Below are 144,179 nucleotides of genomic sequence, written 5' to 3'. Positions count from 1 at the left end.
CCAGACCTATCCGGTGTTACCGACTAAAATACTGACCGAATCCAGCTTTATTTGACTGTTACTGTGTGGCACAACATTACTACGTGATTCAAACCCGAAAAAACCCAGGACCTGTCCAACATGTATGCGAAGTAGGCAAAATCATGAGCCAGATGCGGGCATAACCCAGACCTAACCGTAGTTATCCTCTAAAATGTGGATCGAAACCAGGTTTAATTGACTGTTTCTGTGTGGTACCCCATTACTCCGTGATTCAAACCAGAGAAAACCAAGGATCTGGCCAACAAGAATGCGAAGAAGGTAAAATCATGAGTCAGATGCGGGCATAAGCCAGACCTAACCCAGACCTATCCGGTGTTACCGACTAAAATACTGACCGAATCCAGCTTCAATTGACTGTTACAGTGTGGCACAACATTACTACGTGATTCAAACCCGAAAAAACCCAGGACCTGTCCAACATGTATGCGAAGTAGGCAAAATCATGAGCCAGATGCGGGCATAACCCAGACCTAACCGTTGTTATCCTCTAAAATGTGGATCGAAACCAGGTTTCATTGACTGTTACAGTGTGGTACCACATTACTACGTGATTCAAACCAGAGAAAACCAAGGATCTGGCCAACAAGTATGCGGAAAAGGCAAAATCATGAGCCAGATGCGGGCATAACCCAGACCTAACCCAGACCTTACCGGTGTTACCGACTAAAATACTTACCGAATCCAGGCTTAATTGGCTGTTTCAGTGTGGTACCACATTACTACGTGATTCAAACCAGAGAAAACCAAGGATCTGGCCAACAAGTATGCGGAAAAGGCAAAATCATGAGCCAGATGCGGGCATAACCCAGACCTGACCCAGACCTAACCGGTGTTATCCTCTAAAATATTGATCGAAACCAGGTTTAATTGTCTGCTTCAGCGTGGTACCACATTACTACGTGATTCAAACCAGAGAAAACCAAGGATCTGGCCAACAAGAATGCGGAAAAGGCAAAATCATGAGCCAGATGCGGGCATAACCCAGAGCTATCCCAGACCTAACCGGTGTTATGCTCTAAAATATTGATCGAAACCAGGTTTAATTGTCTGTTTCAGTGAGGTACCACAATACTACGTGATTCAAACCCGAAAAGATCCAGGATTTGGCCAACAAATTTGCGAAGTAGGCAAAATCATGAGCCAGATGCGGGCATAACCCAGACCTAACCCAGAACTAACCGGTGTTATCCTCTAAAATATTGATCGAAACCAGGTTTAATTGTCTGTTTCAGTGTGGTACCACATTACTACGTGATTCAAACTAGAGAAAACCACGGATCTGGCAAACAAGAATGCGGAAAAGGCAAAATCATGAGCCAGATGCGGGCATAACCCAGACCTATCCTAGACCTAACCGGTTTTATCATCTGAAATATTGATCGAAACCAGGTTTAATTGACTGTTTCGGTGTGGTACCACATTCAAACGTGATTCAAACCCGAAAAACCCCAGGATCTGGCCAACGAGTATGCGAAGAAGGCAAAATCATGAGCCAGATGCGGGCATAATCCGGACCTAACCCAGACCTAACCGGTATTATCCTCTAAAATATTGATCGAAAACAAGTTTAATTGTCTGTTTCAGTGTGGTACCACATTACTACCTGATTCAAACAAGATAAAACCAAGGTTCTGGTCAACAAGTATGCGAAGAAGGCAAAATCTTGAGTCAGATCGGGGCATAACCCAGACCTAACCCAGGCCTAACCGGTGTTACCGACTAAAATACTGACCGAATCCAGGTTTAATTCACTGTTAATTCGTGGAACCACATTACTACGTGATTCAAATCCAAAAAAACCATGGATCTGGCCAACGAGTATGCGAAGAAGGCAAAATCATGAGCCAGATGCGGCATAACCCAGACCTAACCGGTGTTATCCTCTAAAATATTGATCGAAACCAAGTTTAATGGACTGTTTCAGTGTGGTACCACATTACTACGTGATTCAAACCAGAGAAAACCAAGGATCTGGCCAATCGGCGGTCTGGTGCGGCCATGAACGCCCGGCCGCCGAGGGGTGGAAACGGGGTCGCGGGCGGTTGCGAGTTGGGGCTCGCAGCCGCCACTAAACGCGGCCCCGGGACGGATAGCGGCAGGATGGAATGGCCCCGTCCCGCCGCTATGAGGCAGTGTGTCTACTGGGGGGACCGATTGTCCCCCCGGGGGATGGGCGCGAAAGCGCGGGCACGGGGAGGATACCGGAAGAATGCTTCGAGCGATTCCCGGTATCCTCCCAAAGCGTGCCGAAGGGTCACCGTGGGGTTTTTAGTGGGTAGGTCCCGCGCCTGTCGTTGTACGGGCGCGGGGAATCCCACACACCCCTCCCACCTCACCCCAAGGAGGTGGGAGGGAGTCTTTCGAAGATTTTCCCCACGACAAAAAAAAAAAAAAAAAAAAAAAAAAAAAAAAAAAAAAAAAAAAAAAGGATCTGGCCAACAAGAATGCGGAATAGGCAAAATCGTGAGCCAGATGCGGGCATAACCCAGACCTCAGCCAGTCCTAACCGGTGTTATCCTCTAAAATATTGATCGAAACCAGGTTTAATTGTCTGCTTCAGCGTGGTACCACATTACTACGTGATTCAAACCAGAGAAAACCAAGGATCTGGCCAACAAGAATGCGGAAAAGGCAAAATCATGAGCCAGATGCGGGCATAACCCAGACCTAACCCAGTCCTAACCGGTGTTATCCTCTAAAATATTGATCGAGACAAAGTTTAATGGACTGTTTCAGTGTGGAACCACATTACTACGTGATTCAAACCCTAAAACCCCAGGATCTGGCCAACAAGTTTGCGAAAAAGGCAAAATCATGAGCCAGATGCGGGCATAACCCAGACCTAACCCAGATCTAACCGGTGTTACCCTGTAAAATATTGATCGAACCAGGTTTAGTTGACTGTTTCGCTGTGGTACCACATTACTACGTGATTCAAACCAGAGAAAACCAAGGTGCTGGCCTACAAGTATGCGGAAAAGGCAAAATCATGATTCAGATGCGGGCATAACCCAGACCTGACCCAGACCTGACCCAGACCTAACCGGTGTTATCCTCTAAAATATTGATCGAAACCAGGTTTAATTGTCTGTCTCAGTGTGGTACCACATTACTACGTGATTCAAACCAGAGAAAACCAAGGATCTGGCCAACAAGAATGCGGAAAAGGCAATATCATGAGCCAGATGCGGGCATAACCCAGACCTATCCCAGACCTAACCGGTGTTATCCTCTAAAACATTGATCGAAACCAGGTTTAATTGTCTGTTTCAGTGTGGTACCACATTACTATATGATTCAAACCCGAAAAAACACAAGATCTGGCCTACAAGTACATGAAAAAGGCAAAATCGTGAGCGAGATGCGGGCTTAACCCTGGCCTAACCTAGACCAAACCGGTGTTATCCTCTAAAATATTGATCGAAACAAGGTTTCATTGACTGTAACAGTGTGGTACCACATTACTACGTGATTCAAACCAGAGAAAACCAAGGATCTGGCCAACAAGAATGCGGAAAAGGCAATATCATGAGCGAGATGCGGGCATAACGTAGACCTAACCCAGACCTAACCGGTTTTATCCTTTAAAATATTGAACGAAAACAAGTTTAATTGTCTGTTTCAGCGTGGTACCACATTACTACCTGATTCAAACAAGATAAAACCAAGGATCTGGCCAACAAGAATGCGGAATAGGCAAAATCGTGAGCCAGATGCGGGCATAACCCAGACCTAACCCAGACCTAACCGGTGTTATCCTCTAAAATATTGATCGAAACCAGGTATAATTGTCTGTTTCAGTGTGGTACCACATTACTACGTGATTCAAACCCGAAAAAACACAGGATCTGGCCAACATGTATGGGAAGAAGGCAAAATCATGAGTCAGACACGGGCATAAGCCAGGCCTAACCCAGACCTTACCGGCGTTACCGACTAAAATACTTACCGAATCCAGGCTTAATTGGCTGTTTCAGTGTGGTACCACATTACTACGTGATTCAAACCAGAGAAAACCAAGGATCTGGCCTACAAGTATGCGGAAAAGGCAAAATCATGAGCCAGATGCGGGCATAACCCAGACCTAACCCAGATCTTACCGGTGTTACCGACTAAAATACTTACCGAATCCAGGCTTAATTGGCTGTTTCAGTGTGGTACCACATTACTACGTGATTCAAACCAGAGAAAACCAAGGATCTGGCCAACAAGTATGCGGAAAAGGCAAAATCATGAGCCAGATGCGGGCATAACCCAGACCTGACCCAGACCTAACCGGTGTTATCCTCTAAAATATTGATCGAAACCAGGTTTAATTGTCTGTTTCAGCGTGGTACCACATTACTACGTGATTCAAACCAGAGAAAACCAAGGATCTGGCCAACAAGAATGCGGAAAAGGCAAAATCATGAGCCAGATGCGGGCATAACCCAGAGCTATCCCAGACCTAACCGGTGTTATGCTCTAAAATATTGATCGAAACCAGGTTTAATTGTCTGTTTCAGTGAGGTACCACAATACTACGTGATTCAAACCCGAAAAGATCCAGGATTTGGCCAACAAATTTGCAGGCAAAATCATGAGCCAGATGCGGGCATAACCCAGACCTAACCCAGAACTAACCGGTGTTATCCCCTAAAATATTGATCGAAACCAGGTTTAATTGTCTGTTTCAGTGTGGTACCACATTACTACGTGATTCAAACTAGAGAAAACCACGGATCTGGCAAACAAGAATGCGGAAAAGGCAAAATCATGAGTCAGATGCGGGCATAACCCAGACCTATCCTAGACCTAACCGGTTTTAACATCTGAAATATTGATCGAAACCAGGTTTAATTGACTGTTTCGGTGTGGTACCACATTCAAACGTGATTCAAACCCGAAAAACCCCAGGATCTGGCCAACGAGTATGCGAAGAAGGCAAAATCTTGAGCCAGATGCGGGCATAATCCGGACCTAATCCAGACCTAACCGGTATTATCCTCTAAAATATTGATCGAAAACAAGTTTAATTGTCTGTTTCAGTGTGGTACCACATTACTACCTGATTCAAACCAGAGAAAACCAAGGATCTGGCCAACAAGAATGCGGAAAAGGCAAAATCATGAGCCAGATGCGGGCATAACCCAGACCTATCCCAGACCTAACCGTCGTTATCCTGTGAAATATTGATCGAAACCAGGTTTAATTGTCTGTTTCAGTGTGGTATCACATTACTACGTGATTCAAACCCGAAAATACCCAGGTTGTGGTCAACGAGTATGCGAAGAAGGCAAAATCATGAGCCAGATGCGGGCATAACCCGGACCTAACCCAGACCTAACCGGTTTTATCCTCTAAAATATTGATCGAAAACAAGTTTAATAGTCTGTTTCAGTGTGGTACTACATTACTACGTGATTCAAACCCGAAAAGATCAAGGATTTGGCCAACAAATTTGCGAAGTAGCCAAAATCATGAGCCAGATGCGGGCATAACCCAGACCTAACCCAGAAGTAACCGGTGTTATCCTCTAAAATATTGTTCGAAACCTGGTTTAATTGTCTGTTTCAGAGTGGTACCACATTACTACGTGATTCAAACCCGAAAAAACCCAGGATCTGGCCAACAAGTATGCGAAGAAGGCAAAATCATGAGCCAGATGCGGGCATAACCCGGACCTAACCCAGACCTATCCGGTGTTACCGACTAAAATACTGACCGAATCCAGCTTTATTTGACTGTTACTGTGTGGCACAACATTACTACGTGATTCAAACCCGAAAAAACCCAGGACCTGTCCAACATGTATGCGAAGTAGGCAAAATCATGAGCCAGATGCGGGCATAACCCAGACCTAACCGTAGTTATCCTCTAAAATGTGGATCGAAACCAGGTTTAATTGACTGTTTCTGTGTGGTACCCCATTACTCCGTGATTCAAACCAGAGAAAACCAAGGATCTGGCCAACAAGAATGCGAAGAAGGTAAAATCATGAGTCAGATGCGGGCATAAGCCAGACCTAACCCAGACCTATCCGGTGTTACCGACTAAAATACTGACCGAATCCAGCTTCAATTGACTGTTACAGTGTGGCACAACATTACTACGTGATTCAAACCCGAAAAAACCCAGGACCTGTCCAACATGTATGCGAAGTAGGCAAAATCATGAGCCAGATGCGGGCATAACCCAGACCTAACCGTTGTTATCCTCTAAAATGTGGATCGAAACCAGGTTTCATTGACTGTTACAGTGTGGTACCACATTACTACGTGATTCAAACCAGAGAAAACCAAGGATCTGGCCAACAAGTATGCGGAAAAGGCAAAATCATGAGCCAGATGCGGGCATAACCCAGACCTAACCCAGACCTTACCGGTGTTACCGACTAAAATACTTACCGAATCCAGGCTTAATTGGCTGTTTCAGTGTGGTACCACATTACTACGTGATTCAAACCAGAGAAAACCAAGGATCTGGCCAACAAGTATGCGGAAAAGGCAAAATCATGAGCCAGATGCGGGCATAACCCAGACCTGACCCAGACCTAACCGGTGTTATCCTCTAAAATATTGATCGAAACCAGGTTTAATTGTCTGCTTCAGCGTGGTACCACATTACTACGTGATTCAAACCAGAGAAAACCAAGGATCTGGCCAACAAGAATGCGGAAAAGGCAAAATCATGAGCCAGATGCGGGCATAACCCAGAGCTATCCCAGACCTAACCGGTGTTATGCTCTAAAATATTGATCGAAACCAGGTTTAATTGTCTGTTTCAGTGAGGTACCACAATACTACGTGATTCAAACCCGAAAAGATCCAGGATTTGGCCAACAAATTTGCGAAGTAGGCAAAATCATGAGCCAGATGCGGGCATAACCCAGACCTAACCCAGAACTAACCGGTGTTATCCTCTAAAATATTGATCGAAACCAGGTTTAATTGTCTGTTTCAGTGTGGTACCACATTACTACGTGATTCAAACTAGAGAAAACCACGGATCTGGCAAACAAGAATGCGGAAAAGGCAAAATCATGAGCCAGATGCGGGCATAACCCAGACCTATCCTAGACCTAACCGGTTTTATCATCTGAAATATTGATCGAAACCAGGTTTAATTGACTGTTTCGGTGTGGTACCACATTCAAACGTGATTCAAACCCGAAAAACCCCAGGATCTGGCCAACGAGTATGCGAAGAAGGCAAAATCATGAGCCAGATGCGGGCATAATCCGGACCTAACCCAGACCTAACCGGTATTATCCTCTAAAATATTGATCGAAAACAAGTTTAATTGTCTGTTTCAGTGTGGTACCACATTACTACCTGATTCAAACAAGATAAAACCAAGGTTCTGGTCAACAAGTATGCGAAGAAGGCAAAATCTTGAGTCAGATCGGGGCATAACCCAGACCTAACCCAGGCCTAACCGGTGTTACCGACTAAAATACTGACCGAATCCAGGTTTAATTCACTGTTAATTCGTGGAACCACATTACTACGTGATTCAAATCCAAAAAAACCATGGATCTGGCCAACGAGTATGCGAAGAAGGCAAAATCATGAGCCAGATGCGGCATAACCCAGACCTAACCGGTGTTATCCTCTAAAATATTGATCGAAACCAAGTTTAATGGACTGTTTCAGTGTGGTACCACATTACTACGTGATCCAAACCAGAGAAAACCAAGGATCTGGCCAACAAGAATGCGGAATAGGCAAAATCGTGAGCCAGATGCGGGCATAACCCAGACCTCAGCCAGTCCTAACCGGTGTTATCCTCTAAAATATTGATCGAAACCAGGTCTAATTGTCTGCTTCAGCGTGGTACCACATTACTACGTGATTCAAACCAGAGAAAACCAAGGATCTGGCCAACAAGATTGCGGAAAAGGCAAAATCATGAGCCAGATGCGGGCATAACCCAGACCTAACCCAGTCCTAACCGGTGTTATCCTCTAAAATATTGATCGAGACAAAGTTTAATGGACTGTTTCAGTGTGGAACCACATTACTACGTGATTCAAACCCTAAAACCCCAGGATCTGGCCAACAAGTTTGCGAAAAAGGCAAAATCATGAGCCAGATGCGGGCATAACCCAGACCTAACCCAGATCTAACCGGTGTTACCCTGTAAAATATTGATCGAACCAGGTTTAGTTGACTGTTTCGCTGTGGTACCACATTACTACGTGATTCAAACCAGAGAAAACCAAGGTGCTGGCCTACAAGTATGCGGAAAAGGCAAAATCATGATTCAGATGCGGGCATAACCCAGACCTGACCCAGACCTGACCCAGACCTAACCGGTGTTATCCTCTAAAATATTGATCGAAACCAGGTTTAATTGTCTGTCTCAGTGTGGTACCACATTACTACGTGATTCAAACCAGAGAAAACCAAGGATCTGGCCAACAAGAATGCGGAAAAGGCAATATCATGAGCCAGATGCGGGCATAACCCAGACCTATCCCAGACCTAACCGGTGTTATCCTCTAAAATATTGATCGAAACCAGGTTTAATTGTCTGTTTCAGTGTGGTACCACATTACTATATGATTCAAACCCGAAAAAACACAAGATCTGGCCTACAAGTACATGAAAAAGGCAAAATCGTGAGCGAGATGCGGGCTTAACCCTGGCCTAACCTAGACCAAACCGGTGTTATCCTCTAAAATATTGATCGAAACAAGGTTTCATTGACTGTAACAGTGTGGTACCACATTACTACGTGATTCAAACCAGAGAAAACCAAGGATCTGGCCAACAAGAATGCGGAAAAGGCAATATCATGAGCGAGATGCGGGCATAACGTAGACCTAACCCAGACCTAACCGGTTTTATCCTTTAAAATATTGAACGAAAACAAGTTTAATTGTCTGTTTCAGCGTGGTACCACATTACTACCTGATTCAAACAAGATAAAACCAAGGATCTGGCCAACAAGAATGCGGAAAAGGCAATATCATGAGCGAGATGCGGGCATAACGTAGACCTAACCCAGACCTAACCGGTTTTATCCTTTAAAATACTTACCGAATCCAGGCTTAATTGGCTGTTTCAGTGTGGTACCACATTACTACGTGATTCAAACCAGAGAAAACCAAGGATCTGGCCTACAAGTATGCGGAAAAGGCAAAATCATGAGCCAGATGCGGGCATAACCCAGACCTAACCCAGATCTTACCGGTGTTACCGACTAAAATACTTACCGAATCCAGGCTTAATTGGCTGTTTCAGTGTGGTACCACATTACTACGTGATTCAAACCAGAGAAAACCAAGGATCTGGCCAACAAGTATGCGGAAAAGGCAAAATCATGAGCCAGATGCGGGCATAACCCAGACCTGACCCAGACCTAACCGGTGTTATCCTCTAAAATATTGATCGAAACCAGGTTTAATTGTCTGTTTCAGCGTGGTACCACATTACTACGTGATTCAAACCAGAGAAAACCAAGGATCTGGCCAACAAGAATGCGGAAAAGGCAAAATCATGAGCCAGATGCGGGCATAACCCAGAGCTATCCCAGACCTAACCGGTGTTATGCTCTAAAATATTGATCGAAACCAGGTTTAATTGTCTGTTTCAGTGAGGTACCACAATACTACGTGATTCAAACCCGAAAAGATCCAGGATTTGGCCAACAAATTTGCAGGCAAAATCATGAGCCAGATGCGGGCATAACCCAGACCTAACCCAGAACTAACCGGTGTTATCCCCTAAAATATTGATCGAAACCAGGTTTAATTGTCTGTTTCAGTGTGGTACCACATTACTACGTGATTCAAACTAGAGAAAACCACGGATCTGGCAAACAAGAATGCGGAAAAGGCAAAATCATGAGTCAGATGCGGGCATAACCCAGACCTATCCTAGACCTAACCGGTTTTAACATCTGAAATATTGATCGAAACCAGGTTTAATTGACTGTTTCGGTGTGGTACCACATTCAAACGTGATTCAAACCCGAAAAACCCCAGGATCTGGCCAACGAGTATGCGAAGAAGGCAAAATCATGAGCCAGATGCGGGCATAATCCGGACCTAATCCAGACCTAACCGGTATTATCCTCTAAAATATTGATCGAAAACAAGTTTAATTGTCTGTTTCAGTGTGGTACCACATTACTACCTGATTCAAACAAGATAAAACCAAGGTTCTGGTCAACAAGTATGCGAAGAAGGCAAAATCTTGAGTCAGATCGGGGCATAACCCAGACCTAACCCAGGCCTAACCGGTGTTACCGACTAAAATACTGACCGAATCCAGGTTTAATTCACTGTTAATTCGTGAAACCACATTACTACGTGATTCAAATCCAAAAAAACCATGGATCTGGCCAACAAGTATGCGAAGAAGGCAAAATCATGAGCCAGATGCGGCATAACCCAGACCTAACCGGTGTTATCCTCTAAAATATTGATCGAAACCAAGTTTAATGGACTGTTTCAGTGTGGTACCACATTACTACGTGATTCAAACCAGAGAAAACCAAGGATCTGGCCAACAAGAATGAGGAATAGGCAAAATCGTGAGCCAGATGCGGGCATAACCCAGACCTCAGCCAGTCCTAACCGGTGTTACCGACTAAAATACTGACCGAATCCAGGTATGATTGACTGTTACTGTGTGGTTCCATATTACCACGTGATTCAAACCCGAAAGAACCCAGGATCTGGCCAACAAGAATGCGAAGAAGGCAAAATCATGAGCCAGATGCGGGCATAACCCAGGCCTAACCAAGACCTAACCGGTTTTATCCTCTAAGATATTCATCGAATCCAGGTATAATTGACTGTTACTGTGTGGTGCCACATTACTCCGTGATCCAAACCAGAGAAAACCATGGATCTCGCCAACAAGAATGCGGACAAGGCAAAATCATGAGCCAGATGCGGGCATAACCCAGACCTAACCCAGTCCTAACCGGTGTTATCCTCTAAAATATTGATCGAGACAAAGTTTAATGGACTGTTTCAGTATGGAACCACATTACTACGTGATTCAAACCCTAAAACCCCAGGATCTGGCCAACAAGTTTGCGAAAAAGGCAAAATCATGAGCCAGATGCGGGCATAACCCAGACCTAACCCAGATCTAACCGGTGTTACCCTGTAAAATATTGATCGAACCAGGTTTAGTTGACTGTTTCGCTGAGGTACCACATTACTACGTGATTCAAGCAGGAAAAAACCCAGTATCTGGCCAACAAGTATGCGAAGAAGGCAAAATCATGAGCGTGATGCGGCCATAACCCAGACCTAAACCAGACCTAACCGGTGTTACCCTCTAAAATATTGATCGAAACCAGGTTTAATTGTCTGTTTCAGTGTGGTACCACATTACTACGTGATTCAAACCCGAAAAAACCAAGGATCTCGCCAACAAGTATGCGGAAAAGGCAAAATCATGAGCCAGATGCGGGCATAACCCAGACCTAACCCAGAACTAACCGGTGTTATCCTCTAAAATATTCATCGAAACCAGGTTTAATTGCCTGTTTCAGTGTGGTACCACATTACTACGTGATTCAAACTAGAGAAAGCCACGGATCTGGCAAACAAGAATGCGGAAAAGGCAAAATCATAAGCCAGATGCGGGCATAACCCAGACCTATCCCAGAACTAACCGGTTTTATCATCTGAAATATTGATCGAAACCAGGTGTAATTGACTGTTTCGCTGAGGTACCACATTACTATGTGATTCAAACCCGAAAGAACCCGGGATCTGTCCAACAAGTATGCGAAGAAGGCAAAACCATGAGCGAGATGCGGGCATAACCCAGGCCTAACCTAGACCTAACCGGTGTTACCCTGTAAAATATCGATCGAACCAGATTTAGTTGACTGCTTCGCTGTGGTACCACATTACTACGTGATTCAAACAGGAAAAAACCCAGGATCTGGCCAACAAGTATGCGAAGAAGGCAAAATCATGGGCGAGATGCGGGATAACCCAGACCTAACCCAGACCTAACCGGTGTTATCCTCTAAAATATTGTTCGAAACCATGTTTAATTGTCTGTTTCAGTGTGGTACCACATTACTACATGATTCAAACCAGAGAAAACCAAGGATCTCGCCAACAAGTATGCGGAAAAGGCAAAATCATGATTCAGATGCGGGCATAAACCAGAACTGACCCAGACCTAACCGGAGGTATCCTCTAAAATATTGTCCGAAACCATGTTTAATTGTCTGTTTCATTGTGGTACCACATTACTACGTGATTCAAACCAGAGAAAACCAAGGATCTGGCCAACAAGAATGCGGAAAAGGCAATATCATGAGCCAGATGCGGGCATAACCCAGACCTATCCCAGACCTAACCGGTGTTATCCTCTAAAATATTGATCGAAACCAGGTTTAATTGTCTGTTTCAGTGTGGTACCACATTACTATATGATTCAAACCCGAAAAAACACAAGATCTGGCCTACAAGTACATGAAAAAGGCAAAATCATGAGCGAGATGCGGGCATAACCCAGGCCTAACCTAGACCAAACCGGTGTTATCCTCTAAAATATTGATCGAAACCAGGTTTCATTGACTGTAACAGTGTGGTACCACATTACTACGTGATTCAAACCAGAGAAAACCAAGGATCTGGCCAACAAGAATGCGGAAAAGGCAATATCATGAGCCAGATGCGGGCATAACCCAGACCTAACCCAGACCTAACCCAGACCTAACCGGTTTTATCCTTTAAAATATTGATCGAAAACAAGTTTAATTGTCTGTTTCAGTGTGGAACCACATCACTACGTGATTCAAACCCTAAAAAACCCAGGATCTGGCCAACAAGTATGCGATGAACGCAAAATCATGAGCGAGTTGCGGTCATAACCCAGACCTGACCCAAACCTAACCGGTGTTATCCTCTAAAATATTGATCGAAACCAGGTTCAATTGTCTGTTTCAGTGTGGTGCCACATTACTACGTGATTCAAACCCGAAAAAACCCAGGATCTGGCCAACAAGTATGCGAAGAAGGCAAAATCATGAGCGAGTTGCGGTCATAACCCAGACCTGACCCAGACCTAACCGATGTTATCCTCTAAAATATTGATCGAAACCAGGTTTAATTGTCTGTTTGAGTGTGGTACCACATTACTACGTGATTCAAACCAGAGAAAACCAAGGATCTGGCCAACAAGAATGCGGAAAAGGCAACATCATGAGCCAGATGCGGGCATAACCCAGACCTATCCCAGACCTAACCGTTGTTATCCTGTGAAATATTGATCGAAACCAGGTTTAATTGTCTGTTTCAGTTTGGTATCACATTACTACGTGATTCAAACCCGAAAATACCCAGGTTGTGGCCAACGAGTATGCGAAGAAGGCAAAATCATGAGCCAGATGCGGGCATAACCCGGACCTAACCCAGACCTAACCGGTTTTATCCTCTAAAATATTGATCGAAAACAAGTTTAATAGTCTGTTTCAGTGTGGTACCACATTACTACGTGATTCAAACCAGAGAAAACCAAGGATCTGGCCAGCAAGAATGCGGAAAAGGCAAAATCATGAGCCAGATGCGGGCATAACCCAGACCTATCCCAGACCTAACCGTTGTTATCCTGTGAAATATTGATCGAAACCAGGTTTAATTGTCTGTTTCAGTGTGGTACCACATTACTACGTGATTCAAACCAGAGAAAACCAAGGATCTGGCCAACAAGAATGCGGAAAAGGCAAAATCATGAGCCAGATGCGGGCATAACCCAGACCTAACCCAGAACTAACCGGTGTTATCCTCTAAAATATTGTTCGAAACCAGGTTTAGTTGTCTGTTTCAGTGTGGTACCACATTACTACGTGATTCAAACCCGATAAAACCCAGGATCTGGCCAACAAGTATGCGAAGAAGGTAAAATCATGAGCCAGATACGGGCATAACCCGGACCTAACCCAGACCTATCCGGTGTTACCGACTAAAATACTGACCGAATCCAGCTTTATTTGACTGTTACTGTGTGGCACAACATTACTACGTGATTCAAACCCGAAAAAACCCAGGACCTGTCCAACATGTATGCGAAGTAGGCAAAATCATGAGCCAGATGCGGGCATAACCCAGACCTAACCGTAGTTATCCTCTAAAATGTGGATCGAAACCAGGTTTAATTGACTGTTTCAGTGTGGTACCCCATTACTCCGTGATTCAAACCAGAGAAAACCAAGGATCTGGCCAACAAGAATGCGAAGAAGGTAAAATCATGAGTCAGATGCGGGCATAAGCCAGACCTAACCCAGACCTATCCGGTGTTACCGACTAAAATACTGACCGAATCCAGCTTCAATTGACTGTTACAGTGTGGCACAACATTACTACGTGATTCAAACCCGAAAAAACCCAGGACCTGTCCAACATGTATGCGAACTAGGCAAAATCATGAGCCAGATGCGGGCATAACCCAGACCTAACCGTTGTTATCCTCTAAAATGTGGATCGAAACCAGGTTTCATTGACTGTTACAGTGTGGTACCACATTACTACGTGATTCAAACGAGAGAAAACCAAGGATCTGGCCTACAAGTATGCGGAAAAGGCAAAATCATGAGCCAGATGCGGGCATAACCCAGAGCTATCCCAGACCTAACCGGTGTTATGCTCTAAAATATTGATCGAAACCAGGTTTAATTGTCTGTTTCAGTGAGGTACCACAATACTACGTGATTCAAACCCGAAAAGATCCAGGATTTGGCCAACAAATTTGCGAAGTAGGCAAAATCATGAGCCAGATGCGGGCATAACCCAGACCTAACCCAGAACTAACCGGTGTTATCCTCTAAAATATAGATCGAAACCAGGTTTAATTGTCTGTTCCAGTGTGGTACCACATTACTACGTGATTCAAACTAGAGAAAACCACGGATCTGGCAAACAAGAATGCGGAAAAGGCAAAATCATGAGCCAGATGCGGCATAAACCAGACCTATCCTAGACCTAACCGGTTTTATCATCTGAAATATTGATCGAAACCAGGTTTAATTGTCTGTTTCAGTGTGGTACCACATTACTATATGACTCAAACCCGAAAAAACACAAGATCTGGCCTACAAGTACATGAAAAAGGCAAAATCATGAGCGAGATGCGGGCATAACCCAGGCCTAACCTAGACCAAACCGGTGTTATCCTCTAAAATATTGATCGAAGCAAGGTTTCATTGACTGTAACAGTGTGGTACCACATTACTACGTGATTCACCAGAGAAAACCAAGGATCTGGCCAACAAGAATGCGGAAAAGGCAATATCATGAGCCAGATGCGGGCATAACGTAGACCTAACCCAGACCTCACCGGTTTTATCCTTTAAAATATTGATCGAAAACAAGTTTAATTGTCTGTTTCAGTGTGGTACCACATTACTACCTGATTCAAACAAGATAAAACCAAGGATCTGGCCAACAAGAATGCGGAATAGGCAAAATCGTGAGCCAGATGCGGGCATAACCCAGACCTAACCCAGACCTAACCGTTGTTATCCTCTAAAATATTGATCGAAACCAAGTTTAATGGACTGTTTCCGTGTGGTGCCACATTACTACGTGATTCAAACCCGAAAAAACCCAGGATCTGGCCAACAAGTATGCGAAGAAGGCAAAACCATGAGCGAGAAGCGGGCATAAGCCAAACCTAACCCAGACCTGTCCGGTGTTACCGACTAAAATACTGACCGAATCCAGCTTTAATTGACTGTTACTCTCAGGCACCACATTACTACGTGATTCAAACCCGAAAAAACCCTGGACCTGTCCAACAAGTATGCGAAGAAGGTAAAATCATGAGCCAGATGCGGGCATAACCCAGACCTAACCCAGACCTAACCGATGTTATCCTCTAAAATATTGATCGAAACCAGGTTTAATTGACTGTTTCAGTGTGGTACCACATTACTACGTGATTCAAACCAGAGAAAACCAAGGATCTGGCCAACAAGAATGCGGAAAAGGCAAAATCATGAGCCAGATGCGGGCATAACCCAGACCTATCCTAGACCTAACCGTTGTTATCCTGTGAAATATTGATCGAAACCAGGTTTAATTGTCTGTTTCAGTGTGGTATCACATTACTACGTGATTCAAACCCGAAAATACCCAGGTTGTGACCAACGAGTATGCGAAGAAGGCAAAATCATGAGCCAGATGCGGGCATAACCCGGACCTAACCCAGACCTAACCGGTTTTATCCTCTAAAATATTGATCGAAAACAAGTTTAATAGTCTGTTTCAGTGTGGTACTACATTACTACGTGATTCAAACCCGAAAAGCCCAGGTTCTGGCCAACAAGTATGCGAAGAAGGCAAAATCATGAGCCAGATGCGGGCATAACCCGGACCTAACCCAGACCTATCCGGTGTTACCGACTAAAATACTGACCGAATCCAGCTTTATTTGACTGTTACTGTGTGGCACAACATTGCTACGTGATTCAAACCCGAAAAAACCCAGGACCTGTCCAACATGTATGCGAAGTAGGCAAAATCATGAGCCAGATGCGGGCATAACCCAGACCTAACCGTAGTTATCCTCTAAAATGTGGATCGAAACCAGGTTTAATTGACTGTTTCAGTGTGGTACCCCATTACTCCGTGATTCAAACCAGAGAAAACCAAGGATCTGGCCAACAAGAATGCGAAGAAGGTAAAATCATGAGTCAGATGCGGGCATTAGCCAGACCTAACCCAGACCTATCCGGTGTTACCGACTAAAATACTGACCGAATCCAGCTTCAATTGACTGTTACAGTGTGGCACAACATTACTACGTGATTCAAACCCGAAAAAACCCAGGACCTGTCCAACAAGTATGCGGAAAAGGCAAAATCATGAGCCAGATGCGGGCATAACCCAGACCTAACCGTTGTTATCCTCTAAAATGTGGATCGAAACCAGGTTTAATTGACAGTTTCAGTGTGGTACCACATTACTACGTGATTCAAACAGGAAAAAACCCAGGATCTGGCCAACAAGTATGCGAAGAAGGCAAAATCATGAGCGAGATGCGGGCACAACCCAGTCCTAACCCAGACCTAACCGGTGTTATCCTCTAAAATATTGATCGAAACCAGGTTTCATTGACTGTTACAGTGTGGTACCACATTACTACGTGATTCAAACCAGAGAAAACCAAGGATCTGGCCTACAAGTATGCGGAAAAGGCACAATCATGAGCCAGATGCGGGCACAACCCAGTCCTAACCCAGACCTAACCGGTGTTACCGACTAAAATACTTACCGAATCCAGGCTTAATTGGCTGTTTCAGTGTGGTACCACATTACTACGTGATTCAAACCAGAGAAAACCAAGGATCTGGCCAACAAGTATGCGGAAAAGGCAAAATCATGAGCCAGATGCGGGCATAACCCAGACCTGACCCAGACCTAACCGGTGTTATCCTCTAAAATATTGATCGAAACCAGGTTTAATTGTCTGTTTCAGCGTGGTACCACATTACTACGTGATTCAAACCAGAGAAAACCAAGGATCTGGCCAACAAGAATGCGGAAAAGGCAAAATCATGAGCCAGATGCGGGCATAACCCAGAGCTATCCCAGACCTAACCGGTGTTATGCTCTAAAATATTGATCGAAACCAGGTTTAATTGTCTGTTTCAGTGAGGTACCACAATACTACGTGATTCAAACCCGAAAAGATCCAGGATTTGGCCAACAAATTTGCGAAGTAGGCAAAATCATGAGCCAGATGCGGGCATAACCCAGACCTAACCCAGAACTAACCGGTGTTATCCTCTAAAATATTGATCGAAACCAGGTTTAATTGACTGTTTCGGTGTGGTACCACATTCAAACGTGATTCAAACCCGAAAAATCCCAGGATCTGGCCAACGAGTATGCGAAGAAGGCAAAATCATGAGCCAGATGCGGGCATAATCCGGACCTAACCCAGACCTAACCGGTATTATCCTCTAAAATATTGATCGAAAACAAGTTTAATTGTCTGTTTCAGTGTGGTACCACATTACTACCTGATTCAAACAAGATAAAACCAAGGTTCTGGCCAACAAATTTGCGAAGTAGGCAAAATCTTGAGTCAGATCGGGGCATAACCCAGACCTAACCCAGGCCTAACCGGTGTTACCGACTAAAATACTGACCGAATCCAGGTTTAATTCACTGTTAATTCGTGGAACCACATTACTCCGTGATCCAAACCAGAGAAAACCATGGATCTCGCCGACAAGTATGCGAAGAAGGCAAAATCATGAGCCAGATGCGGCATAACCCAGACCTAACCGGTGTTATCCGCTAAAATATTGATCGAAACCAAGTTTAATGGACTGTTTCAGTGTGGTACCACATTACTACGTGATTCAAACCAGAGAAAACCAAGGATCTGGCCAACAAGAATGCGGAATATGCGAAATCGTGAGGCAGATGCGGGCATAACCCAGACCTATCCCAGACCTAACCGGTGTTATCCTCTAAAATATTGATCGAAACCAGGTTTAATTGTCTGTTTCAGTGTGGTACCACATTACTATATGATTCAAACCCGAAAAAACACAAGATCTGGCCTACAAGTACATGAAAAAGGCAAAATCATGAGCGAGATGCGGGCATAACCCAGGCCTAACCTAGACCAAACCGGTGTTATCCTCTAAAATATTGATCGAAACAAGGTTTCATTGACTGTAACAGTGTGGTACCACATTACTACGTGATTCACCAGAGAAAACCAAGGATCTGGCCAACAAGAATGCGGAAAAGGCAATATCATGAGCCAGATGCGGGCATAACGTAGACCTATCCCAGACCTCACCGGTTTTATCCTTTAAAATATTGATCGAAAACAAGTTTAATTGTCTGTTTCAGTGTGGTACCACATTACTACCTGATTCAAACAAGATAAAACCAAGGATCTGGCCAACAAGAATGCGGAATAGGCAAAATCGTGAGCCAGATGCGGGCATAACCCAGACCTAACCCAGACCTAACCGTTGTTATCCTCTAAAATATTGATCGAAACCAAGTTTAATGGACTGTTTCCGTGTGGTGCCACATTACTACGTGATTCAAACCCGAAAAAACCCAGGATCTGGCCAACAAGTATGCGAAGAAGGCAAAACCATGAGCGAGAAGCGGGCATAAGCCAAACCTAACCCAGACCTGTCCGGTGTTACCGACAAAAATACTGACCGAATCCAGCTTTAATTGACTGTTACTCTCAGGCACCACATTACTACGTGATTCAAACCCGAAAAAACCCTGGACCTGTCCAACAAGTATGCGAAGAAGGTAAAATCATGAGCCAGATGCGGGCATAACCCAGACCTAACCCAGACCTAACCGATGTTATCCTCTAAAATATTGATCGAAACCAGGTTTAATTGACTGTTTCAGTGTGGTACCACATTACTACGTGATTCAAACCAGAGAAAACCAAGGATCTGGCCAACAAGAATGCGGAAAAGGCAAAATCATGAGCCAGATGCGGGCATAACCCAGACCTATCCTAGACCTAACCGTTGTTATCCTGTGAAATATTGATCGAAACCAGGTTTAATTGTCTGTCTCAGTGTGGTATCACATTACTACGTGATTCAAACCCGAAAATACCCAGGTTGTGACCAACGAGTATGCGAAGAAGGCAAAATCATGAGCCAGATGCGGGCATAACCCGGACCTAACCCAGACCTAACCGGTTTTATCCTCTAAAATATTGATCGAAAACAAGTTTAATAGTCTGTTTCAGTGTGGTACTACATTACTACGTGATTCAAACCCGAAAAGCCCAGGTTCTGGCCAACAAGTATGCGAAGAAGGCAAAATCATGAGCCAGATGCGGGCATAACCCGGACCTAACCCAGACCTATCCGGTGTTACCGACTAAAATACTGACCGAATCCAGCTTTATTTGACTGTTACTGTGTGGCACAACATTGCTACGTGATTCAAACCCGAAAAAACCCAGGACCTGTCCAACATGTATGCGAAGTAGGCAAAATCATGAGCCAGATGCGGGCATAACCCAGACCTAACCGTAGTTATCCTCTAAAATGTGGATCGAAACCAGGTTTAATTGACTGTTTCAGTGTGGTACCCCATTACTCCGTGATTCAAACCAGAGAAAACCAAGGATCTGGCCAACAAGAATGCGAAGAAGGTAAAATCATGAGTCAGATGCGGGCATTAGCCAGACCTAACCCAGACCTATCCGGTGTTACCGACTAAAATACTGACCGAATCCAGCTTCAATTGACTGTTACAGTGTGGCACAACATTACTACGTGATTCAAACCCGAAAAAACCCAGGACCTGTCCAACATGTATGCGAAGTAGGCAAAATCATGAGCCAGATGCGGGCATAACCCAGACCTAACCGTTGTTATCCTCTAAAATGTGGATCGAAACCAGGTTTAATTGACAGTTTCAGTGTGGTACCACATTACTACGTGATTCAAACAGGAAAAAACCCAGGATCTGGCCAACAAGTATGCGAAGAAGGCAAAATCATGAGCGAGATGCGGGCACAACCCAGTCCTAACCCAGACCTAACCGGTGTTATCCTCTAAAATATTGATCGAAACCAGGTTTCATTGACTGTTACAGTGTGGTACCACATTACTACGTGATTCAAACCAGAGAAAACCAAGGATCTGGCCTACAAGTATGCGGAAAAGGCACAATCATGAGCCAGATGCGGGCATAACCCAGACCTAACCCAGACCTTACCGGTGTTACCGACTAAAATACTTACCGAATCCAGGCTTAATTGGCTGTTTCAGTGTGGTACCACATTACTACGTGATTCAAACCAGAGAAAACCAAGGATCTGGCCAACAAGTATGCGGAAAAGGCAAAATCATGAGCCAGATGCGGGCATAACCCAGACCTGACCCAGACCTAACCGGTGTTATCTTCTAAAATATTGATCGAAACCAGGTTTAATTGTCTGTTTCAGCGTGGTACCACATTACTACGTGATTCAAACCAGAGAAAACCAAGGATCTGGCCAACAAGAATGCGGAAAAGGCAAAATCATGAGCCAGATGCGGGCATAACCCAGAGCTATCCCAGACCTAACCGGTGTTATGCTCTAAAATATTGATCGAAACCAGGTTTAATTGTCTGTTTCAGTGAGGTACCACAATACTACGTGATTCAAACCCGAAAAGATCCAGGATTTGGCCAACAAATTTGCGAAGTAGGCAAAATCATGAGCCAGATGCGGGCATAACCCAGACCTAACCCAGAACTAACCGGTGTTATCCTCTAAATTATTGATCGAAACCAGGTTTAATTGTCTGTTTCAGTGTGGTACCACATTACTACGTGATTCAAACTAGAGAAAACCACGGATCTGGCAAACAAGAAAGCGGAAAAGGCAAAATCATGAGCCAGATGCGGGCATAACCCAGACCTATCCTAGACCTAACCGGTTTTATCATCTGAAATATTGATCGAAACCAGGTTTAATTGACTGTTTCGGTGTGGTACCACATTCAAACGTGATTCAAACCCGAAAAACCCCAGGATCTGGCCAACGAGTATGCGAAGAAGGCAAAATCATGAGCCAGATGCGGGCATAATCCGGACCTAACCCAGACCTAACCGGTATTATCCTCTAAAATATTGATCGAAAACAAGTTTAATTGTCTGTTTCAGTGTGGTACCACATTACTACCTGATTCAAACAAGATAAAACCAAGGTTCTGGTCAACAAGTATGCGAAGAAGGCAAAATCTTGAGTCAGATCGGGGCATAACCCAGACCTAACCCAGGCCTAACCGGTGTTACCGACTAAAATACTGACCAAATCCAGGTTTAATTCACTGTTAATTCGTGGAACCACATTACTACGTGATTCAAATCCAAAAAAACCATGGATCTGGCCAACAAGTATGCGAAGAAGACAAAATCATGAGCCAGATGCGGCATAACCCAGACCTAACCGGTGTTATCCTCTAAAATATTGATCGAAACCAAGTTTAATGGACTGTTTCAGTGTGGTACCACATTACTACGTGATTCAAACCAGAGAAAACCAAGGATCTGGCCAACAAGAATGCGGAATAGGCAAAATCGTGAGCCAGATGCGGGCATAACCCAGACCTCAGCCAGTCCTAACCGGTGTTACCGACTAAAATACTGACCGAATCCAGGTATGATTGACTGTTACTGTGTGGTTCCATATTACCACGTGATTCAAACCCGAAATAACCCAGGATCTGGCCAACAAGTATGCGAAGAAGGCAAAATCATGAGCCAGATGCGGGCATAACCCAGGCCTAACCCAGACCTAACCGGTTTTATCCTCTAAGATATTCATCGAATCCAGGTATAATTGACTGTTACTGTGTGGTTCCACATTACTCCGTGATCCAAACCAGAGAAAGCCATGGATCTCGCCAACAAGAATGCGGACAAGGCAAAATCATGAACCAGATGCGGGCATAACCCAGACCTAACCCAGTCCTAACCGGTGTTATCCTCTAAAATATTGATCGAGACAAAGTTTAATGGACTGTTTCAGTATGGAACCACATTACTACGTGATTCAAACTCTAAAACCCCAGGATCTGGCCAACAAGTTTGCGAAAAAGGCAAAATCATGAGCCAGATGCGGGCATAACCCAGACCTAACCCAGATCTAACCGGTGTTACCCTGTAAAATATTGATCGAACCAGGTTTAGTTGACTGTTTCGCTGTGGTACCACATTACTACGTGATTCAAACCAGAGAAAACCAAGGTGCTGGCCTACAAGTATGCGGAAAAGGCAAAATCATGATTCAGATGCGGGCATAACCCAGACCTGACCCAGACCTGACCCAGACCTAACCGGTGTTATCCTCTAAAATATTGATCGAAACCAGGTTTCATTGACTGTAACAGTGTGGTACCACATTACTACGTGATTCAAACCAGGGAAAACCAAGGATCTGGCCAACAAGAATGCGGAAAAGGCAAAATCGTGAGCCAGATGCGGGCATAACCCAGACCTAACCCAGACCTAACCGGTGTTATCCTCTAAAATATTGATCGAAACCAAGTTTAATGGACTGTTTCCGTGTGGTGCCACATTACTACGTGATTCAAACCCGAAAAAACCCAGGATCTGGCCAACAAGTATGCGAAGAAATCAAAATCATGAGCGAGATGCGGTCATAACCCAGACCTGACCCAGACCTAACCGGTGTTATCCTCTAAAATATTGATCGAAACCAGGTTCAATTGACTGTTTCAGTGTGGTGCCACATTACTACGTGATTCAAACCCGAGAAAACCCAGGATCTGGCCAACAAGTATGCGAAGAAGGCAAAATCATGAGCGAGAAGCGGGCATAAGCCAAACCTAACCCAGACCTGTCCGGTGTTACCGACTAAAATACTGACCGAATCCAGCTTTAATTGACTGTTACTCTCAGGCACCACATTACTACGTGATTCAAACCCGAAAAAACCCTGGACCTGTCCAACAAGTATGCGAAGAAGGTAAAATCATGAGCCAGATGCGGGCATAACCCAAACCTAACCCAGACCTAACCGATGTTATCCTCTAAAATATTGATCGAAACCAGGTTTAATTGTCTGTTTCAGTGTGGTACCACATTACTACGTGATTCGAACCCGAAAAAACACAGGATCTGGCCAACATGTATGGGAAGAAGGCAAAATCATGAGTCAGATGCGGGCATAAGCCAGACCTATCCCAGACCTTACCGGCGTTACCGACTAAAATACTTACCGAATCCGGGCTAAATTGGCTGTTTCAGTGTTGTACCACATTACTACGTGATTCAAACCAGAGAAAACCAAGGATCACGCCAACAAGAATGCGGAAAATGCAAAATCATGATTCAGATGCGGTCATAACCCAGACCTGACTCAGACCTAACCGGTGTTATCCTGTAAAATATTGATCGAAACCAGGTTCAATTGTCTGTTTCAGTGTGGTGCCACACTACTACGTGATTCAAACCCGAAAAAACCCAGGATCTGGCCAACAAGTATGCGAAGAAGGCAAAATCATGAGCGAGATGCGAGCATAAGCCAAACCTAACCCAGACCTGTCCGGTGTTACCGACTAAAATACCGACCGAATCCAGCTTTAATTGACTGTTACTCTCAGGCACCACATTACTTTGTGATTCAAACCCGAAAAAACCCTGGACCTGTCCAACAAGTATGCGAAGAAGGTAAAATCATGAGCCAGATGCGGGCATAACCCAGACCTAACCCAGATCTAACCGGTTTTATCCTCTAAAATATTCATCGAAACCAGGTTTAATTGTCTGTTACAGTGTGGTACCCCATTACTACGTGATTCAAACTAGATCTAACCAAGGATCTGGCCAACAAGAATACGGAAAAGGCAATATCATGAGCCAGTTGCGGGCATAACCCAGACCTATCCCAGACCTAACCGGTGTTATCCTCTAAAATATTGATCGAAACCAGGTTTAATTGTCTGTTTCAGTGTGGTACCACATTACTATATGATTTAAACCCGAAAAAACACAAGATCTGGCCTACAAGTACATGAAAAGGCAAAATCATGAGCCAGATGCGGGCATAACCCAGACCTAACCGGTGTTATCCTCTAAAATATTGATCGAAACCAGGTTTAATTGACTGTTTCACTGTGGTACCACATTATTACGGGATTCAAACCAGGGAAAACCAAGGATCTGGCCAACAAGTATGCGGAAAAGGCAAAATCATGAGCCAGATGCGGGCATAACGCTGACCTAACCCAGATCTAACCGGTGTTACCCTGTAAAATATTGATCGAACCAGGTTTAGTTGACTGTTTCGCTGAGGTACCACATTACTACGTGATTCAAGCACGAAAAAACCCAGTATCTGGCCAACAAGTATGCGAAGAAGGCAAAATCATGAGCGTGATGCGGCCATAACCCAGACCTAAACCAGACCTAACCGGTGTTACCCTCTAAAATATTGATCGAAACCAGGTTTAATTGTCTGTTTCAGTGTGGTACCACATTACTACGTGATTCAAACCCGAAAAAACCAAGGATCTCGCCAACAAGTATGCGGAAAAGGCAAAATCATGAGCCAGATGCGGGCATAACCCAGACCTAACCCAGAGCTAACCGGTGTTATCCTCTAAAATATTCATCGAAACCAGGTTTAATTGTCTGTTTCAGTGTGGTCCCACATTACTACGTGATTCAAACTAGAGAAAGCCATGGATCTGGCAAACAAGAATGCGGAAAAGGCAAAATCATAAGCCAGATGCGGGCATAACCCAGACCTATCCCAGAACTAACCGGTTTTATCATCTGAAATATTGATCGAAACCAGGTGTAATTGACTGTTTCGCTGAGGTACCACATTACTACGTGATTCAAACCCGAAAGAACCCGGGATCTGTCCAACAAGTATGCGAAGAAGGCAAAACCATGAGCGAGATGCGGGCATAACCCAGGCCTAACCTAGACCTAACCGGTGTTACCATGTAAAATATCGATCGAACCAGATTTAGTTGACTGCTTCGCTGTGGTACCACATTACTACGTGATTCAAACAGGAAAAAACCCAGGATCTGGCCAACAAGTATGCGAAGAAGGCAAAATCATGGGCGAGATGCGGGATAACCCAGACCTAACCCAGACCTAACCGGTGTTATCCTCTAAAATATTGTTCGAAACCAGGTTTAATTGTCTGTTTCAGTGTGGTACCACATTACTACATGATTCAAACCAGAGAAAACCAAGGATCTCGCCAACAAGTATGCGGAAAAGGCAAAATCATGATTCAGATGCGGGCATAAACCAGAACTGACCCAGACCTAACCGGAGGTATCCTCTAAAATATTGTTCGAAACCATGTTTAATTGTCTGTTTCATTGTGGTACCACATTACTACGTGATTCAAACCCGAGAAGATCCAGGAACTGGCCAACATATTTGCGAAGAAGGCAGAATCATGAGCCAGATGCGGGCATAACCCAGACCTAACCCAGAACTAACCGGTGTTATCCTCTAAAATTTTGATCGAAACCAGGTTTAATTGTCTGTCTCTGTGTGGTACCACATTACTACGTGATTCAAACTAGAGAAAACCACGGATCTGGCAAACAAGAATGCGGAAAAGGCAAAACCATGAGCCAGATGCGGGTATAACCCAGACGTAACCCAGACCTAACCGGTGATATCCTCTAAAATATTGATCGAAACCAAGTTTAATGGACTGTTTCAGTGTGGAACCACATTACTACGTGATTCAAACCCTAAAAACCCAGGATCTGGCCAACAAGTTTGCGAAAAAGGTAAAATCATGAGCCAGATGCGGGCATAACCCAGACGTAACCCAGACCTAACCGGTGTTATACTCTAAAATATTGATCGAAACCAAGTTTAATGGACAGTTTCAGTGTGGTGCCACATTACTACGTGATTCAAACCCGAAAAAACCCAGGATCTGTCCAACAAGTATGCGAAGAAGGCAAAACCATGATCCAGATGCGGGCATAACCCAGGCCTAACCTTGACCTAACCGGTGATACCCTGTAAAATATTGATCGAACCAGGTTTAGTTGACTGTTTCGCTGTGGTACCACATTACTACGTGATTCAAACCCTAAAAACCCAGGATCTGGCTAACAAGTTTGCGAAAAAGGCATTATCATGAGCCAGATGCGGGCATAACCCAGACCTAACCCAGACCTAACCGGTGTTATCCTCTAAAATATTGATCGAAACCAAGTTTAATGGACTGCCTCGCTGTGGTACCGCATTACTACGTGATTCAGACCAGAGAAAACCAAGGATCTGGCCAACAAGTATGCGAAGAAGGCAAAATCATGAGCCAGATGCGGGCATAACCCAGACCTAACCCAGACCTAACCGGTGTTATCCCCTGAAATATTGATCGAAACCAGGTTTAATTGACTGTTTCAGTTTGGTACCACATTACTATATGTTTAAAACCCGAAAAAACACAAGATCTGGCCAACAAGTATATGAAAAAGGCAAAATCATGAGCGAGATGCGGCCATAACCCAGGCCTAACCTAGACCTAACCGGTGTTATCCTCTAAAATATTGATCGAAACCAGGTTTAATTGACTGTTTCACTGTGGTACCACATTATTACGCGATTGAAACCAGAGAAAACCAAGGATTTGGCCAACAAGAATGCGGAAAAGGCAAAATCATGAGCCAGATGCGGGCATAACCCAGACCTAACCCAGACCTAACCGGTGTTATCTTCTAAAATATTGATCGAAACCAGGCTTGATTGACTGTTTCAGTGTGGTAACACATTACTACGTGATTCAAACCCGAAAAAACCAGGATCTGTCCAACAAGTATGCGAAGAAGGTAAAATCATGAGTCTGATGGGGGCATAACCCAGACCTAACCCGGGCCTAACCGGTGTTACCGATTAAAATACTGACCGAATCCAGGTGTAATTCACTGTTACTTCGTGGTACCACATTACTACGCGATTCAAACCAGAGAAAACCAAGGATCTGGCCAACAGGAATGCGGAAAAGGCAAAATCATGAGCCAGATGTGGGCATAACCCATACCTGACCCAGACCTAACCGGTTTTATCCCCTGAAATATTGATCGAAACCAGTTTTAATTGACTGTTTCAATGTGGTGCCACATTACTACGTGATTCAAATCCGAAAAAACCCAGGATCTGGCCAACAAGTATGCGAACAAGGCAAAATCATGAGCCAGATGCGGGCATAACCCAGACCTAACCCAGGCCTAACCGGTGTTACCGACTCAAATACTGACCGAATCCGGGTTTAATTGACTGTTACTGTGTGGCACCGCATTACTACGTGATTCAAACCCGAAAAAACCCAGGACCTGTCGAACATGTATGCGAAGTGGGTAAAATCATGAGCCAGATGCGGGCATAACCCAGACATAACCTAGACCTATCCGGTGTTATCCCCTGAAATATTGATCGAAACCAGGTTTAATTGACTGTTTCAATGTGGTGCCACATTACTACGTGATTCAAATCCGAAAAAACCCAGCATCTGGCCAACAAGTATGCGGAAAAGTTAAAATAATGAGCCCGATGCGGGCATGACCCAGACCTGACCCTGACCTAACCGGTGTTATCCTCTAAAATATTGATCGAAACCAGGTTTAATTGACTGTTTCAGTGTGGTACCACATTACTACGTGATTCGAACCAGAGAAAACCAAGGATTTGGCCAACAAGTATGCGGAAAAGGCAAAATCATGAGCCAGATGCGGGCATAACCCAGACCTAACCCAGACCTAACCGGTTTTATCCTCTAAAATATTGATCGAAACCAGGTTTAATTGACTGTTTCACTGTGGTACCACATTACTACGCGATTCAAACCAGAGAAAACCAAGGATCTGGCCAACAGGAATGCAGAAAACGCAAAATCATGAGCCAGATGTGGGCATAACCCATACCTGACCCAGACAAAACCGGTTTTATCCCCTGAAATATTGATCGAAACCAGGTTTCATTGACTGTTTCAGTGTGGTACCACATTACTACGTGATTCGAACCAGAGAAAACCAAGGATTTGGCCAACAAGTATGCGGAAAAGGCAAAATCATGAGCCAGATGCGGGCATAACCCAGACCTAACCCAGACCTAACCGGTTTTATCCTCTAAAATATTGATCGAAACCAGGTTTAATTGACTGTTTCACTGTGGTACCACATTACTACGTGATTCAAACCCGAAAAAACCCAGGATCTGGCCAACAAGTATGCGAAGAAAGCAAAATTATGAGCGAGATGCGGGTATAACCCAGACGTGACTCAGACCTAACCGGTGTTATCCTCTAAAATATTGATCGAAACTAAGTTTAATGGACTGTTTCAGTGTGGAACCACATTACTACGTGATTCAAACCAGAGAAAACCGAGGATCTGGCCTACAAGTATGCGAAAAAGGCAAAATCATTAGCCAGATGCGGGCATAACCCAGAACTAACCCAGACCTTACCGGTGTTACCAACTAAAATACTGACCGGATCCAGGTTTAATTGGCTGTCTCAGTGTGGTACCACATTACTACGTGATTCAAACCAGAGAAAACCAAGGATCTGGCCAACAAGTATGCGGAAAAAGCAAAATCATGAGCCACATGCGGGTATAACCCAGACCTGACCCGGACCTTATCGGTGTTATCCTCTAAAATACTGACCGAATCCAGGCTTAATTGACAGTAACTGTTTGGTACTACGTTACCATGTGGTTCAAATCCGAAAAAACCCAGGATCTGTCCAACAAGTATACGAAGAAGGTAAAATCATGTGTCAGACGGGGGCATACCCAGACCTAACCCAGGCCTAACCGGTGTTACCGACTAAAATACTGACCGAATCCAGGTTTAATTGACTGTTACTGTGTGGCACCGCATAACTACGTGATTCAAACCCGAAAAAACCCAGGACCTGTCGAACATGTATGCGAAGTGGGCAAAATCATGAGCCAGATGCGGGCATAACCCAGACATAACCCAGACCTATCCGGTGTTATCCCCTGAAATATTGATCGAAACCAGGTTTCATTGACTGTTTCAGTGTGGTACCACATTACTACGTGATTCAAACCAGAGAAAACCAAGGATTTGGCCAACAAGTATGCGGAAAGGCAAAATCATGAGGCAGAGGCGGGCATAACCCAGACCTAACCCAGACCTAACCGGTGTTATCCTCGAAAATATTGATCGAAACCAGGTTTAATTGACTGTTTCACTGTGGTACCACATTATTACGTGATTCAAACCCGAAAAAACCCAGGATCTGGCCAACAAGTATGCGAAGAATGCAAAATTATGAGCGAGATGCGGGCATAACCCAGACCTAATCCAGACCTATCCGGTGCTATCCCCTGAAATATTGATCGAAACCAGGTTTAATTGACTGTTTCAGTTTGGTACCACATTACTATATGATTCAAACCCGAAAAAACACAAGATCTGGCCAACAAGTATATGAAAAAGGCAAAATCATGAGCGAGATGCGGCCATAACCCAGGCCTAACCTGGACCTAACCGGTCTTATCCTCTAAAATATTGATCGAAACCAGGTTTAATTGACTGTTTCACAGTGGTACCACATTATTACGTGATTCAAACCCGAAAAAACCCAGGATCTGTCCAACAACTATTCGAAGAAGGTAAAATCTTGAGTCAGATGGGGGCATAACCCAGACCTAACCCAGGCCTAACCGGTGTTACCGACTAAAATACTGACCGAATCCAGGTTTAATTGACTGTTACTGTGTGGCACCGCATAACTACGTGATTCAAACCCGAAAAAACCCAGGACCTGTCGAACATGTATGCGAAGTGGGCAAAATCATGAGCCAGATGCGGGCATAACCCAGACATAACCCAGACCTATCCGGTGTTATCCCCTGAAATATTGATCGAAACCAGGTTTAATTCACTGTTACTTCGTGGTACCACATTACTACGTGATTCAAACCCGAAAAAACCAAGGATCTCGCCAACAAGTATGCGGAAAAGGCAAAATCATGAGCCAGATGCGGGCATAACCCAGACCTAACCCAGAACTAACCGGTGTTATCCTCTAAAATATTCATCGAAACCAGGTTTAATTGTCTGTTTCAGTGTGGTACCACATTACTACGTGATTCAAACTAGAGAAAACCACGGATCTGGCAAACAAGAATGCGGAAAAGGCAAAATCATGAGCCAGATGCGGGCATAACCCAGACCTATCCCAGAACTAACCGGTTTTATCATCTGAAATATTGATCGAAACCAGGTGTAATTGACTGTTTCGCTGAGGTACCACATTACTACGTGATTCAAACCCGAAAGAACTCGGGATCTGTCCAACAAGTATGCGAAGAAGGCAAAACCATGAGCGAGATGCGGGCATAACCCAGGCCTAACCTAGACCTAACCGGTGTTACCCTGTAAAATATCGATCGAACCAGATTTAGTTGACTGCTTCGCTGTGGTACCACATTACTACGTGATTCAAACAGGAAAAAACCGAGGATCTGGCCAACAAGTATGCGAAGAAGGCAAAATCATGGGCGAGATGCGGGATAACCCAGACCTAACCCAGACCTAACCGGTGTTATCCTCTAAAATATTGTTCGAAACCAGGTTTAATTGTCTGTTTCAGTGTGGTACCACATTACTACATGATTCAAACCAGAGAAAACCAAGGATCTCGCCAACAAGTATGCGGAAAAGGCAAAATCATGATTCAGATGCGGGCATAAACCAGACCTGACCCAGACCTAACCGGAGGTATCCTCTAAAATATTGTTCGAAACCATGTTTAATTGTCTGTTTCATTGTGGTACCACATTACTACGTGATTCAAACCCGAGAAGATCCAGGCACTGGCCAACATATTTGCGAAGAAGGCAGAATCATGAGCCAGATGCGGGCATAACCCAGACCTAACCCAGAACTAACCGGTGTTATCCTCTAAAATTTTGATCGAAACCAGGTTTAATTGTCTGTCTCTGTGTGGTACCACATTACTACGTGATTCAAACTAGAGAAAACCACGGATCTGGCAAACAAGAATGCGGAAAAGGCAAAACCATGAGCCAGATGCGGGTATAACCCAGACGTAACCCAGACCTAACCGGTGATATCCTCTAAAATATTGATCGAAACCAAGTTTAATGGACTGTTTCAGTGTGGAACCACATTACTACGTGATTCAAACCCTAAAAACCCAGGATCTGGCCAACAAGTTTGCGAAAAACGCATAATCATGAGCCAGATGCGGGCATAACCCAGACCTAACCGAGACCTAACCGGTGTTATCCTCTAAAATTTTGATCGAAACCAGGTTTAATTGTCTGTTTCAGTGTGGTACCACATTACTACGTGATTCAAACCAGAGAAAACCAAGGATCTCGCCAACAAGTATGCGGAAAAGGCAAAATCATGAGCCAGATGCGGGCATAACGCAGACCTAACCCAGATCTAACCGGTGTTACCCTGCAAAATATTGATCGAACCAGGTTTAGTTGACTGTTTCGCTGAGGTACCACATTACTACGTGATTCAAGCAGGAAAATACCCAGGATCTGGCCAACATGTATGCGAAGAAGGCAAAATCATGAGCGAGATGCGGCCATAACCCAGACCTAACCCAGACCTAACCGGTGTTACCCTCTAAAATATTGATCGAAACCAAGTTTAATGGACTGTTCAGTGTGGTGCCACATTACTACGAGATTCAAACCCGAAAAAACCCAGGATCTGGCGAACAAGTATGCGAAGAATGCAAAATCATGAGCGAGATGCGGGCATAAGCCAAACCTAACCCAGACCTGTCCGGTGTTACCGACTAAAATACTGACCGAATCCAGCTTTAATTGACTGTTACTGTCAGGCACCACCTTACTACGTGATTCAAACCCGAAAAAACCCTGGACCTGTCCAACAAGTATGCGAAGAAGGTAAAATCCTGAGCCAGATGCAGGCATAACCCAGACCTATCCCAGACCTAACCGGTGTTATCCTCTGAAATATTGATCGAAACCAGGTTTAATGGACTGATTCAGTTTGGTGCCACATTACTTCGTGATTCAAACCCGAAAAAACCCTGGACCTGTCCAACAAGTATGCGAAGAAGGTAAAATCATGTGCCAGATGCGGGCATAACCCAGACCTATCCCAGACCTAACCGGTGTTATCCTCTAAAATATTGATCGAAACCAGGTTTAATTGTCTGTTTCAGTGTGGTACCACATTACTATATGATTCAAACCCGAAAAAACACAAGATCTGGCCTACAAGTATGCGAAGAAGGTAAAATCATGTGCCAGATGCGGGCATAACCCAGACCTATCCCAGACCTAACCGGTGTTATCCTCTAAAATATTGATCGAAACCAGGTTTAGTTGTCTGTTTCAGTGTGGTACCACATTACTATATGATTCAAACCCGAAAAAACACAAGATCTGGCCTACAAGTACATCAAAAAGGCAAAATCATGAGCGAGATGCGGGCATAAACCAGGCCTAACCTAGTCCTAACCGGTGTTATCCTCTAAAATATTGATCGAAACCGGGTTTAATTGACTGTTTCACTGTGGTTCCACATTATTACGGGATTCAAACCCGAAAAGATCCAGGATCTGGCCTACAAATTTTCGAAGAAGGCAAAATCATGAGCCAGATGCGGGCATAACCCAGACCTAACCCAGAACTAACCGGTGTCATCCTCTAAAATATTGTTCGAAACCAGGTATAATTGGCTGTGTCAGTGTGGTACCACATTACTACGTGACTCAAACCAGAGAAAACCAAGGATCTGTCCAACTAGTATGCGAAGAAGGTAACATCATGTGCCAGATGCGGGCATAACCCAGACCTATCCCAGACCTAACCGGTGTTATCCTCTAAAATATTGATCGAACCAGGTTTAATTGTCTGTTTCAGTGTGGTACCACAATACTACGTGATTCAAACCCGAAAAGATCCAGGATCTGGCCTACAAATTTTCGAAGAAGGCAAAATCATGAGCCAGATGCGGGCATAACCCAGACCTAACTCAGAACTAACCGGTGTTATCCTCTAAAATATTGATCGAAACCAGGTTTAATTGTCTGCTTCTGTGTGGTACCACATTACTACGTGATTCAAGCTAGAGAAAACCAAGGATCTGGCAAACAAGAATGCGGAAAAGGCAAAATCATGAGCCAGATGCGGGCATAACCCAGACCTATCCCAGACCTAACCGGTGATACCCTGTAAAATATTGATCGAACCAGGTTTAGTTGACTGTTTCGCTGTGGTATCACATTACTACGTGATTCAATCCCTAAAAACCCAGGATCTGGCCAACAAGTTTGCGAAAAAGGCAATATCATGAGCCAGATGCGGGTATAACCCAGACCTATCCCAGACCTATCCGGTTTTATCATCTGAAATATTGATCGAACCAGGTTTAATTGTCTGTTTCAGTGTGGTACCACAATACTACGTGATTCAAACCCGAAAAGATCCAGGATCTGGCCTACAAATTTTCGAAGAAGGCAAAATCATGAGCCAGATGCGGGTATAACCCAGACCTATCCCAGACCTAACCGGTGTTATCCTCTAAAATATTGATCGAACCAGGTTTAATTGTCTATTTCAGTGTGGTACCACAATACTACGTGATTCAAACCAGAGAAAACCAAGGATCTGTCCAACAAGTATGCGAAGAAGGTAACATCATGTGCCAGATGCGGGCATAACCCAGACCTATCCCAGACCTAACCGGTGTTATCCTCTAAAATATTGATCGAACCAGGTTTAATTGTCTGTTTCAGTGTGGTACCACAATACTACGTGATTCAAACCCGAAAAGATCCAGGATCTGGCCTACAAATTTTCGAAGAAGGCAAAATCATGAGCCAGATGCGGGTATAACCCAGACCTATCCCAGACCTATCCGGTTTTATCATCTGAAATATTGATCGAAACCAGGTTTAATTGACTGCTTCTGTGTGGTACCACATTACTACGTGATTCAAACCCGAAAAAACCCAGGATCTGGCCAACGAGTATGCGCAGAAGGCAAAATCATGAGCCAGATGCGGGCATAACCCGGACCTAACCCAGACCTAACCGGTTTTATCCTCTAAAATATTGATCGAAAACAAGTTTAATGGACTGTTTCAGTGTGGAACCACATTACTACGTGATTCAAACCGTAAAAACCCAGGATCTGGCCAACAAGTATGCGAGGAAGGCAAAACCATGAGCGAGATGCGGGCATAACCCAGGCCTAACCTAGACCTAACCGGTGTTACCCAGTAAAATATTGATCGAACCAGGTTTAGTTGACTGTTTCGCTGTGGTACCACATTACTACGTGATTCAAACAGGAAAAAACCCAGGATCTGGCCAACAAGTATGCGAAGAAGGCAAAATCATGGACGAGATGCGGGCATAACCCAGACCTAACCCAGACCTAACCGGTGTTATCCTCTAAAATATTGATCGAAACCAGGTTTAGTTGTCTGTTTCAGTGTGGTACCACATTACTACGTGATTCAAACCAGAGAAAACCAAGGATCTGGCCAACAAGAATGCCGAGAAGGCCAAATCATGAGCCAGATGCGGGCATAACCCAGACCTATCCCAGACCTAACCGGTGTTATCCTCTAAAATATTGATCGAAACCAGGTTTAATTGTCTGTTTCAGTGTGGTACCACAATACTACGTGATTCAAACCCGAGAAGATCCAGGAACTGGCCAACAAATTTGCGAAGAAGGCAAAATCATGAGCCAGATGCGGGCATAACCCAGACCTAACCCAGAACTAACCGGTGTCATCCTCTAAAATATTGTTCGAAACCAGGTATAATTGGCTGTGTCAGTGTGGTACCACATTACTACGTGACTCAAACCAGAGAAAATCAAGGATCTCGCCAACAAGAATGCGGACAAGGCAAAATCATGAGCCAGATGCGGGTATAACCCAGACGTAACCCAGACATAACCGGTGTTATCCTCTAAAATATTGATCGAAACCAAGTTTAATGGACTGTTTCAGTGTGGAACCACATTACTACGTGATTCAAACCCTAAAAACCCAGGATCTGGCCAACGAGTTTGCGAAAAAGGTAAAATCATGAGCCAGATGCGGGCATAACCCAGACGTAACCCAGACCTAACCGGTGTTATACTCTAAAATATTGATCGAAACCAAGTTTAATGGACAGTTTCAGTGTGGTGCCACATTACTACGTGATTCAAACCCGAAAAAACCCAGGATCTGTCCAACAAGTATGCGAAGAAGGCAAAACCATGATCGAGATGCGGGCATAACCCAGGCCTAACCTTGACCTAACCGGTGATACCCTGTAAAATATTGATCGAACCAGGTTTAGTTGACGGTTTCGCTGTGGTACCACATTACTACGTGATTCAAACCCTAAAAACCCAGGATCTGGCCAACAAGTTTGCGAAAAAGGCATTATCATGAGCCAGATGCGGGCATAACCCAGACCTAACCCAGACCTAACCAGTGTTATCCTCTAAAATATTGATCGAAACCAAGTTTAATGGGCTGCTTCGCTGTGGTACCGCATTACTACGTGATTCAGACCAGAGAAAACCAAGGATCTGGCCAACAAGTATGCAAAGAAGGCAAAATCATGAGCCAGATGCGGGCATAACCCAGACCTAACCCAGACCTAACCGGTGTTATCCCCTGAAATATTGATCGAAACCAGGTTTAATTGACTGTTTCAGTTTGGTACCACATTACTATATGATTCAAACCCGAAAAAACACAAGATCTGGCCAACAAGTATATGAAAAAGGCAAAATCATGAGCGAGATGCGGCCATAACCCAGGCCTAACCTAGACCTAACCGGTGTTATCCTCTAAAATATTGATCGAAACCAGGTTTAATTGACTGTTTCACTGTGGTACCACATTATTACGCGATTCAAACCAGAGAAACCAAGGATTTGGCCAACAAGAATGCGGAAAAGGCAAAATCATGAGCCAGATGCGGGCATAACCCAGACCTAACCCAGACCTAACCGGTGTTATCTTCTAAAATATTGATCGAAACCAGGTTTGATTGTCTGTTTCAGTGTGGTACCACAATACTACGTGATTCAAACCCGAAAAGATCCAGGATCTGGCCTACAAATTTTCGAAGAAGGCAAAATCATGAGCCAGATGCGGGTATAACCCAGACCTATCCCAGACCTATCCGGTTTTATCATCTGAAATATTGATCGAAACCAGGTTTAATTGACTGCTTCTGTGTGGTACCACATTACTACGTGATTCAAACCCGAAAAAACCCAGGATCTGGCCAACGAGTATGCGCAGAAGGCAAAATCATGAGCCAGATGCGGGCATAACCCGGACCTAACCCAGACCTAACCGGTTTTATCCTCTAAAATATTGATCGAAAACAAGTTTAATGGACTGTTTCAGTGTGGAACCACATTACTACGTGATTCAAACCGTAAAAACCCAGGATCTGGCCAACAAGTATGCGAGGAAGGCAAAACCATGAGCGAGATGCGGGCATAACCCAGGCCTAACCTAGACCTAACCGGTGTTACCCAGTAAAATATTGATCGAACCAGGTTTAGTTGACTGTTTCGCTGTGGTACCACATTACTACGTGATTCAAACAGGAAAAAACCCAGGATCTGGCCAACAAGTATGCGAAGAAGGCAAAATCATGGACGAGATGCGGGCATAACCCAGACCTAACCCAGACCTAACCGGTGTTATCCTCTAAAATATTGATCGAAACCAGGTTTAGTTGTCTGTTTCAGTGTGGTACCACATTACTACGTGATTCAAACCAGAGAAAACCAAGGATCTGGCCAACAAGAATGCCGAGAAGGCCAAATCATGAGCCAGATGCGGGCATAACCCAGACCTATCCCAGACCTAACCGGTGTTATCCTCTAAAATATTGATCGAAACCAGGTTTAATTGTCTGTTTCAGTGTGGTACCACAATACTACGTGATTCAAACCCGAGAAGATCCAGGAACTGGCCAACAAATTTGCGAAGAAGGCAAAATCATGAGCCAGATGCGGGCATAACCCAGACCTAACCCAGAACTAACCGGTGTCATCCTCTAAAATATTGTTCGAAACCAGGTATAATTGGCTGTGTCAGTGTGGTACCACATTACTACGTGACTCAAACCAGAGAAAATCAAGGATCTCGCCAACAAGAATGCGGACAAGGCAAAATCATGAGCCAGATGCGGGTATAACCCAGACGTAACCCAGACATAACCGGTGTTATCCTCTAAAATATTGATCGAAACCAAGTTTAATGGACTGTTTCAGTGTGGAACCACATTACTACGTGATTCAAACCCTAAAAACCCAGGATCTGGCCAACGAGTTTGCGAAAAAGGTAAAATCATGAGCCAGATGCGGGCATAACCCAGACGTAACCCAGACCTAACCGGTGTTATACTCTAAAATATTGATCGAAACCAAGTTTAATGGACAGTTTCAGTGTGGTGCCACATTACTACGTGATTCAAACCCGAAAAAACCCAGGATCTGTCCAACAAGTATGCGAAGAAGGCAAAACCATGATCGAGATGCGGGCATAACCCAGGCCTAACCTTGACCTAACCGGTGATACCCTGTAAAATATTGATCGAACCAGGTTTAGTTGACGGTTTCGCTGTGGTACCACATTACTACGTGATTCAAACCCTAAAAACCCAGGATCTGGCCAACAAGTTTGCGAAAAAGGCATTATCATGAGCCAGATGCGGGCATAACCCAGACCTAACCCAGACCTAACCAGTGTTATCCTCTAAAATATTGATCGAAACCAAGTTTAATGGGCTGCTTCGCTGTGGTACCGCATTACTACGTGATTCAGACCAGAGAAAACCAAGGATCTGGCCAACAAGTATGCAAAGAAGGCAAAATCATGAGCCAGATGCGGGCATAACCCAGACCTAACCCAGACCTAACCGGTGTTATCCCCTGAAATATTGATCGAAACCAGGTTTAATTGACTGTTTCAGTTTGGTACCACATTACTATATGATTCAAACCCGAAAAAACACAAGATCTGGCCAACAAGTATATGAAAAAGGCAAAATCATGAGCGAGATGCGGCCATAACCCAGGCCTAACCTAGACCTAACCGGTGTTATCCTCTAAAATATTGATCGAAACCAGGTTTAATTGACTGTTTCACTGTGGTACCACATTATTACGCGATTCAAACCAGAGAAACCAAGGATTTGGCCAACAAGAATGCGGAAAAGGCAAAATCATGAGCCAGATGCGGGCATAACCCAGACCTAACCCAGACCTAACCGGTGTTATCTTCTAAAATATTGATCGAAACCAGGTTTGATTGACTGTTTCAGTGTGGTAACACATTACTACGTGATTCAAACCCGAAAAAACCAGGATCTGTCCAACAAGTATGCGAAGAAGGTAAAATCATGAGTCTGATGGGGGCATAACCCAGACCTAACCCAGGCCTAACCGGTGTTACCGATTAAAATACTGACCGAATCCAGGTGTAATTCACTGTTACTTCGTGGTACCACATTACTACGCGATTCAAACCAGAGAAAACCAAGGATCTGGCCAACAGGAATGCGGAAAAGGCAAAATCATGAGCCAGATGTGGGCATAACCCATACCTGACCCAGACCTAACCGGTTTTATCCCCTGAAATATTGATCGAAACCAGTTTTAATTGACTGTTTCAATGTGGTACTACGTTACCATGTGGTTCAAATCCGAAAAAACACAAGATCTGGCCAACAAGTATACGAAGAAGGTAAAATCATGTGTCAGATGGGGGCATACCCAGACCTAACCCAGGCCTATCCGGTGTTACCGGCTAAAATATTGATCGAAACCAAGTTTAATGGTCTGTTTCAGTGTGGTACCAAATTACTACGTGAATCAAATCCGAAAAAACCCAGGATCTGGCCAACAAGTATGCGAACAAGGCAAAATCATGAGCCAGATGCGGGCATAACCCAGACCTAACCCAGGCCTAACCGCTGTTATCGACTAAAATACTGACCGCATCCGGGTTTAATTGACTGTTACTGTGTGGCACCGCATTACTACGTGATTCAAACCCGAAAAAACCCAGGATCTGGCCAACAAGTATGCGAAGAACGCAAAATCATGAGCGAGTTGCGGGCATAACCCAGACCTAACCCAGACCTAACCGGTGTTATCCTCTAAAATATTGATCGAAACCAAGTTTAATGGTCTGTTTCAGTGTGGTACCACATTACTACGTGATTCAAACCAGAGAAAACCAAGGATCTGGCCTACAAGTATGCGAAAAAGGCAAAATCATAAGCCAGATGCGAGCATAACCCAGAACTAACCCAGACCTTACCGGTGTTACCAACTAAAATACTGACCGAATCCAGGTTTAATTGGCTGTCTCAGTGTGGTACCACATTACTACGTGATTCAAACCAGAGAAAACCAAGGATCTGGCCAACAAGTATGCGGAAAAGGCAAAATCATGAGCCAGATGCGGGCATAACGCAGACCTAACCCAGATCTAACCGGTGTTACCCTGCAAAATATTGATCGAACCAGGTTTAGTTGACTGTTTCGCTGAGGTACCACATTACTACGTGATTCAAGCAGGAAAATACCCAGGATCTGGCCAACAGGTATGCGAAGAAGGCAAAATCATGAGCGAGATGCGGCCATAACCCAGACCTAACCCAGACCTAACCGGTGTTACCCTCTAAAATATTGATCGAAACCAAGTTTAATGGACTGTTCAGTGTGGTGCCACATTACTACGAGATTCAAACCCGAAAAAACCCAGGATCTGGCGAACAAGTATGCGAAGAATGCAAAATCATGAGCGAGATGCGGGCATAAGCCAAACCTAACCCAGACCTGTCCGGTGTTACCGACTAAAATACTGACCGAATCCAGCTTTAATTGACTGTTACTGTCAGGCACCACCTTACTACGTGATTCAAACCCGAAAAAACCCTGGACCTGTCCAACAAGTATGCGAAGAAGGTAAAATCCTGAGCCAGATGCAGGCATAACCCAGACCTATCCCAGACCTAACCGGTGTTATCCTCTGAAATATTGATCGAAACCAGGTTTAATGGACTGATTCAGTTTGGTGCCACATTACTTCGTGATTCAAACCCGAAAAAACCCTGGACCTGTGCAACAAGTATGCGAAGAAGGTAAAATCATGTGCCAGATGCGGGCATAACCCAGACCTATCCCAGACCTAACCGGTGTTATCCTCTAAAATATTGATCGAAACCAGGTTTAATTGTCTGTTTCAGTGTGGTACCACATTACTATATGATTCAAACCCGAAAAAACACAAGATCTGGCCTACAAGTATGCGAAGAAGGTAAAATCATGTGCCAGATGCGGGCATAACCCAGACCTATCCCAGACCTAACCGGTGTTATCCTCTAAAATATTGATCGAAACCAGGTTTAATTGTCTGTTTCAATGTGGTACCACATTACTATATGATTCAAACCCGAAAAAACGCAAGATCTGGCCTACAAGTACATGAAAAAGGCAAAATCATGAGCGAGATGCGGGCATAAACCAGGCCTAACCTAGACCTAACCGGTGTTATCCTCTAAAATATTGATCGAAACCGGGTTTAATTGACTGTTTCACTGTGGTACCACATTATTACGGGATTCAAACCCGAAAAGATCCAGGATCTGGCCTACAAATTTTCGAAGAAGGCAAAATCATGAGCCAGATGCGGGCATAACCCAGACCTAACCCAGAACTAACCGGTGTCATCCTCTAAAATATTGTTCGAAACCAGGTATAATTGGCTGTGTCAGTGTGGTACCACATTACTACGTGACTCAAACCAGAGAAAACCAAGTATCTGTCCATCAAGTATGCGAAGAAGGTAACATCATGTGCCAGATGCGGGCATAACCCAGACCTATCCCAGACCTAACCGGTGTTATCCTCTAAAATATTGATCGAACCAGGTTTAATTGTCTGTTTCAGTGTGGTACCACAATACTACGTGATTCAAACCCGAAAAGATCCAGGATCTGGCCTACAAATTTTCGAAGAAGGCAAAATCATGAGCCAGATGCGGGCATAACCCAGACCTAACTCAGAACTAACCGGTGTTATCCTCTAAAATATTGATCGAAACCAGGTTTAATTGTCTGCTTCTGTGTGGTACCACATTACTACGTGATTCAAACTAGAGAAAACCAAGGATCTGGCAAACAAGAATGCGGAAAAGGCAAAATCATGAGCCAGATGCGGGCATAACCCAGACCTATCCCAGACCTAACCGGTGATACCCTGTAAAATATTGATCGAACCAGGTTTAGTTGACTGTTTCGCTGTGGTATCACATTACTACGTGATTCAATCCCTAAAAACCCAGGATCTGGCCAACAAGTTTGCGAAAAAGGCAATATCATGAGCCAGATGCGGGTATAACCCAGACCTATCCCAGACCTATCCGGTTTTATCATCTGAAATATTGATCGAACCAGGTTTAATTGTCTGTTTCAGTGTGGTACCACAATACTACGTGATTCAAACCCGAAAAGATCCAGGATCTGGCCTACAAATTTTCGAAGAAGGCAAAATCATGAGCCAGATGCGGGTATAACCCAGACCTATCCCAGACCTAACCGGTGTTATCCTCTAAAATATTGATCGAACCAGGTTTAATTGTCTGTTTCAGTGTGGTACCACAATACTACGTGATTCAAACCAGAGAAAACCAAGGATCTGTCCAACAAGTATGCGAAGAAGGTAACATCATGTGCCAGATGCGGGCATAACCCAGACCTATCCCAGACCTAACCGGTGTTATCCTCTAAAATATTGATCGAACCAGGTTTAATTGTCTGTTTCAGTGTGGTACCACAATACTACGTGATTCAAACCCGAAAAGATCCAGGATCTGGCCTACAAATTTTCGAAGAAGGCAAAATCATGAGCCAGATGCGGGTATAACCCAGACCTATCCCAGACCTAACCGGTGTTATCCTCTAAAATATTGATCGAACCAGGTTTAATTGTCTGTTTCAGTGTGGTACCACAATACTACGTGATTCAAACCAGAGAAAACCAAGGATCTGTCCAACAAGTATGCGAAGAAGGTAACATCATGTGCCAGATGCGGGCATAACCCAGACCTATCCCAGACCTAACCGGTGTTATCCTCTAAAATATTGATCGAACCAGGTTTAATTGTCTGTTTCAGTGTGGTACCACAATACTACGTGATTCAAACCCGAAAAGATCCAGGATCTGGCCTACAAATTTTCGAAGAAGGCAAAATCATGAGCCAGATGCGGGTATAACCCAGACCTATCCCAGACCTATCCGGTTTTATCATCTGAAATATTGATCGAAAACAGGTTTAATTGACTGCTTCTGTGTGGTACCACATTACTACGTGATTCAAACCCGAAAAAACCCAGGATCTGGCCAACGAGTATGCGCAGAAGGCAAAATCATGAGCCAGATGCGGGCATAACCCGGACCTAACCCAGACCTAACCGGTTTTATCCTCTAAAATATTGATCGAAAACAAGTTTAATGGACTGTTTCAGTGTGGATCCACATTACTACGTGATTCAAACCGTAAAAACCCAGGATCTGGCCAACAAGTATGCGAGGAAGGCAAAACCATGAGCGAGATGCGGGCATAACCCAGGCCTAACCTAGACCTAACCGGTGTTACCCAGTAAAATATTGATCGAACCAGGTTTAGTTGACTGTTTCGCTGTGGTACCACATTACTACGTGATTCAAACAGGAAAAAACCCAGGATCTGGCCAACAAGTATGCGAAGAAGGCAAAATCATGGACGAGATGCGGGCATAACCCAGACCTAACCCAGACCTAACCGGTGTTATCCTCTAAAATATTGATCGAAACCAGGTTTAGTTGTCTGTTTCAGTGTGGTACCACATTACTACGTGATTCAAACCAGAGAAAACCAAGGATCTGGCCAACAAGAATGCCGAGAAGGCAAAATCATGAGCCAGATGCGGGCATAACCCAGACCTATCCCAGACCTAACCGGTGTTATCCTCTAAAATATTGATCGAAACCAGGTTTAATTGTCTGTTTCAGTGTGGTACCACAATACTACGTGATTCAAACCCGAGAAGATCCAGGAACTGGCCAACAAATTTGCGAAGAAGGCAAAATCATGAGCCAGATGCGGGCATAACCCAGACCTAACCCAGAACTAACCGGTGTCATCCTCTAAAATATTGTTCGAAACCAGGTATAATTGGCTGTGTCAGTGTGGTACCACATTACTACGTGACTCAAACCAGAGAAAACCAAGGATCTGACCAACAAGAATGCGGAAAAGGCAAAATCATGAGCCAGATGCGGGGGTAACCCAGACCCATCCCAGACCTAACCTGTTTTATCCTCTAAAATATTGATCGAAACCAGGTTAAATTGTCTGTTTCAGTGTGGTACCACAATACTACGTGATTCAAACCCGAAAAGATCCAGGATCTGGCCAACAAATTTGCGAAGAATGCAAAATCATGAGCCAGATGCGGGCATAACCCAGACCTAACCCAGAACTAACCGGTGTTATCCTCTAAAATATTGATCGAAACCAGGTTTAATTGTCTGTTTCAGTATGGTACCACATTACTACGTGAATCAAACTAGAGAAAACCACGGATCTGGCAAACAAGAATGCGGAAAAGGCAAAATCATGAGCCAGATGCGGGCATTACCCAGACCTATCCCAGACCTAACCGGTGATACCCTGTAAAATATTGATCGAACCAGGTTTAGTTGACTGTTTCGCTGTGGTATCACATTGCTACGTGATTCAATCCCTAAAAACCCAGGATCTGGCCAACAAGTTTGCGAAAAAGGCAATATCATGAGCCAGATGCGGGCATAACCCGGACCTAACCCAGACCTAACCGGTTTTTTCCTCTAAAATATCCATCGAATCCAGGTATAATTGACTGTTACTGTGTGGTTCCACATTACTCCGTGATCCAAACCAGAGAAAATCAAGGATCTCGCCAACAAGAATGCGGACAAGGCAAAATCATGAGCCAGATGCGGGTATAACCCAGACGTAACCCAGACATAACCGGTGTTATCCTCTAAAATATTGATCGAAACCAAGTTTAATGGACTGTTTCAGTGTGGAACCACATTACTACGTGATTCAAACCCTAAAAACCCAGGATCTGGCCAACGAGTTTGCGAAAAAGGTAAAATCATGAGCCAGATGCGGGCATAACCCAGACGTAACCCAGACCTAACCGGTGTTATACTCTAAAATATTGATCGAAACCAAGTTTAATGGACAGTTTCAGTGTGGTGCCACATTACTACGTGATTCAAACCCGAAAAAACCCAGGATCTGGCCAACAAGTATGCGAACAAGGCAAAATCATGAGCCAGATGCGGGCATAACCCAGACCTAACCCAGGCCTAACCGCTGTTACCGACTAAAATACTGACCGAATCCGGGTTTAATTGACTGTTACTATGTGGCACCGCATTACTACGTGATTCAAACCCGAAAAAACCCAGGACCTGTCGAACATGTATGCGAAGTGGGCAAAATCATGAGCCAGATGCGGGCATAACCCAGACATAACCTAGATCTATCCGGTGTTATCCCCTGAAATATTGATCGAAACCAGGTTTAATTGACTGTTTCAATGTGGTGCCACATTACTACGTGATTCAAATCCGAAAAAACCCAGCATCTGGCCAACAAGTATGCGGAAAAGGTAAAATCATGAGCTCGATGCGGGCATGACCCAGACCTGACCCTGACCTAACCGGTGTTATCCTCTAAAATATTGATCGAAACCAGGTTTAATTGACTGTTTCAGTGTGGTACCACATTACTACGTGATTCGAACCAGAGAAAACCAAGGATTTGGCCAACAAGTATGCGGAAAAGGCAAAATCATGAGCCAGATGCGGGCATAACCCAGACCTAACCCAGACCTAACCGGTTTTATCCAATAAAATATTGATCGAAACCAGGTTTAATTGACTGTTTCACTGTGGTACCACATTACTACGTGATTCAAACCCGAAAAAACCCAGGATCTGGCCAACAAGTATGCGAAGAAAGCAAAATTATGAGCGAGATGCGGGCATAACCCAGACGTGACCCAGACCTAACAGGTGTTATCCTCTAAAATATTGATCGAAACCAAGTTTAATGGACTGTTTCAGTGTGGAACCACATCACTACGTGATTCAAACCCTAAAAAACCCAGGATCTGGCCAACAAGTATGCGAAGAACGCAAAATCATGAGCGAGTTGCGGGCTTAACCCAGACCTAACCCAGACCTAACCGGTGTTATCCTCTAAAATATTGATCGAAACCAAGTTTAATGGTCTGTTTCAGTGTGGTACCACATTACTACGTGATTCAAACCAGAGAAAACCAAGGATCTGGCCAACAAGTATGCGGAAAAGGCAAAATCATGAGCCACATGCGGGCATAACCCAGACCTGACCCGGACCTAACCGGTGTTATCCTCGAAAATATTGATCGAAACCAGGTTTAATTGACTGTTTCACTGTGGTACCACATTACTACGTGATTCAAACCCGAAAAAACCCAGGATCTGGCCAACAAGTATGCGAAGAATGCAAAATTATGAGCGAGATGCGGGCATAACCCAGACCTAATCCAGACCTATCCGGTGCTATCCCCTGAAATATTGATCGAAACCAGGTTTAATTGACTGTTTCAGTTTGGTACCACATTACTATATGATTCAAACCCGAAAAAACACAAGATCTGGCCAACAAGTATATGAAAAAGGCAAAATCATGAGCGAGATGCGGCCATAACCCAGGCCTAACCTGGACCTAACCGGTGTTATCCTCTAAAATATTGATCGAAACCAGGTTTAATTGACTGTTTCACAGTGGTACCACATTATTACGTGATTCAAACCCGAAAAAACCCAGGATCTGTCCAACAACTATGCGAAGAAGGTAAAACCTTGAGTCAGATGGGGGCATAACCCAGACCTAACCCAGGCCTAACCGGTGTTACCGATTAAAATACTGACCGAATCCAGGTGTAATTCACTGTTACTTCGTGGTACCACATTACTACGTGATTCAAACCAGAGAAAACCAAGGATCTGGCCAACAAGTATGCGGAAAAGGTAAAATCATGAGCCCGATGCGGGCATAACCCAGACCTGACCCTGACCTAACCGGTGTTATCCTCTAAAATATTGATCGAAAACAAGTTTAATTGACTGTTTCAGTGTGGTACCACATTACTACGTGATTCAAACCCGAAAAAAACCAGGATCTGTCCAACAAGTATGCGAAGAAGGTAAAATCTTGAGTCAGATGGGGGCATAACCCATACCTAACCCAGGCCTAACCGGTGTTACCGATTAAAATACTGACCGAATCCAGGTGTAATTCACTGTTACTTCGTGGTACCACATTACTACGTGATTCAAACCAGAGAAAACCAAGGATCTGGCCAACAAGTATGCGGAAAATGTAAAATCATGGGCCCGATGCGGGCAAGACCCAGACCTGACCCTGACCTAACCGGTGTTATCCTCTAAAATATTGATCGAAACCATGTTTAATTGACTGTTTCAGTGTGGTACCACATTACTACGTGATTCGAATCAGAGAAAACCAAGGATTTGGCCAACAAGTATGCGGAAAAGGCAAAATCATGAGCCAGATGCGGGCATAACCCAGACCTAACCCAGACCTAACCGGTTTTATCCTCTAAAATATTGATCGAAACCAGGTTTAATTGACTGTTTCACTGTGGTACCACATTACTACGCGATTCAAACCAGAGAAAACCAAGGATCTGGCCAACAGGAATGCGGAAAAGGCAAAATCATGAGCCAGATGTGGGCATAACCCATACCTGCCCCAGTCCTAATCGGTTTTATCCCCTGAAATATTGATCGAAACCTGGTTTCATTGACTGTTTCAGTGTGGTGCCATATTACTACGTGATTCGAACCAGAGAAAACCAAGGATTTGGCCAACAAGTATGCGGAAAAGGCAAAATCGTGAGCCAGATGCGGGCATAACCCAGACCTAACCCAGACCTAACCGGTGTTATCCTCGAAAATATTGATCGAAACCAAGTTTAATGGTGTGTTTCAGTGTGGTACCAAATTACTACGTGAATCAAATCCGAAAAAACCCAGGATCTGTCCAACAAGTATACGAAGAAGGTAAAATCATGTGTCAAATGGGGGCATACCCAGACCTAACCCAGGCCTAACCGGTGTTACCGGCTAAAATACTGACCGAATCCAGGTTTTATTGACTGTTACTGTGTGGCACCGCATTACTACGTGATTCAAACCCGAAAAAACCCAGGACCTGTCGAACATGTATGCGAAGTGGGCAAAATCATGAGCCAGATGCGGGCATAACCCAGACATAACCCAGACCTAATCGGTGTTATCCTCGAAAATATTGATCGAAACCAAGTTTAATGGTCTGTTTCAGTGTGGTACCAAATTACTACGTGAATCAAATCCGAAAAAACCCAGGATCTGTCCAACAAGTATACGAAGAAGGTAAAATCATGAGTCAGATGGGGGCATACCCAGACCTAACCCAGGCCTAACCGGTGTTACCGACTAAAATACTGACCGAATCCAGGTTTAATTGACTGTTTCAGTGTGGTACCACATTACTACGTGATTCAAACCCGAAAGAACCCAGGACCTGTCGAACATGTATGCGAAGTGGGCAAAATCATGAGCCAGTTGCGGGCATAACCCAGACATAACCTAGACCTATCCGGTGTTATCCCCTGAAATATTGATCGAAACCAGGTTTAATTGACTGTTTCAATGGGGTGCCACATTACTACGTGATTCAAATCCGAAAAAACCAAGGATTTGGCCAACAAGAATGCGGAAAAGGCAAAATCATGAGCCAGATGCGGGCATAACCCAGACCTAACCCAGACCTAACCGGTGTTATCTTCTAAAATATTGATCGAAATCAGGTTTGATTGACTGTTTCAGTGTGGTAGCACATTACTACGTGATTCAAACCAGAGAAAACCAAGGATCTGGCCAACAAGTAAGCGGAAAAGGTAAAATCATGAGCCCGATGCGGGCATGACCCAGACCTGACCCTGACCTATCCGGTGTTATCCTCTAAAATATTGATCGAAAACAAGTTTAATTGACTGTTTCTCTGTGGTACCACATTACTACGTGATTCAAACCCGAAAAAACCCAGGATCTGGCCAACGAGTATGCGAAGAAGGCAAAATTATGAGCGAGATGCGGGCATAACCCAGACCTAACCCAGACCTATCCGGTGTTATCCCCTGAAATATTGATCGAAACCAGGTTTAATTGACTGTTTCAGTTTGGTACCACATTACTATATGATTCAAACCCGAAAAAACACAAGATCTGGCCAACAAGTATATGAAAAAGGCAAAATCATGAGCGAGATGCGGCCATAACCCAGGCCTAACCTAGACCTAACCGGTGTTATCCTCTAAAATATTGATCGAAACCAGGTTTAATTGACTGTTACACTGTGGTACCACATTATTACGCGATTCAAACCAGAGAAAACCAAGGATTTGGCCAACAAGAATGCGGAAAAGGCAAAATCATGAGCCAGATGCGGGCATAACCCAGACCTAACCCAGACCTAACCGGTGTTATCTTCTAAAATATTGTTCGAAACCAGGTTTGATTGACTGTTTCAGTGTGGTAACACATTACTACGTGATTCAAACCCGAAAAAACCAGGATCTGCCCAACAAGTATGCGAAGAAGGTAAAATCATGAGTCTGATGGGGGCATAACCCAGACCTAACCCAGGCCTAACCGGTGTTACCGATTAAAATACTGACCAAATCCAGGTGTAATTCACTGTTACTTCGTGGTACCACATTACTACGCGATTCAAACCAGAGAAAACCAAGGATCTGGCCAACAGGAATGCGGAAAAGGCAAAATCATGAGCCAGATGTGGGCATAACCCATACCTGACCCAGACCTAACCGGTTTTATCCCCTGAAATATTGATCGAAACCAGGTTTAATTGACTGTTTCAATGTGGTGCCACATTACTACGTGATTCAAATCCGAAAAAACCCAAGATCTGGCCAACAAGTATGCGAACAAGGCAAAATCATGAGCCAGATGCGGGCATAACCCAGACCTAACCCAGGCCTAACCGGTGTTACCGACTAAAATACTGACCGAATCCGGGTTTAATTGACTGTTACTGTGTGGCACCGCATTACTACGTGATTCAAACCCGAAAAAACCCTGGACCTGTCGAACATGTATGCGAAGTGGGCAAAATCATGAGCCAGATGCGGGCATAACCCAGACATAACCTAGACCTATCCGGTGTTATCCCCTGAAATATTGATCGAAACCAGGTTTAATTGACTGTTTCACAGTGGTACCACATTATTACGTGATTCAAACCCCAAAAAACCCACGATCTGTCCAACAACTATGCGAAGAAGGTAAAATCATGAGTCAGATGGGGGCATAACCCATACCTAACCCAGGCCTAACCGTTGTTACCGATTAAAATACTGACCGAATCCAGGTGTAATTCACTGTTACATCGTGGTACCACATTACTAGGTGATTCAAACCAGAGAAAACCAAGGATCTGGCCAACAAGTATGCGGAAAAGGTAAAATCATGAGCCCGATGCGGGCATGACCCAGACCTGACCCTGACCTAACCGGTGTTATCCTCTAAAATATTGATCGAAACCAGGTTTAATTGACTGTTTCAGTGTGGTACCACATTACTACGTGATTCGAACCAGAGAAAACCAAGGATTTGGCCAACAAGTATGCGGAAAAGGCAAAATCATGAGCCAGATGCGGGCATAACCCAGACCTAACGCAGACCTAACCGGTTTTATCCTCTAAAATATTGATCGAAACCAGGTTTAATTGACTGTTTCACTGTGGTACCACATTACTACGCGATTCAAACCAGAGAAAACCAAGGATCTGGCCAACAGGAATGCGGAAAAGGCAAAATCATGAGCCAGATGTGGGCATAACCCATACCTGACCCAGACAAAACCGGTTTTATCCCCTGAAATATTGATCGAAACCAGGTTTCATTGACTGTTTCAGTGTGGTACCACATTACTACGTGATTCGAACCAGAGAAAACCAAGGATTTGGCCAACAAGTATGCGGAAAATGCAAAATCATGAGCCAGATGCGGGCATAACCCAGACCTAACCCAGACCTAACCGGTTTTATCCTCTAACATATTGATCGAAACCAGGTTTAATTGACTGTTTCACTGTGGTACCACATTACTAGGTGATTCAAACCAGAGAAAACCAAGGATCTGGCCTACAAGTATGCGAAAAAGGCAAAATCATAAGCCAGATGCGGGCATAACCCAGAACTAACCCAGACCTTACCGGTGTTACCAACTAAAATACTGACCGAATCCAGGTTTAATTGGCTGTCTCAGTGTGGTACCACATTACTACGTGATTCAAACCAGTGAAAACCAAGGATCTGGCCAACAAGTATGCGGAAAAGGCAAAATCATGAGCCACATGCGGGCATAACCCAGACCTGACCCGGACCTTATCGGTGTTATCCTCTAAAATACTGACCGAATCCAGGCTTAATTGACAGTAACTGTTTGGTACTACGTTACCATGTGGTTCAAATCCGAAAAAACCCAGGATCTGCCCAACAAGTATACGAAGAAGGTAAAATCATGTGTCAGATGGGGGCATACCCAGACCTAACCCAGGCCTAACCGGTGTTACCGGCTAAAATATTGATCGAAACCAAGTTTAATGGTCTGTTTCAGTGTGGTACCAAATTACTGCGTGAATCAAATCCGAAAAAACCCAGGATCTGTCCAACAAGTATACGAAGAAGGTAAAATCATGTGTCAGATGGGGGCATACCCAGACCTAACCCAGGCCTAACCGGTGTTACCGACTAAAATACTGACCGAATCCAGGTTTAATTGACTGTTACTGTGTGGCACCGCATAACTACGTGATTCAAACCCGAAAAAACCCAGGACCTGTCGAACATGTATGCGAAGTGGGCAAAATCATGAGCCAGATGCGGGCATAACCCAGACATAACCCAGACCTATCCGGTGTTATCCCCTGAAATATTGATCGAAACCAGGTTTCATTGACTGTTTCAGTGTGGTACCACATTACTACGTGATTCAAACCAGAGAAAACCAAGGATTTGGCCAACAAGTATGCGGAAAGGCAAAATTATGAGCGAGATGCGGGCATAACCCAGACCTAATCCAGACCTATCCGGTGCTATCCCCTGAAATATTGATCGAAACCAGGTTTAATTGACTGTTTCAGTTTGGTACCACATTACTATATGATTCAAACCCGAAAAAACACAAGATCTGGCCAACAAGTATATGAAAAAGGCAAAATCATGAGCGAGATGCGGCCATAACCCAGGCCTAACCTGGACCTTACCGGTGTTATCCTCTAAAATATTGATCGAAACCAGGTTTAATTAACTGTTTCACAGTGGTACCACATTATTACGTGATTCAAACCCGAAAAAACCCAGGATCTGTCCAACAACTATGCGAAGAAGGTAAAATCTTGAGTCAGATGGGGGCATAACCCATACCTGACCCAGACCTAATCGGTTTTATCCCCTGAAATATTGATCGAAACCAGGTTTGATTGACTGTTTCAGTGTGGTACCACATTACTACGTGATTCAAACCCGAAAAAAACCAGGATCTGTCCAACAAGTATGCGAAGAAGGTAAAATCTTGAGTCAGATGGGGGCATAACCCATACCTAACCCAGGCCTAACCGGTGTTACCGATTAAAATACTGACCGAATCCAGGTGTAATTCACTGTTACTTCGTGGTACCACATTACTACGTGATTCAAACCCGAAAAAACCCAGGATCTGGCCAACAAGTATGCGAAGAAGGCAAAATTATGAGCGAGATGCGGGCATAACCCAGACGTGACCCAGACCTAACCGGTGTTATCCTCTAAAATATTGATCGAAACCAAGTTTAATGGACTGTTTCAGTGTGGAACCACATCACTACGTGATTCAAACCCTAAAAAACCCAGGATCTGGCCAACATGTATGCGAAGAACGCAAAATCATGAGCGAGTTGCGGGCATAACCCAGACCTAACCCAGACATAACCGGTGTTATCCTCTAAAATATTGATCGAAACCAAGTTTAATGGTCTGTTTCAGTGTGGTACCACATTACTACGTGATTCAAACCAGAGAAAACCAAGGATCTGGCCTACAAGTATGCGAAAAAGGCAAAATCATGAGCCAGATGCGGGCATAACCCAGAACTAACCCAGACCTTACCGGTGTTACCAACTAAAATACTGACCGAATCCAGGTTTAATTGGCTGTCTCAGTGTGGTACCACAGTACTACGTGATTCAAACCAGAGAAAACCAAGGATCTGGCCAACAAGCATGCGGAAAAGGCAAAATCATGAGCCACATGCGGGCATAACCCAGACCTAACCCAGACCTAACCGGTTTTATCCTCTAAAATATTGATCGAAACCAGGTTTAATTGACTGTTTCAATGTGGTGCCACATTACTACGGGATTCAAATCCGAAAAAACCCAGAATCTGGCCAACAAGTATGCGAACAAGGCAAAATCATGAGCCAGATGCGGGCATAACCCAGACCTAACCCAGACCTAACCGGTGTTATCCTCTAAAATATTGATCGAAACCAGGTTTAAGTGACTGTTTCACAGTGGTACCACATTATTACGTGATTCAAATCCGAAAAAACCCAGGATCTGCCCAACAAGTATGCGAACAAGGCAAAATCATGAGCCAGATGCGGGCATAACCCAGACCTAACCCAGACATAACCGGTTTTATCCTCTAAAATATTGGTCGAAACCAGGTTTAATTGACTGTTTCAATGTCGTGCCACATTACTACGTGATTCAAATTCGAAAAAACCCAGGATCTGGTCAACAAGTATGCGAACAAGGCAAAATCATGAGCCAGATGCGGGCATAACCCAGACCTAACCGGTGTTATCCTCTAAAATATTAATCGAAACCAAGTTTAATGGTCTGTTTCAGTGTGGTACCAAATTACTACGTGAATCAAATCCGAAAAAACCCAGGATCTGTCCAACAAGTACACGAAGAAGGTAAAATCATGAGTCAGATGGGGGCATACCCAGACCTAACCCAGGCCTAACCGGTGTTACCGACTAAAATACTGACCGAATCCAGGTTTAATTGACTGTTACTGTGTGGCACCGCATTACTACGTGATTCAAACCCGAAAAAACCCAGGACCTGTCGAACATGTATGCGAAGTGGGCAAAATCATGAGCCAGATGCGGGCATAACCCAGACATAACCTAGACCTATCCGGTGTTATCCCCTGAAATATTGATCGAAACCAGGTTTAATTGACTGTTTCAATGTGGTGCCACATTACTACGTGATTCAAATCCGAAAAAACCCAGGATCTGGCCAACAAGTATGCGAACAAGGCAAAATCATGAGCCAGATGCGGGCATAACCCAGACCTAACCCAGGCCTAACCGGTGTTACCGACTAAAATACTGACCGAATCCGGGTTTAATTGACTGTTACTGTGTGGCACCGCATTACTACGTGATTCAAACCCGAAAAAACCCAGGACCTGTCGAACATGTATGCGAAGTGGGCAAAATCATGAGCCAGATGCGGGCATAACCCAGACATAACCTAGACCTATCCGGTGTTATCCCCTGAAATATTGATCGAAACCAGGTTTAATTGACTGTTTCAATGTGGTGCCACATTACTACGTGATTCAAATCCGAAAAAACCCAGCATCTGGCCAACAAGTATGCGAATAAGGCAAAATCATGAGCCAGTTGCGGCATAACCCAGACATAACCTAGACCTACCCGGTGTTATCCCCTGAAATATTGATCGAAACCAGGTTTAATTGGCTGTTTCACAGTGGTACCACATTATTACGTGATTCAAACCCGAAAAAACCCAGGATCTGTCCAACAACTATGCGAAGAAGGTAAAATCTTGAGTCAGATGGGGGCATAACCCATTCCTAACCCAGGCCTAACCGGTGTTACCGATTAAAATACTGACCGAATCCAGGTGTAATTCACTGTTACTTCGTGGTACCACATTACTACCCGATTCAAACCAGAGAAAACCAAGGATCTGGCCAACAGGAATGCGGAAAAGGCAAAATCATGAGCCAGATGTGGGCATAACCCAGACCTAACCCAGACCTAACCGGTTTTATCCTCTAAAATATTGATCGAAACCAGGTTTAATTGACTGTTTCACTGTGGTACCACATTACTACGTGATTCAAACCCGAAAAAACCCAGGATCTGGCCAACAAGTATGCGAAGAAGGCAAAATTATGAGCGAGATGCGGGCATAACCCAGACGTGACCCAGACCTAACCGGTGTTATCCTCTAAAATATTGATCGAAACCAAGTTTAATGGACTGTTTCAGTGTGGAACCACATCACTACGTGATTCAAACCCTAAAAAACCCAGGATCTGGCCAACAAGTATGCGAAGAACGCAAAATCATGAGCGAGTTGCGGGCAAAACCCAGACCTAACCCAGACCTAACCGGTGTTATCCTCTAAAATATTGATCGAAACAAAGTTTAATGGTCTGTTTCAGTGTGGTACCACATTACTACGTGATTCAAACCAGAGAAAACCAAGGATCTGGCCTACAAGTATGCGAAAAAGGCAAAATCATAAGCCAGATGCGGGCATAACCCAGAACTAACCCAGACCTTATCGGTGTTATCCTCTAAAATACTGACCGAATCCAGGCTTAATTGACAGTAACTGTTTGGTACTACGTTACCATGTGGTTCAAATCCGAAAAAACCCAGGATCTGTCCAACAAGTATACGAAGAAGGTAAAATCATGTGTCAGATGGGGGCATACCCAGACCTAACCCAGGCCTAACCGGTGTTACCGGCTAAAATATTGATCGAAACCAAGTTTAATGGTCTGTTTCAGTGTGGTACCAAATTACTACGTGAATCAAATCCGAAAAAACCCAGGATCTGTCCAACAAGTATACGAAGAAGGTAAAATCATGAGTCAGATGAGGGCATACCCAGACCTAACCCAGGCCTAACCGGTGTTACCGACTAAAATACTGACCGAATCCAGGTTTAATTGACTGTTACTGTGTGGCACCACATAACTACGTTATTCAAACCCGAAAAAACCCAGGACCTGTCGAACATGTATGCGAAGTGGGCAAAATCATGAGCCAGATGCGGGCATAACCCAGACATCACCCAGACCTATCCGGTGTTATCCCCTGAAATATTGATCGAAACCAGGTTTCATTGACTGTTTCAGTGTGGTACCACATTACTACGTGATTCAAACCAGAGAAAACCCAGGATCTGTCCAACAACTATGCGAAGAAGGTAAAATCTTGAGTCAGATGGGGGCATAACCCATACCTGACCCAGACCTAATCGGTTTTATCCCCTGAAATATTGATCGAAACCAGGTTTGATTGACTGTTTCAGTGTGGTACCACATTACTACGTGATTCAAACCCGAAAAAAACCAGGATCTGTCCAACAAGTATGCGAAGAAGGTAAAATCTTGAGTCAGATGGGGGCATAACCCATACCTAACCCAGGCCTAACCGGTGTTACCGATTAAAATACTGACCGAATCCAGGTGTAATTCACTGTTACTTCGTGGTACCACATTACTACGTGATTCAAACCCGAAAAGCCCAGGATCTGGCCAACAAGTATGCGAAGAAGGCAAAATTATGAGCGAGATGCGGGCATAACCCAGACGTGACCCAGACCTAACCGGTGTTATCCTCTAAAATATTGATCGAAACCAAGTTTAATGGACTGTTTCAGTGTGGAACCACATCACTACGTGATTCAAACCCTAAAAAACCCAGGATCTGGCCAACATGTATGCGAAGAACGCAAAATCATGAGCGAGTTGCGGGCATAACCCAGACCTAACCCAGACATAACCGGTGTTATCCTCTAAAATATTGATCGAAACCAAGTTTAATGGTCTGTTTCAGTGTGGTACCACATTACTACGTGATTCAAACCAGAGAAAACCAAGGATCTGGCCTACAAGTATGCGAAAAAGGCAAAATCATAAGCCAGATGCGGGCATAACCCAGAACTAACCCAGACCTTACCGGTGTTACCAACTAAAATACTGACCGAATCCAGGTTTAATTGGCTGTCTCAGTGTGGTACCACAGTACTACGTGATTCAAACCAGAGAAAACCAAGGATCTCGCCAACAAGCATGCGGAAAAGGCAAAATCATGAGCCACATGCGGGCATAACCCAGACCTGACCCGGACCTTATCGGTGTTATCCTCTAAAATACTGACCGAATCCAGGCTTAATTGACAGTAACTGTTTGGTACTACGTTACCATGTGGTTCAAATCCGAAAAACCCAGGATCTGTCCAACAAGTATACGAAGAAGGTAAAATCATGTGTCAGATGGGGGCATACCCAGACCTAACCCAGGCCTAACCGGTGTTACCGGCTAAAATATTGATCGAAACCAAGTTTAATGGTCTGTTTCAGTGTGGTACCAAATTACTACGTGAATCAAATCCGAAAAAACCCAGGATCTGTCCAACAAGTATACGAAGAAGGTAAAATCATGAGTCAGATGGGGGCATACCGAGACCTAACCCAGGCCTAACCGGTGTTACCGACTAAAATACTGACCGAATCCAGGTTTAATTGACTGTTACTGTGTGGCACCGCATAACTACGTGATTAAAACCCGAAAAAACCCAGGACCTGTCGAACATGTATGCGAAGTGGGCAAAATCATGAGCCAGATGCGGGCATAACCCAGACATAACCCAGACCTACCCGGTGTTATCCCCTGAAATATTGATCGAAACCAGGTTTCATTGACTGTTTCATTGTGGTACCACATTACTACGTGATTCAAACCAGAGAAAACCAAGGATTTGGCCAACAAGTATGCGGAAAGGCAAAATCATGAGGCAGAGGCGGGCATAACCCAGACCTAACCCAGACCTAACCGGTTTTATCCTCTAAAATATTGATCGAAACCAGGTTTAATTGACTGTTTCAATGTGGTGCCACATTACTACGGGATTCAAATCCGAAAAAACCCAGAATCTGGCCAACAAGTATGCGAACAAGGCAAAATCATGAGCCAGATGCGGGCATAACCCAGACCTAACCCAGACATAACCGGTTTTATCCTCTAAAATATTGGTCGAAACCAGGTTTAATTGACTGTTTCAATGTGGTGCCACATTACTACGTGATTCAAATCCGAAAAAACCCAGGATCTGCCCAACAAGTATGCGAACAAGGCAAAATCATGAGCCAGATGCGGGCATAACCCAGACCTAACCGGTGTTATCCTCTAAAATATTAATCGAAACCAAGTTTAATGGTCTGTTTCAGTGTGGTACCAAATTACTACGTGAATCAAATCCGAAAAAACCCAGGATCTGTCCAACAAGTATACGAAGAAGGTAAAATCATGAGTCAGATGGGGGCATACCCAGACCTAACCCAGGCCTAACCGGTGTTACCGACTAAAATACTGACCGAATCCAGGTTTAATTGACTGTTACTGTGTGGCACCGCATTACTACGTGATTCAAACCCGAAAAAACCCAGGACCTGTCGAACATGTATGCGAAGTGGGCAAAATCATGAGCCAGATGCGGGCATAACCCAGACATAACCTAGACCTATCCGGTGTTATCCCCTGAAATATTGATCGAAACCAGGTTTAATTGACTGTTTCAATGTGGTGCCACATTACTACGTGATTCAAATCCGAAAAAACCCAGGATCTGGCCAACAAGTATGCGAACAAGGCAAAATCATGAGCCAGATGCGGGCATAACCCAGACCTAACCCAGGCCTAACCGGTGTTACCGACTAAAATACTGACCGAATCCGGGTTTAATTGACTGTTACTGTGTGGCACCGCATTACTACGTGATTCAAACCCGAAAAAACCCAGGACCTGTCGAACATGTATGCGAAGTGGGCAAAATCATGAGCCAGATGCGGGCATAACCCAGACATAACCTAGACCTATCCGGTGTTATCCCCTGAAATATTGATCGAAACCAGGTTTAATTGACTGTTTCAATGTGGTGTCACATTACTACGTGATTCAAATCCGAAAAAACCCAGCATCTGGCCAACAAGTATGCGAATAAGGCAAAATCATGAGCCAGTTGCGGGCATAACCCAGACATAACCTAGACCTACCCGGTGTTATCCCCTGAAATATTGATCGAAACCAGGTTTAATTGGCTGTTTCACAGTGGTACCACATTATTACGTGATTCAAACCCGAAAAAACCCAGGATCTGTCCAACAACTATGCGAAGAAGGTAAAATTTTGAGTCAGATGGGGGCATAACCCATACCTAACCCAGGCCTAACCGGTGTTACCGATTAAAATACTGACCGAATCCAGGTGTAATTCACTGTTACTTCGTGGTACCACATTACTACGTGATTCAAACCAGAGAAAACCAAGGATCTGGCCAACAAGTATGCGGAAAAGGTAAAATCATGAGCCCGATGCGGGCATGACCCAGACCTGACCCTGACCTAACCGGTGTTATCCTCTAAAATATTGATCGAAACCAGGTTTAATTGACTGTTTCAGTGTGGTACCACATTACTACGTGATTCGAACCAGAGAAAACAAAGGATTTGGCCAACATGTATGCGGAAAAGGCAAAATCATGAGCCAGATGCGGGCATAACCCAGACCTAACCCAGACCTAACCGGTTTTATCCTCTAAAATATTGATCGAAACCAGGTTTAATTGACTGTTTCACTGTGGTACCACATTACTACGCGATTCAAACCAGAGAAAACCAAGGATCTGGCCAACAGGAATGCGGAAAAGGCAAAATCATGAGCCAGATGTGGGCACAACCCATACCTGACCCAGACCTAACCGGTGTTACCGATTAAAATACTGACCGAATCCAGGTGTAATTCACTGTTACTTCGTGGTACCACATTACTACGTGATTCAAACCAGAGAAAACCAAGGATCTGGCCAACAAGTATGCGGAAAAGGCAAAATCATGAGCCACATGCGGGCATAACCCAGACCTGACCCGGACCTTATCGGTGTTATCCTCTAAAATACTGACCGAATCCAGGCTTAATTGACAGTAACTGTTTGGTACTACGTTACCATGTGGTTCAAATCCGAAAAAACCCAGGATCTGTCCAACAAGTATACGAAGAAGGTAAAATCATGTGTCAGATGGGGGCATACCCAGACCTAACCCAGGCCTAACCGGTGTTACCGACTAAAATACTGACCGAATCCAGGTTTAATTGACTGTTACTGTGTGGCACCGCATAACTACGTGATTCAAACCCGAAAAAACCCAGGACCTGTCGAACATGTATGCGAAGTGGGCAAAATCATGAGCCAGATGCGGGCATAACCCAGACATAACCCAGACCTATCCGGTGTTATCCCCTGAAATATTGATCGAAACCAGGTTTCATTGACTGTTTCAGTGTGGTACCACATTACTACGTGATTCAAACCAGAGAAAACCAAGGATTTGGCCAACAAGTATGCGGAAAGGCAAAATTATGAGCGAGATGCGGGCACAACCCAGACCTAATCCAGACCTATCCGGTGCTATCCCCTGAAATATTGATCGAAACCAGGTTTAATTGACTGTTTCAGTTTGGTACCACATTACTATATGATTCAAACCCGAAAAAACACAAGATCTGGCCAACAAGTATATGAAAAAGGCAAAATCATGAGCGAGATGCGGCCATAACCCAGGCCTAACCTGGACCTTACCGGTGTTATCCTCTAAAATATTGATCGAAACCAGGTTTAATTAACTGTTTCACAGTGGTACCACATTATTACGTGATTCAAACCCGAAAAAACCCAGGATCTGTCCAACAACTATGCGAAGAAGGTAAAATCTTGAGTCAGATGGGGGCATAACCCATACCTGACCCAGACCTAATCGGTTTTATCCCCTGAAATATTGATCGAAATCAGGTTTGATTGACTGTTTCAGTGTGGTACCACATTACTACGTGATTCAAACCCGAAAAAAACCAGGATCTGTCCAACAAGTATGCGAAGAAGGTAAAATCTTGAGTCAGATGGGGGCATAACCCATACCTAACCCAGGCCTAACCGGTGTTACCGATTAAAATACTGACCGAATCCAGGTGTAATTCACTGTTACTTCGTGGTACCACATTACTACGTGATTCAAACCCGAAAAAACCCAGGATCTGGCCAACAAGTATGCGAAGAAGGTAAAATCATGAGCCAGATGCGGGCATAACCCAGAACTAACCCAGACCTTACCGGTGTTACCAACTAAAATACTGACCGAATCCAGGTTTAATTGGCTGTCTCAGTGTGGTACCACAGTACTACGTGATTCAAACCAGAGAAAACCAAGGATCTGGCCAACATGTATGCGAAGAACGCAAAATCATGAGCGAGTTGCGGGCATAACCCAGACCTAACCCAGACATAACCGGTGTTATCCTCTAAAATATTGATCGAAACCAAGTTTAATGGTCTGTTTCAGTGTGGTACCACATTACTACGTGATTCAAACCAGAGAAAACCAAGGATCTGGCCTACAAGTATGCGAAAAAGGCAAAATCATAAGCCAGATGCGGGCATAACCCAGAACTAACCCAGACCTTACCGGTGTTACCAACTAAAATACTGACCGAATCCAGGTTTAATTGGCTGTCTCAGTGTGGTACCACAGTACTACGTGATTCAAACCCGAAAAAAACCAGGATCTGTCCAACAAGTATGCGAAGAAGGTAAAATCTTGAGTCAGATGGGGGCATAACCCATACCTAACCCAGGCCTAACCGGTGTTACCGATTAAAATACTGACCGAATCCAGGTGTAATTCACTGTTACTTCGTGGTACCACATTACTACGTGATTCAAACCCGAAAAAACCCAGGATCTGGCCAACAAGTATGCGAAGAAGGCAAAATTATGAGCGAGATGCGGGCATAACCCAGACGTGACCCAGACCTAACCGGTGTTATCCTCCAAAATATTGATCGAAACCAAGTTTAATGGACTGTTTCAGTGTGGGACCACATCACTACGTGATTCAAACCCTAAAAAACCCAGGATCTGGCCAACATGTATGCGAAGAACGCAAAATCATGAGCGAGTTGCGGGCATAACCCAGACCTAACCCAGACATAACCGGTGTTATCCTCTAAAATATTGATCGAAACCAAGTTTAATGGTCTGTTTCAGTGTGGTACCACATTACTACGTGATTCAAACCAGAGAAAACCAAGGATCTGGCCTACAAGTATGCGAAAAAGGCAAAATCATAAGCCAGATGCGGGCATAACCCAGAACTAACCCAGACCTTACCGGTGTTACCAACTAAAATACTGACCGAATCCAGGTTTAATTGGCTGTCTCAGTGTGGTACCACAGTACTACGTGATTCAAACCAGAGAAAACCAAGGATCTGGCCAACAAGCATGCGGAAAAGGCAAAATCATGAGCCACATGCGGGCATAACCCAGACCTGACCCGGACCTTATCGGTGTTATCCTCTAAAATACTGACCGAATCCAGGCTTAATTGACAGTAACTGTTTGGTACTACGTTACCATGTGGTTCAAATCCGAAAAACCCAGGATCTGTCCAACAAGTATACGAAGAAGGTAAAATCATGTGTCAGATGGGGGCATACCCAGACCTAACCCAGGGTTAACCGGTGTTACCGGCTAAAATATTGATCGAAACCAAGTTTAATGGTCTGTTTCAGTGTGGTACCAAATTACTACGTGAATCAAATCCGAAAAAACCCAGGATCTGTCCAACAAGTATACGAAGAAGGTAAAATCATGAGCCAGATGCGGGCATAACCCAGACCTAACCCAGACCTAACCGGTGTTATCCTCTAAAATATTGATCGAAACCAGGTTTAATTGACTGTTTCAATGTGGTGCCACATTACTACGGGATTCGAATCCGAAAAAACCCAGAATCTGGCCAACAAGTATGCGAACAAGGCAAAATCATGAGCCAGATGCGGGCATAACCCAGACCTAACCCAGACATAACCGGTGTTATCCTCTAAAATATTGATCGAAACCAGGTTTAATTGACTGTTTCATTGTGGTACCACATTACTACGTGATTCAAACCAGAGAAAACCAAGGATTTGGCCAACAAGTATGCGGAAAGGCAAAATCATGAGGCAGAGGCGGGCATAACCCAGACCTAACCCAGACCTAACCGGTTTTATCCTCTAAAATATTGATCGAAACCAGGTTTAATTGACTGTTTCAATGTGGTGCCACATTACTACGGGATTCAAATCCGAAAAAACCCAGAATCTGGCCAACAAGTATGCGAACAAGGCAAAATCATGAGCCAGATGCGGGCATAACCCAGACCTAACCCAGACCTAACCGGTGTTATCCTCTAAAATATTGATCGAAACCAGGTTTAATTGACTGTTTCACAGTGGTACCACATTATTACGTGATTCAAATCCGAAAAAACCCAGGATCTGCCCAACAAGTATGCGAACAAGGCAAAATCATGAGCCAGATGCGGGCATAACCCAGACCTAACCCAGACATAACCGGTTTTATCCTCTAAAATATTGGTCGAAACCAGGTTTAATTGACTGTTTCAATGTGGTGCCACATTACTACGTGATTCAAATCCGAAAAAACCCAGGATCTGGCCAACAAGTATGCGAACAAGGCAAAATCATGAGCCAGATGCGGGCATAACCCAGACCTAACCGGTGTTATCCTCTAAAATATTAATCGAAACCAAGTTTAATGGTCTGTTTCAGTGTGGTACCAAATTACTACGTGAATCAAATCCGAAAAAACCCAGGATCTGTCCAACAAGTATACGAAGAAGGTAAAATCATGAGTCAGATGGGGGCATACCCAGACCTAACCCAGGCCTAACCGGTGTTACCGACTAAAATACTGACCGAATCCAGGTTTAATTGACTGTTACTGTGTGGCACCGCATTACTACGTGATTCAAACCCGAAAAAACCCAGGACCTGTCGAACATGTATGCGAAGTGGGCAAAATCATGAGCCAGATGCGGGCATAACCCAGACATAACCTAGACCTATCCGGTGTTATCCCCTGAAATATTGATCGAAACCAGGTTTAATTGACTGTTTCAATGTGGTGCCACATTACTACGTGATTCAAATCCGAAAAAACCCAGGATCTGGCCAACAAGTATGCGAACAAGGCAAAATCATGAGCCAGATGCGGGCATAACCCAGACCTAACCCAGGCCTAACCGGTGTTACCGACTAAAATACTGACCGAATCCGGGTTTAATTGACTGTTACTGTGTGGCACCGCATTACTACGTGATTCAAACCCGAAAAAACCCAGGACCTGTCGAACATGTATGCGAAGTGGGCAAAATCATGAGCCAGATGCGGGCATAACCCAGACATAACCTAGACCTATCCGGTGTTATCCCCTGAAATATTGATCGAAACCAGGTTTAATTGACTGTTTCAATGTGGTGCCACATTACTACGTGATTCAAATCCGAAAAAACCCAGCATCTGGCCAACAAGTATGCGAATAAGGCAAAATCATGAGCCAGTTGCGGGCATAACCCAGACATAACCTAGACCTACCCGGTGTTATCCCCTGAAATATTGATCGAAACCAGGTTTAATTGGCTGTTTCACAGTGGTACCACATTATTACGTGATTCAAACCCGAAAAAACCCAGGATCTGTCCAACAACTATGCGAAGAAGGTAAAATTTTGAGTCAGATGGGGGCATAACCCATACCTAACCCAGGCCTAACCGGTGTTACCGATTAAAATACTGACCGAATCCAGGTGTAATTCACTGTTACTTCGTGGTACCACATTACTACGTGATTCAAACCAGAGAAAACCAAGGATCTGGCCAACAAGTATGCGGAAAAGGTAAAATCATGAGCCCGATGCGGGCATGACCCAGACCTGACCCTGACCTAACCGGTGTTATCCTCTAAAATATTGATCGAAACCAGGTTTAATTGACTGTTTCAGTGTGGTACCACATTACTACGTGATTCGAACCAGAGAAAACAAAGGATTTGGCCAACATGTATGCGGAAAAGGCAAAATCATGAGCCAGATGCGGGCATAACCCAGACCTAACCCAGACCTAACCGGTTTTATCCTCTAAAATATTGATCGAAACCAGGTTTAATTGACTGTTTCACTGTGGTACCACATTACTACGCGATTCAAACCAGAGAAAACCAAGGATCTGGCCAACAGGAATGCGGAAAAGGCAAAATCATGAGCCAGATGTGGGCACAACCCATACCTGACCCAGACCTAACCGGTTTTATCCCCTGAAATATTGATCGAAACCAGGTTTCATTGACTGTTTCAGTGTGGTACCACAGTACTACGTGATTCGAACCAGAGAAAACCAAGGATTTGGCCAACAAGTATGCGGAAAAGGCAAAATCATGAGCCAGATGCGGGCATAACCCAGACCTAACCCAGACCTAACCGGTTTTATCCTCTAAAATATTGATCGAAACCAGGTTTAATTGACTGTTTCACTGTGGTACCACATTACTACGTGATTCAAACCCGAAAAAACCCAGGATCTGGCCAACAAGTATGCGAAGAAGGCAAAATTATGAGCGAGATGCGGGCATAACCCAGACGTGACCCAGACCTAACCGGTGTTATCCTCTAAAATATTGATCGAAACCAAGTTTAATGGACTGTTTCAGTGTGGAACCACATCACTACGTGATTCAAACCCTAAAAAACCCAGGATCTGGCCAACAAGTATGCGAAGAACGCAAAATCATGAGCGAGTTGCGGGCAAAACCCAGACCTAACCCAGACCTAACCGGTGTTATCCTCTAAAATATTGATCGAAACAAAGTTTAATGGTCTGTTTCAGTGTGGTACCACATTACTACGTGATTCAAACCAGAGAAAACCAAGGATCTGGCCTACAAGTATGCGAAAAAGGCAAAATCATAAGCCAGATGCGGGCATAACCCAGAACTAACCCAGACCTTACCGGTGTTACCAACTAAAATACTGACCGAATCCAGGTTTAATTGGCTGTCTCAGTGTGGTACCACATTACTACGTGATTCAAACCAGAGAAAACCAAGGATCTGGCCAACAAGTATGCGGAAAAGGCAAAATCATGAGCCACATGCGGGCATAACCCAGACCTGACCCGGACCTTATCGGTGTTATCCTCTAAAATACTGACCGAATCCAGGCTTAATTGACTGTTTCACAGTGGTACCACATTATTACGTGATTCAAACCCGAAAAAACCCAGGATCTGTCCAACAATTATGCGAAGAAGGTAAAATCTTGAGTCAGATGGGGGCATAACCCATACCTGACCCAGACCTAATCGGTGTAATCCCCTGAAATATTGATCGAAACCAGGTTTGATTGACTGTTTCAGTGTGGTACCACATTACTACGTGATTCAAACCCGAAAAAAACCAGGATCTGTCCAACAAGTATGCGAAGAAGGTAAAATCTTGAGTCAGATGGGGGCATAACCCATACCTAACCCAGGCCTAACCGGTGTTACCGATTAAAATACTGACCGAATCCAGGTGTAATTCACTGTTACTTCGTGGTACCACATTACTACGTGATTCAAACCCGAAAAAACCCAGGATCTGGCCAACAAGTATGCGAAGAAGGCAAAATTATGAGCGAGATGCGGGCATAACCCAGACGTGACCCAGACCTAACCGGTGTTATCCTCCAAAATATTGATCGAAACCAAGTTTAATGGACTGTTTCAGTGTCGAACCACATCACTACGTGATTCAAACCCTAAAAAACCCAGGATCTGGCCAACATGTATGCGAAGAACGCAAAATCATGAGCGAGTTGCGGGCATAACCCAGACCTAACCCAGACATAACCGGTGTTATCCTCTAAAATATTGATCGAAACCAAGTTTAATGGTCTGTTTCAGTGTGGTACCACATTACTACGTGATTCAAACCAGAGAAAACCAAGGATTTGGCCAACAAGTATGCGGAAAGGCAAAATCATGAGGCAGAGGCGGGCATAACCCAGACCTAACCCAGACCTAACCGGTTTTATCCTCTAAAATATTGATCGAAACCAGGTTTAATTGACTGTTTCAATGTGGTGCCACATTACTACGGGATTCAAATCCGAAAAAACCCAGAATCTGGCCAACAAGTATGCGAACAAGGCAAAATCATGAGCCAGATGCGGGCATAACCCAGACCTAACCCAGACCTAACCGGTGTTATCCTCTAAAATATTGATCGAAACCAGGTTTCATTGACTGTTTCACAGTGGTACCACATTATTACGTGATTCAAATCCGAAAAAACCCAGGATCTGCCCAACAAGTATGCGAACAAGGCAAAATCATGAGCCAGATGCGGGCATAACCCAGACCTAACCCAGACATAACCGGTTTTATCCTCTAAAATATTGGTCGAAACCAGGTTTAATTGACTGTTTCAATGTGGTGCCACATTACTACGTGATTCAAATCCGAAAAAACCCAGGATCTGGCCAACAAGTATGCGAACAAGGCAAAATCATCAGCCAGATGCGGGCATAACCCAGACCTAACCGGTGTTATCCTCTAAAATATTAATCGAAACCAAGTTTAATGGTCTGTTTCAGTGTGGTACCAAATTATTACGTGAATCAAATCCGAAAAAACCCAGGATCTGTCCAACAAGTATACGAAGAAGGTAAAATCATGAGTCAGATGGGGGCATACCCAGACCTAACCCAGGCCTAACCGGTGTTACCGACTAAAATACTGACCGAATCCAGGTTTAATTGACTGTTACTGTGTGGCACCGCATTACTACGTGATTCAAACCCGAAAAAACCCAGGACCTGTCGAACATGTATGCGAAGTGGGCAAAATCATGAGCCAGATGCGGGCATAACCCAGACATAACCTAGACCTATCCGGTGTTATCCCCTGAAATATTGATCGAAACCAGGTTTAATTGACTGTTTCAATGTGGTGCCACATTACTACGTGATTCAAATCCGAAAAAACCCAGGATCTGGCCAACAAGTATGCGAACAAGGCAAAATCATGAGCCAGATGCGGGCATAACCCAGACCTAACCCACGCCTAACCGGTGTTACCGACTAAAATACTGACCGAATCCGGGTTTAATTGACTGTTACTGTGTGGCACCGCATTACTACGTGATTCAAACCCGAAAAAACCCAGGACCTGTCGAACATGTATGCGAAGTGGGCAAAATCATGAGCCAGATGCGGGCATAACCCAGACATAACCTAGACCTATCCGGTGTTATCCCCTGAAATATTGATCGAAACCAGGTTTAATTGACTGTTTCAATGTGGTGCCACATTACTACGTGATTCAAATCCGAAAAAACCCAGCATCTGGCCAACAAGTATGCGAATAAGGCAAAATCATGAGCCAGTTGCGGGCATAACCCAGACATAACCTAGACCTACCCGGTGTTATCCCCTGAAATATTGATCGAAACCAGGTTTAATTGGCTGTTTCACAGTGGTACCACATTATTACGTGATTCAAACCCGAAAAAACCCAGGATCTGTCCAACAACTATGCGAAGAAGGTAAAATCTTGAGTCAGATGGGGGCATAACCCATACCTAACCTAGGCCTAACCGGTGTTACCGATTAAAATACTGACCGAATCCAGGTGTAATTCACTGTTACTTCGTGGTACCACATTACTACGTGATTCAAACCAGAGAAAACCAAGGATCTGGCCAACAAGTATGCGGAAAAGGTAAAATCATGAGCCCGATGCGGGCATGACCCAGACCTGACCCTGACCTAACCGGTGTTATCCTCTAAAATATTGATCGAAACCAGGTTTAATTGACTGTTTCAGTGTGGTACCACATTACTACGTGATTCGAACCAGAGAAAACAAAGGATTTGGCCAACATGTATGCGGAAAAGGCAAAATCATGAGCCAGATGCGGGCATAACCCAGACCTAACCCAGACCTAACCGGTTTTATCCTCTAAAATATTGATCGAAACCAGGTTTAATTGACTGTTTCACTGTGGTACCACATTACTACGCGATTCAAACCAGAGAAAACCAAGGATCTGGCCAACAGGAATGCGGAAAAGGCAAAATCATGAGCCAGATGTGGGCACAACCCATACCTGACCCAGACCTAACCGGTTTTATCCCCTGAAATATTGATCGAAACCAGGTTTCATTGACTGTTTCAGTGTGGTACCACAGTACTACGTGATTCGAACCAGAGAAAACCAAGGATTTGGCCAACAAGTATGCGGAAAAGGCAAAATCATGAGCCAGATGCGGGCATAACCCAGACCTAACCCAGACCTAACCGGTTTTATCCTCTAAAATATTGATCGAAACCAGGTTTAATTGACTGTTTCACTGTGGTACCACATTACTACGTGATTCAAACCCGAAAAAACCCAGGATCTGGCCAACAAGTATGCGAAGAAGGCAAAATTATGAGCGAGATGCGGGCATAACCCAGACGTGACCCAGACCTAACCGGTGTTATCCTCTAAAATATTGATCGAAACCAAGTTTAATGGACTGTTTCAGTGTGGAACCACATCACTACGTGATTCAAACCCTAAAAAACCCAGGATCTGGCCAACAAGTATGCGAAGAACGCAAAATCATGAGCGAGTTGCGGGCAAAACCCAGACCTAACCCAGACCTAACCGGTGTTATCCTCTAAAATATTGATCGAAACAAAGTTTAATGGTCTGTTTCAGTGTGGTACCACATTACTACGTGATTCAAACCAGAGAAAACCAAGGATCTGGCCTACAAGTATGCGAAAAAGGCAAAATCATAAGCCAGATGCGGGCATAACCCAGAACTAACCCAGACCTTACCGGTGTTACCAACTAAAATACTGACCGAATCCAGGTTTAATTGGCTGTCTCAGTGTGGTACCATATTACTACGTGATTCAAACCAGAGAAAACCAAGGATCTGGCCAACAAGTATGCGGAAAAGTCAAAATCATGAGCCACATGCGGGCATAACCCAGACCTGACCCGGACCTTATCGGTGTTATCCTCTAAAATACTGACCGAATCCAGGCTTAATTGACAGTAACTGTTTGGTACTACGTTACCATGTGGTTCAAATCCGAAAAAACCCAGGATCTGTCCAACAAGTATACGAAGAAGGTAAAATCATGTGTCAGATGGGGGCATACCCAGACCTAACCCAGGCCTAACCGGTGTTACCGGCTAAAATATTGATCGAAACCAAGTTTAATGGTCTGTTTCAGTGTGGTACCAAATTACTACGTGAATCAAATCCGAAAAAACCCAGGATCTGTCCAACAAGTATACGAAGAAGGTAAAATCATGAGTCAGATGGGGGCATACCCAGACCTAACCGAGGCCTAACCGGTGTTACCGACTAAAATACTGACCGAATCCAGGTTTAATTGACTGTTACTGTGTGGCACCGCATAACTACGTGATTCAAACCCGAAAAAACCCAGGACCTGTCGAACATGTATGCGAAGTGGGCAAAATCATGAGCCAGATGCGGGCATAACCCAGACATCACCCAGACCTATCCGGTGTTATCCCCTGAAATATTGATCGAAACCAGGTTTCATTGACTGTTTCAGTGTGGTACCACATTACTACGTGATTCAAACCAGAGAAAACCAAGGATTTGGCCAACAAGTATGCGGAAAGGCAAAATCATGAGGCAGAGGCGGGCATAACCCAGACCTAACCGGTGTTATCCTCGAAAATATTGATCGAAACCAGGTTTAATTGACTGTTTCACTGTGGTACCACATTACTACGTGATTCAAACCCGAAAAAACCCAGGATCTGTCCAACAAGTATGCGAAGAATGCAAAATTATGTGCGAGATGCGGGCATAACCCAGACCTAATCCAGACCTATCCGGTGCTATCCCCTGATATATTGATCGAAACCAGGTTTAATTGACTGTTTCAGTTTGGTACCACATTACTATATGATTCAAACCCGAAAAAACACAAGATCTGGCCAACAAGTATATGAAAAAGGCAAAATCATGAGCGAGATGCGGCCATAACCCAGGCCTAACCTAGACCTAACCGGTGTTATCCTCTAAAATATTGATCGAAACCAGGTTTAATTGACTATTTCACAGTGGTACCACATTATTACGTGATTCAAACCCGAAAAAACCCAGGATCTGTCCAACAACTATGCGAAGAAGGTAAAATCTTGAGTCAGATGGGGGCATAACCCAGACCTAACCCAGGCCTAACCGGTGTTACCGATTAAAATACTGACCGAATCCAGGTGTAATTCACTGTTACTTCGTGGTACCACATTACTACGTGCTTCAAACCAGAGAAAACCAAGGATCTGGCCAACAAGTATGCGGAAAAGGTAAAATCATGAGCCAGATGCGGGCATAACCCAGACCTAATCCAGACCTATCCGGTGCTATCCCCTGATATATTGATCGAAACCAGGTTTAATTGACTGTTTCAGTTTGGTACCACATTACTATATGATTCAAACCCGAAAAAACACAAGATCTGGCCAACAAGTATATGAAAAAGGCAAAATCATGAGCGAGATGCGGCCATAACCCAGGCCTAACCTAGACCTAACCGGTGTTATCCTCTAAAATATTGATCGAAACCAGGTTTAATTGACTGTTTCACAGTGGTACCACATTATTACGTGATTCAAACCCGAAAAAACCCAGGATCTGTCCAACAACTATGCGAAGAAGGTAAAATCTTGAGTCAGATGGGGGCATAACCCAGACCTGACCCTGTCCTAACCGGTGTTATCATCTAAAATATTGATCGGATACAAGTTTAATTGACTGTTTCACTGTGGTACCACATTACTACGTGATTCAAACCAGAGAAAACCAAGGATTTGGCCAACAAGAATGCGGAAAAGGCAAAATCATGAGCCAGATGCGGGCATAACCCAGACCTAACCCAGACCTATCCGGTGTTATCCCCTGAAATATTGTTCGAAACCAGGTTTAATTGACTGTTTCAGTTTGGTACCACATTACTATATGATTCAAACCCGAAAAAACACAAGATCTGGCCAACAAGTATATGAAAAAGGCAAAATCATGAGCGAGATGCGGCCATAACCCAGGCCTAACCTAGACCTAACCGGTGTTATGCTCTAAAATATTGATCGAAACCAGGTTTAATTGAGTGTTTCACTGTGGTACCACATTATTACGCGATTCAAACCAGAGAAAACCAAGGATTTGGCCAACAAGAATGCGGAAAAGGCAAAATCATGAGCCAGATGCGGGCATAACCCAGACCTAACCCAGACCTAACCGGTGTTATCTTCTAAAATATTGATCGAAACCAGGTTTGATTGACTGTTTCAGTGTGGTACCACATCACTACGTGATTCAAACCCGAAAAAACCCAGGACCTGGCCAACAAGTATGCGAAGAAGGCAAAATTATGAGCGAGATGCGGGCATAACCCAGACCTAACCCAGACCTATCCGGTGTTATCCCCTGAAATATTGTTCGAAACCAGGTTTAATTGACTGTTTCAGTTTGGTACCACATTACTATATGATTCAAACCCGAAAAAACACAAGATCTGGCCAACAAGTATATGAAAAAGGCAAAATCATGAGCGAGATGCGGCCATAACCCAGGCCTAACCTAGACCTAACCGGTGTTATCCTCTGAAATATTGATCGAAACCAGGTTTAATTGAGTGTTTCACTGTGGTACCACATTATTACGCGATTCAAACCAGAGAAAACCAAGGATTTGGCCAAGAAGAATGCGGAAAAGGCAAAATCATGAGCCAGATGCGGGCATAACCCATACCTGACTCAGACCTAACCGGTTTTATCCCCTGAAATATTGATCGAAACCAGGTTTCATTGACTGTTTCAGTGTGGTACCACATTACTACGTGATTCGAACCAGAGAAAACCAAGGGTTTGGCCAACAAGTATGCGGAAAAGGCAAAATCATGAGCCAGATGCGGGCATAACCCAGACCTAACCCAGACCTATCCGGTGTTATCCCCTGAAATATTGTTCGAAACCAGGTTTAATTGACTGTTTCAGTTTGGTACCACATTTCTATATGATTCAAACCCGAAAAAACACAAGATCTGGCCAACAAGTATATGAAAAAGGCAAAATCATGAGCCAGATGCGGGCATAACCCAGACCTAACCCAGACCTAACCGGTGTTATCTTCTAAAATATTGATCGAAACCAGGTTTGATTGACTGTTTCAGTGTGGTACCACATCACTACGTGATTCAAACCCGAAAAAACCCAGGACCTGGCCAACAAGTATGCGAAGAAGGCAAAATTATGAGCCAGATGCGGGCATAACCCAGACCTAACCCAGACCTAACCGGTGTTATCTTCTAAAATATTGATCGAAACCAGGTTTGATTGACTGTTTCAGTGTGGTACCACATTACTACGTGATTCAAACCCGAAAAAAACCAGGATCTGTCCAACAAGTATGCGGAGAAGGTAAAATCTTGAGTCAGATGAGGGCATAACCCATACCTAACCCAGGCCTAACCGGTGTTACCGATTAAAATACTGACCGAATCCAGGTGTAATTCACTGTTACTTCGTGGTACCACATTACTACGTGATTCAAACCAGAGAAAACCAAGGATCTGGCCAACAAGTATGCGGAAAAGGTAAAATCATGAGCCCGATGCGGGCATGACCCAGACCTGACCCTGACCTAACCGGTGCTATCCTCTAAAATATTGATCGAAACCAGGTTTAATTGACTGTTTCAGTGTGGTACCACATTACTAAGTGATTCGAACCAGAGAAAACCAAGGATTTGGCCAACAAGTATGCGGATAAGGCAAAATCATGAGCCAGATGCGGGCATAACCCAGACCTAACCCAGACCTAACCGGTTTTATCCTCTAAAATATTGATCGAAACCAGGTTTAATTGACTGTTTCACTGTGGTACCGCATTACTACGCGATTCAAACCAGAGAAAACCAAGGATCTGGCCAACAGGAATGCGGAAAAGGCAAAATCATGAGCCAGATGTGGGCATAACCCATACCTGACTCAGACCTAACCGGTTTTATCCCCTGAAATATTGATCGAAACCAGGTTTCATTGACTGTTTCAGTGTGGTACCACATTACTACGTGATTCGAACCAGAGAAAACCAAGGATTTGGCCAACAAGTATGCGGAAAAGGCAAAATCATGAGCCAGATGCGGGCATAACCCAGACCTAACCCAAACCCAACCGGTTTTATCCTCTAAAATATTGATCGAAACCAGGTTTAATTGACTGTTTCACTGTGGTACCACATTACTACGTGATTCAACCCCGAAAAAACCCAGGATCTGGCCACCAAGTATGCGAAGAAGGCAAAATTATGAGCGAGATGCGGGCATAACCCAGTCGTGACCCAGACCTAACCGGTGTTATCCTCTAAAATATTGATCGAAACCAAGTTTAATGGACTGTTTGAGTGTGGAACCACATCACTACGTGATTCAAACCCTAAAAAGGATCTGGCCAACAAGTATGCGAAGAACGCAAAATCATGAGCGAGTTGCGGGCATAACCCAGACCTAACCTAGACCTAACCGGTGTTATCCTCTAAAATATTGATCGAATCCAGATTTAATTGACTGTTTCACAGTGGTACCACTTTATTACGTGATTCAAACCCGAAAAAACGCAGGATCTGTCCAACAACTTAAGAAGGTAAAATCTTGAGTCAGATGGGGGCATAACCCAGACCTAACCCAGGCCTAACCGGTGTTACCGATTAAAATACTGACCGAATCCAGGTGTAATTCACTGTTACTTCGTGGTACCACATTACTACGTGATTCAAACCAGAGAAAACCAAGGATCTGGCCAACAAGTATGCGGAAAAGGTAAAATCATGAGGCAGAGGCGGGCATAACCCAGACCTAACCGGTGTTATCCTCGAAAATATTGATCGAAACCAGGTTTAATTGACTGTTTCACTGTGGTACCACATTACTACGTGATTCAAACCCGAAAAAACCCAGGATCTGGCCAACAAGTATGCGAAGAATGCAAAATTATGTGCGAGATGCGGGCATAACCCAGACCTGACCCTGACCTAACCGGTGGTATCCTCTAAAATATTGATCGAAAACAAGTTTAATTGACTGTTTCACTGTGGTACCACATTACTACGTGATTCAAACCCGAAAAAACCCAGGACCTGGCCAACAAGTATGCGAAGAAGGCAAAATTATGAGCGAGATGCGGGCATAACCCATACCTAACCCAGACCTATCCGGTGTTATCCCCTGAAATATTGTTCGAAACCAGGTTTAATTGACTGTTTCAGTTTGGTACCACATTACTATATGATTCAAACCCGAAAAAACACAAGATCTGGCCAACAAGTATATGAAAAAGGCAAAATCATGAGCGAGATGCGGCCATAACCCAGGCCTAACCTAGACCTAACCGGTGTTATCCTCTAAAATATTGATCGAAACCAGGTTTCATTGACTGTTTCAGTGTGGTACCACATTACTACGTGATTCAAACCAGAGAAAACCAAGGATCTGGCCAACAAGTATGCGGAAGAGGCAAAATCATGAGCCACATGCGGGCATAACCCAGACCTGACCCGGACCTTATCGGTGTTACCCTCTAAAATACTGACCGAATCCAGGCTTAATTGACAGTAACTGTTTGGTACTACGTTACCATGTGGTTCAAATCCGAAAAAACCCAGGATCTGTCCAACAAGTATACGAAGAAGGTAAAATCATGTGTCAGATGGGGGCATACCCAGACCTAACCCAGGCCTAACCGGTGTTACCGGCTAAAATATTGATCGAAACCAAGTTTAATGGTCTGTTTCAGTGTGGTACCAAATTACTACGTGAATCAAATCCGAAAAAACCCAGGATCTGTCCAACAAGTATACGAAGAAGGTAAAATCATGAGTCAGATGGGGGCATACCCAGACCTAACCCAGGCCTAACCGGTGTTACCGACTAAAATACTGACCGAATCCAGGCTTAATTGACAGTAACTGTTTGGTACTAAGTTACCATGTGGTTCAAATCCGAAAAAACCCAGGATCTGTCCAACAAGTATACGAAGAAGGTAAAATCATGTGTCAGATGGGGGCATACCCAGACCTAACCCAGGCCTAACCGGTGTTACCGGCTAAAATATTGATCGAATCCAGGTTTAATTGACTGTTACTGTGTGGCACCGCATAACTACGTGATTCAAACCCGAAAAAACCCAGGACCTGTCGAACATGTATGCGAAGTGGGCAAAATCATGTGCCAGATGCGGGCATAACCCAGACATAACCCAGACCTATCCGGTGTTATCCCCTGAAATATTGATCGAAACCAGGTTTCATTGACTGTTTCAGTGTGGTACCACATTACTACGTGATTCAAACCCGAAAAAACCCAGGATCTGGCCAACAAGTATGCGAAGAATGCAAAATTATGAGCGAGATGCGGGCATAACCCAGACCTAATCCAGACCTATCCGGTGCTATCCCCTGAAATATTGATCGAAACCAGGTTTAATTGACTGTTTCAGTTTGGTACCACATTACTATATGATTCAAACCCGAAAAAACACAAGATCTGGCCAACAAGTATATGAAAAAGGCAAAATCATGAGCGAGATGCGGCCATAACCCAGGCCTAACCTAGACCTAACCGGTGTTATCCTCTAAAATATTGATCGAAACCAGGTTTAATTGACTGTTTCACAGTGGTACCACATTATTACGTGATTCAAACCCGAAAAAACCCAGGATCTGTCCAACAACTATGCGAAGAAGGTAAAATCTTGAGTCAGATGGGGGCATAACCCAGACCTAACCCAGGCCTAACCGGTGTTACCGATTAAAATACTGACCGAATCCAGGTGTAATTCACTGTTACTTCGTGGTACCACATTACTACGTGATTCAAACCAGAGAAAACCAAGGATCTGGCCAACAAGTATGCGGAAAAGGTAAAATCATGAGCCCGATGCGGGCATAACCCAGACCTGACCCTGACCTAACCGGTGTTATCCTCTAAAATATTGATCGAAAACAAGTTTAATTGACTGTTTCACTGTGGTACCACATTACTACGTGATTCAAACCCGAAAAAACCCAGGACCTGGCCAACAAGTATGCGAAGAAGGCAAAATTATGAGCGAGATGAGGGCATAACCCAGACCTAACCCAGACCTATCCGGTGTTATCCCCTGAAATATTGTTCGAAACCAGGTTTAATTGACTGTTTCAGTTTGGTACCACATTACTATATGATTCAAACCCGAAAAAACACAAGATCTGGCCAACAAGTATATGAAAAAGGCAAAATCATGAGCGAGATGCGGCCATAACCCAGGCCTAACCTAGACCTAACCGGTGTTATCCTCTAAAATATTGATCGAAACCAGGTTTCATTGACTGTTTCAGTGTGGTACCACATCACTACGTGATTCAAACCAGAGAAAACCAAGGATCTGGCCAACAAGTATGCGGAAAAGGCAAAATCATGATCCACATGCGGGCATAACCCAGACCTGACCCGGACCTTATCGGTGTTATCCTCTAAAATACTGACCGAATCCAGGCTTAATTGACAGTAACTGTTTGGTACTACGTTACCATGTGGTTCAAATCCGAAAAAACCCTGGATCTGTCCAACAAGTATACGAAGAAGGTAAAATCATGTGTCAGATGGGGGCATACCCAGACCTAACACAGGCCTAACCGGTGTTACCGGCTAAAATATTGATCGAATCCAGGTTTAATTGACTGTTACTGTGTGGCACCGCATAACTACGTGATTCAAACCCGAAAAAACCCAGAACCTGTCGAACATGTATGCGAAGTGGGCAAAATCATGTGCCAGATGCGGGCATAACCCAGACATAACCCAGACCTATCCGGTGTTATCCCCTGAAATATTGATCGAAACCAGGTTTCATTGACTGTTTCAGTGTGGTACCACATTACTACGTGATTCAAACCAGAGAAAACCAAGGATTTGGCCAACAAGTATGCGAAGAATGCAAAATTATGAGCGAGATGCGGGCATAACCCAGACCTAATCCAGACCTATCCGGTGCTATCCCCTGAAATATTGATCGAAACCAGGTTTAATTGACTGTTTCAGTTTGGTACCACATTACTATATGATTCAAACCCGAAAAAACACAAGATCTGGACAACAACTATATGAAAAAGGCAAAATTATGAGCGAGATGCGGCCATAACCCAGGCCTGACCCGGACCTTATCGGTGTTATCCTCTAAAATACTGACCGAATCCAGGCTTAATTGACAGTAACTGTTTGGTACTACGTTACCATGTGGTTCAAATCCGAAAAAACCCAGGATCTGTCCAACAAGTATACGAAGAAGGTAAAATCATGTGTCAGATGGGGGCATACCCAGACCTAACCCAGGCCTAACCGGTGTTACCGGCTAAAATATTGATCGAAACCAAGTTTAATGGTCTGTTTCAGTGTGGTACCAAATTACTACGTGAATCAAATCCGAAAGAACCCAGGATCAGTCCAACAAGTATACGAAGAAGGTAAAATCATGAGTCAGATGGGGGCATACCCAGACCTAACCCAGGCCTAACCGGTGTTACCGACTAAAATACTGACCGAATCCAGGTTTAATTGACTGTTACTGTGTGGCACCGCATAACTACGTGATTCAAACCCGAAAAAACCCAGGACCTGTCGAACATGTATGCGAAGTGGGCAAAATCATGTGCCAGATGCGGGCATAACCCAGACATAACCCAGACCTATCCTGTGTTATCCCTTTGAAATATTGATCGAAACCAGGTTTCATTGACTGTTTCAGTGTGGTACCACATTACTACGTGATTCAAACCAGAGAAAACCAAGGATTTGGCCAACAAGTATGCGGAAAGGCAAAATCATGAGGCAGAGGCGGGCATAACCCAGACCTAACCCAGACCTAACCGGTGTTATCCTCGAAAATATTGATCGAAACCAGGTTTAATTGACTGTTTCACTGTGGTACCACATTACTACGTGATTCAAACCCGAAAAAACCCAGGATCTGGCCAACAAGTATGCGAAGAATGCAATATTATGAGCGAGATGCGGGCATAACCCAGACCTAATCCAGACCTATCCGGTGCTATCCCCTGAAATATTGATCGAAGCCAGGTTTAATTGACTGTTTCAGTTTGGTACCACATTACTATATGATTCAAACCCGAAAAAACACAAGATCTGGCCAACAAGTATATGAAAAAGGCAAAATCATGAGCGAGATGCGGCCATAACCCAGGCCTAACCTAGACCTAGCCGGTGTTATCCTCTAAAATATTGATCGAAACCAGGTTTAATTGACTGTTTCACAGTGGTACCACATTATTACGTGATTCAAACCCGAAAAAACCCAGGATCTGTCCAACTATGCGAAGGAGGTAAAATCTTGAGTCAGATGGGGGCATAACCCAGACCTAACCCAGGCCTAACCGGTGTTACCGATTAAAATACTGACCGAATCCAGGTGTAATTCATTGTTACTTCGTGGTACCACATTACTACGTGATTCAAACCAGAGAAACCCAAGGATCTGGCCAACAAGTATGCGGAAAAGGTAAAATCATGAGCCCGATGCGGGCATACCCAGACCTGACCCTGACCTAACCGGTGTTATCCTCTAAAATATTGATCGAAAACAAGTTTAATTGACTGTTTCACTGTGGTACCACATTACTACGTGATTCAAACCCGAAAAAACCCAGGACCTGGCCAACAAGTATGCGAAGAAGGCAAAATTATGAGCGAGATGCGGGCATAACCCAGACCTAACCCAGACCTATCCGGTGTTATCCCCTGAAATATTGTTCGAAACCAGGTTTCATTGACTGTTTCAGTGTGGTACCACATTACTACGTGATTCAAACCAGAGAAAACCAAGGATCTGGCCAACAAGTATGCGGAAAGGGCAAAATCATGAGCCACATGCGGGCATAACCCAGACCTGACCCGGACCTTATCGGTGTTATCCTCTAAAATACTGACCGAATCCAGGCTTAATTGACAGTAACCGTTTGGTACTACGTTACCATGTGGTTCAAATCCGAAAAAACCCAGGATCTGTCCAACAAGTATACGAAGAAGGTAAAATCATGTGTCAGATGGGGGCATACCCAGACCTAACCCAGGCCTAACCGGTGTTACCGGCTAAAATATTGATCGAATCCAGGTTTAATTGACTGTTACTGTGTGGCACCGCATAACTACGTGATTCAAACCAGAGAAAACCAAGGATCTGGCCAACAAGTATGCGGAAGAGGCAAAATCATGAGCCACATGCGGGCATAACCCAGACCTGACCCGGACCTTATCGGTGTTATCCTCTAAAATACTGACCGAATCCAGGCTTAATTGACAGTAACTGTTTGGTACTACGTTACCATGTGGTTCAAATCCGAAAAAACAAGGGATCTGTCCAACAAGTATACGAAGAAGGTAAAATCATGTGTCAGATGGGGGCATACCCAGACCTAACCCAGGCCTAACCGGTGTTACCGGCTAAAATATTGATCGAAACCAGGTTTAATTGACTGTTTCACTGTGGTACCGCATTACTACGCGATTCAAACCAGAGAAAACCAAGGATCTGGCCAACAGGAATGCGGAAAAGGCAAAATCATGAGCCAGATGTGGGCATAACCCATACCTGACTCAGACCTAACCGGTTTTATCCCCTGAAATATTGATCGAAACCAGGTTTCATTGACTGTTTCAGTGTGGTACCACATTACTACGTGATTCGAACCAGAGAAAACCAAGGATTTGGCCAACAAGTATGCGGAAAAGGCAAAATCATGAGCCAGATGCGGGCATAACCCAGACCTGACCCTGACCTAACCGGTTTTATCCTCTAAAATATTGATCGAAACCAGGTTTAATTGACTGTTTCACTGTGGTACCACATTACTACGTGATTCAAACCCGAAAAAAACCAGGATCTGTCCAACAAGTATGCGAAGAAGGTAAAATCTTGAGTCAGGTGGGGGCATAACCCATACCTAACCCAGGCCTAACCGGTGTTACCGATTAAAATACTGACCGAATCCAGGTGTAATTCACTGTTACTTCGTGGTACCACATTACCACGTGATTCAAACCAGAGAAAACCAAGGATCTGGCCAACAAGTATGCGGAAAAGGTAAAATCATGAGCCCGATGCGGGCATGACCCAGACCTGACCCCGACCTATCCGGTGTTATCCTCTAAAATATTGTTAGAAACCAGGTTTAATTGACTGTTTCAGTGTGGTACCACATTACGACGTGATTCGAACCAGAGAAAACCAAGGATTTGGCCAACAAGTATGCGGAAAAGGCAAAATCATGAGCCAGATGCGGGCATAACCCACACCTAACCCAGACCTAACCGGTTTTTTCCTCTAAAATATTGATCGAAACCAGGTTTAATTGACTGTTTCACTGTGGTACCACATTACTACGTGATTCAAACCCGAAAAAAACCAGGATCTGTCCAACAAGTATGCGAAGAAGGTAAAATCTTGAGTCAGATGGGGGCATAACCCATACCTAACCCAGGCCTAACCGGTGTTACCGATTAAAATACTGACCGAATCCAGGTGTAATTCACTGTTACTTCGTGGTACCACATTACTACGTGATTCAAACCAGAGAAAACCAAGGATCTGGCCAACAAGTATGCGGAAAAGGTAAAATCTTGAGTCAGATGGGGGCATAACCCATACCTAACCCAGGCCTAACCGGTGTTACCGATTAAAATACTGACCGAATCCAGGTGTAATTCACTGTTACTTCGTGGTACCACATTACCACGTGATTCAAACCAGAGAAAACCAAGGATCTGGCCAACAAGTATGCGGAAAAGGCAAAATCATGAGCCAGATGCGGGCATAACCCAGACCTAACCCAGACCTAACCGTTTTTATCCTCTAAAATATTGATCGAAACCAGGTTTAATTGACTGTTTCACTGTGGTACCACATTACTACGCGATTCAAACCAGAGAAAACCAAGGATCTGGCCAACAGGAATGCGGAAAAGCAAAATCATGAGCCAGATATGGGCATAACCCATACCTGACCCAGACCTAACCGGTTTTATCCCCTGAAATATTGATCGAAACCAGGTTTCATTGACTGTTTCAGTGTGGTACCACATTACTACGTGATTCGAACCAGAGAAAACCAAGGATTTGGCCTACAAGTATGCGAAAAAGGCAAAATCATAAGCCAGATGCGGGCATAACCCAGACGTGACCCAGACCTAACCGGTGTTATCCTCTAAAATATTGATCGAAACCAAGTTTAATGGACTGTTTCAGTGTGGAACCACATCACTACGTAATTCAAACCCTAAAAAACCCAGGATCTGGCCAACAAGTATGCGAAGAAGGCAAAATTATGAGCGAGATGCGGGCATAACCCAGACGTGACCCAGACCTAACCGGTGTTATCCTCTAAAATATTGATCGAAACCAAGTTTAATTGACTGTTTCACTGTGGTACCACATTACTACGTGATTCGAACCAGAGAAAACCAAGGATTTGGCCTACAAGTATGCGAAAAAGGCAAAATCATAAGCCAGATGCGGGCATAACCCAGACGTGACCCAGACCTAACCGGTGTTATCCTCTAAAATATTGATCGAAACCAAGTTTAATTGACTGTTTCACTGTGGTACCACATTACTACGTGATTCAAACCCGAAAAAACCCAGGATCTGGCCAACAAGTATGCGAAGAAGGCAAAATTATGAGCGAGATGCGGGCATAACCCAGACGTGACCCAGACCTAACCGGTGTTATCCTCTAAAATATTGATCGAAACCAAGTTTAATGGACTGTTTCAGTGTGGAACCACATCACTACGTAATTCAAACCCTAAAAAACCCAGGATCTGGCCAACAAGTATGCGAAGAACGCAAAATCATGAGCGAGTTGCGGGCATAACCCAGACCTAACCCAGACCTAACCGGTGTTATCCTCTAAAATATTGATCGAAACCAAGTTTAATGGTCTGTTTCAGTGTGGTACCTCATTACTACGTGATTCAAACCAGAGAAAACCAAGGATCTGGCCTACAAGTATGCGAAAAAGGCAAAATCATAAGCCAGATGCGGGCATAACCCAGAACTAACCCAGACCTTACCGGTGTTACCAACTAAAATACTGACCGAATCCAGGTTTAATTGACTGTTTCACTGTGGTACCACATTACTACGTGATTCAAACCCGAAAAAACCCAGGATCTGGCCAACAAGTATGCGAAGAATGCAAAATTATGAGCGAGATGCGGGCATAACTCAGACCTAATCCAGAACTATCCGGTGCTATCCGCTGAAATATTGATCGAAACCAGGTTTAATTGACTGTTTCAGTTTGGTACCACATTACTATATGATTCAAACCCGAAAAAACACAAGATCTGACCAACAAGTATATGAAAAAGGCAAAATCATGAGCGAGATGCGGCCATAACCCAGGCCTAACCTTGACCTAACCGGTGTTATCCTCTAAGATATTGATCGAAACCAGGTTTAATTGACTGTTTCACAGTGGTACCACATTATTACGCGATTCAAACCCGAAAAAACGCAGGATCTGTCCAACAACTATGCGAAGAAGGTAAAATCTTGAGTCAGATGGGGGCATAACCCAGACCTAACCCAGGCCTAACCGGTGTTACCGATTAAAATACTGACCGAATCCAGGTGTAATTCACTGTTACTTCGTGGTACCACATTACTACGTGATTCAAACCAGAGAAACCCAAGGATCTGGCCAACAAGTATGCGGAAAAGGTAAAATCATGAGCCCGATGCGGGCATAACCCAGACCTGACCCTGACCTAACCGGTGTTATCCTCTAAAATATTGATCGAAAACAAGTTTAATTGACTGCTTCACTGTGGTATCACATTACTACGTGATTCAAACCCGAAAAAACCCAGGACCTGGCCAACAAGTATGCGAAGAAGGCAAAATTATGAGCGAGATGCGGGCATAACCCAGGCCTAACCCAGACCTATGCGGTGTTATCCCCTGAAATATTGTTCGAAACCAGGTTTAATTGACTGTTTCAGTTTGGTACCACATTACTATATGATTCAAACCCGAAAAAACACAAGATCTGGCCAACAAGTATATGAAAAAGGCAAAATCATGAGCGAGATGCGGCCATAACCCAGGCCTAACCTAGACCTAACCGGTGTTATCCTCTAAAATATTGATCGAAACCAGGTTTAATTGAGTGTTTCACTGTGGTACCACATTATTACGCGATTCAAACCAGAGAAAACCAAGGATTTGGCCAACAAGAATGCGGAAAAGGCAAAATCATGAGCCAGATGCGGGCATAACCCAGACCTAACCCAGACCTAACCGGTGTTATCTTCTAAAATATTGATCGAAACCAGGTTTGATTGACTGTTTCAGTGTGGTACCACATTACTACGAGATTCAAACCCGAAAAAACCAGGATCTGTTCAACAAGTATGCGAAGAAGGTAAAATCATGAGTCAGATGGGGGCATAACCCAGACCTAACCCAGGCCTAACCGGTGTTACCGACTAAAATACTGATCGAATCCGGGTTTAATTCACTGTTACTTCGTGGTACCACATTACTACGTGATTCAAACCCGAAAAAACCAAGGATCTGGCCAACAAGTATGCGAAGAAGGCAAAATCATGAACCAGATGAGGGCATTACCCGGACCTAACCCAGACCTAACCGGTTCTATCCTCTAAAATATTGATCGAAACCAAGTTTAATTGTCTGCTTCAGTGTGGTACCACATTACTACCTGATTCAAACGAGATAAAACCAAGGTTCTGGTCAACAGGAATGCGGAAAAGGCAAAATCATGAGCCAGATGTGGACATAACCCATACCTAACCCAGACCTAACCGGTGTTATCCTCTGAAATATTGATCGAAACCAGGTTTAATTGACTGTCTCACTGTGGTACCACATTATTACGCGATTCAAACCAGAGAAAACAAAGGATTTGGCCAACAAGTTTGCGGAAAAGGCAAAATCATGAGCCAGATGCGAGCATAACCCAGACCTAACCCAGACCTAACCGGTGTTATCTTCTAAAATATTGATCGAAACCAGGTTTAATTGACTGTTTCAGTGTGGTACCACATTACTACGTGATTCAAACCCGAAAAAACCCAGGATCTGTCCAACAAGTATGCGAAGAAGGTAAAATCATGAGACAGATGGGGGCATAACCCAGACCTAACCGAGGCCTAACCGGTGTTACCGACTAAAATACTGATCGAATCCAGGTTTAATTCACTGTTACTTCGCGGTACCACATTACTACGTGATTCAAACGCGAAAAAACCAAGGATCTGGCCAACAAGTATGCGAAGAAGGCAAAATCATGAGCCAGATGCGGGCATAACCCAGACCTAACCCAGACCTAACCGGCGTTATCCCCTGAAATTTTGATCGAAACCAGGTTTAATTGACTGTTTCAATGTGGTACTACATCACTACGTGATTCAAACCCTAAAACACCCAGGATCTGGCCAACAAGTATGCGAAGACGGCAAAATTATGAGCGAGATGCGGGCATATCCCAGATCTAACCCAGACCTATCCGGTGTTATCCCCTGAAATATTGATCGAAACCAGGTTTAATTGACTGTTCCAGTTTGGTACCACATTACTATATGATTCAAACCCGAAAAAACTCAAGATCTGGCCAACAAGTATATGAAAAAGGCAAAATCATGAGCGAGATGCTGCCATAACCCAGGCCTAACCTAGACCTAACCGGTGTTATCCTGTAAAATATTGATCGAAACCAGGTTTAATTGACTGTTTCACTGTGGTACCACATTATTACGCGATTCAAACCAGAGAAAACCAAGGATTTGGCCAACAAGAATGCGGAAAAGGCAAAATCATGAGCCACATGCGGGCATAACCCAGACCTAACCCAGACCTAACCGGTGTTATCTTCTAAAATATTGATCGAAACCAGGTTTGATTGACTGTTTCACTGTGGTACCACATTACTACGTGATTCAAACCCGAAAAAACCCAGGATCTGGCCAACAAGTATGCGAAGAAGGCAAAATTATGAGAGAGATGCGGGCATAACCCAGACGTAACCCAGACCTAACCGGTGTTATCCTCTAAAATATTGATCGAAACCAGGTTTAATTGACTGTTTCACTGTGGTACCACATTACTACGTGATTCAAACCCGAAAAAACCCAGGATCTGGCCAACAAGTATGCGAAGAAGGCAAAATTTTGAGAGAGATGCGAGCATAACCCAGACGTAACCCAGACCTAACCGGTGTTATCCTCTAAAATATTGATCGAAACCAAGTTTAATGGACTGTTTCAGTGTGGAACCACATCACTACGTGATTCAAACCCTAAAAAACCCAGGATCTGGCCAACAAGTATGCGAAGAAGGCAAAATCATGAGCGAGATGCGGGCATAACCCAGACCTAACCCAGACCTAACCGGTGTTATCCTCTAAAATATTGATCGAAACCAAGTTTAATGGTCTGTTTCAGTGTGGTACCACATTACTACGTGATTCAAACCAGAGAAAACCAATGATCTGGCCAACAAGTATGCGGAAATGGCAAAATCATGAGCCACATGCGGGCATAACCCAGACCTGTCCCGGACCTAACCGGTGTTATCCTCTAAAATACTGACCGAATCCAGGCTTAATTGACAGTAACTGTTTGGTACTACGTTACCATGTGGTTCAAATCCGAAAAAACACAGGATCTGTCCAACAAGTATACGAAGAAGGTAAAATCATGTGTCAGATGGGGGCATACCCAAACCTAACCCAGGCCTAACCGGTGTTACCGGCTAAAATACTGACCGAATCCAGGTTTAATTGACTGTTACTGTGTGGCACCGCATTACTACGTGATTCAAACCCGAAAAAACCCAGGACCTGTCGAACATGTATGCGAAGTGGGCAAAATCATGAGGCAGATGCGGGCATAACCCAAACATGACCCAGACCTATCCGGTGTTATCCCCTGAAATATTGATCGAAACCAGGTTTCATTGACTGTTTCAGTGTGGTACGACAGTACTACGTGATTCAAACCAGAGAAAACCGAGGATCTGGCCTACAAGTATGCGAAAAAGGCAAAATCATAAGCCAGATGCGGGCATAACCCAGAACTAACCCAGACCTTACCCGTGCTACCAACTAAAATACTGACCGAATCCTGGTTTAATTGGCTGTCTCAGTGTGGTACCACATTACTATGTGATTCAAACCAGAGAAAACCAATGATCTGGCCAACAAGTATGCTGAAAAGGCAAAATCATGAGCCACATGCGGGCATAACCCAGACCTGACCCGGACCTAATCGGTGTTATCCTCTAAAATCCTGACCGAATCCAGGCGTAATTGACAGTAACTGTTTGGTACTACGTTACCATGTGGTTCAAATCCGAAAAAACCCAGGATCTGTCCAACAAGTATGCGAAGAAGGCAAAATCATGAGCCAGATGCGGGCATAACCCAGACCTAACCCAGACCTAACCGGTGCTATCCCCTGAAATATTCATCGAAACCAGGTTTAATTGACTGTTTCAGTTTGGTACCACATTACTATATGATTCAAACCCGAAAAAACATAAGATCTGGCCAACAAGTATATGAGAAAGGCAAAATCATGAGCGAGATGCGGCCATAACCCAGGCCTAACCTAGACCTAACCGGTGTTATCCTCTAAAATATTGATCGAAACCAGGTTTAATTGACTGTTTCACAGTGGTACCACATTATTACGTGATTCAAACCCGAAAAAACCCAGGATCTGTCCAACAACTATGCGAAGAAGGTAAAATCTTGAGTCAGATGGGGGCATAACCCAGACCTGACCCAGACCTAACCGGTGTTATCCTCTAAAATATTGATCGAAAACAAGTTTAGTTGTCTGTTTCAGTGTGGTACCACATTACTACCTGATTCAAACAAGATAAAACCAAGGTTCTGGTCAACAGGAATGCGGAAAAGGCAAAATCATGAGCCAGATGTGGACATAACCCATACCTAACCCAGACCTAACCGGTTTTATCCTCTAAAATATTGATCGAAACCAGGTTTAATTGACTGTTTCAATGTGGTGCCACATTACTACGTGATTCAAATCCGAAAAAACCCAGGATCTGGCCAACAAGTATGCGAACAAGGCAAAATCATGAGCCAGATGCGGGCATAACCCAGACCTAACCCAGGCCTAACCGGTGTTACCGACTAAAATACTGACCGAATCCAGGTTTAATTGACTGTTACTGTGTGGCACCGCATTACTACGTGATTCAAACCCGAAAAAACCCAGGACCTGTCGAACATGTATGCGAAGTGGGCACAATCATGAGGCAGATGCGGGCATAACCCAGACATAACCCAGACCTATCCGGTGTTATGCCCTGAAATATTGATGGAAACCTGGTTTCATTGACTGTTTCAGTGTGGTACGACATTACTACGTGATTCAAACCAGAGAAAACCATGGATTCGGTCAACAAGTATGCGGAAAGGCAAAATCATGAGCCAGATGCGGGCATAACCCAGACCTAACCCAGACCTAACCGGTGTTATCCTCGAAAATATTGATCGAAACCAAGTTTAATGGTCTGTTTCAGTGTGGTACCAAATTACTACGTGAATCAAATCCGAAAAAACCCAGGATCTGTCCAACAAGTATACGAAGAAGGTAAAATCATGTGTCAGATGGGGGCATACCCAGACCTAACCCAGGCCTAACCGGTGTTACCGGCTAAAATACTGACCGAATCCAGGTTTAATTGACTGTTACTGTGTGGCACCGCATTACTACGTGATTCAAACCCGAAAAAACCCACGACCTGTCGAACATGTATGCGAAGTGGGCAAAATCATGAGCCAGATGCGGGCATAACCCAGACATAACCCAGACCTAACCGGTGTTATACTCGAAAATATTGATCGAAACCAGGTTTAATTGACTGTTTCACAGTGGTACCACATTATTACGTGATTCAAACCCGAAAAAACCCAGGATCTGTCCAACAACTATGCGAAGAAGGTAAAATCTTGAGTCAGATGGGAGCATAACCCAGACCTAACCCAGGCCTAACCGGTGTTACCGATTACAATACTGACCGAATCCAGGTGTAATTCACAGTTACTTCGTGGTACCACATTACTACGTGATTCAAACCGGAGAAAACCAAGGATCTGGCCAACAAGTATGCGGAAAAGGTAAAATCATGAGCCAGATGCGGGCATAACCCAGACCTGACCCAGACCTAACCGGTGTTATCCTCTAAAATATTGACCGAAAACAAGTTTAATTGTCTGTTTCAGTGTGGTACCACATTACTACCTGATTCAAACAAGATAAAACCAAGGTTCTGGTCAACAGGAATGCGGAAAAGGCAAAATCATGAGCCAGATGTGGACAGAACCCATACCTAACCCAGACCTAAACGGTTTTATCCTGTACAATATTGATCGAAACCAGGTTTAATTGACTGTTTCAATGTGGTGCCACATTACTACGTGATTCAAATCCGAAAAAACCCAGGATCTGGCCAACAAGTATGCGAACAAGGCAAAATCACGAGCCAGATGCGGGCATAACCCAGACCTAACCCAGACCTAACCGGTGTTATCCTCTAAAATATTGATCGAAACCAAGTTTAATGGTCTGTTTCAGTGTGGTACCAAATTACTACGTGAATCAAATCCGAAAAAACCCAGGACCTGTCCAACAAGTATACGAAGAAGGTAAAATCATGAGTCAGATGGGGGCATACCCAGACCTAACCCAGGCCTAACCGGTGTTACCGACTAAAATACTGACCGAATCCAGGTTTAATTGACTGTTACTGTGTGGCACCGCATTACTACGTGATTCAAACCCGAAAAAACCCAGGACCTGTCGAACATGTATGCGAAGTGGGCAAAATCATGAGCCAGATGCGGGCATAACCCAGACATAACCTAGACCTATCCGGTGTTATCCCCTGAAATATAGATCGAAACCAGGTTTAATTGACTGTTTCAATGTGGTGCCACATTACTACGTGACTCAAATCCGAAAAAACCCAGGATGTGGCCAACAAGTATGCGAACAAGGCAAAATCATGAGCCAGATGCGGGCATAACCCAGACCTAACACAGGCCTAACCGGTGTTACCGACTAAAATACTGACCGAATCCGGGTTTAATTGACTGTTACTGTGTGGCACCGCATTACTACGTGATTCAAACCCGAAAAAACCCAGGATCTGGCCAACAAGTATGCGAACAAGGCACAATCATGAGCCAGTTGCGGGCATAACCCAGACATAACCTAGACCTACCCGGCGTTATCCCCTGAAATATTGATCGAAACCAGGTTTAATTGACTGTTTCAATGTGGTGCCACATTACTACGTGATTCAAATCCGAAAAAACCCAGGATCTGGCCAACAAGTATGCGAACAAGGCACAATCATGAGCCAGTTGCGGGCATAACCCAGACATAACCTAGACGTACCCGGCGTTATCCCCTGAAATATTGATCGAAACCAGGTTTAATTGACTGTTTCACAGTGGTACCACATTATTACGTGATTCAAACCCGAAAAAACCCAGGATCTGTCCAACAACTATGCGAAGAAGGTAAAATCTTGAGTCAGATGGGGGCATAACCCATACCTAACCCAGGCCTAACCGGTGTTACCGATTAAAATACTGACCGAATCCAGGTGTAATTCACTGTTACTTCGTGGTACCACATTACTACGTGATTCAAACCAGAGAAAACCAAGGATCTGGCCAACAAGTATGCGGAAAAGGTAAAATCATGAGCCCGATGCGGGCATGACCCAGACCTGACCCTGACCTAACCGGTGTTATCCTCTAAAATATTGATCGAAAACAAGTTTAATTGGCTGTTTCTCTGTGGTACCACATTACTACGTGATTCAAACCCGAAAAAACCCAGGATCTGGCCAACAAGTATGCGAAGAAGGCAAAATTATGAGCGAGATGCGGGCATAACCCAGACCTAACCCAGACCTATTCGGTGTTATCCCCTGAAATATTGATCGAAACCAGGTTTAATTGACTGTTTCAGTTTGGTACCACATTACTATATGATTCAAACCCGAAAAAACACAAGATCTGGCCAACAAGTATATGAAAAAGGCAAAATCATGAGCGAGATGCGGCCATAACCCAGGCCTAACCTAGACCTAACCGGTGTTATCTTCTAAAATATTGATCGAAACCAGGTTTGATTGACTGTTTCAGTGTGGTACCACATTACTATATGATTCAAACCCGAAAAAACACAAGATCTGGCCAACAAGTATATGAAAAAGGCAAAATCATGAGCGAGATGCGGCCATAACCCAGGCCTAACCTAGACCTAACCGGTGTTATCCTCTAAAATGTTGATCGAAACCAGGTTTAATTGACTGTTTCACTGTGGTACCACATTATTACGCGATTCAAACCAGAGAAAACTAAGGATTTGGCCAACAAGAATGCGGAAAAGGCAAAATCATGAGCCAGATGCGGGCATAACCCAGACCTAACCCAGACCTAACCGGTGTTATCTTCTAAAATATTGATCGAAACCAGGTTTGATTGACTGTTTCAGTGTGGTACCACATTACTACGTGATTCAAACCCGAAAAACCAGGATCTGTCCAACAAGTATGCGAAGAAGGTAAAATCATGAGTATGATGGGGGCATAACCCAGACCTAACCCAGGCCTAACCGGTGTTACCGATTAAAATACTGACCGAATCCAGGTGTAATTCACTGTTACTTCGTGGTACCACATTACTACGCGATTCAAACCAGAGAAAACCAAGGATCTGGCCAACAGGAATGCGGAAAAGGCAAAATCATGAGCCAGATGTGGGCATAACCCATACCTGACCCAGACCTAACCGGTTTTATCCCCTGAAATATTGATCGAAACCAGGTTTCATTGACTGTTTCAGTGTGGTACCACATTACTACGTGATTCGAACCAGAGAAAACCAAGGATTTGGCCAACAAGTATGCGGAAAAGGCAAAATCATGAGCCAGATGCGGGCATAACCCAGACCTAACCCAGACCTAACCGGTTTTATCCTCTAAAATATTGATCGAAACCAAGTTTAATGGACTGTTTCAGTGTGGAACCACATCACTACGTGATTCAAACCCTAAAAAACCCAGGATCTGGCCAACAAGTATGCGAAGAAGGCAAAATCATGAGCGAGTTGCGGGCATAACCCAGACCTAACCCAGACCTAACCGGTGTTATCCTCTAAAATATTGATCGAAACCAAGTTTAATGGTCTGTTTCAGTGTGGTACCACATTACTACGTGACTCAAACCAGAGAAAACCAAGGATCTGGCCAACAAGTATGCGGAAAAGGCAAAATCATGAGCCACATGCGGGCATAACCCAGACCTGACCCGGACCTTATCGGTGTTATCCTCTAAAATACTGACCGAATCCAGGCTTAATTGACAGTAACTGTTTGGTACTACGTTACCGTGTGGTTCAAATCCGAAAAAACCCAGGATCTGTCCAACAAGTATACGAAGAAGGTAAAATCATGTGTCAGATGGGGGCATACCCAGACCTAACCCAGGCCTAACCGGTGTTACCGGCTAAAATATTGATCGAAACCAAGTTTAATGGTCTGTTTCAGTGTGGTACCAAATTACTACGTGAATCAAATCCGAAAAAACCCAGGATCTGTCCAACAAGTATACGAAGAAGGTAAAATCATGAGTCAGATGGGGGCATACCCAGACATAACCCAGGCCTAACCGGTGTTACCGACTAAAATACTGACCGAATCCAGGTTTAATTGACTGTTACTGTGTGGCACCGCATAAATACGTGATTCAAACCCGAAAAAACCCAGGACCTGTCGAACATGTATGCGAAGTGGGCAAAATCATGAGCCAGATGCGGGCATAACCCAGACATAACCCAGACCTATCCGGTGTTATCCCCTGAAATATTGATCGAAACCAGGTTTCATTGACTGTTTCAGTGTGGTACCACATTACTACGTGATTCAAACCAGAGAAAACCAAGTATTTGGCCAACAAGTATGCGGAAAGGCAAAATCATGAGGCAGAGGCGGGCATAACCCAGACCTAACCCAGACCTAACCGGTGTTATCCTCGAAAATATTGATCGAAACCAGGTTTAATTGACTGTTTCACTGTGGTACCACATTACTACGTGATTCAAACCCGAAAAAACCCAGGATCTGGCCAACAAGTACATGAAAAAGGCAAAATCATGAGCGAGATGCGGCCATAACCCAGGCCTAACCTAGACATAACCGGTGTTATCCTCTAAAATATTGATCGAAACCAGGTTTAATTGACTGTTTCACAGTGGTACCACATTATTACGTGATTCAAACCCGAAAAAACCCAGGATCTGTCCAACAACTATGCGAAGAAGGTAACATCTTGAGTCAGATGGGGGCATAACCCAGACCTAACCCAGGCCTAACCGGTGTTACCGATTAAAATACTGACCGAATCCAGGTGTAATTCACTGTTACTTCGTGGTACCACATTACTACGTGATTCAAACCAGAGAAAACCAAGGATCTGGCCAACAAGTATGCGGAAAAGGTAAAATCATGAGCCCGATGCGGGCATAACCCAGACCTGACCCTGACCTATTCGGTGTTATCCCCTGAAATATTGATCGAAACCAGGTTTAATTGACTGTTTCAGTTTGGTACCACATTACTATATGATTCAAACCCGAGAAAACCCAGGACCTGGCCAACAGGTCTGCGAGGAAGGCAAAATTATGAGCGAGATGCGGGCATAACCCAGACCTAACCCAGACCTATCCGGTGTTATCCCCTGAAATATTGTTCGAAACCAGGTTTGATTGACTGTTTCAGTGTGGTACCACATTACTATATGATTCAAACCCGAAAAAACACAAGATCTGGCCAACAAGTATATGAAAAAGGCAAAATCATGAGCGAGATGCGGCCATAACCCAGGCCTAACCTAGGCCTAACCGGTGTTATCCTCTAAAATGTTGATCGAAACCAGGTTTAATTGACTGTTTCACTGTGGTACCACATTATTACGCGATTCAAACCAGAGAAAACCAAGGATTTGGCCAACAAGATTGCGGAAAAGGCAAAATCATGAGCCAGATGCGGGCATAACCCAGACCTAACCCAGACCTAACCGGTGTTATCTTCTAAAATATTGATCGAAACCAGGTTTGATTGACTGTTTCAGTGTGGTACCACATTACTACGTGATTCATACCCGAAAAAACCAGGATCTGTCCAAGAAGTATGCGAAGAAGGTAAAATCATGAGTCAGATGGGGGCATAACCCAGACCTAACCCAGGCCTAACCGGTGTTACCGATTAAAATACTGACCGAATCCAGGTGTAATTCACTGTTACTTCGTGGTACCACATTACTACGTGATTCAAACCAGAGAAAACCAAGGATCTGGCCAACAGGAATGCGGAAAAGGCAAAATCATGAGCCAGATGTGGGCATAACCCATACCTGACCCAGACCTAACCGGTTTTATTCCCTCAAATATTGATCGAAACCAGGTTTCATTGACTGTTTCAGTGTGGTACCACATTACTACGTGATTCGAACCAGAGAAAACCAAGGATTTGGCCAACAAGTATGCGGAAAAGGCAAAATCATGAGCCAGATGCGGGCATAACCCAGACCTAACCCAGACCTAACCGGTTTTATCCTCTAAAATATTCATCGAAACCAGGTTTAATTGACTGTTTCACTGTGGTACCACATTACTACGTGATTCAAACCCGAAAAAACCCAGGATCTGGCCAACAAGTATGCGAAGAAGGCAAAATTATGAGCGAGATGCGGGCATAACCCAGACGTAACCCAGACCTAACCGTTGTAATCCTCTAAAATATTGATCGAAACCAAGTCTAATGGACTGTATCAGTGTGGAACCACATCACTACGTGATTCAAACCCTAAAAAACCCAGGATCTGGCCAACAAGTTTGCGAAGAAGGCAAAATCATGAGCGAGATGCGGGCACAACCCAGACCTAACCCAGACCTAACCGGTGTTATCCTCTAAAATATTGATCGAAACCAAGTTTAATGGTCTGTTTCAGTGTGGTACCTCATTACTACGTGATTCAAACCAGAGAAAACCAAGGATCTGGCCTACAAGTATGCGAAAAAGGCAAAATCATAAGCCAGATGCGGGCATAAACCAGAACTAACCCAGACCTTACCGGTGTTACCAACTAAAATACTGACCGAATCCAGGTTTAATTGGCTGTCTCAGTGTGGTACCACATTACTACGTGATTCAAACCAGAGAAAACCAATGATCTGGCCAACAAGTATGCGGAAAAGGCAAAATCATGAGCCAGATGCGGGCATAACCCAGACCTAACCCAGACCTAACCGGTTTTATCCTCTAAAATATTGATCGAAACCAGGTTTAATTGACTCTTTCAATGTGGTGCCACATTACTACGTGATTCAAATCCGAAAAAACCCAGGATCTGGCCAACAAGTATGCGAACAAGGCAAAATCATGAGCCAGATGCGGGCATAACCCAGACCTAACCCAGACCTAACCGGTGTTATCTTCTAAAATATTGATCGAAACCAGGTTTGATTGACTGTTTCAGTGTGGTACCACATTACTATATGTTTCAAACCCGAAAAAACACAAGACCTGGTCAACAAGTATATGAAAAAGGCAAAATCATAAGCCAGATGCGGGCATAACCCAGACCTAACCCAGACCTAACCGGTGTTATCTTCTAAAATATTGATCGAAACCAGGTTTGATTGACTGTTTCAGTGTGGTACCACATTACTATATGATTCAAACCCGAAAAAACACAAGATCTGGCCAACAAGTATATGAAAAAGGCAAAATCATGAGCGAGATGCGGCCATAACCCAGGCCTAACCCAGACCTAACCGGTGTTATCCTCTAAAATATTGATCGAAACCAAGTTTAATGGTCTGTTTCAGTGTGGTACCACATTACTACGTGATTCGAACCAGAGAAAACCAAGGATTTGGCCAACAAGTATGCGGAAAAGGCAAAATCATGAGCCAGATGCGGGCATAACCCAGCCATAACCCAGACCTATCCGGTGTTATCCCCTGAAATATTGATCGTAACCAGGTTTCATTGACTGTTTCAGTGTGGTACCACATTACTACGTGATTCAAACCAGAGAAAACCAAGTATTTGGCCAACAAGTATGCGGAAAGGCAAAATCATGAGGCAGAGGCGGGCATAACCCAGACCTAACCCAGACCTAACCGGTGTTATCCTCGAAAATATTGATCGAAACCAGGTTTAGTTGACTGTTTCACTGTGGTACCACATTACTACGTGATTCAAACCCGATAAAACCCAGGATCTGGCCAACAAGTACATGAAAAAGGCAAAATCATGAGCGAGATGCGGCCATAACCCAGGCCTAACCTAGACATAACCGGTGTTATCCTCTAAAATATTGATCGAAACCAGGTTTAATTGACTGTTTCACAGTGGTACCACATTACTACGTGTTGCAAACCAGAGAAAACCAAGGATCTGGCCAACAAGTATGCGGAAAAGGCAAAATCATGAGCCAGATGCGGGCATAACCCAGACCTAACCCAGACCTAACCGGTTTTATCCTCTAAAATATTGATCGAAACCAGGTTTAATTGACTCTTTCAATGTGGTGCCACATTACTACGTGATTCAAATCCGAAAAAACCCAGGATCTGGCCAACAAGTATGCGAACAAGGCAAAATCATGAGCCAGATGCGGGCATAACCCAGACCTAACCCAGACCTAACCGGTGTTATCTTCTAAAATATTGATCGAAACCAGGTTTGATTGACTGTTTCAGTGTGGTACCACATTACTATATGTTTCAAACCCGAAAAAACACAAGACCTGGTCAACAAGTATATGAAAAAGGCAAAATCATGAGCGAGATGCGGCCATAACCCAGGCCTAACCTAGACCTAACCGGTGTTATCCTCTAAAATGTTGATCGAAACCAGGTTTAATTGACTGTTTCACTGTGGTACCACATTATTACGCGATTCAAACCAGAGAAAACCAACGATTTGGCCAACAAGAATGCGGAAAAGGCAAAATCATGAGCCAGATGCGGGCATAACCCAGACCTAACCCAGACCTAACCGGTGTTATCTTCTAAAATATTGATCGAAGCCAGGTTTGATTGACTGTTTCAGTGTGGTACCACATTACTACGTGTTGCAAACCAGAGAAAACCAAGGATCTGGCCTACAAGTATGCGAAAAAGGCAAAATCATAAGCCAGATGCGGGCATAACCCAGACCTAACCCAGACCTAACCGGTGTTATCTTCTAAAATATTGATCGAAACCAGGTTTGATTGACTGTTTCAGTGTGGTACCACATTACTATATGATTCAAACCCGAAAAAACACAAGATCTGGCCAACAAGTATATGAAAAAGGCAAAATCATGAGCGAGATGCGGCCATAACCCAGGCCTAACCTAGACCTAACCGGTGTTATCCTCTAAAATGTTGATCGAAACCAGGTTTAATTGACTGTTTCACTGTGGTACCACATTATTACGCGATTCAAACCAGAGAAAACCAAGGATTTGGCCAACAAGATTGCGGAAAAGGCAAAATCATGAGCCAGATGCGGGCATAACCCAGACCTAACCCAGACCTAACCGGTGTTATCTTCTAAAATATTGATCGAAACCAGGTTTGATTGACTGTTTCAGTGTGGTACCACATTACTACGTGATTCAAACCCGAAAAAACCAGGATCTGTCCAAGAAGTATGCGAAGAAGGTAAAATCATGAGTCAGATGGGGGCATAACCCAGACCTAACCCAGGCCTAACCGGTTTTATTCCCTCAAATATTGATCGAAACCAGGTTTCATTGACTGTTTCAGTGTGGTACCACATTACTACGTGATTCAAACCCGAAAAAACCAGGATCTGTCCAAGAAGTATGCGAAGAAGGTAAAATCATGAGTCAGATGGGGGCATAACCCAGACCTAACCCAGGCCTAACCGGTGTTACCGATTAAAATACTGACCGAATCCAGGTGTAATTCACTGTTACTTCGTGGTACCACATTACTACGTGATTCAAACCAGAGAAAACCAAGGATCTGGCCAACAGGAATGCGGAAAAGGCAAAATCATGAGCCAGATGTGGGCATAACCCATACCTGACCCAGACCTAACCGGTTTTATTCCCTCAAATATTGATCGAAACCAGGTTTCATTGACTGTTTCAGTGTGGTACCACATTACTACGTGATTCGAACCAGAGAAAACCAAGGATTTGGCCAACAAGTATGCGGAAAAGGCAAAATCATGAGCCAGATGCGGGCATAACCCAGACCTAACCCAGACCTAACCGGTTTTATCCTCTAAAATATTCATCGAAACCAGGTTTAATTGACTGTTTCACTGTGGTACCACATTACTACGTGATTCAAACCCGAAAAAACCCAGGATCTGGCCAACAAGTATGCGAAGAAGGCAAAATTATGAGCGAGATGCGGGCATAACCCAGACGTAACCCAGACCTAACCGTTGTAATCCTCTAAAATATTGATCGAAACCAAGTCTAATGGACTGTATCAGTGTGGAACCACATCACTACGTGATTCAAACCCTAAAAAACCCAGGATCTGGCCAACAAGTTTGCGAAGAAGGCAAAATCATGAGCGAGATGCGGGCACAACCCAGACCTAACCCAGACCTAACCGGTGTTATCCTCTAAAATATTGATCGAAACCAAGTTTAATGGTCTGTTTCAGTGTGGTACCTCATTACTACGTGATTCAAACCAGAGAAAACCAAGGATCTGGCCTACAAGTATGCGAAAAAGGCAAAATCATAAGCCAGATGCGGGCATAAACCAGAACTAACCCAGACCTTACCGGTGTTACCAACTAAAATACTGACCGAATCCAGGTTTAATTGGCTGTCTCAGTGTGGTACCACATTACTACGTGATTCAAACCAGAGAAAACCAATGATCTGGCCAACAAGTATGCGGAAAAGGCAAAATCATGAGCCAGATGCGGGCATAACCCAGACCTAACCCAGACCTAACCGGTTTTATCCTCTAAAATATTGATCGAAACCAGGTTTAATTGACTCTTTCAATGTGGTGCCACATTACTACGTGATTCAAATCCGAAAAAACCCAGGATCTGGCCAACAAGTATGCGAACAAGGCAAAATCATGAGCCAGATGCGGGCATAACCCAGACCTAACCCAGACCTAACCGGTGTTATCTTCTAAAATATTGATCGAAACCAGGTTTGATTGACTGTTTCAGTGTGGTACCACATTACTATATGTTTCAAACCCGAAAAAACACAAGACCTGGTCAACAAGTATATGAAAAAGGCAAAATCATAAGCCAGATGCGGGCATAACCCAGACCTAACCCAGACCTAACCGGTGTTATCTTCTAAAATATTGATCGAAACCAGGTTTGATTGACTGTTTCAGTGTGGTACCACATTACTATATGATTCAAACCCGAAAAAACACAAGATCTGGCCAACAAGTATATGAAAAAGGCAAAATCATGAGCGAGATGCGGCCATAACCCAGGCCTAACCCAGACCTAACCGGTGTTATCCTCTAAAATATTGATCGAAACCAAGTTTAATGGTCTGTTTCAGTGTGGTACCACATTACTACGTGATTCGAACCAGAGAAAACCAAGGATTTGGCCAACAAGTATGCGGAAAAGGCAAAATCATGAGCCAGATGCGGGCATAACCCAGCCATAACCCAGACCTATCCGGTGTTATCCCCTGAAATATTGATCGTAACCAGGTTTCATTGACTGTTTCAGTGTGGTACCACATTACTACGTGATTCAAACCAGAGAAAACCAAGTATTTGGCCAACAAGTATGCGGAAAGGCAAAATCATGAGGCAGAGGCGGGCATAACCCAGACCTAACCCAGACCTAACCGGTGTTATCCTCGAAAATATTGATCGAAACCAGGTTTAGTTGACTGTTTCACTGTGGTACCACATTACTACGTGATTCAAACCCGATAAAACCCAGGATCTGGCCAACAAGTACATGAAAAAGGCAAAATCATGAGCGAGATGCGGCCATAACCCAGGCCTAACCTAGACATAACCGGTGTTATCCTCTAAAATATTGATCGAAACCAGGTTTAATTGACTGTTTCACAGTGGTACCACATTATTACGTGATTCAAACCCGAAAAAACCCAGGATCTGTCCAACAACTATGCGAAGAAGGCAAAATTATGAGCGAGATGCGGGTATAACCCAGACCTAACCCAGACCTATCCGGTGTTATCCCCTGAAATATTGATCGAAACCAGGTTTAATTGACTGTATCACTGTGGTACCACATTATTACGCGATTCAAACCAGAGAAAACCAAGGATTTGGCCAACAAGAATGCGGAAAAGGCAAAATCATGAGCCAGATGCGGGCATAACCCAGACCTAACCCAGACCTAACCGGTGTTATCTTCTAAAATATTGATCGAAACCAGGTTTAATTGACTGTTTCAGTGTGGTACCACATTACTACGTGATTCAAACCCGAAACAACCCAGGATCTGTCCAACAAGTATGCGAAGAAGGTAAAATCATGAGACAGATGGGGGCATAACCCAGACCTAACCCAGGCCTAACCGGTGTTACCGACTAAAATACTGATCGAATCGAGGTTTAATTCACTGTTACTTCGCGGTACCACATTACTACGTGATTCAAACCCGAAAAAACCAAGGATCTGGCCAACAAGTATGCGAAGAAGGCAAAATCGTGAGCCAGATGCGGGCATAACCCAGACCTAACCCAGACCTAACCGGCGTTATCCCCTGAAATATTGATCGAAACCAGGTTTAATTGAGTGTTTCAATGTGGTACTACATCACTACGTGATTCAAACCCTAAAACACCCAGGATCTGGCCAACAAGTATGCGAAGAAGGCAAAATTATGAGCGAGATGCGGGTATAACCCAGACCTAACCCAGACCTATCCGGTGTTATCCCCTGAAATATTGATCGAAACCAGGTTTAATTGACTGTTTCACTGTGGTACGACATTATTACGCGATTCAAACCAGAGAAAACCAAGGATTTGGCCAACAAGAATGCGGAAAAGGCAAAATCATGAGCCAGATGCGGGCATAACCCAGACCTAACCCAGACCTAACCGGTGTTATCTTCTAAAATATTGATCGAAACCAGGTTTGATTGACTGTTTCAGTGTGGTACCACATTACTACGTGATTCAAACCCGAAAAAACCAGGATCTGTCCAACAAGTATGCGAAGAAGGTAAAATCATGAGTCAGATGGGGGCATAACCCAGACGTAACCCAGGCCTAACCGGTGTTACCGATTAAAATACTGACCGAATCCAGGTGTAATTCACTGTTACTTCGTGGTACCACATTACTACGTGATTCAAACCAGAGAAAACCAAGGATCTGGCCAACAGGAATGCGGAAAAGGCAAAATCATGAGCCAGATGTGGGCATAACCCATACCTGACCCAGACCTAACCGGTTTTATCCCCCGAAATATTGATCGAAACCAGGTTTCATTGACTGTTTCAGTGTGGTACCACATTACTACGTGATTCGAACCAGAGAAAACCAAGGATTTGGCCAACAAGTATGCGGAAAAGGCAAAATCATGAGCCAGATGCGGGCATAACCCAGACCTAACCCAGACCTAACCGGTTTTATCCTCTAAAATATTGATCGAAACCAGGTTTAATTGACTGTTTCACTGTGGTACCACATTACTACGTGATTCAAACCCGAAAAAACCCAGGATCTGGCCAACAAGTATGCGAAGAAGGCAAAATCATGAGGGAGATGCGGGCATAACCCAGACCTAACCCAGACCTAACCGGTGTTATCCTCTAAAATATTGATCGAAACCAAGTTTAATGGTCTGTTTCAGTGTGGTACCACATTACTACGTGATTCAAACCAGAGAAAACCAAGGATCTGGCCTACAAGTATGCGAAAAAGGCAAAATCATAAGCCAGATGCGGGCATAACCCAGAACTAACCCAGACCTTACCGGTGTTACCAACTAAAATACTGACCGAATCCAGGTTTAATTGGCTGTCTCAGTGTGGTACCACATTACTACGTGATTCAAACCAGAGAAAACCAATGATCTGGCCAACAAGTATGCGGAAAAGGCAAAATCATGAGCCACATGCGGGCATAACCCAGACCTGACCCGGACCTAATCGGTGTTATCCTCTAAAATACTGACCGAATCCAGGCTTAATTGACAGTAACTGTTTGGTACTACGTTACCATGTGGTTCAAATCCGAGAAAACCCAGGATCTGTCCAACAAGTATACGAAGAAGGTAAAATCATGTGTCAGATGGGGGCATACCCAGACCTAACCCAGGCCTATCCGGTGTTACCGGCTAAAATACTGACCGAATCCAGGATTAATTGACTGTTACTGTGTGGCACCGCATTACTACGTGATTCAAACCCGAAAAAACCCAGGACCTGTCGAACATGTATGCGAAGTGGGCAAAATCATGAGGCAGATGCGGGCATAACCCAGACCTAACCCAGACCTAGCCGGTGTTATCCTCGAAAATATTGATCGAAACCAAGTTTAATGGTCTGTTTCAGTGTGGTACCACATTACTACGTGATGCAAACCAGAGAAAACCAAGGATCTGGCCTACAAGTATGCGAAAAAGGCAAAATCATAAGCCAGATGCGGGCATAACCCAGACCTAACCCAGACCTAACCGGTGTTATCTTCTAAAATATTGATCGAAACCAGGTTTGATTGACTGTTTCAGTGTGGTACCACATTACTATATGATTCAAACCCGAAAAAACATAAGATCTGGTCAACAAGTATATGAAAAAGGCAAAATCATGAGCGAGATGCGGCCATAACCCAGGCCTAACCTAGACCTAACCGGTGTTATCCTCTAAAATGTTGATCGAAACCAGGTTTAATTGACTGTTTCACTGTGGTACCACATTATTACGCGATTCAAACCAGAGAAATCCAAGGATTTGGCCAACAAGAATGCGGAAAAGGCAAAATCATGAGCCAGATGCGGGCATAACCCAGACCTAACCCAGACCTAACCGGTGTTATCTTCTAAAATATTGATCGAAGCCAGGTTTGATTGACTGTTTCAGTGTGGTACCACATTACTACGTGTTGCAAAACAGAGAAAACCAAGGATCTGGCCTACAAGTATGCGAAAAAGGCATAATCATAAGCCAGATGCGGGCATAACCCAGACCTAACCCAGACCTAACCGGTGTTATCTTCCAAAATATTGATCGAAACCAGGTTTGATTGACTGTTTCAGTGTGGTACCACATTACTATATGGTTCAAACCCGAAAAAACACAAGATCTGGCCAACAAGTATATGAAAAAGGCAAAATCATGAGCGATATGCGGCCATAACCCAGGCCTAACCCAGACCTAACCGGTGTTATCCTCTAAAATATTGATCGAAACCAAGTTTAATGGTCTGCTTCAGTGTGGTACCACATTACTACGTGATTCGAACCAGAGAAAACCAAGGATTTGGCCAACAAGTATCCGGAAAAGGCAAAATCATAACCCAGACATAACCCAGACCTATCCGGTGTTATCCCCTGAAATATTGATCGAAACCAGGTTTCATTGACTGTTTCAGTGTGGTACCACATTACTACGTGATTCAAATCCGATAAAACCCAGGATCTGGCCAACAAGTACATGAAAAAGGCAAAATCATGAGCGAGATGCGGCCATAACCCAGGCCTAACCTAGACCTAACCGGTGTTATCCTCTAAAATATTGATCGAAACCAGGTTTGATTGACTGTTTCACTGTGGTACCACATTATTACGCGATTCAAACCAGAGAAATCCAAGGATTTGGCCAACAAGAATGCGGAAAAGGCAAAATCATGAGCCAGATGCGGGCATAACCCAGACCTAACCCAGACCTAACCGGTGTTATCTTCTAAAATATTGTTCGAAACCAGGTTTAATTGACTGTTTCAGTTTGGTACCACATTACTATATGATTCAAACCCGAAAAAACACAAGATCTGGCCAACAAGTATATGAAAAAGGCAAAATCATGAGCGAGATGCGGCCATAACCCAGGCCTAACCTAGACCTAACCGGTGTTATCCTCTAAAATATTGATCGAAGCCAGGTTTAATTGAGTGTTTCACTGTGGTACCACATTATTACGCGATTCAAACCAGAGAAAACCAAGGATTTGGCCAACAAGTTTGCGGAAAAGGCAAAATCATGAGCCAGATGCGGGCATAACCCAGACCTAACCCAGACCTATCCGGTGTTATCTTCTAAAATATTGATCGAAACCAGGTTTAATTGACTGTTTCAGTGTGGTACCACATTACTACGTGATTCAAACCCGAAACAACCCAGGATCTGTCCAACAAGTATGCGAAGAAGGTAAAATCATGAGACAGATGGGGGCATAACCCAGACCTAACCCAGGCCTAACCGGTGTTACCGACTAAAATACTGATCGAATCGAGGTTTAATTCACTGTTACTTCGCGGTACCACATTACTACGTGATTCAAACCCGAAAAAACCAAGGATCTGGCCAACAAGTATGCGAAGAAGGCAAAATCGTGAGCCAGATGCGGGCATAACCCAGACCTAACCCAGACCTAACCGGCGTTATACCCTGAAATATTGATCGAAACCAGGTTTAATTGAGTGTTTCAATGTGGTACCACATTACTACGTGATTCAAACCCGAAAAAACCCAGGATCTGGCCAACAAGTATGCGAAGAAGGCAAAATTATGAGCGAGATGCGGGCATAACCCAGACGTAACCCAGACCTAACCGGTGTTATCCTCTAAAATATTGATCGAAACCAAGTTTAATGGACTGTATCAGTGTGGAACCACATCACTACGTGATTCAAACCCTAAAAAACCCAGGATCTGGCCAACAAGTTTGCGAAGAAGGCAAAATCATGAGCGAGATGCGGGCATAACCCAGACCTAACCCAGACCTAACCGGTGTTATCCTCTAAAATATTGATCGAAACCAGGTTTAATTGACTGTTTCACTGTGGTACCACATTACTACGTGATTCAAACCCGAAAAAACCCAGGATCTGGCCAACAAGTATGCGAAGAAGGCAAAATTATGAGCGAGATGCGGGCATAACCCAGACGTAACCCAGACCTAACCGGTGTTATCCTCTAAAATATTGATCGAAACCAAGTTTAATGGACTGTATCAGTGTGGAACCACATCACTACGTGATTCAAACCCTAAAAAACCCAGGATCTGGCCAACAAGTTTGCGAAGAAGGCAAAATCATGAGCGAGATGCGGGCATAACCCAGACCTAACCCAGACCTAACCGGTGTTATCCTCTAAAATATTGATCGAAACCAAGTTTAATGGTCTGTTTCAGTGTGGTACCACATTACTACGTGATTCAAACCAGAGAAAACCAAGGATCTGGCCTACAAGTATGCGAAAAAGGCAAAATCATAAGCCAGATGCGGGCATAACCCAGAACTAACCCAGACCTTACCGGTGTTACCAACTAAAATACTGACCGAATCCAGGTTTAATTGGCTGTCTCAGTGTGGTACCACATTACTACGTGATTCAAACCAGAGAAAACCAATGATCTGGCCAACAAGTATGCGGAAAAGGCAAAATCATGAGCCACATGCGGGCATAACCCAGACCTGACCCGGACCTAATCGGTGTTATCCTCTAAAATACTGACCGAATCCAGGCTTAATTGACAGTAACTGTTTGGTACTACGTTACCATGTGGTTCAAATCCGAGAAAACCCAGGATCTGTCCAACAAGTATACGAAGAAGGTAAAATCATGTGTCAGATGGGGGCATACCCTGACCTAACCCAGGCCTAACCGGTGTTACCGGCTAAAATACTGACCGAATCCAGGATTAATTGACTGTTACTGTGTGGCACCGCATTACTACGTGATTCAAACCCGAAAAAACCCAGGACCTGTCGAACATGTATGCGAAGTGGGCAAAATCATGAGGCAGATGCGGGCATAACCCAGACCTAACCCAGACCTATCCGGTGTTATCCTCGAAAATATTGATCGAAACCAAGTTTAATGGTCTGTTTCAGTGTGGTACCAAATTACTACGTGAATCAAATCCGAAAAAACCCAGGATCTGTCCAACAAGTATACGAAGAAGGTAAAATCATGTGTCAGATGGGAGCATACCCGGACCTAAGCCAGGCCTAACCGGTGTTACCGGCTAAAATACTGACCGAAACCAGGTTTAATTGACTGTTACTGTGTGGCACCGCATTACTACGTGATTCATACCCGAAAAAACCCAGGACCTGTCGAACATGTATGCGAAGTGGGCAAAATCATGAGCCAGATGCGGGCATAACCCAGACATAACCCAGACCTAACCGGTGTTATCCTCGAAAATATTGATCCAAACCAGGTCTAATTGACTGTTTCACTGTGGTACCACATTACTACGTGATTCAAACCCGAAAAAACCCAGGATCTGGCCAACAAGTATGCGAACAAGGCCAAATCATGAGCCAGATGCGGGCATAACCCAGACCTAACCCAGGCCTAACCGGTGTTACCGACTAAAATACTGACCGAATCCGAGTTTAATTGACTGTTTCAGTTTGGTACCACATTACTATATGATTCAAACCCGAAAAAACACAAGATCTGGCCAACAAGTATATGAAAAAGTCAAAATCATGAGCGAGATGCGGCCATAACCCAGGCCTAACCTAGACCTAACCGGTGTTATCCTCTAAAATATTGATCGAAACCAGGTTTAATTGACTGTTTCACTGTGGTACCACATTATTACGCGATTCAAACCAGAGAAAACCAAGGATTTGGCCAACAAGTATGCGAAGAAGGCAAAATTATGAGCGAGATGCGGGCATAACCCAGACCTAACCCAGACCTATCCGGTGTTATCCCCTGAAATATTGATCGAAACCAGGTTTAATTGACTGTTTCAGTTTGGTACCACATTACTATATGATTCAAACCCGAAAAAACACAAGATCTGGCCAACAAGTATATGAAAAAGGCAAAATCATGAGCGAGATGCGGCCATAACCCAGGCCTAACCCAGACCTAACCGGTGTTATCCTCTAAAATATTGATCGAAACCAAGTTTAATGGTCTGTTTCAGTGTGGTACCACATTAATACGTGATGCAAACCAGAGAAAACCAAGGATCTGGCCTACAAGTATGCGAAAAAGGCAAAATCATAAGCTAGATGCGGGCATAACCCAGACCTAACCCAGACCTAACCGGTGTTATCTTCTAAAATATTGATCGAAACCAGGTTTGATTGACTGTTTCAGTGTGGTACCACATTACTATATGATTCAAACCCGAAAAAACACAAGATCTGGTCAACAAGTATATGAAAAAGGCAAAATCATGAGCGAGATGCGGCCATAACCCAGGCCTAACCTAGACCTAACCGGTGTTATCCTCTAAAATGTTGATCGAAACCAGGTTTAATTGACTGTTTCACTGTGGTACCACATTATTACGCGATTCAAACCAGAGAAAACCAAGGATTTGGCCAACAAGAATGCGGAAAAGGCAAAATCATGAGCCAGATGCGGGCATAACCCAGACCTAACCCAGACCTAACCGGTGTTATCTTCTAAAATATTGATCGAAGCCAGGTTTGATTGACTGTTTCAGTGTGGTACCACATTACTACGTGTTGCAAACCAGAGAAAACCAAGGATCTGGCCTACAAGTATGCGAAAAAGGCAAAATCATAAGCCAGATGCGGGCATAACCCAGACCTAACCCAGACCTAACCGGTGTTATCTTCTAAAATATTGATCGAAACCAGGTTTGATTGACTGTTTCAGTGTGGTACCACATTACTATATGATTCAAACCCGAAAAAACACAAGATCTGGCCAACAAGTATATGAAAAAGGCAAAATCATGAGCGAGATGCGGCCATAACCCAGGCCTAACCTAGACCTAACCGGTGTTATCCTCTAAAATATTGATCGAAACCAGGTTTAATTGACTGTTTCACTGTGGTACCACATTACTACGTGATTCAAACCCGAAAAAACCAGGATCTGTCCAACAAGTATGCGAAGAAGGTAAAATCATGAGTCAGATGGGGGCATAACCCAGACCTAACCCAGGCCTAACCGGTGTTACCGACTAAAATACTGATCGAATCGAGGTTTAATTCACTGTTACTTCGCGGTACCACATTACTACGTGATTCAAACCCGAAAAAACCAAGGATCTGGCCAACAAGTATGCGAAGAAGGCAAAATCATGAGCCAGATGCGGGCATAACCCAGACCTAACCCAGACCTAACCGGCGTTATCCCCTGAAATATTGATCGAAACCAGGTTTAATTGAGTGTTTCAATGTGGTACTACATCACTACGTGATTCAAACCCTAAAACACCCAGGATCTGGCCAACAAGTATGCGAAGAAGGCAAAATTATGAGCGAGATGCGGGCATAACCCAGACCTAACCCAGACCTATACGGTGAAATCCCCTGAAATATTGATCGAAACCAGGTTTAATTGACTGTTTCAGTTTGGTACCACATTACTATATGATTCAGACCCGAAAAAACACAAGATCTGGCCAACAAGTATATGAAAAAGGCAAAATCATGAGCGAGATGCGGCCATAACCCAGGCCTAACCTAGACCTAACCGGTGTTATCCTCTAAAATATTGATCGAAACCAGGTTTAATTGACTGTTTCACTGTGGTACCACATTATTACGCGATTCAAACCAGAGAAAACCAAGGATTTGGCCAACAAGAATGCGGAAAAGGCAAAATCATGAGCCAGATGCGGGCATAACCCAGACCTAACCCAGACCTAACCGGTGTTATCTTCTAAAATATTGATCGAAACCAGGTTTGATTGACTGTTTCAGTGTGGTACCACATTACTACGTGATTCAAACCCGAAAAAACCAGGATCTGTCCAACAAGTATGCGAAGAAGGTAAAATCATGAGTCAGATGGGGGCATAACCCAGACCTAACCCAGGCCTAACCGGTGTTACCGATTAAAATACTGACCGAATCCAGGTGTAATTCACTGTTACTTCGCGGTACCACATTACTACGTGATTCAAACCCGAAAAAACCAAGGATCTGGCCAACAAGTATGCGAAGAAGGTGTAATTCACTGTTACTTCGCGGTACCACATTACTACGTGATTCAAACCCGAAAAAACCAAGGATCTGGCCAACAAGTATGCGAAGAAGGCAAAATCGTGAGCCAGATGCGGGCATAACCCAGACCTAACCCAGACCTAACCGGCGTTATCCCCTGAAATATTGATCGAAACCAGGTTTAATTGAGTGTTTCAATGTGGTACTACATCACTACGTGATTCAAACCCTAAAACACCCAGGATCTGGCCAACAAGTATATGAAAAAGGCAAAATCATGAGCGAGATGCGGCCATAACCCAGGCCTAACCTAGACCTAACCGGTGTTATCCTCTAAAATATTGATCGAAACCAGGTTTAATTGACTGTTACACTGTGGTACCACATTATTACGCGATTCAAACCAGAGAAAACCAAGGATTTGGCCAACAAGAATGCGGAAAAGGCAAAATCATGAGCCAGATGCGGGCATAACCCAGACCTAACCCAGACCTAACCGGTGTTATCTTCTAAAATATTGATCGAAACCAGGTTTGATTGACTGTTTCAGTGTGGTACCACATTACTACGTGATTCAAACCCGAAAAAACCAGGATCTGTCCAACAAGTATGCGAAGAAGGTAAAATCATGAGTCAGATGGGGGCATAACCCAGACCTATCCCAGGCCTAACCGGTGTTACCGATTAAAATACTGACCGAATCCAGGTGTAATTCACTGTTACTTCGTGGTACCACATTACTACGTGATTCAAACCGGAGAAAACCAAGGATCTGGCCAACAGGAATGCGGAAAACGCAAAATCATGAGCCAGATGTGGGCATAACCCATACCTGACCCAGACCTAACCGGTTCTATCCCCTGAAATATTGATCGAAACCAGGTTTCATTGACTGTTTCAGTGTGGTACCACATTACTACGTGATTCGAACCAGAGAAAACCAAGGATTTGGCCAACAAGTATGCGGAAAAGGCAAAATTATGAGCGAGATGCGGGCATAACCCAGACGTAACCCAGACCTAACCGGTGTTATCCTCTAAAATATTGATCGAAACCAAGTTTAATGGACTGTATCAGTGTGGATCCACATCACTACGTGATTCAAACCCTAAAAAACCCAGGATCTGGCCAACAAGTTTGCGAAGAAGGCAAAATCATGAGCGAGATGCGGGCATAACCCAGACCTAACCCAGACATAACCGGTGTTATCCTTTAAAATATTGATCGAAACCAAGTTTAATGGTCTGTTTCAGTGTGGTACCACATTACTACGTGATTCAAACCAGAGAAAACCAAGGATCTGGCCTACAAGTATGCGAAAAAGGCAAAATCATAAGCCAGATGCGGGCATAACCCAGAACTAACCCAGACCTTACCGGTGTTACCAACTAAAATACTGACCGAATCCAGGTTTAATTGGCTGTCTCAGTGTGGTACCACATTACTAGGTGATTCAAACCAGAGAAAACCAATGATCTGGCCAACAAGTATGCGGAAAAGGCAAAATCATGAGCCACATGCGGGCATATCCCAGACCTGACCCGGACCTAATCGGTGTTATCCTCTAAAATACTGACCGAATCCAGGCTTAATTGACAGTAACTGTTTGGTACTACGTTACCATGTGGTTCAAATCCGAGAAAACCCAGGATCTGTCCAACAAGTATACGAAGAAGGTAAAATCATGTGTCAGATGGGGGCATACCCAGACCTAACCCAGGCCTAACCGGTGTTACCGGCTAAAATACTGACCGAATCCAGGATTAATTGACTGTTACTGTGTGGCACCGCATTACTACGTGATTCAAACCCGAAAAAACCCAGGACCTGTCGAACATGTATGCGAAGTGGGCAAAATCATGAGGCAGATGCGGGCATAACCCAGACATAACCCCGACCTATCCGGTGTTATCCCCTGAAATATTGATCGAAACCAGGTTTCATTGACTGTTTCAGTGTGGTACGACATTACTACGTGATTCAAACCAGAGAAAACCAAGGATTTGGCCAACAAGTATGCGGAAAAGGCAAAATCATGAGCCAGATGCGGGCATAACCCAGACCTAACCCAGACCTAACCGGTTTTATCCTCCAAAATATTGATCGAAACCAGGTTTAATTGACTGTTTCACTGTGGTACCACATTACTACGTGATTCAAACCCGAAAAAACCCAGGATCTGGCCAACAAGTATGCGAAGAAGGCAAAATTATGAGCGAGATGCGGGCTTAACCCAGACGTAACCCAGACCTAACCGGTGTTATCCTCTAAAATATTGATCGAAACCAAGTTTAATGGACTGTATCAGTGTGGAACCACATCACTACGTGATTCAAACCCTAAAAAACCCAGGATCTGGCCAACAAGTTTGCGAAGAAGGCAAAATCATGAGCGAGATGCGGGCATAACCCAGACCTAACCCAGACCTAACCGGTGTTATCCTCTAAAATATTGATCGAAACCAAGTTTAATGGTCTGTTTCAGTGTGGTACCACATTACTACGTGATTCAAACCAGAGAAAACCAAGGATCTGGCCTACAAGTATGCGAAAAAGGCAAAATCATAAGCCAGATGCGGGCATAACCCAGAACTAACCCAGACCTTACCGGTGTTACCAACTAAAATACTGACCGAATCCAGGTTTAATTGGCTGTCTCAGTGTGGTACCACATTACTACGTGATTCAAACCAGAGAAAACCAATGATCTGGCCAACAAGTATGCGGAAAAGGCAAAATCATGAGCCACATGCGGGCATAACCCAGACCTGACCCGGACCTAATCGGTGTTATCCTCCAAAATACTGACCGAATCCAGGCTTAATTGACAGTAACTGTTTGGTACTACGTTACCATGTGGTTCAAATCCGAGAAAACCCAGGATCTGTCCAACAAGTATACGAAGAAGGTAAAATCATGTGTCAGATGGGGGCATACCCAGACCTAACCCAGGCCTAACCGGTGTTACCGGCTAAAATACTGACCGAATCCAGGATTAATTGACTGTTACTGTGTGGCACCGCATTACTACGTGATTCATACCCGAAAAAACCCAGGACCTGTCGAACATGTATGCGAAGTGGGCAAAATCATGAGCCAGATGCGGGCATAACCCAGACATAACCCAGACCTATCCGGTGTTATCCTCGAAAATATTGATCGAAACCAAGTTTAATGGTCTGTTTCAGTGTGGTACCAAATTACTACGTGAATCAAATCCGAAAAAAACCAGGATCTGTCCAACAAGTATACGAAGAAGGTAAAATCATGTGTCAGATGGGAGCATACCCGGACCTAACCCAGGCCTAACCGGTGTTACCGGCTAAAATACTGACCGAATCCAGGTTTAATTGACTGTTACTGTGTGGCACCGCATTACTACGTGATTCATACCCGAAAAAACCCAGGACCTGTCGAACATGTATGCGAAGTGGGCAAAATCATGAGCCAGATGCGGCCATAACCCAGGCCTAACCTAGACCTAACCGGTGTTATCCTCTAAAATATTGATCGAAACCAGGTTTAATTGACTGTTTCACTGTGGTACCACATTATTACGCGATTCAAACCAGAGAAAACCAAGGATTTGGCCAACAAGTATGCGAAGAAGGCCAAATTATGAGCGAGATGCGGGCATAACCCAGACCTAACCCAGACCTATCCGGTGTTATCCCCTGAAATATTGATCGAAACCAGGTTTAATTGACTGTTTCAGTTTGGTACCACATTACTATATGATTCAAACCCGAAAAAACACAAGATCTGGCCAACAAGTATATGAAAAAGGCAAAATCATGAGCGAGATGCGGCCATAACCCAGGCCTAACCCAGACCTAACCGGTGTTATCCTCTAAAATATTGATCGAAACCGAGTTTAATGGTCTGTTTCAGTGTGGTACCACATTACTACGTGATGCAAACCAGAGAAAACCAAGGATCTGGCCTACAAGTATGCGAAAAAGGCAAAATCATAAGCTAGATGCGGGCATAACCCAGACCTAACCCAGACCTAACCGGTGTTATCTTCTAAAATATTGATCGAAACCAGGTTTGATTGACTGTTTCAGTGTGGTACCACATTACTATATGATTCAAACCCGAAAAAACACAAGATCTGGTCAACAAGTATATGAAAAAGGCAAAATCATGAGCGAGATGCGGCCATAACCCAGGCCTAACCTAGACCTAACCGGTGTTATCCTCTAAAATGTTGATCGAAACCAGGTTTAATTGACTGTTTCACTGTGGTACCACATTATTACGCGATTCAAACCAGAGAAAACCAAGGATTTGGCCAACAAGAATGCGGAAAAGGCAAAATCATGAGCCAGATGCGGGCATAACCCAGACCTAACCCAGACCTAACCGGTGTTATCTTCTAAAATATTGATCGAAGCCAGGTTTGATTGACTGTTTCAGTGTGGTACCACATTACTACGTGTTGCAAACCAGAGAAAACCAAGGATCTGGCCTACAAGTATGCGAAAAAGGCAAAATCATAACCCAGACATAACCCAGACCTATCCGGTGTTATCCCCTGAAATATTGATCAAAACCAGGTTTCATTGACTGTTTCAGTGTGGTACCACATTACTACGTGATTCAAACCAGAGAAAACCAAGTATTTGGCCAACAAGTATGCGGAAAGGCAAAATCATGAGGCAGAGGCGGGCATAACCCAGACCTAACCCAGACCTAACCGGTGTTATCCTCGAAAATATTGATCGAAACCAGGTTTAATTGACTGTTTCACTGTGGTACCACATTACTACGTGATTCAAACCCGATAAAACCCAGGATCTGGCCAACAAGTACATGAAAAAGGCAAAATCATGAGCGAGATGCGGCCATAACCCAGGCCTAACCTAGACATAACCGGTGTTATCCTCTAAAATATTGATCGAAACCAGGTTTAATTGACTGTTTCACAGTGGTACCACATTATTACGTGATTCAAACCCGAAAAAACCCAGGATCTGTCCAACAACTATGCGAAGAAGGTAACATCTTGAGTCAGATGAGGGCATAACCCTGACCTTACCCAGGCCTAACCGGTGTTACCGATTAAAATACTGACCGAATCCAGGTGTAATTCACTGTTACTTCGTGGTACCACATTACTACGTGATTCAAACCAGAGAAAACCAAGGATCTGGCCAACAAGTATGCGGAAAAGGTAAAATCATGAGCCCGATGCGGGCATAACCCAGACCTGACCCTGACCTAACCGGTGTTATCCTCTAAAATATTGATCGAAAACAAGTTTAATTGACTGTTTCAGTGTGGTACCACATTACTACGTGATTCAAACCCGAAAAAACCCAGGATCTGTCCAACAAGTATGCGAAGAAGGTAAAATCATGAGACAGATGGGGGCATAACCCAGACCTAACCCAGGCCTAACCGGTGTTACCGACTAAAATACTGATCGAATCCAGGTTTAATTCACTGTTACTTCGCGGTACCACATTACTACGTGATTCAAACCCGAAAAAACCAAGGATCTGGCCAATAAGTATGCGAAGAAGGCAAAATCATGAGCCAGATGCGGGCATAACCCAGACGTAACCCAGACCTAACCGGTGTTATCCTCTAAAATATTGATCGAAACCAAGTTTAATGGACTGTGTCAGTGTGGAACCACATCACTACGTGATTCAAACCCGAAAAAACCCAGGATCTGTCCAACAAGTATGCGAAGAAGGTAAAATCATGAGACAGATGGGGGCATAACCCAGACCTAACCCAGGCCTAACCGGTGTTACCGATTAAAATACTGACCGAATCCAGGTGTAATTCACTGTTACTTCGTGGTACCACATTACTACGTGATTCAAACCAGAGAAAACCAAGGATCTGGCCAACAGGAATGCGGAAAAGGCAAAATCATGAGCCAGATGTGGGCATAACCCATACCTGACCCAGACCTAACCGGTTTTATCCCCTGAAATATTGATCGAAACCAGGTTTCATTGACTGTTTCAGTGTGGTACCACATTACTACGTGATTCGAACCAGAGAAAACGAAGGATTTGGCCAACAAGTATGCGGAAAAGGCAAAATCATGAGCCAGATGCGGGCATAACCCAGACCTAACCCAGACCTAACCGGTTTTATCCTCTAAAATATTGATCGAAACCAGGTTTAATTGACTGTTTCACTGTGGTACCACATTACTACGTGATTCAAACCCGAAAAAACCCAGGATCTGGCCAACAAGTATGCGAAGATGGCAAAATTATGAGCGAGATGCGGGCATAACCCAGACGTAACCCAGACCTAACCGGTGTTATCCTCTAAAATATTGATCGAAACCAAGTTTAATGGACTGTGTCAGTGTGGAACCACATCACTACGTGATTCAAACCCTAAAAAACCCAGGATCTGGCCAACAAGTATGCGAAGAAGGCAAAATCATGAGCGAGATGAGGGCATAACCCAGACCTAACCCAGACCTAACCGGTGTTATCCTCTAAAATATTGATCGAAACCAAGTTTAATGGTCTGTTTCAGTGTGGTACCACATTACTACGTGATTCAAACCAGAGAAAACCAAGGATCTGGCCTACAAGTATGCGAATAAGGCAAAATCATAAGCCAGATGCGGGTATAACCCAGAACTAACCCAGACCTTACCGGTGTTACCAACTAAAATACTGACCGAATCCAGGTTTAATTGGCTGTCTCAGTGTGGTACCACATTACTACGTGATTCAAACCAGAGAAAACCAATGATCTGGCCAACAAGTATGCGGAAAAGGCAAAATCATGAGCCACATGCGGGCATAACCCAGACCTGACCCGGACCTAATCGGTGTTATCCTCTAAAATACTGACCGAATCCAGGCTTAATTGACAGTAACTGTTTGGTACTACGTTACCATGTGGTTCAAATCCGAGAAAACCCAGGATCTGTCCAACAAGTATACAAAGAAGGTAAAATCATGTGTCAGATGGGGGCATACCCAGACCTAACCCAGGCCTAACCGGTGTTACCGGCTAAAATACTGACCGAATCCAGGATTAATTGACTGTTACTGTGTGGCACCGCATTACTACGTGATTCAAACCCGAAAAAACCCAGGACCTGTCGAACATGTATGCGAAGTGGGCAAAATCATGAGGCAGATGCGGGCATAACCCAGACCTAACCCAGACCTATCCGGTGTTATCCTCGAAAATATTGATCGAAACCAAGTTTAATGGTCTGTTTCAGTGTGGTACCAAATTACTACGTGAATCAAATCCGAAAAAACCCAGTATCTGTCCAACAAGTATACGAAGAAGGTAAAATCATGTGTCAGATGGGAGCATACCCGGACCTAACCCAGGCCTAACCGGTGTTACCGGCTAAAATACTGACCGAATCCAGGTTTAATTGACTGTTACTGTGTGGCACCGCATTACTACGTGATTCATACCCGAAAAAACCCAGGACCTGTCGAACATGTATGCGAAGTGGGCAAAATCATGAGCCAGATGCGGGCATAACCCAGACATAACCCAGACCTATCCGGTGTTATCCTCGAAAATATTGATCGAAACCAGGTCTAATTGACTGTTTCACTGTGGTACCACATTACTACGTGATTCAAACCCGAAAAAACCCAGGATCTGGCCAACAAGTATGCGAACAAGGCAAAATCATGAGCCAGATGCGGACATAACCCAGACCTAACCCAGGCCTAACCGGTGTTACCGACTAAAATACTGACCGAATCCGAGTTTAATTGACTGTTTCAGTTTGGTACCACATTACTATATGATTCAAACCCGAAAAAACACAAGATCTGGCCAACAAGTATATGAAAAAGGCAAAATCATGAGCGAGATGCGGCCATAACCCAGGCCTAACCTAGACCTAACCGGTGTTATCCTCTAAAATATTGATCGAAACCAGGTTTAATTGACTGTTTCACTGTGGTACCACATTATTACGCGATTCAAACCAGAGAAAACCATGGATTTGGCCAACAAGTATGCGAAGAAGGCAAAATTATGAGCGAGATGCGGGCATAACCCAGACCTAACCCAGACCTATCCGGTGTTATCCCCTGAAATATTGATCGAAACCAGGTTTAATTGACTGTTTCAGTTTGGTACCACATTACTATATGATTCAAACCCGAAAAAACACAAGATCTGGCCAACAAGTATATGAAAAAGGCAAAATCATGAGCGAGATGCGGCCATAACCCTGGCCTAACCCAGACCTAACCGGTGTTATCCTCTAAAATATTGATCGAAACCGAGTTTAATGGTCTGTTTCAGTGTGGTACCACATTACTACGTGATGCAAACCAGAGAAAACCAAGGATCTGGCCTACAAGTATGCGAAAAAGGCAAAATCATAAGCTAGATGCGGGCATAACCCAGACCTAACCCAGACCTAACCGGTGTTATCTTCTAAAATATTGATCGAAACCAGGTTTGATTGACTGTTTCAGTGTGGTACCACATTACTATATGATTCAAACCCGAAAAAACACAAGATCTGGTCAACAAGTATATGAAAAAGGCAAAATCATGAGCGAGATGCGGCCATAACCCAGGCCTAACCTAGACCTAACCGGTGTTATCCTCTAAAATGTTGATCGAAACCAGGTTTAATTGACTGTTTCACTGTGGTACCACATTATTACGCGATTCAAACCAGAGAAAACCAAGGATTTGGCCAACAAGAATGCGGAAAGGGCAAAATCATGAGCCAGATGCGGGCATAACCCAGACCTAACCCAGACCTAACCGGTGTTATCTTCTAAAATATTGATCGAAGCCAGGTTTGATTGACTGTTTCAGTGTGGTACCACATTACTACGTGTTGCAAACCAGAGAAAACCAAGGATCTGGCCTACAAGTATGCGAAAAAGGCAAAATCATAACCCAGACATAACCCAGACCTATCCGGTGTTATCCCCTGAAATATTGATCGAAACCAGGTTTCATTGACTGTTTCACTGTGGTACCACATTACTACGTGATTCAAACCCGAAAAAACCCAGGACCTGGCCAACCAGTATGCGAAGAAGGCAAAATTATGAGCGAGATGCGGGCATAACCCGGACCTAACCCAGACCTATCCGGTGTTATCCCCTGAAATATTGTTCGAAACCAGGTTTAATTGACTGTTTCAGTTTGGTACCACATTACTATATGATTCAAACCCGAAAAAACACAAGATCTGGCCAACAAGTATATGAAAAAGGCAAAATCATGAGCGAGATGCGGCCATAACCCAGGCCTAACCTAGACCTAACCGGTGTTATCCTCTAAAATATTGATCGAATCCAGGTTTAATTGAGTGTTTCACTGTGGTACCACATTATTACGCGATTCAAACCAGAGAAAACCAAGGATTTGGCCAACAAGTTTGCGGAAAAGGCAAAATCATGAGCCAGATGCGGGCATAACCCAGACCTAACCCAGACCTAACCGGTGTTATCTTCTAAAATATTGATCGAAACCAGGTTTAATTGACTGTTTCAGTGTGGTACCACATTACTACGTGATTCAAACCCGAAAAAACCCAGGATCTGTCCAACAAGTATGCGTAGAAGGTAAAATCATGAGACAGATGGGGGCATAACCCAGACCTAACCCAGGCCTAACCGGTGTTACCGACTAAAATACTGATCGAATCCAGGTTTAATTCACTGTTACTTCGCGGTACCACATTACTACGTGATTCAAACCCGAAAAAACCAAGGATCTGGCCAATAAGTATGCGAAGAAGGCAAAATCATGAGCCAGATGCGGGCATAACCCAGACCTAACCCAGACCTAACCGGTTTTATCCTCTAAAATATTGATCGAAACCAGGTTTAATTGACTGTTTCACTGTGGTACCACATTACTACGTGATTCAAACCCGAAAAAACCCAGGATCTGGCCAACAAGTATGCGAAGATGGCAAAATTATGAGCGAGATGCGGGCATAACCCAGACGTAACCCAGACCTAACCGGTGTTATCCTCTAAAATATTGATCGAAACCAAGTTTAATGGACTGTGTCAGTGTGGAACCACATCACTACGTGATTCAAACCCTAAAAAACCCAGGATCTGGCCAACAAGTATGCGAAGAAGGCAAAATCATGAGCGAGTTGCGGGCATAACCCAGACCTAACCCAGACCTAACCGGTGTTATCCTCTAAAATATTGATCGAAACCAAGTTTAATGGTCTGTTTCAGTGTGGTACCAAATTACTACGTGAATCAAATCCGAAAAAACCCAGGATCTGTCTAACAAGTATACGAAGAAGGTAAAATCATGTGTCAGATGGGGGCATACCCGGACCTAACCCAGGCCTAACCGGTGTTACCGGCTAAAATACTGACCGAATCCAGGTTTAATTGACTGTTACTGTGTGGCACCGCATTACTACGTGATTCATACCCGAAAAAACCCAGGACCTGTCGAACATGTATGCGAAGTGGGCAAAATCATGAGCCAGATGCGGGCATAACCCAGACATAACCCAGACCTAACCGGTGTTATCCTCGAAAATATTGATCGAAACCAGGTTTAATTGACTGTTTCAGTTTGGTACCACATTACTATATGATTCAAACCCGAAAAAACACAAGATCTGGCCAACAAGTATATGAGAAAGGCAAAATCATGAGCGAGATGCGGCCATAACCCAGGCCTAACCTAGACCTAACCGGTGTTATCCTCTAAAATATTGATCGAAACCAGGTTTAATTGACTGTTTCACAGTGGTACCACATTATTACGTGATTCAAACCGGAAAAAACCTAGGATCTGTCCAACAACTATGCGAAGAAGGTAAAATCTTGAGTCAGATGGGGGCATAACCCAGACCTAACCCAGGCCTAACCGGTGTTACCGATTAAAATACTGACCGAATCCAGGTGTAATTCACTGTTACTTCGTGGTACCACATTACTACGTGATTCAAACCAGAGAAAACTAACGATCTGGCCAACAAGTATGCGGAAAAGGTAAAATCATGAGCCCGATGCGGGCATAACCCAGACCTGACCCTGACCTAACCGGTGTTATCCTCTAACATATTGATCGAAAACAAGTTTAATTGACTGTTTCAGTTTGGTACCACATTACTATATGATTCAAACCCGAAAAAACACAAGATCTGGCCCACAAGTATATGAAAAAGGCAAAATCATGAGCGAGATGCGGCCATAACCCAGGCCTAACCTAGACCTAACCGGTGTTATCCTCTAAAATATTGATCGAAACCAGGTTTAATTAACTGTTTCAATCTGGTGCCACATTACTACGTGATTCAAATCCGAAAAAACCCAGGATCTGGCCAACAAGTATATGAAAAAGGCAAAATCATGAGCGAGATGCGGCCATAACCCAGGCCTAACCTAGACCTAACCGGTGTTATCCTCTAAAATATTGATCGAAACCAGGTTTAATTGACTGTTTCACAGTGGTACCACATTATTACGTGATTCAAACCGGAAAAAACCCAGGATCTGTCCAACAACTATGCGAAGAAGGTAAAATCTTGAGTCAGATGGGGGCATAACCCAGACCTAACCCAGGCCTAACCGGTGTTACCGATTAAAATACTGACCGAATCCAGGTGTAATTCGCTGTTACTTCGTGGTACCACATTACTACGTGATTCAAACCAGAGAAAACCAAGGATCTGGCCAACAAGTATGCGGAAAAGGTAAAATCATGAGCCCGATGCGGGCATAACCCAGACCTGACCCTGACCTAACCGGTGTTATCCTCTAACATATTGATCGAAAACAAGTTTAATTGACTGTTTCACTGTGGTACCAAATTACTACGTGAATCAAATCCGAAAAAACCCAGGATCTGTCCAACAAGTATACGAAGAAGGTAAAATCACGAGTCAGATGGGGGCATAACCCAGACCTAACCCAGGCCTAACCGGTGTTACCGACTAAAATACTGATCGAATCCAGGTTTAATTGACTGTTACTGTGTGGCACCGCATTACTACGTGATTCAAACCCGAAAAAACCCAGGACCTGTCGAACATGTATGCGAAGTGGGCAAAATCATGAGCCAGTTGCGGGCATGACCCAGACATAACCTAGACCTACCCGGTGTTATGCCCTGAAATATTGATCGAAAACAAGTTTAATTGTCTGTTTCAGTGTGGTACCACATTACCACCTGATTCAAACAAGATAAAACCAAGGTTCTGGTCAACAGGAATGCGGAAAAGGCAAAATCATGAGCCAGATGTGGACATAACACATACCTAACCCTGACCTAACCGGTTTTATCCTCTAAAATATTGATCGAAACCAGGTTTAATTGACTGTTTCAATCTGGTGCCACATTACTACGTGATTCAAATCCGAAAAAACCCAGGATCTGGCCAACAAGTATGCGAACAAGGCAAAATCATGAGCCAGATGCGGGCATAACCCAGACCTAACCCAGACCTAACCGGTGTTATCCTCTAAAATATTGATCGAAACCAAGTTTAATGGTCTGTTTCAGTGTGGTACCAAATTACTACGTGAACCAAATCCGAAAAAACCCAGGATCTGTCCAACAAGTATACGAAGAAGGTAAAATCATGAGTCAGATGGGGGCATACCCAGACCTAACCCAGGCCTAACCGGTGTTACCGACTAAAATACTGACCGAATCCAGGTTTAATTGACTGTTACTGTGTGGCACCGCATTACTACGTGATTCAAACCCGAAAAAACCCAGGACCTGTCGAACATGTATGCGAAGTGGGCAAAATCATGAGCCAGATGCGGGCATAACCCAGACATAACCCAGACCTATCCGGTGTTATCCCCTGAAATATTGATCGAAACCAGGTTTCATTGACTGTTTCAGTGTGGTACCACATTACTACGTGATTCAAACCAGAGAAAACCAAGGACTTGACCAACAAGTATGCGGAAAGGCAAAATCATGAGCCAGATGCGGGCATAACCCAGACCTTTTTTTTTTTTTTTTTTTTTTTTTTATCGTGATGAAATCCTCATGGACACCCCGGCTCCCTGGGGTGGAGGCCGGGGTAGTGCCGGACTCTTACCGGCTAAAACACCACGGTGACCGCCTGCGCCCTTTATCTGGGGAGAGTCACGGGAACCAAACTTGCGATACTACCGTGACTCTCCCCGTTGGCGCAACGCCCTACTACGGGCCCTTCCCGGGGGAGGAGATGTGATCCTCCTCCCCCGATGGGGGGCAACCATGATTGATTGCCCCCCGGCGACGCCGCGCGGTCACACGCGACGTCGCCCCACTCGTGCCGTTGCTACTAGCCGCGACCGGGCCCCCACCCGATCGCGACCACGGCTGCGGGGCCGGCTAACACTGCCGCCCCCGCTAAATGGGGCCCCTGTCACGGGCCCCCGGTCCGGTGATGGGCTGGGTGCGAGAGGGAATGAGGGAATAAAGTCCCTCACCTCGCACCACAAACACCATCACCGACCCCTTCGCGCTCCCCCTGCCACGGGGAGCGGTGGAGGGTCTTACGGTCGGCGTCGCCGCCTGCCCCCCACCTCCTCACGCGCCCTCTCGGCGTCTTCCTTGGCGGCCATGACCTCTTCACAAAACAAGGCCATGGCCGCCCACGCCTCCTCGCTGCCGACCATTGCCCGTATGACGGCCGGCAGCGAGAGGTCCGCTCCAATCGCTCTAACGAGGACACCGCGCTGAGCTGTCCACGCCGGACAAATTTCCAACGTGTGCTGCGCGGTGTCCTCCCTTCCCCTGCAATGATGGCACGCAGCCGTCGCCTCCCGCCCTATCCGATGCAGGTACCGACCGAAGCAACCGTGTCCGGTCAGTACCTGTGTCAGGCGGTAGGTGGGCGTACCCCAGCTACGGCCCACCCAGGCATAAAACACTGGGCGGACCGCCGCGGCGACGCGATCATCCTGCTGGTCTGGCTTCGATAACCAGACCAGCCACCGACTATAGACGCGTCGCCGCGCCTGGCTCCGGGCCCTGGCGGCCTCCTCGCCATGCGGGTCCACGCCCCGCTGGCGAAGGTTGCAGAGGCTTTGATACACCTCTGCGTCCATTTTCGCCAGCAGGTGAAACGGTGCGGAACCCGCTAGCAAGGTGGCGGCTGTGTAGGAGATCGTGCGATAACCCCGCACGACTCTGATGGCGACCAACCTCAGTAACCGACGGAGTACAAATGCACCCCGCCGATTGGCCATCAGACCGCCGGCCCATATCGGCGCGCCATAAAGCGCCATGGACCGGACGACTCCCAAATACAGCCGCCGTGCCGCCATGTTGGGTCCCCCGAGATTAGGCATTATGCGGCCTAACGCGGCCACTGCCCTCTCGATACGGGGACCCAACCCTTCCAAATGATGCCCGAACCGCCAGTAGCTGTCGAGGGTGAGGCCCAGATACTTCATCCGGCGCCCCACCGCGACTTGGGCTCCGCCCACCCGTAGAGACGCCTGGCGCGGCACCCCGCGACCACTGACGTTACACAGCCAGATGGCCTCGGTCTTCTGGGGTGCCACGCGCAACCCCAGACGCTCCACTTCGGCAACGACTCGTGCCGTCCCTTCCTCCGCGAGGGCCACGGCCCTCCTCCACGTGTCCCCGTCGGCTATCACCAGGGTGTCGTCGGCATAACAAATCAACGACACGCCGACGGGGAGTTCTGCCCGCAGCACCGCATCGTAGGCCAAGTTCCACAAGAGCGGCCCTAGGACCGACCCCTGTGGAACCCCGCGGTGCACCGCTCTCTGCTCCATCCCGTTCCGACCCGAATATTGGACTACCCTGCCCCGAAGATAATCCCCGATCAGTCGGCATAGATAGGCGGGCACCCGGTGGTACTGGAGTGCCCGACCTATCGCCCCCCAGGAGACGGTATTGAAGGCGTTGGCAATGTCTAATGAGACTGCCAACGCCACACCCCCCCGGGAGATTGCCGATTCCGCCAGGGTCCGCACTGTCGCTATGGCGTCGACTGTGGAGCGGCCCCGGCGAAAGCCGAACTGTCGGTCGGCCAGATCGGGGCCGACGCGGGACAGGTGCCCCTCGAGACGGGATACAATGACCCGCTCGAGGAGCTTCCCAGCCTCGTCCAGCAAGCATATCGGGCGGAACGCGGATGGAGAGTCCGCGGGCTTCCCAGGCTTGTGAAGGAGGACCAACCTCGCTACCTTCCACATGGGGGGGAACTGACCGGTCCGCAGGCACGCGTCAAAGACGCTAATCAGCCCGGCCCCCAGAACGCCCACCGCTACTGCCCAGGCCCTGCCAGGTATGCCGTCCGGTCCTGGCGCCGTCTTCTTGGCAGCCATTCTCCGGACGGCCCTGGCCAGCTCCTCCTCGGAGACCCCCAGTTCGTCGGACCACCAAGGCGGGTGATCCGGCTGTGGCTCGGGGGGATGCAGGAACGCCTCTCCCCCAACGGGGAAGAGGACGCGCATAGTTTCCCCGAGCAGCTGGGGGTCGAGACTCTCTGTGATCGGGGGCGCCCATGATCGCATCTTCCCTGCGACCATATGATAAGGGCGCCCCCATGGATTTGCATCCAGAGAGCCGAGGAGCTCCGTCCATGCCTGGGCTTTCGCGGTTGCGATGGCCCGGCGGAGGGTCCTTCGCGCCAGGGAAAATTCCCCGCGCAACCTCACCACCTCTGCCTCCGTCGCCCCGCGCCGTCTCCTGGCGCGGGTGTACTGGCGTCGAGCGAGGACACACCGAGTGCGTAAGTCCTCGATCTCGCCCGACCACCAGTACACGGACCCCCCTCGGCTCGGGGCGGTGGCCCGCGGAATGACTGCGTCGCATAAGGACGTCATAGTCTCGCGGAACCAACGCGCCCCAGCAGAAGGATTGCCGAGGGTCCGGCGTGGCATCTCCTGCCATGCCACAACGGAGGCTGCCATCGCTAGGGCGTCCGGGTCCAGCCTCTTGGCGGACCAGCGTGGCGCCAGGTGTACTTCCCTGCCCGGTTGGCGGGGTCCATTTACGCCGGGGGTCGCGGATACGGTAAACGTTATATAGAGGTGGTCGCTTAACGTGGCCACCTCTTCCGCAACCCTCCAGTCGGACACACGGCGCGCTATGGCGGGGCTCGCCAACGAAATGTCGACGATCGACTCGCCCCGCGCGTGCACGCACGTGCTCACGGCCCCTTCATTCAAAACTACGAGGCCGTGACCCGCCGCCCATTCGAGCATCGCGTCGCCCTTCACGGTCGTCCTGGGGCAGCCCCACGCTGCAGCGTGGGCGTTGAAATCACCCAGGACGAGTACCCCACTGGCGAGATGTAGGGAGATGCGTCTCCCCACCTCGTCGAGGTACGCCTCAAATTCGCTGAGGCCCATAGCGGGCGACGCGTAACACCCGGCAATCACCAGTTCCCCCCACTTCACCGCCACAAAACCGTGGCCCCTCCCCACGACAGAGCACGGCAGCGTGCCGCGTCCGTACTGCCAAGTGATCGCCGAGACACCGTTAAGGTCCCCTACCCAAGCTGGGTGTTTGGGGACACGGTAGGGCTCGGCGATCACGGCCATCCCAATGTTCCACTGCCGGAGGGTTTGAAGCATGAGATCCTGGGCCCCCCGGCAGTGGTTCAAATTGACCTGGAGGAGGCGTTGAGACATTATCGGGTCTCACCCGCGGCCTCCTCCAGGCCTCCCCTTCCAACGTTTAGGGGCGCCTCTGCGCGCCCCGGATCTTTGCCGCCGTACGAGGCCATCACCCCACGACTAAGGGGCTCTGACCCGCACGGCGACTGTGCTGCCGCTTGTGGTGGGGGCTCTGCAGCACCCCCACCAGACAGCACGCCTTCCGATTTCGTGGAGGTGGAGGGCGCTGAGTCGTTAGGCGCCACATCCACCTCCATCATCTCCGTCATCGGCGGGGGTGCGGGTGCACACCCTACCACCTTCACTGCCGCCGCGACAGGTGCTGGGGCGGGAGTAAACCCCGACGCCACAGCAGGGGACGGCTGGGAACAAGCCGCCCCCTGAACATCCATCGCGACGGACAGCGGTGCCGGCTCAACACCAGCCGGCACCGTGGATGGGGGCACAACCGCACCCCTTGTCTTCTTCCCCTTCCGTTTGGGGGGACGGCACGCCGCCCCACCCATTCGGTGATCCGCTGGCCGCCCCAAGCCCACACAAAGGGGGCATTTAGGGGCGGCCGTGCACTCCCGCGCAGTGTGAGAGGCCCCTCCGCAGCGGTAGCAGACGCCGCTGCGATCAACGGTGCTGGTGCACCGCTGCCGGACATGGCCGAACTCTAGGCAGCGGTGACACTGCAGCGGCCTCGCTGCGAGGACTGCCAGCCGGGCCTCGAAGAAGCCGACCATAAGTCGGCCGGACTTCGCGAGCTTGGTTGCAGCGCGAAGGGGACAGCGGGCCCAGGCAGTAAACATGCCCGAGCTGTCCCGACGGAGGTCACCAACGTTGACCTCCGCTTCGCCGCAACCCCCGGCTGTGGCAAGGGCCTCCCTGACAGCCTGCTGGGTGGCTGCCTCCGACAGGCCGGACACCCTTAACTCGGCCTGTTTTTGGGGGCAAGCCACCCGAACACCCTCGACCTGAAGGGCCCCCTCGAGACGCGCCCTCAGGGCTGTCGCCTTCTCCTTTCCCTTTTCGCCGGGGATCGCTAGAAGCAGCGCCCCGGTGACCGCCCTGGTTGGACGCATCCCTGTGATCCCGAGATCTTTGCAGATCCCGGGCATCACCCTTGTAAGTAAGGGGCCCAAATCCTTTTCGCGCCCAGCGGCGGCGGTCACCGAGACAGCCGCATTTTTCGGCAGCCTCGGTACCTTGACCGCCGCGGGCTGGGCACCAACCTTCCTCTTACTGGCAGCTGCAGTATTTGCGGCTGGCCGGTTGGCTGCGGGTAGTTTCCCGCTTTTCGCGGAGGCTGCGGTAGGAGTCGAACCCCTATCACCGCCTTTGCCTTTACCCCTCCTAACAACCTCAGCCCAGGAGCCCAACACACCACTGGTGGGGGCAGGGACGGGCTGTGGCGCGGTGTCCTTCGCGGGTCGGGCGGACATGCCGCTATCCGCCCTGGGAGGTGGCTGAGGGGGACTTTGCGCGGCCTTCGTTGGCGCCTTCGATTTCGGGGCGGATGCGGGGCAATTACCAGCACCACTCCTCGCCGGGGTTGGCTTTGCGGGTGCCCCGGGCGCTTTCACGGGGGCTGACGCGCCCCCATGTTTTGCCACTGCGGCTCCCTTCGTCTTCCCTTTTACCGTAACTGTCTCCGCCGGCTTAGCACATTTCGATGAGTTCGCCGGGGCCGGGGCCGCTCCCACGGATGCAGCTGGGGCCAGTTGACCTCTCCCGAGTGGCGGGCGGGACACAGCCCGCCAAACCGCTTCAAAGCGGGCATCTATCCGGCCCTCCACGGCCGATAAGTGCCCCGCCATCTCGGAAACCCTTTGCACGACTTCGGTCATCATGACCACCAAAGGATTTCCGGAGGCGGGACTCTCCTCCTCGCACGGGACCGGCCGAAGTGCAGACGACGGTCCAGGGACCGCCGCCTCGACATCCATTCCGGAGTCCCCCCCGTCAAACGTGGATGGAAGGAGGCCCCTCCGGCGCGGTCGAGGGACACAGGGAAGCGCGTGGTCCAACATAACCCAGACCTAACCCAGACCTAACCGGTGTTATCCTCTAAAATATTGATCGAAACCAAGTTTAATGGTCTGTTTCAGTGTGGTACCAAATTACTACGTGAATCAAATCCGAAAAAACCCAGGATCTGTCCAACAAGTATACGAAGAAGGTAAAATCATGAGTCAGATGGGGGCATACCCAGACCTAACCCAGGCCTAACCGGTGTTACCGACTAAAATACTGACCGAATCCAGGTTTAATTGACTGTTACTGTGTGGCACCGCATTACTACGTGATTCAAACCCGAAAAAACCCAGGACCTGTCGAACATGTATGCGAAGTGGGCAAAATCATGAGCCAGATGCGGGCATAACCCAGACATAACCCAGACCTATCCGGTGTTATCCCCTGAAATATTGATCGAAACCAGGTTTCATTGACTGTTTCAGTGTGGTACCACATTACTACGTGATTCAAACCAGAGAAAACCAAGGACTTGACCAACAAGTATGCGGAAAGGCAAAATCATGAGCCAGATGCGGGCATAACCCAGACCTAACCCAGACCTAACCGGTGTTATCCTCGAAAATATTGATCGAAACCAGGTTTAATTGACTGTTTCACTGTGGTACCACATTACTACGTGATTCAAACTCGAAAAAACCCAGGATCTGGCCAAAAAGTATGCGAAGAATGCAAAATTATGAGCGAGATGCGGGCATAACCCAGACCTAATCCAGACCTATCCGGTGCTATCCCCTGAAATATTGATCGAAACCAGGTTTAATTGACTGTTTCAGTTTGGTACCACATTACTATATGATTCAAACCCGAAAAAACACAAGATCTGGCCAACAAGTATATGAAAAAGGCAAAATCATGAGCGAGATGCGGACATAACCCAGGCCTAACCTAGACCTAACCGGTGTTATCCTCTAAAATATTGATCGAAACCAGGTTTAATTGACTGTTTCACAGTGGTACCACATTATTACGTGATTCAAACCGGAAAAAACCCAGGATCTGTCCAACAACTATGCGAAGAATGTAAAATCTTGAGTCAGATGGGGGCATAACCCAGACCTAACCCAGGCCTAACCGGTGTTACCGATTAAAATACTGACCGAATCCAGGTGTTATTCACTGTTACTTCGTGGTACCACATTACTACGTGATTCAAACCAGAGAAAACCAAGGATCTGGCCAACAAGTATGCGGAAAAGGTAAAATCATGAGCCCGATGCGGGCATAACCCAGACCTGACCCTGACCTAACCGGTGTTATCCTCTAACATATTGATCGAAAACAAGTTTAATTGACTGTTTCACTGTGGTACCACATTACTACGTGATTCAAACCCGAAAAAACCCAGGATCTGGCCAACAAGTATGCGAAGAAGGCAAAATTATGAGCGAGATGCGGGCATAACCCAGACCTAACCCAGACCTATCCGGTGTTATCCCCTGAAATATTGATCGAAACCAGGTTTAATTGACTGTTTCAGTTTGGTACCACATTACTATATGATTCAAACCCGAAAAAACACAAGATCTGGCCAACAAGTATATGAAAAAGGCAAAATCATGAGCGAGATGCGGCCATAACCCAGGCCTAACCTAGACCTAACCGGTGTTATCCTCTAAAATATTGATCGAAACCAGGTTTAATTGACTGTTTCACTGTGGTACCACATTATTACGCGATTCAAACCAGAGAAAACCAAGGATTTGGACAACAAGAATGCGGAAAAGGCAAAATCATGAGCCAGATGCGGGCATAACCCAGACCTGACCCTGACCTAACCGGTGTTATCCTCTAACATATTGATCGAAAACAAGTTTAATTGACTGTTTCACTGTGGTACCACATTACTACGTGATTCAAACCCGAAAAAACCCAGGATCTGTCCAACAAGTATACGAAGAAGGTAAAATCACGAGTCAGATGGGGGCATAACCCAGACCTAACCCAGGACTAACCGGTGTTACCGACTAAAATACTGATCGAATCCAGGTTTAATTCACTGTTACTTCGTGGTACCACATTACTACGTGATTCACACCCGAAAAAACCAAGGATCTGGCCAACAAGTATGCGAAGAAGGCAAAATCATGAGCCAGATGCGGGCATAACCCAGACCTAACCCAGACCTAACCGGTGTTATCCTCTAAAATAATGATCGAAAGCAAGTTTAATTGTCTGTTTCAGTGTGGTACCACATTACTACCTGATTCAAACAAGATAAAACCAAGGTTCTGGTCAACAGGAATGCGGAAAAGGCAAAATCATGAGCCAGATGTGGACATAACCCATACCTAACCCAGACCTAACCGGTGTTATCCTCTAAAATATTGATCGAAACCAGGTTACATTGACTGTTTCAGTGTGGTACCACATTACTACGTGAATCGAACCAGAGAAAACCAAGGATCTGACCTACAAGTATGCGGAAAAGGCAAAATCATGAGCCAGATGCGGGCATAACCCAGGCGTAACCTAGACATAACCGGTGTTATCCTCTAAAATATTGATCGAAACCAGGTTTAATTGACTGTTTCACAGTGGTACCACATTATTACGTGATTCAAACCCGAAAAAACCCAGGATCTGTCCAACAACTATGCGAAGAAGGTAAAATCTTGAGTCAGACGGGGGCATAACCCAGACCTAACCCAGGCCTAACCGGTGTTACCGATTAAAATACTGACCGAATTCAGGTGTAATTCACTGTTACTTCGTGGTACCACATTACTACGTGATTCAAACCCGAAAAAACCCAGGATCTGGCCAACAAGTATGCGAAGAAGGCAAAATCATGAGCCAGATGCGGGCATAACCCGGACTTAACCCAGACCTAACCGGATTTATCCTCTAAAATATTGATCGAAAACAAGTTTAATTGTCTGTTTCAGTGTGGTACCACATTACTACCTGATTCAAACAAGATAAAACTACGGTTCTGGTCAACAGGAATACGGAAAAGTACCAAAATCATGAGCCAGATGTGGACATAACCCATACCTAACCCAGACCTAACCGGTGTTATTCTCTAAAATATTGATCGAAACCAGGTTTCATTGAGTGTTTCAGTGTGGTACCACATTACTACGTGAATCAAACCAGAGAAAGCCCAGGATCTGGCCAACAAGTATGCGAAGAAGGCAAAATTGTGAGCGAGATACGGGCATAACCCAGACCTAACCCAGACCTATTCGGTGTTATCCCCTGAAATATTTATCGAAACCAGGTTTAATTGACTCTTTCAGTTTGGTACCACATTACTATATGATTCAAACCCGAAAAATCACAAGATCTGGCCAACCAGTATTCGAAAAAGGCAAAATCATGAGCGAGATGCGGCCATAACCCAGGCCTATCCTAGACCTAGCCTGTGTTATCCTCTAAAATATTGATCGAAACCAGGTTTAATTGACTGTTTCACAGTGGTACCACATTATTACGTGATTCAAACCCGAAAAAACCCAGGATCTGTCCAACAACTATGCGAAGAAGGTAAAATCTTGAGTCAGATGGGGGCATAACCCAGACCTGACCCAGGTCTAACCGGTGTTACCGATTAAAATTCTGACCGAATCCAGGTGTAGTTCACAGTTACTTCGTGGTACCACATTACTACGTGATTCAAACCCGAAAAAACCCAGGATCTGGCCAACAAGTATGCGAAGAAGGCAAAATCATGAGCCAGATGCGGGCATTACCCGGACCTATCCCAGACCTAACCGGTTTTATCCTCTAAAATATTCATCGAAAACAAGTCTAATTGTCTGTTTCAGTGTGGTACCACATTACTACCTGATTCAAACAAGATAAAACCAAGGTTCTGGTCAACAGGAATGCGGAAAAGGCAAAATCATGAGCCAGATGTGGGCATAGCCCATACCTAACCCAGACCTATCCGGTGTTACCTTCTTAAATATTGATCGAAACCAGGTTCAATTGACTGTTTCAGTGTGGTACCACATTACTACGTGATTCAAACCCGAAAAAACCCAGGATCTGTCCAACAAGTATGCGAAGAAGGTAAAATCATGAGTCAGATGGGGGCATAACCCAGACCTGACCCAGACCTAACCGGTGTTATCCTCTAAAATATTGATCGAAAACAAGTTTAATTGTCTGTTTCAGTGTGGTACCACATTACTACCTGATTCAAACAAGATAAAACCAAGGTTCTGGTCAACAGGAATGCGGAAAAGGCAAAATCATGAGCCTGTTGTGGACATAACCCATACCTAACCCAGACCTAACCGGTTTTATCCTCTAAAATATTGATCGAAACCAGGTTTAATTGACTGTTGCAATGTGGTGCCACATTACTACCTGATTCAAACCCGAAAAAACCAAGGATCTGGCCAACAAGTATGCGCAGAAGGCAAAATCATGAGCCAGATTCGGGCATAACCCAGACCTAACCCAGACCTAACCGGTGTTATCTTCTAAAATATTAATCGGAAACCAGGTTTAATGGAATGTTTCAGTGTGGTACCACATTACTACGTGATACAAGCCCGAAAAAACCCAGGATCTGTCCAACAACTATGCGAAGAAGGTAAAATCACGAGTCAGATGGGGGCATAACCCAGACCTAACCCAGGCCTAACCGGTGTTAGCGACTAAAATTCTGACCGAATCCAGGTGTAATTCACTGTTACTTCGTGTCACCACATTACTACGTGATTCAAACCCGAAAAAACCAAGGATCTGGCCAACAAGTATGCGAAGTGGGCAAAATCATGAGCCAGATGCGGGCATAACCCGGTCCTAACCCAGACCTAACCGGTTTTATCCTGTAAAATATTGATCGAAAACAAGTTTAATTGTCCGTTTCAGTGTGGTACCACATTACTACCTGATTCTAACAAGATAAAACTACGGTTCTGGTCAACAGGAATACGGAAAAGTCAAAATCATGAGCCAGATGTGGACATAACCCATACCTAACCCAGACCTATCCGGTGTTATCCCCTGAAATATTGATCGAAACCAGGTTTAATTGACTATTTCAGTTTGGTACCACGTTACTATATGATTCAAACCCGAAAAAACACAAGATCTGGCCAACAAGTATATGAAAAAGGCAAAATCATGAGCGAGATGCGGCCATAACCCAGGCCTAACCTAAACCTAACCGGTGTTATCCTCTAAAATATTGATCGAAACCTGGTTTAATTTACTGTTTCACTGTGGTACCACATTATTACGCGATTCAAACCAGAGAAAACCAAGGATTTGGCCAGCAAGTATGCGGAAAAGGCAAAATCATGAGCCAGATGCGGGCATAACCCAGACCTAACCCAGACCTAACCGGTGTTACCTTCTAAAATATTGATCGAAACCAGGTTTAATTGACTGTTTCAGTGTGGTACCACATTACTACGTGATTCAAACCCGAAAAAACCCAGGATCTGTCCAACAAGTATGCGAAGAAGGTAAAATCATGAGTCAGATGGGGGCATAACCCAGACCTAACCCAGGCCTAACCGGTGTTACCGACTAAAATACTGATCGAATCCAGGTTTAATTCACTGTTACTTCGTGGTACCACATTACTACGTGATTCAAACCCGAAAAAACCCAGGATCTGTCCAACAACTATGCGAAGAAGGTAAAATCTTGAGTCAGATGGGGGCATAACCCAGACCTGACCCAGGTCTAACCGGTGTTACCGATTAAAATTCTGACCGAATCCAGGTGTAATTCACAGTTACTTCGTGGTACCACATTACTACGTGATTCAAACCCGAAAAAACCCAGGATCTGGCCAACAAGTATGCGAAGAAGGCAAAATCATGAGCCAGATGCGGGCATAACCCGGACTTAACCCAGACCTAACCGGATTTATCCTCTAAAATATTGATCGAAAACAAGTTTAATTGTCTGTTTCAGTGTGGTACCACATTACTACCTGATTCAAACAAGATAAAACTACGGTTCTGGTCAACAGGAATACGGAAAAGTACCAAAATCATGAGCCAGATGTGGACATAAACCATACCTAACCCAGACCTAACCGGTGTTATCCTCTAAAATATTGATCGAAACCAGGTTTCATTGAGTGTTTCAGTGTGGTACCACATTACTACGTGAATCAAACCAGAGAAAACCCAGGATCTGGCCAACAAGTATGCGAAGAAGGCAAAATTATGAGCGAGATACGGGCATAACCCAGACCTAACCCAGACCTATCCGGTGTTATCCCCTGAAATATTTATCGAAACCAGGTTTAATTGACTCTTTCAGTTTGGTACCACATTACTATATGATTCAAACCCGAAAAATCACAAGATCTGGCCAACAAGTATATGAAAAAGGCAAAATCATGAGCGAGATGCGGCCATAACCCAGGCCTATCCTAGACCTAACCTGTGTTATCCTCTAAAATATTGATCGAAACCAGGTTTAATTGACTGCTTCACTGTGGTACCACATTATTACGCGATTCAAACCAGAGAAAACCAAGGATTTGGCCAACAAGTATGCGGAAAAGGCAAGATCATGAGCCAGGTGCGGGCATAACCCAGACCTAACCCAGACCTAACCGGTGTTACCTTCTTAAATATTGATCGAAACCAGGTTTAATTGACTGTTTCAGTGTGGTACCACATTACTACGTGATTCAAACCCGAAAAAACCCAGGATCTGTCCAACAAGTATGCGAAGAAGGTAAAATCATGAGTCAGATGGGGGCATTACCCGGACCTATCCCAGACCTAACCGGTTTTATCCTCTAAAATATTCATCGAAAACAAGTTTAATTGTCTGTTTCAATGTGGTACCACATTGCTACCTGATTCAAACAAGATAAAACCAAGGTTCTGGTCAACAGGAATGCGGAAAAGGCAAAATCATGAGCCAGATGTGGGCATAACCCATACCTAACCCAGACCTAACCGGTTTTATCCTCTAAAATATTCATCGAAACCAGGTTTAATTGACTGTTTCAGTTTGGTACCACATTACTATATGATTCAAACCCGAAAAAACACAAGATCTGGCCAACAAGTATATGAAAAAGGCAAAATCATGAGCGAGATGCGGCCATTACCCAGGCCTAACCTAGACCTAACCGGTGTTTTCCTCTAAAATATTGATCGAAACCAGGTTTAATTGACTGTTTCAGTGGTACCACATTATTACGTGACTCAAACACGAAAAAACCCAGGATCTGTCCAACAACTATGCGAAAAAGGTAAAATCTTGAGTCAGATGGGGGCATAAACCAGACCTAACCCAGGCCTAACCGGTGTTACCGATTAAAATACTGACCGAATCCAGGTGTAATTCACTGTTACTTCGTGGAACCACATTACTACGTGATTCAAACCAGAGAAAACCAAGGATCTGGCCAACAAGTATGCGGATAAGGTAAAATCATGAGCCAGATGCGGGCATAACCCAGACCTAACTCAGACCTAACCGGTGTTATCCTCTAAAATATTGATCGAAACCAGGTTTAATTGACTGTTTCAGTGTGGTACCACATTACTACGTGATTCAATCCAGAGAAAACCAAGGATCTGGCCAACAAGTATGCGGAAAAGGCAAGATCATGAGCCAGATGCGGGCATAACCCAGACCTATCCCATACCTAACCGGTTTTATCATCTGAAATATTGATCGAAACCACGTTTAATTGACTGTTTCAGTGAGGTACCACATTACTACGTGATTCAAACCCGAAAAAACACAGGATCTGGCCAACAAGTATGCGAAGAAGGCAAAATCATGAGCCAGATGCGGGCATAAACCGGACCTAACCCAGACATAACCGGTTTTATCCTGTAAAATATTGATCGAAAACAAGTTTAATTGTCTGTTTCAGTGTGGTACCGCATTACTACCTGATTCAAACAAGATAAAACCAAGGTTCTGGTCAACAGGAATGCGGAAAAGGCAAAATCATGAGCCAGATGTGGACATAACCCATACCTAACCCAGACCTAACCGGTTTTATCATCTAAAATATTGATCGAAACCAGTTTTAATTGACTGTTGCAATGTGGTGCCACATTACTACGTGATTCAAACCGGAAAAAACCAAGGATCTGGCCAACAAGTATGCGCAGAAGGCAAAATCATGAGCCAGATGCGGGCATAACCCAGACCTAACCCAGACCTAACCGGTGTTATCTTCTAAAATATTAATCGGAAACCAGGTTTAATGGACTGTTTCAGTGTGGTACCACATTACTACGTGATACAAGCCCGAAAAAACCCAGGATCTGTCCAACAACTATGCGAAGAGGGCAAAATCATGAGCCAGATGCGGGCATAACCCGGTCCTAACCCAGACCTAACCGGTTTTATCCTGTAAAATATTGATCGAAAACAAGTTTAATTGTCTGTTTCAGTGTGGTACCACATTACTACCTGATTCAAACAAGATAAAACCAAGGTTCTGGTCAACAGGAATGCGGAAAAGGCAAAATCATGAGCCAGATGTGGGCATAACCCATACCTAACCCAGACCTATCCGGTGTTACCTTCTTAAATATTCATCGAAAACAAGTTTAATTGTCTGTTTCAGTGTGGTACCACATTACTACCTGATTCAAACAAGATAAAACCAAGGTTCTGGTCAACAGGAATGCGGAAAAGGCAAAATCATGAGCCAGATGTGGGCATAACCCATACCTAACCCAGACCTATCCGGTGTTACCTTCTTAAATATTGATCGAAACCAGGTTCAATTGACTGTTTCAGTGTGGTACCACATTACTACGTGATTCAAACCAGAGAAAACCAAGGATCTGGCCAACAAGTATGCGGAAAAGGCAAAATCATGAGCCACATGCGGGCATAACCCAGACCTGACCTAGACCTAATCGGTGTTATCCTCTAAAATACTGACCGAATCCAGGCTTAATTGACAGTAACAGTTTGGTACCACGTTACCATGTGGTTCAAACCCGAAAAAACACACGATCTGGACAACAACTATGCGAACAAGGCAAAATCATGAGCCAGATGCGGGCATAACCCAGACCTAACCCAGACCAAACCGATGTTATCCTCTAAAATATTGATCGAAACCAGGTTTAATTGTCTGTTTCAGGGTGGTACCACATGACTACGTGATTCAAACCTGAGAAAACCAAGGATCTGGCCAACAAGAATGCGGAAAAGGCAAGATCATGAGCCAGATGCGGGCATAACCCAGACCTATCCCATACCTAACCGGTTTTATCATCTGAAATATTGATCGAAACCACGTTTAATTGTCTGTTTCAGTGAGGTACCACATTACTACGTGGTTGAAACCCGAAAAAACACAGGATCTGGCCAACAAGTATGCGAAGAAGGTAAAATCATGAGCCAGATGCGGGCATAAACCGGACCTAACCCAGACATAACCGGTTTTATCCTGTAAAATATTGATCGAAAACAAGTTTAATTGTCTGTTTCAGTGTGGTACCGCATTACTACCTGATTCATACAAGATAAAACCAAGGTTCTTGTCAACAGGAATGCGGAAGAGGCAAAATCATGAGCCAGATGTGGACATAACCCATACCTAACCCAGACCTAACCGGTTTTATCCTCTAAAATATTGATCGACCCCAGGTTTAATTGACTGTTGCAATGTGGTGCCACATTACTACGTGATTCAAACCGGAAAAAACCAAGGATCTGGCCAACAAGTATGCGCAGAAGGCAAAATCATGAGCCAGATGCGGGCATAACCCAGACCTAACCCAGACCTAACCGGTGTTATCTTCTAAAATATTAATCGGAAACCAGGTCTAATGGACTGTTTCAGTGTGGTACCACATTACTACGTGATACAAGCCCGAAAAAACCCAGGATCTGTCCAACAACTATGCGAAGGAGGTAAAATCTTGAGTCAGACGGGGGCATAACCCAGACCTAACCCAGGCCTAACCGGTGATACCGATTAAAATACTGACCGAATTCAGGTGTAATTCACTGTTACTTCGTGGTACCACATTACTACGTGATTCAAACCAGAGAAAACCAAGTATCTGGCCAACAAGTATGCGGAAAAAGTAAAATCATGAGCCAGATGCGGGCATAACCCAGACCTGACCCAGACCTAACCGGTGTTATCCTCTAAAATATTGATCGAAAACAAGTTTAATTGTCTGTTTCAGTGTGGTACCACATTACTACCTGATTCAAACAAGATAAAACCAAGGTTCTGGTCAACAGGAATGCGGAAAAGGCAAAATCATGAGCCAGATTCGGGCATAACCCAGACCTAACCCAGACCTAACCGGTGTTATCTTCTAAAATATTAATCGGAAACCAGGTTTAATGGAATGTTTCAGTGTGGTACCACATTACTACGTGATACAAGCCCGAAAAAACCCAGGATCTGTCCAACAACTATGCGAAGAAGGTAAAATCACGAGTAAGATGGGGGCATAACCCAGACCTAACCCAGGCCTAACCGGTGTTAGCGACTAAAATTCTGACCGAATCCAGGTGTAATTCACTGTTACTTCGTGCCACCACATTACTACGTGATTCAAACCCGAAAAAACCCAGGATCTGGCCAACAAGTATGCGAAGAAGGCAAAATGATGAGCCAGATGCGGGCATAACCCGGACTTAACTCAGACCTAACCGGATTTATCCTCTAAAATATTGATCGAAAACAAGTTTAATTGTCTGTTTCAGTGTGGTACCACATTACTACCTGATTCAAACAAGATAAAACTACGGTTCTGGTCAACAGGAATACGGAAAAGTACCAAAATCATGAGCCAGATGTGGAGATAGCCCATACCTAACCCAGACCTAACCGGTGTTATCCTCTAAAATATTGATCGAAACCAGGTTTCATTGAGTGTTTCAGTGTGGTACCACATTACTACGTGAATCAAACCAGAGAAAACCCTGGATCTGGCCAACAAGTATGCGAAGAAGGCAAAATTATGAGCGAGATACGGGCATAACCCAGACCTAACCCAGACCTATCCGGTGTTATCCCCTGAAATATTTATCGAAACCAGGTTTAATTGACTGTTTCAGTGTGGTACCACATTACTACGTGATTCAAACCCGAAAAAACCCAGGATCTGTCCAACAAGTATGCGAAGAAGGTAAAATCATGAGTCAGATGGGGGCATAACCCAGACCTAACCCAGGCCTAACCGGTGTTACCGACTAAAATACTGATCGAATCCAGGTTTAATTCACTGTTACTTCGTGGTACCACATTACTACGTGATTCAAACCCGAAAAAACCATGGATCTGGCCAACAAGTATGCGAAGAAGGCAAAATCATGAGCCAGATGCGGGCATTACCCGGACCTATCCCAGACCTAACCGGTTTTATCCTCTAAAATATTCATCGAAAACAAGTTTAATTGTCTGTTTCAGTGTGGTACCACATTACTACCTGATTCAAACAAGATAAAACCAAGGTTCTGGTCAACAGGAATGCGGAAAAGGCAGAATCATGAGCCAGATGTGGGCATAACCCATACCTAACCCAGACCTAACCGGTTTTATCCTCTAAAATATTCATCGAAACCAGGTTTAATTGACTGTTTCAGTTTGGTACCACATTACTATATGATTCAAACCCGAAAAAACACAAGATCTGGCCAACAAGTATATGAAAAAGGCAAAATCATGAGCGAGATGCGGCCATTACCCAGGCCTAACCTAGACCTAACCGGTGTTTTCCTCTAAAATATTGATCGAAACCAGGTTTAATTGACTGTTTCACAGTGGTACCACATTATTACGTGACTCAAACACGAAAAAACCCAGGATCTGTCCAACAACTATGCGAAAAAGGTAAAATCTTGAGTCAGATGGGGGCATAAACCTGACCTAACCCAGGCCTAACCGGTGTTACCGATTAAAATACTGACCGAATCCAGGTGTAATTCACTGTTACTTCGTGGAACCACATTACTACGTGATTCAAACCAGAGAAAACCAAGGATCTGGACAACAACTATGCGAACAAGGCAAAATCATGAGCCAGATGCGGGCATAACCCAGACCTAACCCAGACCAAACCGATGTTATCCTCTAAAATATTGATCGAAACCAGGTTTAATTGTCTGTTTCAGGGTGGTACCACATGACTACGTGATTCAAATCAGAGAAAACCAAGGATCTGGCCAACAAGAATGCGGAAAAGGCAAGATCATGAGCCAGATGCGGGCATAACCCAGACCTATCCCATACCTAACCGGTTTTATCATCTGAAATATTGATCGAAACCACGTTTAATTGTCTGTTTCAGTGAGGTACCACATTACTACGTGATTCAAACCCGAAAAAACACAGGATCTGGCCAACAAGTATGCGAAGAAGGCAAAATCATGAGCCAGATGCGGGCATAAACCGGACCTAACCCAGACATAACCGGTTTTATCCTGTAAAATATTGATCGAAAACAAGTTTAATTGTCTGTTTCAGTGTGGTACCGCATTACTACCTGATTCAAACAAGATAAAACCAAGGTTCTGGTCAACAGGAATGCGGAAAAGGCAAAATCATGAGCCAGATGTGGACATAACTCATACCTAACCCAGACCTAACCGGTTTTAACCTCTAAAATATCGATCGAAACCAGGTTTAATTGACTGTTGCAATGTGGTGCCACATTACTACGTGATTCAAACTGGAAAAAACCAAGGATCTGGCCAACAAGTATGCGCAGAAGGCAAAATCATGAGCCAGATGCGGGCATAACCCAGACCTAACCCAGACCTAACCGGTGTTATCTTCTAAAATATTAATCGGAAACCAGGTTTAATGGACTGTTTCAGTGTGGTACCTCATTACTACGTGATACAAGCCCGAAAAACCCCAGGATCTGTCCAACAACTATGCGAAGAGGGCAAAATCATGAGCCAGATACGGGCATAACCCGGTCCTAACCCAGACCTAACCGGTTTTATCCTGTAAAATATTGATCGAAAACAAGTTTAATTGTCCGTTTCAGTGTGGTACCACATTACTACCTGATTCTAACAAGATAAAACCAAGGTTCTGGTCAACAGGAATGCGGAAAAGGCAAAATCATGAGCCAGATGTGGACATAACCCAGACCTAACCCAGACCTAACCGGTGTTACCTTCTAAAATATTGATCGAAACCAGGTTTAATTGACTGTTTCAGTGTGGTACCACATTACTACGTGATTCAAACCCGAAAAACCCAGGATCTGTCCAACAAGTATGCGAAGAAGGTAATATCATGAGTCAGATGGGGGCATTACCCAGACCTAACCCAGGCCTAACCGGTGTTACCGACTAAAATACTGATCGAATCAAGGTTTAATTCACTGTTACTTCGTGGTACCACATTACTACGTGATTCAAACCCGAAAAAACCATGGATCTGGCCAACAAGTATGCGAAGAAGGCAAAATCATGAGCCAGATGCGGGCATTCCCCGGACCTAACCCAGACCAGACCGATGTTATCCTCTAAAATATTGATCGAAACCAGGTTTAATTGTCTGTTTCAGGGTGGTACCACATGACTACGTGATTCAAACCAGAGAAAACCAAGGATCTGGCCAACAAGAATGCGGAAAAGGCAAGATCATGAGCCAGATGTGGGCATAACCCATACCTAACCCAGACCTAACCGATTTTATCCTCTAAAATATTCATCGAAACCAGGTTTAATTGACTGTTTCAGTTTGGTACCACATTACTATATGATTCAAACCCGAAAAAACACAAGATCTGGCCAACAAGTATATGAAAAAGGCAAAATCATGAGCGAGATGCGGCCATTACCCAGGCCTAACCTAGACCTAACCGGTGTTTTCCTCTAAAATATTGATCGAAACCAGGTTTAATTGACTGTTTCACAGTGGTACCACATTATTACGTGACTCAAACACGAAAAAACCCAGGATCTGTCCAACAACTATGCGAAAAAGGTAAAATCTTGAGTCAGATGGGGGCATAAACCAGACCTAACCCAGGCCTAACCGGTGTTACCGCTTAAAATACTGACCGAATCCAGGTGTAATTCACTGTTACTTCGTGGTACCACATTACTACGTGATTCAAACCAGAGAAAACCAAGGATCTGGCCAACAAATATGCGGATAAGGTAAAATCATGAGCCAGATGCGGGCATAACCCAGACCTAACTCAGACCTAACCGGTGTTATCCTCTAAAATATTGATCGAAACCAGGTTTCATTGACTGTTTCAGTGTGGTACCACATTACTACGTGATTCAAACCAGAGAAAACCAAGGATCTGGCCAACAAGTATGCGGAAAAGGCAAAATCATGAGCCACATGCGGGCATAACCCAGACCTGACCCAGACCTAATCGGTGTTATCCTCTAAAATACTGACCGAATCCAGGCTTAATTGACAGTAACAGTTTGGTACCACGTTACCATGTGGTTCAAACCCGAAAAAACACACGATCTGGACAACAACTATGCGAACAAGGCAAAATCATGAGCCAGATGCGGGCATAACCCAGACCTAACCCAGACCAGACCGATGTTATCCTCTAAAATATTGATCGAAACCAGGTTTAATTGTCTGTTTCAGGGTGGTACCACATGACTACGTGATTCAAACCAGAGAAAACCAAGGATCTGGCCAACAAGAATGCGGAAAAGGCAAGATCATGAGCCAGATGCGGGCATAACCCAGACCTATCCCATACCTCACCGGTTTTATCATCTGAAATATTGATCGATACCACGTTTAATTGTCTGTTTCAGTGAGGTACCACATTACTACGTGATTCAAACCCGAAAAAACCCAGGATCTGTCCAACAAGTATGCGAAGAAGGTAATATCATGAGTCAGATGGGGGCATAACCCAGACCTAACCCAGGCCTAACCGGTGTTACCGATTAAAATACTGACCGAATCCAGGTGTAATTCACTGTTACTTCGTGGAACCACATTACTACGTGATTCAAACCAGAGAAAACCAAGGATCTGGCCAACAAGTATGCGGATAAGGTAAAATCATGAGCCAGATGCGGGCATAACCCAGACCTAACTCAGACCTAACCGGTGTTATCCTCTAAAATATTGATCGAAACCAGGTTTAATTGACTGTTTCAGTGTGGTACCACATTACTACGTGATTCAATCCAGAGAAAACCAAGGATCTGGCCAACAAGTATGCGGAAAAGGCAAGATCATGAGCCAGATGCGGGCATAACCGAGACCTATCCCATACCTAACCGGTTTTATCATCTGAAATATTGATCGAAACCACGTTTAATTGTCTGTTTCAGTGAGGTACCACATTACTACGTGATTCAAACCCGAAAAAACACAGGATCTGGCCAACAAGTATGCGAAGAAGGCAAAATCATGAGCCAGATGCGGGCATAAACCGGACCTAACCCAGACATAACCGGTTTTATCCTGTAAAATATTGATCGAAAACAAGTTTAATTGTCTGTTTCAGTGTGGTACCGCATTACTACCTGATTCAAACAAGATAAAACCAAGGTTCTGGCCAACAGGAATGCGGAAAAGGCAAAATCATGAGCCAGATGTGGACATAACCCATACCTAACCCAGACCTAACCGGTTTTATCATCTAAAATATTGATCGAAACCAGTTTTAATTGACTGTTGCAATGTGGTGCCACATTACTACGTGATTCAAACCGGAAAAAACCAAGGATCTGGCCAACAAGTATGCGCAGAAGGCAAAATCATGAGCCAGATGCGGGCATAACCCAGACCTAACCCAGACCTAACCGGTGTTATCTTCTAAAATATTAATCGGAAACCAGGTTTAATGGACTGTTTCAGTGTGGTACCACATTACTACGTGATACAAGCCCGAAAAAACCCAGGATCTGTCCAACAACTATGCGAAGAGGGCAAAATCATGAGCCAGATGCGGGCATAACCCGGTCCTAACCCAGACCTAACCGGTTTTATCCTGTAAAATATTGATCGAAAACAAGTTTAATTGTCTGTTTCAGTGTGGTACCACATTACTACCTGATTCAAACAAGATAAAACCAAGGTTCTGGTCAACAGGAATGCGGAAAAGGCAAAATCATGAGCCAGATGTGGGCATAACCCATACCTAACCCAGACCTATCCGGTGTTACCTTCTTAAATATTCATCGAAAACAAGTTTAATTGTCTGTTTCAGTGTGGTACCACATTACTACCTGATTCAAACAAGATAAAACCAAGGTTCTGGTCAACAGGAATGCGGAAAAGGCAAAATCATGAGCCAGATGTGGGCATAACCCATACCTAACCCAGACCTATCCGGTGTTACCTTCTTAAATATTGATCGAAACCAGGTTCAATTGACTGTTTCAGTGTGGTACCACATTACTACGTGATTCAAACCAGAGAAAACCAAGGATCTGGCCAACAAGTATGCGGAAAAGGCAAAATCATGAGCCACATGCGGGCATAACCCAGACCTGACCTAGACCTAATCGGTGTTATCCTCTAAAATACTGACCGAATCCAGGCTTAATTGACAGTAACAGTTTGGTACCACGTTACCATGTGATTCAAACCCGAAAAAACACACGATCTGGACAACAACTATGCGAACAAGGCAAAATCATGAGCCAGATGCGGGCATAACCCAGACCTAACCCAGACCAAACCGATGTTATCCTCTAAAATATT

Source organism: Colletes latitarsis, unplaced genomic scaffold (genome assembly GCF_051014445.1).
Source record: "Colletes latitarsis isolate SP2378_abdomen unplaced genomic scaffold, iyColLati1 scaffold0028, whole genome shotgun sequence".
NCBI classification, from domain to species: domain Eukaryota; kingdom Metazoa; phylum Arthropoda; class Insecta; order Hymenoptera; family Colletidae; genus Colletes; species Colletes latitarsis.
Note: the sequence above shows the minus strand (reverse complement) of the source record.